The following is a 121,896-nucleotide window of genomic DNA, read 5'->3' as shown; positions in this document are numbered from 1 at the left end:
CAGCCCCCAGTTGTTGTGGCTATCGGCTGATAATGGCTCCCTTCTCCTGACAATTACCCTCAGTTGATGGGAGCTCTTTGCCCAGGAGGTTATGACCTCTCTAAAGGCAGCCTGTAGTCAGTGACTAATTTGGGAGTAAAGCTATCGTGGGGTTTGTGCTCCAGAGCCCACTTCCTACGGATCAGAGGCTAGCCTTGACCTGAGACCTTGCTTGATTCTGTCCCTTTTCCCTCTGCTGCTTATTCCCTCCCTTACAGGCTTTTTAGAAAGAGCACCCTCAACAAATTATATAAACCCCTATACCTGTCTTAGGCTCTGCTTCTCGGAATTTCTACCCTTTACTTCATTGAATCTGAGATACTGTCAATGGTAAGGTTATTATTAAGAAAGAAAAATGCTGACAATTAATATGTGACATGCCTTCAGTTCTCAGACACACCCTAATTTCAGTGGGAAAAAAATGCATCTTCGAATTAATTATGGTACATTTAATATATACGGTCTCGCTACATTGCATACACCTATGCCACCTGTTTGCTTATAGACAAATAAACTTTGTTTCAACTATCCTTTTACACAAAATAATTTACAAATCTAGAGAACCACTGCTGTGGTCTGAATGTCTGTTCAACTCCCCCTCCTCCAATTCATACATTGAAATCCTAACCCCCAAAGGTACCGGTATTAGTAGGGGGAGCTTTTGGGGGGTGATTAGGTCCTGAGGGTGGAGCCCTCATGAAAGGGATTAGCGCCCTAATGAAAAAGATCTCACAGAGCTTTATTCTGTCAGGTAAGGATGCAAGAAGTCTGCAGCCCGGAAGAGGGCCATCCCCTGATCTTGGACTTCCAGCCTCCGGAACTGTGGGAAAGAAGTTTCTGCTGTTTACAAGCTACCCAGCCTGGGGTATTTTGTTGGAGGAGCCCTATTGCCATATCGAAATTTGGCTTCAGATCCCTTATTTATGGGTAAGTTTCATCTTATTTGGAGTTTCACCATCAGAGAGAGCAAAGAGAGCTGTTTTGAATAGCAGGGGAAATCATTGTACCTTATCCATGTACAGCTGCTTATCAAGGGCTTTCAGAAAAATTATTCCTGTCCACAGACCGTGAATTAGCCTTTGGGACAGTTTCAGACTGACTGGCATAGAATTAGAGCTAGAGGACAATATATATGAACCCTGAACCTCTGAGGAAGCATCGTTGCTTTCAGGATGAAGTCTTACATCCTTAACATGGATGCAGGGCTGTGTGTGATCTTACCCCGCTCTAATTCTCTACCTTTATCTCCTAACACTCTGACCCCACGTAAACGCACACAGTCACCAGCCACACTCTAGCTTCTTTCCTGTTTGGGAAAGCGCTGTCTTTCTGCCATAATGCCCTTTTCACATGCTGTTTCCTCTTCCTGGGATGCCTTGCCCTTCATCCTCTTTGCCTATTTACCTTTAGCTCAAAGCCTTATCTGATTTCCCAGCTTATAAAGGGTCCCTCATTTCACATTTTAATAGCACTGCAGAGTTCTCCTTCCTGTGAGTGCATAGTTGCATCTTTTTAAAAAATATTTTTAAATTAAAAAAATTTTTTTTATTGAAGTATACAGTCAATTACAACGTGTCAATTTCTGGTATACAGTCAATTACAACGTGTCAATTTCTGGTGTACAGTACAATGTCCCCGCCATGCGTATACATATATATTCATTTTCATATTTTTTTCATTAAAGGTTATTACAAGATATTGAACGTAGTCCCCTGTGCTACACAGAAGAAACTTTTTTTTTTAACCTTTACACTTATTCCTATGGTTATGCAATTAAGACCTATTCCCTTGTTAAGTTACATATTCCGCAAGGATTGCTCCAAGTTCTTGCTCACCCCTGGACCTGTCCCCAGTGTGTGGGGCACCCGATGAATCAGTTGGTTGGCTAATTGAGTAAACAGGGCTGCAAAAACCTTCCTCAACCAGCTGCATGAACACGAAGAATAGTGTAGTGCAATGATTAACTGAGTGTTTAGACCTTGAATCAACGACATTCAAGATAAAATCCTGGTTCTGCCACTTACTAGCTGTGGGATTTGGGGCAAGTTAATTCACATTATTGTGTCTTAGCTTCCTCATCTGTAAAATATTTTTACATACATTATATATATAGCATATAAGTATAATAATTTGGTATCTTATCAAGTCAAAGATGCCCTTGATAGTAAGACACGACACGTATCATTAAGGAAAAACAAACCTACCAATTAAACGAGAACACAAGGTTTCTTATCCCTGAGGCTTTTTTTGTACAAAACTGCCCTCTGTCCATCCGGAGGATTAGACAAGCAGCATCTCAGGAACACTCCGCTGTGTGTGCCCCGCTCGCCCCCAGCCCTACCCGGGAGACTCTCTTCCATGCCTCTGGCCCCACTTCTGCAACACGATCTACCAGCTGGTGTCAGTATGTTTCAGCCGAGAACCGGGAAAATGTTATGAACAACAAATACCGCAGCACGTGCAGTATCAACCATGCTCGTCATTCAACTGAGATGCTGAAAATGTGAACAGCCAGGCCTGTGTGTGACATTGTGGGTGACATCCCCAGCACCGCCTTGCCCTGCTGACCACACTTAGGAGAGGCACAGGCTTCTTAAACTCCCCTCAGATTCAGAGAAATTAATATGTGAAAATAAGTGCATTGGCAAGTTTTTACTTCTTTATTTACATTCTGCATAGTTTTTATTTTATGAAAAAGCTCATTTCAAATCTACGTTAAACTAAGCTGAATACAAAGTGTTGGTGAAGGAAGCCTGAGGGGAGGTGTCTCATTGACAAAAACATATGGCCACTGTCCTCTGGCCTTACAATTTCAGGCAAGGCATTTCAAGTGACTTCATGTTTGCATGTTTCAGAGCTGGAGCCCAAGAAGAGACTCGCCTCCATTGTCAGGTGTCCATCAGCTCCTAGAGCATCAAGTCCCTTCTGCAGTTTGTTCTTTGGTAAAGAGATTACTCCCGCAAGTCTCCATCCCCTGGCTTTGGCCTAGGTCTTGTGCTTTCAGCATCATCTCCATTAATAGTTACTACAGTGATGTGTGTGGTCCAGTTCAACACACCTGGATCTATAATTCAGTGGAGAACATCCAGCAACCTATCCTTTTTTTGGGGGGGTGTAATTAAGTTTATTTATTTATTTTGGAGGGGGTACCAGGGATTGAACCCAGCTCCTGAAGCGCGGCTGCGTCTGGGCTGACATGACCACCCAGGACACCTGCAGAGAATTCTAGGCAGTAACCTCCCATTGGTGGGCGGAGCGGCTTCACCAGGATGATAAGCTTATAACGAAGAGTTCTTTGCAGCTCCGGGAAACCCGCCACCATCCTTTCCTGGCCGTATTTCACCAGCTCCCAAGCTCTTGTTTCACCCGTAGGAGCCATGTAAGTGTTTCCAGGCTTGACCCATTTTCCTTTTGAAATTAACTCCCCTGAAATAATAGACCGTTTGGTATTTTGAGAAGAACCCGTTGGTTCTTGGTTTTCCATTTTCAAACTGGTTAGTCTTTATAGTCCTTGGGCAAGAAGTTCACAACCAAGATGTGGGGGTGAAGGGAAGGGCATGCCTCTGGGGGAGGAAAAAAGAAGGGTGAGTCCCAGGCAGCAGCCTCAGGCGATATGGGGCTGCTGCTTCTCGATCTTAGGTTGCTGTGAGAATTAAGTGCGTTTGAATATACAAAGCACATGGATTACTCATCTGAAAGCCTGGGCACACAGTAATGAATCATCATCTCCCAGCAGATATGATCACCTCTGCCAGGCAGTCTTTATCCTCAGTGTCCTTCTCTGGGGTCCCCTGGAAGGACCAGCTCAGCTGACGTCGCACAGACTCAGCACAGCCCTCGATGAACTGAGTCATCCATTCATTTTACTAATGGAAACAATCAGGAGTCGGGAGAAATTCAGGCTTTTTCAGCTGTGCAGCTGAGAGGTGTAACTCTCCACTGGAACGCCAGCGCCATGAGGGCAAGGATTTTTATCTACTTGTTCACTGCCATCAACCCAGTGCCCAGGATAGTGCTGGGCACCTAGCAGGTACTCACCACATTTAGTCGAATGAATGGCTGAATAACTCTGTAGATATTTACAAGAGTTAATAATATTGAGATGAGAGGATTCACACCATGGAGATGACTCACAGCTGAATCAAGTGTAAAAAAGCCATAGTTGCCCTTTTTCTATGCGTTTAAAATATCCCAGTTTTATGGGACAGTTTTAATGGAAATAAACTTAGTAAGTCAAAGTTCTATGATTAATTATACTCTGCTTCCATTATAATTACGTATTGATCCAAGGCTGTTGGTGGAGCACCTGGCAGCTGTGAAAGAAAAACAGTAGCAGGTGTTTGGACTTAGTTCATGCTTGCTAACTAATTAGATGAGGATTTTTTCCCCTGGAAACCCGAAGCAGTTTTCATTTGGCTCCGAAATTGAAAGTCGGAACCCAGGGGCTTCTGCCAACTCTGTTTATCTCTCTTGCTTCTGGACCGGAAGATAGTCTAGCATTAAGATGCTTTTTGCAGATAACTAATGTTATTCATTAGAAGTCGGTTTTATAGTTTCGGTCTCAGCATTCTGACGATGCCAAATTTTACACAACAGATGGACTAGAGTCAGATTGTCACAGTTTGGATCATAGCTCTACCATTCGCCAGCTGTGTGACTTTGAGCAAGTTACTTAACATTTCTGTGCTCCAGTTTCAACATCTGTAAAATGGGGATAAGGATGATGTTTACATCACTAGATTATGATGACGACAAAACAAACAAATGCCTTGGACACAGTAGTGCTATATGTGTTCCTTGAATCATAAAAATACTTTAATACTTTAGTTCCCAATAAAGTTTTGTCACTAATTGATTATGTGATCATTTAGGCACACAATCGAAGTTGTTATAAACAGGTTTATGTCAGGCTGATATTCACATGTACCTAGTAAAAATGGAAACTGTGATTCCCATATGCAGACTTGGTTGTGCTTAAGGGTGGTTTGGGTGCCAAGCATCAGCTAAGCATTTTGGCACCCTGCAAGAGAAATTCACTCCGGCTACCTTAAGCAAAGCCACGAGGGAGGCCCCCAGAATCTAGCCTTAGGTAGGATGGGAATCTAGGATTTCCAGGGATCTCAGAAGCAGGGCCCATGGAAAATCCCTCTAGGAGTGACTCCCATGATTTTCCCTCTTGCATCACCCCACTAGACAGCTGAGTTCTTCTGAGAGAGTTTGATTGGCCTGAATCACCTGCCCACCCTCAGGCCTGGTGGGAGGGAGCAGGTGTGGCCCCTAGACGGTTGGTCCCAACAGGAGTACAATGAGTAGAGGAGAGAGAGTTATCCAGAGGAAAAGCAGGGGAGGGTTGCCGGGCAAGCCAAAGCATCAGCCATCCACCCCATGAAGAAAGAAAACGGAGGGAGGAGAATGTTTTCTGAAATTCTGTTTATGTTTGTACCATAGGCCTTTCCCAGAATTTAAATGTATATCTCTCGCTGAGAGGCTGGCCCATCCTCTCGGGGCATTCATGCAAAAAGAGCAAGATCCTGGCAATCGTTATAAACTGCTTCTTTCCCTGGCTGAATGAAGCAGATCTCCGGTTGTTTGTATTGCATTAATTTAAATACTAATCTTTGCCTCACATTTTCATGAGAGCAACAATTCCGAGTTTAATCAAAACACATCATGCTGAACTTCCAGAATTCACCAAATGATAAGTGGACAAAAACGACTCACATATTCATGAACCTTTTTTTTTTTTTTTTTTTAGTTGTGTTGTTTTTTGGCTATAAGGACTGTAACATCCAACTTGAAGCTGCATAAGCCAAACAAAAATGTCCTGATGCACCTAACTGAATGTCCAGATGTCGGAGAGGCATTGGACGGGGGTGGAGTTTCACCCAGTGGCTCCAGCTCCTCTCCTCTGAAATCACCATGCTGCTTTCTGCCCTGTTCTCTCCCCATGTTCTTCATCTCAGGCCAGAAGCAAGATGGCTCAGGATTCCCAGGCCTCACGACTACACAGAACAGTATCTGGAGAAAGATGAGGTTACTTCTTAATGCAGATCGCAGGAATAAGGTAACGTCCCCAGAATCTTCTAGAGAACTTTCTTCTCATCTCCTGGGCCCAGACTGGGTCACGTGCCCAATCCTGAAACAACCTTGGGCATCAAGGAGACGCCATCTGTTAACTGGCTTAGATCTGGGGCCTTGAACCAAAGTGGCAAAGGGAGTTATATTATCATGCCTGGTTCCCAACTCACAGGCCACTAGACAACAAGGAGGGGAGAAAGGAACATGTGTTAAAGAGAAAATAAGGTAGGTATTTATCTTTTTTTCTCCCCTAGTATCTGAAACTGACTCCTGCCCCACCCCTATGTCTGAGAAATTTAAGGTTTAGTGGAAGACAGAGGCATTAATGATATAAACCCCATCAGTTTTCTGACCTCCCTCTCAGCAAGAGCAAGGGCATATAACTGAGGCTCCACTGATCACACACCACTGTCTCGGTCAGGTTCTTTTTAGAACCCATGATGCAGAAAGCCTGGAACCTCCTGGAAAATCCATTTGAGTGGCAGGTGGTTGCTGGCTTCCAAGGACATCAGTGACACCAGCAATAATGGTACATCCAGTGTGGGGCTGCCAGATTTAGCAAAGGAAATTACAGGAAACCCAGTTAAATTCAAATTTCAGATAATAAACAATTTTTAGTATAAATAATTTAAGTATGTCCCAAATAATGCAAGGGGCATACTTACACTTTAGACATTATGCATTGTTTATTTAAAATTCAAATTTAACTAAGTGTCCTGTATTTTATCCTATAACCTTAATCCAGTGATGTCCAATTTCCAGTGGCAGCCAACTCCACCCAGGGATGTTCGGTATCAATGGCAAAAGGGTCCTCACCAGACTGGGTTTGTGGCTCGTTTTCGGTTGTGGTCCATCTGCTATCTCCCTCCCTTGCTTCTGCTCAGTTTCCAAAGTTCTGCATCATTGCCAGAAATTCCGTAAGAATAAATCATACAACGTACGCTTTGGTTGCTTGCTACTCTGAACCCTGATCATACAAACCTCAGCATCCACTACAGAAATGTGAACTTGTCCTTTGGCATTGATGTCAGTATGAAACACCAAGGGGAAGGGAACATTTTTAGAGCAGAAGTAGCATGGTACTGAGATCTGGGTCATAGGTGAGGAGCCTTCTTTGCAAGGTTCTGCTTTCTAAGTGCTTTGTCATTACCTTAAGGAATTTCCCAACAACGTCTCCTGGTTTAACTAACCTTAAAGTGTAAAATGGAAAAAAATTCTGTAATCTTAGGTAACTTAAAAATTAAGGGTCGCAAAAGTCTGGCATAGGCAAAAGCCCCTTTCCCTTTCCTTTAGCCCATCCTGACTAATAAAACTAAGCTATTTTCATATATAATAATCTCACTACCGTTGCATTTAGCAATGAAAATATAACGAAAATGTGTAGTGTGAAAAGCATAATGCTTTTTGGATCCTAAATTGAACTGTACTCCTATTAACCTATTACATTCCAAGAATAATATCTCTTCATGGTCTGAATTCCCTTTGGATTAGGGGCTGATACAAATTTACCAGTTGTCACCGGGGAGAACAGTGAAGCAGTTTAATTACGCTAGTGGTTATAGACTAGCTCATGGAAGAGGCATCTTGGTTCTGGATGGTGAAATCTGCTACCCTGCACACATGCCAGGGGATACTGGGTCTCTTGAGCTTATTAAGTGATGATAAAAGTTGTTTGCTGAGGTTGAACATGGTGTTTATAAGCCGGGCACAGCCTCTCCAGCCTTTTCCAGCTTCACTCCCTCACAGTGGGGACAGCTGGCATGGCTCTGGAAGCCAAATATGAAGCAAAGATTCTCTTCACATTTGACAATCCCAGGGGAGTGGTAATAGCTCAGTGGTAGGGCGCGTGCTTAACATGCATGAGGTCCTGGGTTCAATCCCCAGTGCTTCCATTAAAAAAAAAAAAAAAATTGACGCTTCCAAATATGAACAGGCTACTAAAGCATAAGTGTGGTGCATTTTTTTCTCCCACCCAGTAGCCATTCTTCTTTTCTCACATACCCTGATTTCCTCATGGAAAAGTATTGCTCCCTACTATGTGAAATCCCAGAGAAACAGAGAAACCAAAGCCTTCATTCTACTAAAGAAGCTGAGGGGTTCCCTGAAGGCTCCTTCCACAGGATCCTACATCTCACGGTCCCAGCCTAGCCATTCTGACCATGTTGACTGGTCCCCCAATGGGACACAACAAAACCTAGACTGGGCCTCCAGAGGAAAAAAAAAAAAAAAAAAGGCTCTTTTTCACTGGATTTAAAGTGCTGGAAGATTAGGTTTGAAAGCGTAGGGGCCAAACCGCCACCACAGTGAAGAGGCTTGTCTGAAAACAGAGCAAGTCAGAGGCCAGAGAACCAAAGGATAAAAGAGAAACTGGGTCCTGGTGACATCACTTGACCTTTTGCGTGAAGTCATGACTAGAGCTACACCTTTCCCTGGAATTGCCAAATTCTCCTTTTCTAGGTCAGTGTGGTTCCTGTCATTTGGGACAGAGTTTAAATGATAGCTGGTTTTCCCCCTACGTGCAAGCATGAGACTGTCCAGAATGAAGGTCGTCACAGCCAGGGCGAGGACCAAGGCCTCTGACCTCTGGGTCACTGTTGGGCGGGGTCTCATCCAACTGTAACTTCAGGCAAATCCCCTCACCTCTCTCTATCTCCTCCCCATCAAAGGAATGTTCCTACCTGCCCTAGAAACTCACGTGGCCGTTGTGGGGGTAGTAATGTGGAAGGAACAGATGTGGAAAGGCATTTGGCTACAACACCGTTCTGTGATGATAGTACTGTATTTGCTTTCTGGGCAACCTGGGAAGCTTTACCAAAAGAAGCAACTCTGGAACGAGGCTTTTTTTTTTTTTTTCCTCCTCAAAGGGCATAATTTCTTCCAAAATTGAAGAGTTTACAAGATAAATTGCCTTTTAATTCAGCCATCTTGCAGTTAATTTTTTGCTTCATGTTTAAGTTTTTGGTGCTCAGACCATATTTCTACTAAGAGCTGATAGCTGTTTTCAGGTGGGAATGGTCAAAAGCGGAATATAATTATGTCTGTGGTCTATGACTAATTTAGATAATGTTCAGTAAGTGCTACTTCACAAAACCCTGCCCTCGGCGCAGGATTAAATGGAATTGGTATACTGGTTTGTTTGGGTGGGTGAGGAGATAGGGCTGTTCTACATTGTATGTTTCAGTTATCAGATTTCTCTAGAAAATCGAATGCATTTCTAAATGCGTTTCCAGAGAAAATGACTAAGTGTGAGTAACACCATCATTTCCTGTAAATGGCGAAAGGGTTAAAGATCAAAAGAGAGGAAAAAAACTCAAGTCCTTTGCAATTGTTTCAGAACTGGGTTAGCATAACTGCTACTGTAAAACATGCCATTTTGTTATTAGACAAAGTGTTTACTAGTTTCTGCAATCAAGAAGCGAAATAGAAAAGGATCTGAAGTAAGTAGAGATGAAACCCCCATCTCTCAGGCTCTTGTGTCTCTACAAGGAAATTTTGACCCCAACAAGGTCTGATTATAGCCGCACATCTAAGTCTGTTTTCCAATCTTGTGGCCACGGTCGGGATTTGCCTTCTATTCAGGGAGCAATGAAAAGATAACTGAAGGGTCTCAGGCAGAGGCATGCGGTGCTCAGACGTCCATACTGATAGGTGAATGGATTACAGGGGAGCAAACATCATAGCAGGGAGGTGAGTTACGAGGGTGTGACATGGTAAGAGATGACGTGGTCTGCACCGGGGCAGTAGCAGTGGGGGTAGAAATGAGGAACCACCAAGTGCTTTACTGGAGTAGAGATCTCCTCGATGAGCAAAACGAAGATGACCTCATATCCAATAAATTACTTGCAGTGATACATTTGAAACTGTTGTTGACTCTTCAATTCCCCTTTGCTGATAAAGATTCTAATGAAGGACTTACCCTGTTCTCCTGGGAGGAGGATCATGAGACAATATGGACCTCACAAACATGTGCCAAGTGGCCAAGATAAACAAAACTAAGGGCCAATATAACAGAAAAATCCAACGGATGATGTGGTTACATCTTGGCTTGTGTCACCTTGACTGTACCCTCAAAGTTGCCAACATCGGGAATAATTTTGAAAGCACTTGTTAGACCATTAAATTACTTCTTTGTCATCAAGTAATTTCTGCATAGTTCTAGGATTAGACTTGCTGGACAACCATGTGCTTCAAATGAACTCTTACTACTTTTATGTCTTAAGGCTCCAACCAAGTAAAATTCTTTAGTGGGATCAGTCTCCTTCCCTTAAAGTTTGCCTGTTTGTAAGAATAATTGTTGGATTATTGATAGAGTGCCACTAAACACTGTGGCGTGCCAATATCCATGTAGGTAAAGAGCAGATCATTGAAAAGACATACTTCCTGGTGGATGGGTGGCTATAAATAAAACAAGTTGTCTTCCGCACAAGAGTTAGGGTCACTTTTAGCTCTAGACCAGTTGTTAATGGCACCAGACAAAGATAATCTACCCACATTTTCTCTCTCTACCTTTTGGAGAGATAAGATTTCCACAGTATGATTAGAGAAATTGGACTCATCTGACTTCTACAGGAAGGGTTTTTATTTCATTCTTTGTCTTTTATCATTTTTCAGAGCATCATATTTATTTACATTAGATGATTTCGTAAAAGCAAATAGATACCTTTATCCCATTTTTGTTTTATAGTTCAGTGGCCCTTAGAATATTCACAAAGTTGTAGATTCACCATTATCTAATTCCAGAATATTTTCAAGACCTCAAAAAGGAACGCCACACCTATTAGTAGTCACTCCCCATCCCCCACCCCCCACCCCACCCCCGGTCCCTGGGAACCACGAACATACTTATTGACCATATGGATTTGCCTATTCTGGACATTCCCAAAAAATGGAGTCATATTAAAAAGTGGCCTTTTCTGTCTGGGTGGCTTCTTCTACTCAACTAGCCTATTTTCAAGGTTCATCTATATTGTGGCATGTATCATAACTTCATTTCATTTTATGGCCAAATAATTTTCCGTTGTGTGGATATCCCACATTTGTCATCCATTCATCAGTTGATGGACATTTGGGTTGTTTCTACATTTAAGCTATTAAGAATAATGCTGCTATGAACAAGTTTTTGTGTGTAAAAATATTATCAATTTCTTGGGTACATATCTAGGAGCAGAATTGCTAGATAATATGGTAACTCTATGCTTCATTTATTGAAGAATTACCAAACTGTTTTTCACAGCTGCTGCTCCATTTTTCATTTATTTCCACCAGCAGTGCATCAGCATTCCAGTTTCTCCACATCCTTACAACACTCGTTTTTGTGCTATTACAGCCATCTTAGTGCGTGTAGAGTAGTAGCTCATTGTGGTTTTAATTTGCATTTCCATAATGATTAATGATGGGGAACATATTTTCATGTGCTTATTGGCCATTTGTCTATCTTCTTTGGAGAAATGTCTATTCAAATCTTTCATCAATATTCTAATGGGTTGTCGTTTTACTCTTTGAGTTGCAAGAATTCTTTACGTATTCTAGATCTAATCATCAAAAAGTTCCCCTACTCCTCTCTGCAACACCCCCCCTCCACCCAGCATCATGACCACTGAGTTGCTTTCTGCCCCTCTCGATTAGTCTTTCCCATTCTAGAACTTTGTATGAATAGATTCATATGAATGGGTTTTTAAAGCATGGAGTCTTTTCTGTCTGGCTTCTTCCACTTTGCATAGTATCTCTGATATTCATCCATGTTATCGTGTGTATAAGGAGTTCATTTCCGTTGCTAAGGAGTATTCCGTTGCTAGGGCTATGTCACTTTTATTAGTTATCAGTAGTAGCAGTTTTCACCTGTTCATGAACATTCAGGTTTAGTTTGGGGCTATTATCAATAAAGTCGCTATGAACGTTCATATGCAAGTCTTTGTGCAGATCTGGGTTTTCATTGGGTAAATACCTAGAAGTGGAAATACTGTACCATATGTTAATGTATGTTTAACTTCATTTAAAAAAAAAAAAAAAGCAAAACAAAACAAAACCTTTCCAAACTGTTTTCCAAAGTGGTTGTACAATTTTACACTTCCATCAGCCATGTTATGGAAGTTTCTAGTTAATCTACAAACTCACCAACGTTTGGTGATATCAGCCACTTAAATTTTACCAGTCTAGTGGGTGAAAAGTGGCATTTCATTGTGGTTTTAATTTGAATTTCCCTGATGACTCATGATGTTGAGCATCTGTCTGTTTACGTACTTACTGGCCATTTATGTGTCTTTTGAGAAGTGTGTGTTCCAGTTATCACTATGTTTTTACCAGTTGTTCATCTTAGTATTGAGTTGTGAAAGTTCATTATATTCTGGAGATAAGCCCTTTGTTGGATAGATGTATTGAGCATACCTTCTCCCAGTCTGTGATCTGCCTTCTCATCAAAAACAACAACAACAACAACAAAACCCAGTGTTTTTCCAAGAGCTGAGGTTTTAAATTTTAATGAAGTCAAATTTATTAGCTTTTTATTGTCTAGTTAGTGACTTCTGTGTCCTAAGAAATACCTGCCCCAAAGGTTGCAAAGATGATCTCCAACATCTTCTTCTAGAAGTTGTACGGCTGGTTTTGTTGTAAGAAGTGAGATGAGGGTCATGTTCTTCCCTCCTTCTTCTTCATCTTCTTCTTCTTTTTTTTTTTTTTTTTTCAGTAATGATATGCACAGGATTCTTGAAGGAGAAGAAAGAATCTGGAAGCAGCAAAGGGGAAATACCCTTACAGTTAGAGTTTGTAAATTAGCATAAGGAATGTTAGATATTTGTCACTGGTGAAACCAGGGGTATTCAAAGATATGTGGATGGGCTGGCTTGAAAACTGGGCTGACACTTCCTCCCCTTCAGGAACAAGGTCTAAGAATTGGTGCACATTTAATGTGACCAGACGACCTCTCTGGGTCTTGATTTTTTCTCTGTAAAATGGGAAGAATAAAAATCTATCTTCTAGGGGATGTTGAGATGAATGATGTGACACACCCAGTTCCAGGCCCGGCACTGAAGGACTGTTCCACGCTTTTATTTGTTCCTTTGCCTTCCATCTTCTTTACCATAGTATTTTGAGCTCCCAATTTTATACCACTTACCATGTTCTCTTTTGTGTTTCTTCATTGCAACTCTCCTTCTAGACAGTCTTTAAGCTTAACTCATGCGGGAATCCCCTTGGAGATCCCAGGGCAAAACTGATCAAATCTTAGTGTCCCTAATCACCTGAGATACTGTTTTAAAAATGCCGACTCCAGGGATCTGCCTCAAAAGACTGCGATTCCGTAAGTCTGTCCGGGTGTGGCCCAGAAATCTGCAGTATCATCAAGTAGCTTCAGCGATGCTGAAGGAGGCGATCGAGGGCCATACTTAGAGAAATCTACCATCTGAGAAAAGCTTGCTTCAGAAGCCCTAGGGCTGCATTTTCTTCAAGTCAGACCTGAACAAAGATAGCAAACCTAGTTTTCTGGTTCCCCAGGGAGCCTCAGACTGAACCGACCCGGAAACCTGAAGCAAGCTCATCACCCAGGCTACAAGCCTCTGCTCTTCCAGATGACGTAGGAATACCAATTTTGCCTGTCCAAAATGCATTTCCCCTTTCCTCTGGTAACCCCCTGGATTTTCCTCACTCCTGGTGGAAATGATTGGTTCAAGCAAAGCTGATGCCTCTCCCCTCCCACCCCTCCCCCAATTCAGGTCAGTGAATGGCAGCATCCCAGGCAGTTACTAGAACGGGGAGAGGAGCGCTCTTCCTTCCGGGACACTAAAACGGTAGGGACCTAAGTCTGCAGGAGCCTGGACTAGGTGGAGACACTAGGTGGAGAGCCCACTGAGAATGAAACAATAAGCACGGTGCTCCCAGGACATCTGTGGGCTCTGGAGTTCCCGGGAGTACGCGCTACTAATTCTTTTTTGTTGAAGTCATTTGACTTGGAATTTCTTCTTAAAACTTACGAGTTCTGACTAATGCGCAGAACCAGGCCCTTGCACGACTTTTCCATCACCCTCTCTCCTCTTCTCGCCTCGACCTCTCGGTACAAACAGAACCTCCCTCACCGGGCTGTCCCAGCAATTCCTCCACACCTCACTCTCTTCCCAGAATGTCACCTCCTGGCCACAGCTGAACTGTTAAGGACTAAGTGTCCCATGCCCCTGTGGCAGGGGATCTTCCTCTTCGGGTAGTGCCAGGTCATGCCCACTTTTCTTTCACGCTGTGAGGGGAAAAATTCCTTTGAGATTGATGTTATAGAGCTCACTGTTCTGTACTAATTTCCTGATGACTTAATTCACTTAGGGCTTTGACATCTGTTCTCGGGTCTCCCCTTCCACCTCTGCCATCATTCCAGAAGGATTTCACCATTCCCTTAATAGCCTATAATCCGAGTTCATATGCCACTTACTGCGTACCAGGCATGGTTCTAAGCACTTTATGTATATTTTAGCTCACTCAGCCCTTCCAATAGCATAAGGTATTATTATCCCCATTTTATAGATGAGGAAACTGAGGCACAGGAAGGCCATTTAGGCTTGTCTAGGGTTACCCAGCCACTCAGTGGGAGAGTGGGGATGAGGACAGGGAATCTAATTGCAGAGTCTGGCCTCTTAACACACATGCTAGCCTCCCAGTTCCCTGTTCTCTGTCATCATAACAGCCCCCATATCTACTCTATGTTGGTCCAGGAAGGTGGAGTGGGGTCAGTACCTCCTCTAATTGTGTCACTGGATATTTGGAACTTCCTTGAAGAGGAGATGTCAGAGGGTGGACTGGATGGCCACTGGAGATCTGTACCTCCCCTTCCTACAGCGCAATCATTTATTGTCATCTCCCACATAAAATGTACAACTAACAGAGAGGCGCAGAAGCTGGGATGAAAGTTGGGCTGAAGATACAGCAGCAGCAAAGCCATGTTCTGCTCCTGGTACCCCACGAGGACTCTTCTGTGCCCTACTAGTCCTCATTCTTTATGCAAAAGTTCCTCCTTCAGTCTAGGACTGTCCTTAGAACGTGTCCCTTGTCTACATCCTTACCCACAGCCCTGCGCTCCTCAACATTCCAGAAACGTTGCACAGTAGGTTCAAAACCTCTGGTTTTCTTCATTCCTCTCTGAAAGGGCAGAGAGAAGGAAGCCAGGGGCCCTAGGAAGAAGCCAGGGAGGAATGTCACCATCCCAGCCAATCACACCTAGATGCACCGAGAGCTGCTCCATCGGAAAATCATGCTCCACCTTCTTGCCCCAATTCATCCCACTCTTTCCAGGCATCTGGCTCTCATGCCTCTCTCCAGCTAAGCAGCTTCCCCACTTCTACTCCCAGCTACCCACAGGCCCTCCTGGCTTCCTAATGCCAGCTAGAATACGCACCTTTCCCAATCCCCAGTCTTCCAAACCCAGCCTGCAACAGGCAATCCTGTATCAACGCAAATGGCCTGCTTCTCTGTTCCAGGCTCTACCACCTGTAAGAAAAACTCACACACCTGTGTGTACTGGTGCCATTATAAATAAAAAGCCTCCCAGCTCAGCATGCCTCCCCACCCCCACCTCCCCCTCCCCGCCACCTCGACACCAAGCAAGACTAATTAGTACTAACAGCAGCTTTAATGGTAACTATTTTTTGAGCGCTTACCATGTGCCGAGCACTGGCCCCATCAATGTACAGGCACTTTATTTAATCCTCAAAATACCACCACCAGGAGTTAGGGACCATCTTGATGCTCATTTTACAGAAAGGAAAACTGAGGGAACGGGAGTTCACGGTCTGCTCAGGGTCACAACTGCGTCACTCTGGCCACACTGAGAACCCACACCAGCAGTCTGCTCGGAGGAGCCCAGCCAGTCCCTTAAAGTGCTGTGTCACGCTGGAGCAGCAAGTTCACCCGTGAAAGAAGGAGGGTAGAGAAGAGAACCGTCACGGTAAATTCCGGAAAGAAGCGGGTGCACGCAGAGAGAGACTTCCTGGTAATCGTTACTCAGCACTTTGTGGGTTCGCGGGACTGGGGGCGGGAATGTGGCGGGTCTTTTCCAGGAATCCTATATGGCCTCTTCTGGAGCCTGGGCGCGTTCGATTGCGGCGTGGCCGGACCCCGCCCAGGTGCCTGTGGCTCCGGGGGTGGCCAGCCGCCTCCCTGCCTCCGCCCGCCGTGCACAGTGCACACGCACTTTAGGTCCCCGGATGACCCTCCCCAACGGTTCCCTACTCCCAGCTGGGGTGCGGGCTGGCAACGCGGAAAGTTTCGGTCCCAGAGGGCTCCCTGGAGCTCCGCCCCACGCCCTGCCAGCCCCGCCCCAGCCCCGCCCCAGCCCCGCCCCCTGCCAGACGGGGCCTCCCTGTCTGCTGCTCCGGGAGGCGGAGCCTAGCCCCGGTGCCTTGGCGGGCGCGGGAGGAGCAAGCGGGCGCGCTCCCGACATACGCACGCCGCGCGCGCGAGCGCGCGCCCGCCCCGCCCCGTCCCTCGTAGCTATAAAGGGAAAGCGGGCTGCGCCCTCCGCGAGCTGTGTGAGGTGTCTCGAATCCGCTTCCATCTCTTCCATCGTAAGGTCGCTTGTCAGACTCCAGCAGTCAAAATGGTGAAGCAGATTGAGAGCAAGGTACGTGCTCCTGGGGCAGGCCAGGGCACGGCGTGCAGCCTCCGCAGCTGGGGGAGGCGGTGGGCCGCAGGTGGGCAGGCCGCCCTTCCGCATCCCTAGGGGAAGGGGACGCGGCGGCTCGGCCTGGGGCTGCGAGAAGCCCGGGCCTGGTCACGCCCGAGACGGTGAAGCATGCCCTGGAGGAAGGGAGGAGAGGGACAGGGGGTCCTGGAAGGCGGGGTCCGGGAGCCCAGGACGCGCGGGCTATGCACGAACCCCCCAGTGCGCCGCCGCCACCCCCGGCCTGGGGAGCCCCAACTGGGTGAGGGGATAGAGGGACCAAGCCCTTGGCCCCCATTTGTATCCGGTCACCGACCCGGGCAGGGAGATGAAGGGCTCCTTGGAGAAAGCCCAGGCCTGCTGGCCGCCACTCCCTCCCCGGGGAGAGGCATGATCTACCCGCGCTGGCTGGGGTGAGCTCCCTGGGGAGCGGATCGAGGCGGAGACCCCCGGCTCCTTCCATCACTGCCAGCCCGGCAGCGATGACGCGGGCTGCATCCAAGCAAAGGGGGCGGTTCCGGGGTGGAGGCCCTCCCCCCCCCCCCACCTCGTGTGCACCGGCCCAAGGGGCCCAGGTGGCCGCTAGGAAGTTAAGTCCTGGCGGCGCCCTCCGGACTCCTCCTGCTGCGCGGGGCGTGTTTCCGGCAGCCGCTGGCTTTGGAATGACTCAATCCCCACGGCTGGGCCCAGGGGCCTCCACTGCCCTACCCATCTTGTGATTCACCCACGACCTATGGGTTTCGCCGAAGCCAGGAGTCCCCCTGGGAGCAGCCGTACCCCGTGGTGCACTTGTCCTCTGAAGAGTGCCCGAGGCAATTGTTGCATTGCGAGAGTTATTACAAGTGTAATACTCTCGTGCTCGAAAAACGCAGAGCCTAAACACAATGTTAGGTGTACTGTAGCCACTCAAGAGGTGGATGTTAAACGCAGAGCCAGAAAAGAGTGGGAGAAAATTGATGTTGCCCAAACAGTGGGAGACCCTTCGAAACCGTTTCCCCTGTGATACACTCCACCCCAGTAAAGCAGGAGTGCCCCGACCTGTTAGGTGCTGGGATTGACTTCGGAAATGGAACGTTCTCCGTTAATGGTCCCTTGTCTTACTGTTACTTTTACTATCAGAAGACATAACACAGCACTGTAGAAAATTTTGGTTGCTCCTGTTTCCTAGTAGTTGACATTTTACTTGTGTTTGCTGAGGGTTTTATTTGTTGTCTAATTTAGCCTGAACACTTTCCGTGTAATTAGAAGCTTTTTCTAATCATTTCAATATCCGAGCACATTGCTGGTCACTTAGGCAGTTTTCGATGCTCTCAGTGAATGTCTTTGTTCATAACACTTTGTACAGAGTTCATGCTGTTTCTTCAGGTTAGGGTCTTGTGCAGGTTTGGGTCAAGGGATGTGAACCTTCTAAGGCATGTTAAATGTCTCTAGATGCTCTTTGCACTCCCACCTCATCACGCTTCACGCTAACTTCTTCCCTCCAACGCTGGCCAAATCATTTGTAAGAAAAGTTGTCTTGCTCTCATTTGAGTATCGTTGATTGTTAGCGACTCTGAATTTCTGTCCTCCCCACCTATGTTGATTGGCTAGTTGTAGTCTGTGAAAAACCAGTCTGTTAATTGGCTTATCTTTAATCAATTTGATCAATCTTAGTGGGATTCCTATTGGAATCATGTGTGTGTGTGTGTGTGTGTGTGTGTGTGTGTATGAGCTTTTACATTAAAATTAGCAACTTATTGGTTGAAAAAAAGAGATCCTTAATGTTAAGTTTTGTTTCACATACTTTTATTCAATAGTACTGAGTAGCAAGTAACAGTCTATAAGGGTTTGGGGGGTGGTCTTCTGTGTCTAGTGACTTCATCAGTAGAACCTGTAAGAACCCATTAAGGGAGTGAGAAGATCTGAGTGGTCTACATTAGTTGTCTCACAATCCATTCACTACAGTAGAAAAGTGATTACTGGAGCACTTCTCAGCCTTTGTCTATTTTAGTTGTCATGGTTACAGCACCCTCCTCCCCTCATCAATGAGGAAATGTAGGAGGGTGATGGGAAATTCATTACTCAGAAAAGGACCACCACCTGGATCAGTTGATCCTCAAAACCATGAACCAGGGTCAATCAGAAATTAAACTAATTTGACTGTTACTTGTAAATATTGAGTACACTTTAGATTTTCATTGTGATGGACTAATGTTGTTGTCAGTGGCCATCCAAGACAACTCTGAGGTATTGGCAGTTTAGAGCCACTGGAATCTGTTTCAGATACAAGTGGGGTAATGAACTGTAGATGTGAGGAAGAAGAAATCAAAAGTTTTCTAAGAATGGTCGCTGCTATTTATTGAACTCCTAACGTTCAAAAAAAACACAGGCACTCTGCTAAAATGCTTTGTAAATCACTCTTACACTTATTGATTGCCTTTGGAATGTGTATGTTTAGGAAAAGGGTTACTAGACTGCTTATTTACCTGCCCCCACCTTGTTTTCAGAATGTTTGTCAGTGATGGGGACCCTTATCTATCCTCACTGGTAGCTTCTGGGAGCTAGAAATTGTGGTTGCTTCTTAGCAGGAGAATCTTGACTCATTTCTGTTTTAGGCAAACTTAAGTATCCGGGGAATAGAATTTGTCTTACATACACCTGGTTCTGTGACTCATGTTCAGTGAAGCCAGCATTACTGCTGAAAGATATTCTAGTTGAAAGTAACCTCACCAGTATTTACTGAGGGCCAGCCTTGTTCACAAAACCGTGTATTCATCTGACCAGACGTTGTCATTCCTTATTTTCCAGTCTTGCCTGGATCTTGCAGGAAGGAATGGCTGGTTTGACCTACAAAAATCACATTAGGGAAGGCTTTGAAGGAAATTCATCTGGAAAAATGAGTGATAGTTTGGAAAAATAATTTCTGTGCTTCCTACTTTCTGTGTGTGTGCAGGTCTGTACCTGCACGACTGAGGTTACAGAAGTCATACCATTCTCGGGAACACCATTTGTGAATTGTTTCCCCTGAAAAACATGGAAGTAGAAATTAGAAATCTAAAGAAGTAACGTCAGAAGAATTCACCTTAGTGGTTTTTTTGTGCTTTAATAGTGCTTTACTTTCCTTCTTTCCTGGACCAGATCTGGTCTGATTCTCAGCTTCCAAGGTGGGGGAGGGGGGTGTCAGTTTTTAATTAAACCAATGTGACTGGCGTTTTTCCCCTTGAGGAACACCGATACAGATGTTTGTGTTTTGGGTTTCTCTTTCCGGCCCTGGTTTCGGTCAGCACCAGCTGTCTAAGTGCGATTAAAAATGAGGTTATTGTTAATCATAGAAGGTTAGGTTCCTAGGGTTACAGTAGCAAGACCATTGGTAAATTATTCAGAGAGGTTGGTGGTAAGGGAATTGATCAATTTTGCTGGTGGAATTTTATTCAATACCCATTGCTTATACAAAATAACATCTAAAGAAAATGCCCTTCATAAGGAACTAAAACTGTTTTTCATTTGGTCAACAGTGAGGGCAGAAATCAATGATAGGTAAACAGAATGATTTCAGTTCTGGACTCTCCATTTTAAAAAGTACAAGGAAATAGGCTTAAGGTCAACAGTGGTTAAGTGTAAGGATTTGAAGGAGGTTATTTTCCTTTTTTTTAGCTTTTGGGTAGCCTACCATAGACAGTATTAGCTTAATCAAAAAGTTAGTTTTTAAAAGCCCTTGTGTTTTATATGCAAAATTCTGTGCCTTTGTGAGTTACTCAGTTGACATGACCCTTTATCATTCCACCATTTAGTGAATGTCTACTATATACCTAGACTTGCTGTGGAAATATTTTTAATACCAGTGTCTATTTTTATTTGCCATTTGTTTGCTTAGTATTTTACAAATATTTATGAAGATAAGAACAGTGATACAGCATACATCGTGCTTTCATTTTATCAGGTAACAACACAACACAGCAAGATTTCTTCAAAGTGTGCTTTTTTTTTTTTTTTTTTTTTTTTAGTAAAAAATGAGCCCTGAAAGCAGGAACTCCAGATTGTACCTTGTGTCACATTTGATCAGGTTTTATCAGAGCTGTTGGGAATAAATGTAACTTAAATTAACATGCTTTTCTCGTCCCCTTTCTAGTATGCTTTTCAGGAAGCCTTGAACAGTGCGGGAGATAAGCTGGTGGTAGTCGACTTCTCGGCCACGTGGTGCGGGCCCTGCAAAATGATCAAGCCTTTCTTCCACGTAAGTAGTGACCAGCTTCTGCTTTTGCGAGCCGTTTGTGTTTGGGTCAGCGGTCGCGCAGCTAGGAAAGAAGGACAGGACAGTTAAAGAGGTTTGGCTGGGTGTTGGTGGGTCTTTGGTCTACAGGTAATAGTGTTACAGCTTGATTTAGGGTTGACACATACAGCCCAGTGAAGACACTGGCAGAAGTTAATCTGGCTGTCTTCAGTGGTTTCGCTCTTCTTCAAGTTGAAACCTAGGCCTTATTGGAGGTTCAGGAATCAGAGTGGGTTATACTAGGAAGAATTTGATTCAGAGAGCATGTCCTTTCTGTTTACTTGTCCCTTGTCTTAATATCTGGATCTTCAGTCCCTACTTTTAAGTTTTCATTTAAGAAGCTTGAGTGTGTTGACTGCCGTTACCCAGGCTCAGTCTTGGTAAATTTTTTTATTTTGAAATTTTCCAGTCTCTCTCTGAAAAGTATTCCAACGTGGTGTTCCTTGAAGTAGACGTGGATGACTGTCAGGTACGTGGCTGAACTTTGGGATACGGCTGACCTTCCCGCGTTGGCCTTTTCCTCTGAATTGCACAGTGCTTGTGTTCAAAGATAGAACTACAACCCGAGCTTAAAAGTGTATTTCAGAAGAACAGGTGCTTTTGCCAATCGAGCTTCATCTTAGGTAGCAAGAGCTATGCTGTCACATCCTCAGCTAAAATGGCCATCCTCTTTACTAGTCACCTGTCTTTCTAAAAGCCCACACTCAACAGATAAAAACTGAAAAGTCCAAACACCAAGGTGCCAGACAGTTGAGAGGAGAATCTGGGGGGACATTCCAAGGCTGGTTTAACTAAAGTGCTTGTTCGGCACTTCGTGTGCCAGGGACACAGTTCTGTGTGCTGCACACGTATTGACTGATGTAATCCTTGGTCTTACCATGCCCATTTTACAGACTTAAACCCAGAGAGGCTGGCCACGGAGTTACAGTTAGTAGCAGATCCAGGATTTAAATGGGTGTGGGCAGTTCTGCTCAGCCCCAGTGGGGCGGGAGCGGGTTAGGGTGTGAATTGGGAACAAAGGCGCCGGACCCAGGTTCCAGTCCTGGCCAAGTGACCTCTACGTTAGGCTCATTCTCGTCTCCCTTGAGTCTAAGACCAGATCTTCATACTTGCCCACCAATCTTGTAAGTTTGCTTACTCGCTACACAAACATGGCATGCCTACTAAAGGTCCAGAAGGGTCTATACAGAGGGGTGTGTGGCACCACCTGTGAGCACCTCCCAGTACCAGATTGCTGCTTCTCAGCACATTTCTCTACTCGACCCATCCTTATTTCCTGCAGGACAACCTCCTAGTCCTAAGCTTCACATCTTCTCCGGGAGTCCTCCTCCAGCTGCCCCCTTTTACACCAGACTAAGTAAGGTAGTTGCTGGGCTTAGATGAGATTGATCTCTGTCAGTTTCTTGGGGTCTGGGGCCCTCTCTTGTTCACCTTTGTTTCCCCTCCACCTCGCACGCCTACCTGCATGAAGCAGATGTAGAATGAACGAGTCTGTATGGTTGTCAAGTTATTCCGATGTGTCCCAGTAAATAAGAGTAGACCACATGTGTTTGGGTGGGAAAATGCACTCCCTGTTTTAAGCTAATGTATAGGCTAATTTTTTCTATATGGTCACCTTGGCCAGGTGAAAATGGCACCGGGGAGGGACTAGAGAAACTGGTACTGAGCCTTTCTGGGAGGTGAATCAGTTTTTATGTGGAAGCCCTACCATGCTCAGTGCTACACCAAGCCCTTGCCTGCGTTATATCATTTAATCCAGAGAGTAACTGTGAGAACCGTTTTTATTAGCGCCCCCACTGAACAGACAGGGGGACTGCAGCATGGAAGGAAGAGAGGTCGATTGAGGGCGGAGCCCATGGAGTTGACTCCTGAACCAGGACAGCTGCTGTCTACCTTAATCCGAGACCCTTGGGGAGTAGCTGTGCAGAGGTGGCCCCGGCTTCTATGGGACAGCTCCTCCTTGTCTAGCTGGCACTCTCATCGTCACCCTGAAAGTGTCTAAACCTCGGACCTTGAAGTGACCCTCTCACAAATAGGAGTAGGCCTTTCACTTTGAGCAACGTATGGGTCTTTTTTCTCTGAATACCTTTAATGACTGCTATTACACCATCTAAATTGCCTTATTGATCTTTTGCAGCGTTAAAAATTGAACTAATTCCAGAACCCTTTGGTCATCCCATACCCGTAGCAACAGTCTGTCAGCCCCTACTCACCTGGCCACGCAGCAGAATTAGCAAGGCAGGTAATGCAGACCAAAAGCAGTTCCTTATCAAGCGGCGAGTTGTTTTTCCCCGTGGAGTTTATTAATTACATGAGCAGATCTGCTTGCTTTGGATCTCTGTAGGTAAACATCCCCTCAGTTTTGGCTCTAAAAGAATACAGGTGAGGGATAAAAATTATATCATTCTCATTATTTTGAGTATTAGATCATTATCATTAAATAGATGGCATGTTTTTAGAACTCAATTTTTTTAAAGAAAATTTTATACATATAATTCCTGCCCATGAACTGCAGACCCAGGGCACTTAATATTTATAGGGTCTCTGGGGCAGGCAGCATCCAGTTTTAATAGAAGAATCTCTAAACACTTGGGCTGGAAGAGATTCTCTTGGTGTAATAGATTCAAATGGACATATAATATATATACAAAAGTTTTTCTTTTTTAATTCAGAGAAATAGGAGCACGAGTTTTGAGAACAGTAGACTGATCTTATTTCCGTAACAGCAGGCTCTGCTTCCAGCTCTACAGGGAATGATACTTATAAATTAAAAGAAACAAAGTAATTTAGGCCCGATAGTTTTGCAACCTTTAAAATGCCATGTGTTTCCATTTTGGTTAGAGGAGCCAAGGATGCATTCAACAGAGGCAGCAAGGGCAGGCTTAAAGTTATTCTGGCTCCATGGAGCGCTAAGCTAGAAACTACCGGAAGGAAATGTAATAAGGTAAAGTGTAGTCGTGGTGTAGACTCACTAATAAAAAGCTGAGATTGGGCAAAACTATAGGATGGAGAACAGATCAGTGGTCGCCAGGTGCTGGGATGGGGAGAGGGTTTGACAACAAAGGAGCTGCTGACGAGGCTTTGGAGAAGGAAGGGAGGAGTCCCGTAAACTGAGGATGGTGGTGTTTATATGACTATAACTTCTGCACTGCCCAAAAAAGTGAATTTTACAAGTTTAGATTGTTTACCCAAAAAGGGGGGAAAAATGGGAAGAGGGGGTGTTGTTAGGGAGTGGCAAGCTTTCTGTTTTTAAATGAGGAAAGTGATTGGATGAAGAATGTTTTTTAAAACCTCAAAAATAACAATTAGGATTTTTAAACTATGTACGCCTTTCAAAGCCCTACAGGAATAGGCAAATTAGTCCCTGGAACAAGTACTAGAAAACAAAAGGGGAAAAAAAAAACATTAACTTGAGGCAGTTGAGATGAAATATTAGTTACAGAACTGCTAAACTTCACTGAGGTCCATAAAAGATTTTACTAGACGGGTAGACTGTGTTCCTGGATGTGGACTCAGTATTATTAAAATGTTAGTACTCTCAAAGTCGTCTCACTTTAACTCAATCTCAATCCAACGTTTTTGGGAAATTGATCATGACATTCTGAAATAATGCAGTATTTTTTTTTTTTTTTTACCCTGGAATGAATCTGAGTTGATTCACAAGGACGCGTCTAAGTCTCAAATTAACTAAAAGCCCAGTGGGGAGGGGGAATTCAGTTATGGTACAGAATCCTGTGTCACCTTTAAAAATCACATTCACACCCAGTGAGAGAATTCTTAACGCTCTAGCTCAGAGTTTACCATGTAAAACACTTCACAGCAATTTTAAGACATAAAATATATGAACGTGGTTTAAGAAACACTTAGAATTTTTCTCCAAGTATTGACCCCACTTCTGAGCATTTATCTTGTTTCTAGTTTTTTTTGGGGGGGCGGCTTGTTTTTTAAAGGACCTATTGTAAGTTAAGCAGTTGTACCAACACAGCAATGCCGAGCTCTGGCGCGGTGGGATATGAGGCACCCGGAATCAGAACAGTGATTAGACTATCGTTTCTATTGCTTGGGACCCTCTATTTTCTGCTGAGAAAGCTTTGGGAGTAGCTTTTTCATCTGAAAGTTGTGATCAGCGTCTGGGTCCTGTTGGCTTGCATGCCTTCCCGGGTGATGCAGCTCAGCTGCACCCCCGTAAGTGGCGACGATTAAAAGTAGGGAGGGTTAGCTCACCCTTTCCAGACCACTTCCACTTTCCTGCCCTTCCCCTGTGGGTATAAAAACAAAACCAACACCCACCTCTGAGGCCCCTGCCGACTGCTTGTATGAAAGATAGTATCCATCTGGCTGCTTGCAAGTACCAGGAAGAGAGGAAGGAACCACGGTAAACAGCTGCTCTCCTCAGTGCTGAGGGGGTCCAGGCCAGTGTTCCCAAATACTCCAGTTCAGGAGGTATCTGTTGGTGGGTAAGCAATTCAGAGGTTTTTTTAAAGCCTTACATGAGCCAAGCCTAATGTCTGGACCAGCTTCAGCCCCCTGGACAACCAGTTTCAACCTTTTAGCTAAACCAGTCCCTCTACCCTTCTAACTCATCATCTTCTGGTTTCCTGATTACTCATCCACAATTCGTCCAGAACATGATGTGTGCAGCTCGTAGTTACCTTTCAGCTCTCCACCCCATCGTCCATCTCGATGCTCACACTACAGGGGAGTCACTGCAGTTATAAATTGGTACAACTCAAATTTTATGATCTTCATTTTGATGGTCTTGTCACATGTTCTTATCTTGGTAGTTTCCTTCCTGGTAACTGTTGCTTTCAGTGAGTACTCAGTGCCCGGAACAACATAGCAGGCATTCCGTGTATACTAGCCATTTTTATTCCAGCCATTACTGCCCCACGCCTCCTCTTACCAGCATTTACAGAAAACGTCAGTGTTATCAGGAAAGAGCTCGTCAACAGTAGTGTCCTCCTCCCTTCCTGCCCGAGCTGGCGGCAGCACACACGCAGACTCATAAAGATGTAAAACCACACTTGCAGTCTCAGAGGCGGGGGGTGAAGTGAGGCTGGCGTGCTCCCATTTACTGGTGGCTCATCCTCGGGACCGCTTGGGTTCCTGTGGCCCCCACTTCCCAGTCCCAGCCTGGAAGCCCCCATGGTGTTTCAAGCTGACCTTCCTTTCCTGGGAAAGTTCTTTGGTTTCTGTGATCTGACTCTCGGGGTTTCTGCCTCCTTGTTTGCTGTCCTTTGCAGCTTTTACTGCTAACGTGCTGCTTGCTTCTGCATTTCTTTCCTGACCCTCTTGAGTGGCAGGCTGATGGGTTCAATCCCTGATGGACCTGTTCAGCTGAAATTCTTGTCCAAACCAAACCACTGTCATGGCATTCCGCCCCCCACCCCCCGCCCCGCCCCGCCCCGCCCCGCAAGCTAGTGTGAGCGAAGTGTTGGGAGTGAGGTGTTCTGAAACAAAAGCAGAAAAAGCAGCGTTGGAGCTGTCCCTATGGATGACCATGACTTTGTTATTCTTGAACAACTCCTTTACAAATAAGTTGACGTTCCTCTCACTAACACTAAACTTTAGCCTTTTTGACCATCATCTCTGTCCCTACCCCACTCCAGTAAAATACCTGATTAAACAGTTTGAGCTGCTGTCTCATGTCTGGTGCTAGCCTCTCTCAAAGAGGGGAGTACATAGTAATAATTTTAATTAGTATAACCAATTTGGCTTTTGTGCTGCCATTGTATTCATTTTATCATTCTTTACATATTTAAAAAAGAAAAGTCCTAATGCTGAGTTGTGGGTGTGGAACAGGAAAAAGAATCTGGTTTTAGCCATGTCTGTCAAAGCTCAGCACTCATGGTCCTGTTTTTACCCTCTCCCTCTCTATCCCCCTTTCCCCCAGGACGTTGCTTCAGAGTGTGAAGTTAAATGCATGCCAACCTTCCAGTTTTTTAAAAAGGGACAAAAGGTAGGTACATCTGACCTTGAGAAAAAACAACTGGGCAACAGGAAAACATGGTGTATAAATGAAGAACCCGAGATGACTTCTCCCTTCACACTGGGGAGCATGTCCCCATTTTCTTCTTTGAGAAAATTTAAATATGTCATTCTTCATTGATTATGTCCATAATGTGACGTCTCATTGATAAGTGATCTGGTTAAAACTAGCACTAAATCCCTGTGATTGGTGCTTCATCTTTATATCAGAGTGCATTCATCTTTAAGAGGTATTTGTGTAAAAAATTATATTTGAGTTTTGACTTTTGAGGGTCTTTTCCTTAGATTTTGTTTTTAACTTAAAAGAACTGGGTGTTATCCATGGGTATTAATTTTAAAATATGTCCTCTCCCCACCCCGGTGATCATCTCTGATACACAAAATAGGGGTGCAATACTACATCTAATGGCAATTCAATATTCTTCCCGCAGGTGGGCGAATTTTCTGGCGCTAATAAGGAAAAACTTGAAGCCACCATTAATGAATTAATCTAATCATGTTTTCTGAAGACATGACCAGCCATTGGCTATTTAAAACTTGTAGTTTTTTTTATTATTATTTACAAAAAGGAAAAATCAAGTATGAAAACTATATGCCCGACTGCCATCTGATAAGTGACAATAAAATATTAACTGTACCCTTTTTAAAACTGTCTGGTGTCTGAATAGTTTTCAAAATAAATGAAAAGTGGCCATTTGATGATATTTAATGTCTTAGTTATTTTCATATATTCTTGATCTCTTTTTAGGAACTTTGTAGACCACTGATTCCTTGAAGAGTTTTAGTGTATTTCTGGAAAAACCTTGGGCGATGCACAGATAAGAGAGTAGTATGTTAAAATTCTGTGGGTTTTTTTTTTTTTTAATCCTTATGAACAGAAAATAGTATTCTTTGTTCTAGTGTGCAAATCTCCCATGCTCTCTTTGAGATTCCTGTCCCAAAGGTTATACTGAGCTGCCAATTCTGCTAACGACTCTTGTTCTATCAATTAGGGATTCTTCATAGGCGGCGCACGAGGGAGCTCCTGCAATCATTACTGTGGGAATTTTGATTCTCTCGAAGTATCTGAGAAATTGGTTTTATAGGCCAGACAGAAGTTCCAACCCAAGTGGTCAAGAGTGTGGGTGTTACTGTTTATTTCATTCAGAGAACATTGTGTTCTAGACACAGCAGAGGGCTGGAAGAAATTTTTTTAATTTGTATAATAATGTCATACAGTTAATCATACACCCCTCACCATTCTTATTTAATCTTTGCAACTATCCTATGAAGTAGGTACTGTAAAACCCAGTTCCCAGCAAGGAAACAGGCAAAGAGGTTAGTAACTTCCCGGGTCAAACTAGTCAGTGGAGGATCTGAGATTCAAACCAAGGGGGTCTGGAGTCTGAGTATGTGTTCTCAGCTGCTACACTGCCTCTCAGTGTAACTATCTGAATAAACTAGCAAAGTGATAGATAAGGAAAGAAACACTAAGAACCTAAGATCGGGATGCTGATAACGTCTCAGTACTATTGAATGCCTGTTACATGCCAGGCACTGTGCTAGGCTAGGGGTACAGCTAGATGACATCCTTCTCATACAGCTTATTCTGAAAAGGGAGGCAAACTAATGAATGATCGGTATATCCTATGAGGCCAAAACAAAAGTGGGCGCAGTAATTGAGAATAATAGGGCTAGCTGCTTGGGGTGGAGCAATTCTGTGAGGTGACTGAGACCTGATGGTGAAAAAGACCAACCAGAGAGCCAGGGACTCTGCTTTCTAGCAGAGAGAACAGCATGCACCAGAGCCCTGAATCAAAAAAGAACTTGGTACATTATAGATCCATCAGGGGAGCGTGAAATATAGCCAGGTAGAGTGGCAGGAACCAGTCATCCAAGGCCTGCCTTGTTCTAGGTGCAAAGGGAAGCCCTTGAAAGGCTAGCTAGAAGTGACGTGCTTAGATACTAAGAGTTCCCTTTGGCAGCTGAACGAAAACTGGGTTGGAGAGGGAGGCTAAGGACTGGAACACCAGTTAGGCTTTGGCATTTTCCTAGCCCAGAGACGATGACGGCTGGGATTGGGGGGTGGCAGGTGGGGGAGAGGGGACAAAGTACAGACTAGGTAACACCCAAGGAAAGACAATCCAAGGGCTTCTGGGAGTACAAAGGATTCTAGAGTGAGTACCCAGTTTTTGGCTTGAGCAGCTAAGTTGGGGTGCCAGATAGTAAAATAAGGTGGGTCAGGTTCTCTCTGGATGTGTAAAGACATGCTCTGGTGGTATACATTGACGCTGAATGATGTCATGCAGACTGCTGGGGACTAGTCTGGACTGGAATAGGAATCTGAAGGATGTTGTAATATAGATGGCTCTTGAGAACAGATGTGTGAAATCACCCAGGAAGAGAATCCAGAGTGAAGAGGGCTCCAAACAGCCTCATGACCTCCCAGCGTTTAGAGACCAAGTAGAGTGAGGACCAACAGGGGACACGTAAAGGAAGCCAGAGGGGAAGGAGGACAACCAGAAGATGGTTTTATCCCAAAAGCAAAAAGAACATTTCAAAAAGAAAAGTGCCAACTCTCAAATGCTGTTGAGAGACTAAGATGACAGGGAAACAAAGTGACAGCAGTGATTGTGGCAGAACTCTTATGGAAGGATAGAGATGGAAGCCAGGCTGTTTAGGAATGAAGAGTGAGTGATCAGAAAAGACCTAGAGATCACACTGGTCCTATCCATCCTAAGGGAAGTAACGTTTGTGAAGGAAAATGTCCAATTGTTGCAGCATTGTTTATAACACCACAAAACGATCTCCATCAATACAGATATGATTAAATCCCACATGATAAATCCTTTCTAGGTAATATAGAATAAGGAGCTATTAATACAGAAATAGGAAAATTTCAAAGTCACTGAGTGAAAAAAAGTTACAGAATATGTACATACAGAATGGTAAAATTTCACTGTGTAAGACATAAGACATGCTACATATCTCTAGGTAAATCTTCATGTAAATTAACATGAGAAACTTTTCAAGGAAGCATTTCTAATTTATCACAGCAGTGATTTCTGGAGAGGAGGGTAGGTAGTGATTGATGGTTTTTAGCTTTATCCATAAATGTTTGACTAAATGTCCATCAACAGATGACTGGATAAAGAAACTGTGGTATATTTATACAATAGAATACTACTCAGCCATAAAAAAACAATAAAGGAATGCCATTTGCAGCAACATGGATGGACCTGGAGATTGTCATTCTAAGTGAAGGAAGCCAGAAAAAGAAAGAAAAATACCATATGACATCACTCATGTGGAATCTAAAAAAAAAAGACACTATGAACTCATGCACAAAACAGAAATAGACTCAGACATAGTAAACAATTTTATGGTTACTGGGGAAACGGGGTGGGAAGGGATAAATTTGGTAGTTTGAGATTTGCAAATATTAGCTACTATATATAAAAATAGATTTTAAAAACAGTTTCTTTTGTATAGCACAGGGAATTATATTCAATATCTTAAAATAACCTTTAATGAGAAAGTATGAAAATGAATATGTATATGCAAGACCGGGACATTGTGCTGTATACCAGAAATTGACACATTGTAACTAACTGTACTTCAATTTAAAAAAAAAAAAAAGCAAAAACAAAAGAATCTGAGACCAAGGGATTAGATGGGTTGCTAAGAAAAACTATGGGAATAGGGATGGAAAGCGTCTTTGAGTTGAACCATCTTCAGTGATTGAGGGGGTTGGTAGACATCAGATGACAGCAATAAGGAGGTTAAGAAGGGCATGAAGGAGTTTCAAAGGAGGAGGAGATTTTGCAAGAAAAAGTGGTTTGTATGGGGGTATTGGGGGACAAGCAAAAACCCCAGTCACCACCTGATTAGAACTTTGTGAGTGGAAAAGGCTGGGGAGGGAGAACCCTTAGGTGATTTCTGTTAAGAAAGGAGATGATGCTCTAAGAACACACTGAGGATACCAAGAAAGTTTCCACTCGAGATTCTAGAAAGGTCCTGATGGACTGAGATTCCAGCAGGTACTGTGAAAGGAACTGGGAGAAAGAGAGAAAGCTTGGGGCAGAATTTGGTCAGATTAGGGGCATGGCTCTCAATCTGGGTACCACATTGGAATCAACTAGAGAGCTTTAAAGAAAATCAGTAGGGTTCCATCCCCGGAGATTTTAACTGATCCTGGGTGCTGCCTGGACACCAGGTGATTGGATGTGCACCCAAGGTTGACAATCACCAGTTGAGGTGTCCAGTATGGCCACAGGAAGAAGGGTGATTGCCTGAAGCTCAGGCTTCTGACAGTGATTGTGGTCAAGGGTTTAATTCTGATGGGCTCTTAAGAGTGAGATGGGTCAACACCCAAATTGTTGCAGAAGACTGCTTAACAGATTAGCTTTTAACTTCAGAAGCATTTTAGGAGATGAACATAAATATCATGGTCTTTCTTCCTCCCATTCATAGAGTTTTATACCACTTTCCTGCCAACCTCCACCAAACAAGATGTCAGTGGCTCAGCTTGGTTGCTTTACCGTGGACCAAGTGGTTAGAATAGATGCTTCATAGCTGAAAGTGTACGTTATTAACTATTTGAAATATTAACGATGTTAGAGTTAACTAAAAAAAAACTCAGTAATTGGACAGTACAATCGAGTAAGAGGGTTTCCTCAAAGTAGGTAACTGGTAAACCTAGAGGTGATAGTGAGCACTTTCCACTTGGTACAAAATTCACGTAATACTGAAGGTGAGTATAGGATTTACAGTTCACAGGGTATAGAGTGACTAGGGTCAGGAAAAGCAGGCAAATAGTCTTCTATTATGTGGATCTACTATGATTTATAGTATAGCACACTGCCCTAGGGTTGTTCATGGTCTGGCAGAGGAAAAAGGTCAAAACAGCTAATCATCTGATTTATCGGGTCATTAAGAGCTTCGGAAAATAAAGTTATTATTCTGTCTAGGAATTGAGGCGACCCTTTACAAAGATGGTGGTGTTTGATCAAAGCCTAAAGGAAAGAAAGGCATGCAGGTTGATCCAGAAGTGGTGTGGGTTTAGGTGTCTTTGGAGAAGGGTGTGGGATCCAGCTAGAATTTGGAGCAGAGCAGCAGATGAAGCCACAAGGGAAGGTTGAGACTTTGAAAGCCTTTGAATTAATTCAGCTTCAAGGTCCCTACTTTGTGATGTGTTTTATCTCCTAATACACACAAAAACATTTGAGCTGCCCACTGGGTTAAAGTGGAAAGGATTTGGGGAGATCTGTATATGTCTTGCTAAAATACTAATGTTTTTATCTTTAAATTATTTTAATACAAAAGCCAAATATAAACCACTGGGAAGGAGAGTAAATAATGAATTTGTGTAAAACTTCCACAAAGACATCCTAGTTTCTTAAGGTGAAACTTCAAGCTTGTTTCCATGAACGTAACTTTTTAAAGGTTCACTTGTGAAATAAATATAAGATACGTGTGCAAACATACATGGAATTATTCTAAATGTATTATTCTGAGATCTGCTCCTCACACTCAGTTTAAAGCTTGTGGTTAATACACATAACCATAGTTGATTTGTTTTCCTGGCTGTAGAGTATTCCATTATATGACCACACTGTAATTTGTCTATGTCACTGTTAGTGGACTAGAGTTAGTCTCAGTTTTTATTTCCAAACAATGTTGCCAGGAACATTTTGCCAGGAAAGAAGTTCTTTAAAACATATGGGTGGAGTGGAATCACTGGGTCATAGAGCAGTGCTTCTCAACCATTAGTGTGTACATGAAATCACCTGGGCATCTTGTTAAGCTGCCAGCTGACCCTAAATCTGAGATCCTGCAGTTCTAACAAGCTCTCAGGTGACGCCAATGCCACTGACACACGGACCACACCTTGAGTATGAATTTGCTCAATCATGAGATAATGCCAGTTTCACCAGGTCCTTACAGGAATAAGTTCTTATTATCCCACGTACCAACACTTAGTATTCTCAGATTTTTAAAATTTAAGTTAGATTAAATCCAATTTAGTGGCTGTGCAATCACATTTTCTGGTTTTATTTTGCATTTCTGGGATTACTAATTATGTCAAGCATTTTTAACATACTTAACGGTTACTCAGATTTTCTCCTTTGGGAAGCACGTTCAAGTCTTTCCCCCTATTTTTTCTACTGTTCATTCTTTTACTGATTGTTCAGCATTCTTTGTCCATTCTGGATATCACACTTTTATTGATTTTATGTTGCAAATATGTTCTTAGCTTGTGAACTTTCACCTACTTTCTAGAGTTTGAATGAACCGAAGTTCATGATTATAATATTGTTGAAACCTCCAAGTCCGGTAGCTAATTGCCTCTAACATTTGGGAACTTTTTTTTGTTTGACAGGTTGTGCTATGCACAATTCCTAATCAAGCTTTTTAAAATTTCCTCTTCATATTATAGCTAGTTACCATCAACAAAAAACACTTCACACTTTAAACAACCGAACAACCAACATCTGACATATTATTTGAAAGAAACAGCTCTTCCTTTGTTTCGCTACACACTTAAGTATTAAAATTAACTATGATAATGCCAGCAGATTTCAAATCCCTCTCATGTCTTCAAAACCTAATCTTTCAAAATGGTAATACACCTTGTTTTCAGAATACACATGCACTGTTGGAGTAGCCATGCACATCAATCCAATAACAATCGGGCAAAAGAATCAAGTATTTGTTAAGACAGAGATTCGGCGGCTGCTTGCAGCTGGCCTTCTATCCACCGCAACCTGCATCACAACTCCCTCCCCAACCAGCCATACCTTGAGGTTGAGCTTCCTGGGCACGCGGGCCACGGCTTCCTTCTGAATCTCGGTGGGCAGCTCATCTGCAGTGGAGAACGCGGCGGCAGGAGAGGCAGGCGGACGGGGCTCAGCTCGGGCTGGCATCCGAGATGGCGCGGGAGGCGCTGTTTGTACGGCAGCCCACGAGCCCTGGAGCAGCCTGATGACGTGCTGGTGGAGCGATGCTTTGCACCACACCTGCAGCCTGTTTGCCTTCTCTGGGATACAGGCTGGGAAGCTCTGCTCGAGGAAAGAACTCTTAGCAAACTCTACGTCAGGGTGAAAAAGGAGGCAACGAATGGTCATTCTCAACCCTGGCTGCACAGTCAACTCTACTGGGTTTGCTTTAAACTTATCTTGGGAGCTGGGCACCCCCCCCCCACCCCAGAGAGGCTGATTTAATTGCTATGGGTGAGGCGCAGGCATCAGTAAATTTTGACAAGTTCTCCGTGTGATTTGAATGTGCAGCCGGTAATGAGCATCAATAGATTAGCTTGCCCGAGGGTAGGGATATCAGTGGGGGGCTTATGCAGTGAGAAAACAAAGGACCTGAACTGTATGCGTGCCTGGAGTTGAAGAGGAGATGCTGGTGTAGACCAGTATGTCTTACAAAATAGTCCTGGGAGCTTCTAACAAATGCAGGTTCCTGGGCCACACCTATACAGTTAGAATGTCTGGGGGCGGGACCCAGTGATCTTTGTGTTAAATAAGCTCTCTCTAGGTGATTCTTAGAACACTAAAATTTGAGAAGTGATAGATATTTTGGAGGTAGAAGCTACAGGATTCTAACATTACCTCCAGGTATTAATATAAAGATGAAAAAACTGGCTTTAAGAATTCACCGGTGGGGGAGGGTATAGCTCAAGTGGTAGAGCGCATGCCTAGCATGCACAAGGTCCTGGGTTCAATCCCCGGTACCGCCTCTAAAAATAAATAAATAAACCTAATTACCTCCCCCACAACAACAACAACAAAAAAGAATTCACCAGAGTGTTAAATACCCTCAAAGAAACACGTGTGTATACTCACCCAAAGGCAAGAACTGAAATGCACCTTGGTGAATTCAAAGAAGACCCTATCTGGCCACCTTCTGAGAAAGAATACACATTGTTCTTGTAAGCCTCAGTTCTGAGTTTGTTCGTGTTGCCGTAATCTTTGTAGAGCTGTGACATACTTGAGTCAATGCTGACGTAGGAGATGGGTGGAAGAAGCAATAGGTAAGAGGAGAAAAGAATAATAGGTATCAACTCTTAATTTGCTCATCAACTCTTAGCCTTGAGATCATTGATTCTGGCATTACAAACATCATTTACCTGCAATGCTGGAGATTTCTTCTTCTTGCTTCTCTTTGTGTTTCAATTCTCAGTTCCTGAGTTACTCACAAAATAGTGTAGCATTTGCAAAAGTTGCACACGCCAACTGAGAAACATCTTTGCAATATTACAGAATTCATAATGCTTTTGAATTTTTATGTAGATATACAGGCCTACATGTAACACGTGAACTGTGATATTAATGAGAATTCTTACATTGGGAAGTAGATGGACATTGACTACTAGGATTGAACAGCCTTATTTTTCATAAAAATATTGAATAAGATTTAATTTCACAGATTAAGTAAAAATGTTGACTTTATTGGATAATCTATGTTTTTGTCCCTCACTTTTTGAGGCAACTGTGAATGTTTAAAGAGAAAACTAATTTTTGAAAACATGAAAATGTTTCAATTTTCTAATGTTTCATTTACACTTTTATTTATGGATTTATTTTGTATTATTATTTTAATAATAGATTAAAATATATTTAAATTTTGAGTATTTGAAAACAACTATACATCATTTTTAAAATCCTTAGATCACGGAAATGAATACAAATCAAGATCATAATAGAAGTAGACAATGACAAAAGAGGAGAAACTGAAAGGGACAAATACAGATTTCTAAATAGAAGGCTACTTGCATAAAAAAAAATGCCTACAATAAAGTTTAGCAGGTTTTACTGCATATAATCCATGTAAACTTCAGATATAAGACATTATAAATTATTTATTAATGAAGATTTAATTACTCATGAAAATAATAAAAATGAATAAGATAGTTATTCTTATCAAATCCACACTGTGAACTTCAAGTCAGATTAAATCCTTGCAAATTCATGTTATTTGCTAAATGACTCTTTGGCTACTAATTAAAACATTGAGATAGAAAAGAGAATTATTTGTGTCAAATGCATAATTTAGAAGTAATTATGGCTGCTCCTTGCAAAATAAAGTAAATATATCCATGAAACCAGCAAATTGATCAAAAAACCCCCAAACCTCTGGAGTGTTACTATGTTTGTTGGATAATGAGACTGGAAAGTGACATCAACCCTTTTGATACAAAAAAAAAAGGATGAGGGTGTGAGAGGATGGCATGTCCCAGGTCCCAGCCGAGTCCCTGGGATACACCCCATCAAGTGAGGGTCCTTTGCTTGGAGAGGAAAGAATTCAAGAGTGAGCCACAGTAGAGTAAAAGTTGATTTACTCAGAGAGACACAACTCTACAGACAGAATATGGACCATCTCAAAGGGCAAGAGAAAGGCCATGAGGTGCAGGGTGGTTAGTTTTTATGAGCTCAGTTATTTCATATGATAACAAGTAGGAAGATTATTTCAACTACTTTGGGGAAAAGGTGGGGATTCTCAGGAATTGGGCCACTGCCCACTTTTTGACCTTTTATGGTTAGCCTTGGCACTGTCACGGTGCCTGTGGGTGTGACATTTATCATGCTAACATATTACAATGAGAATATAATGAAGCTCAAGTTCTCCTGGAAGTCAAATCTCTCACCATCTTGGGCCTCAAGGTTTGCTGGGAGTTGACTCTTCCACCATCTTGGTGCTAAGTGCTGTGTCATTTGTTTAATGGTTGTGTCCTGCCCTCTTCCCTCCTGTCTCACTTTTGATAGCATAAGATATAAAATATAGCAAAATATAAATGTGCTTCAAATTAATGGTAATGATTTTCCATTAGAAAACATGGTAGAAAATATGGGATTTCACTTAACACCAAATCATTCAAACAGAGTGTATTAAGCAAGTCTTTTTATTCTGATGTTTTAACATCTGGCGGCTTACTGACTGTGGAGGGATTACCCATCCCAAGACTGGCCAATTCCTAGAACTAGTGCAGGACTCACCTGTGAGCATGCAGGACTCACCAGAGCCCACAAACCCACAGCCTCCTCTACCAGGCTCTCATACTTGGAGCCACTATCCACCTGCCCTCATTACCCCAGAGCCAAAAAAAAAAAAAAAAAAATTATATTAAAGACCCATGGTGTGAATTCTCACCATGTGTCACAAGCATGGAAGACTCAGGTTTCCCTGCAACATCCCCAGCTGTGTCTCCCACAGGCACCACATTGGCTCCCCAAGGCTGAGCAGTAAATACAGGTGTGTTTCTAAAAGTTGGAAAGAAGTCGCCTCACTTCGCAGCTGAGCCAGGTCCAGAGCTAGGAATTTGAAAATCCAAACCCAAGGCCTGCCATCACCAGGCTGTGACGCCAGGTACCAGGCAACCAGGGACAGCTCCTATGCCCCAGACCCACTGAAGTTATGCAGACTAGCCACCCCTAAGCCTGTTTACCCTGCGTCTCCTGTTCCTCCCTGTGAAAACCACAATAGCGGTTTTTGTCCATGTTTTCCCCTTGCTCTTTCTGCCTCCTGATCCTGGTGCTTCCCCGTGTGGCCCTCACAGGGCATGGTGCGCCCCCTCCTCTTGGGAACTGTGAGTAACAAGCTATCAATGGCAGACATCTGATCTGTTGGCCTCAACTTATCTTATTACAGGAATAATAAAACCTACATCCTAAAACAGAAAGAGACTGTAGAATCCAGCTTTTACAATCAAAGTTCAAGGGAAAATATTTTATTACTCCCATTATGTGTTTTACAACCATCTCCAGGATTATCTCTGGCCAATGTTGGTATTTATGACTGTAAACAAGATTCTTCATTAAAGGAATAAGAAACATCACTTGTGCACAAAAAAAGAAAACACGCGTGCAATTAATAGAAGTGGCGGAAAAGGTGAGTAAACAATAAACCATTGATGATACTGAACAAAGACAAGTCCTTGCTGGCGCAGAGTATTGGCTCAATGTTCTTAAACAAGCAAACCAGTGTTGACCAAACGTTTTGCTTCCTGTTTAAGAAACCTTTGCTTAACTGACTGCACAAAATCTACAGAAAACGATGGAAAGTAGTACGGAGGATTTAAAATTTTGGTGCTGGAATGGGCAACTGAAAACAGTAAGATGAATGGCTATTATCCAAGATGGAGGACTCAACATTGAATCTGTGGATAGAAGAAACGATCATACTCTCAAACAAGAAATTCATATTCAGTTCAATTAGGTTAAGGCAGGGATGAATGTCAGCCCAATGAATAGTTCTTATATGTGTTGTTGAACCACCAGTAGAAAACAAGTTAAAGTGAATATTTCATTCATTTTAAACCTATTGTAAGAAGCACAGCTCTGGACTTCAGGGATGTGGAGACTGAACATTTTCTTTATACTTATTGGCCTTTTTTTTTTTAAAGTACCTGTTTTAAGTGTTTGGACTACTTTTGTATTGGATGCCTTTTTCTTATTCATGTATAGTTCGTTACATTTTCCAGATACGAGTTCACTGACTGCTGTTTGTATATCTGCTCTGTGACTTGCATTTTTACTTTTAACAGCATCTCCAATAAGAAATCAAGAAGATCTTAATTCTGATGCAGTCCATTTTATCAATAATATCCTTTATTAGTCACGGTTTTTCTGTCCTGCTTAAGCAATCTTTGCCTTCACCAAGTAAATAAAGATTACTCTTTGATTTCTTCTAGAGGATTGTCTTTTTTACATTTGGACCAACCATTCGTCTAGAATTGAGTTGTGCATATAATGTGAGGCAGAGGTCAGGATTATTTTTTCCCCACAGGATATCCATTTGACCAAACACTGTTTATTAAAAAAGATCAGTTCTTCTCTTTCTACTGCTAGTGCCACCTTTGTCGTCATTTTAAGCAGTTTTATTTCAAGGGAGTTTTCTATTTTGATATGTTTGTGGGTGGCTTGACATCTTTAATTTAGGTTCTCAGTGAATTCATTCCAGGAACTTTTAGGGGGGTGTAATTATTGTCAACAAACAATCAGAGAGTGTCTTCAGGCGGTAAGTCAATTGGCCTTCAAGCAAAGTACAAACTCCAGTTTCTGGATGGACCAAAACTTTTCCCCAGGCTCTTGCTCGGTGCCTCCTTGCTTCTGCAGATGGCAGATGTGAAGGCATCAGAGCTATAGAAACCTGGTTCTCCCTCCTCCACGTTCACAAGCTTCCTAAAAGCCCAAATGATTTCTCTTTTTAATCAGAGATAGCCTCATAGCTTCATTCATTCTCCATTGACCGTTCAATGGAACGTCCACTCTCCCAAGAGAGCTGGGCTAAACTGGGGGTAAGGGGGGCCCAGAAGCTAAACAGTGACGCTTAAAAGGCTTAATTTCTTCATGATTCACCAATGAGGAAGTAGGGAGGCCACCCCAGGCCCATCTCCACCCAGAGCTTCTGAGGAGAAAGAACTGAGCAGCCCAGGACAAATGGAAAAATGACTTCCAGCAAATGTTTACTCTGACTCCTGTCCTCAGAATCCCTTGTGCTCTTGGGCTCATCCCATCTCCACATCCACTAAAACACAACAAGAGCCCATTAGAACATCAGAAAGGGCCGAATTAAATGTCAAAAATCAGCAGGAAAATTATGCAAAACTGAGCAACTCTCACCAGGCCAGTTCATGTTGGGCGGTTTCTGTAAGCCCAGGGGTTGCTAAAACCTCCTGGGATCCCAAAGACATAGAGACAGTTGAAATCTTTGGTAAAAACAGAAGCAGAGAACGGTAGGACTTTCCGTGCATTTCCCTAGCGTTTAGTGCACACATCTGGGTCTGGGCAGAAATTGACATTCTATCCGGATGTCCACAGTGCAGGTGAACAACATAGTTGAGACCCGCGACTTGGATAACATGGTCCAAGCAGAAACTCAGCCTGGGCAACGAGACAGGGCAAAATTTACAGATCCGACAGCTGTGAGGACAGTCCAGGGTACAAGTCTGTGACATTAGGTTTGCTATTTTCCCCTGAATGTCTAACAGGTCCCGAGTCCATGTGGTCGGGGTGCAGACGGCCCAGGCCATACCTGTGTTAAGATCGGACAGAGAGCTCAGACCTACAGCAGGTCCTTTCTTCCACACCCCGCCTCCCCTCACCCCCAACTCCCATAGACACACACCTCTGCAAACAGACCTGCCAGGCATGTGAACAGCAGGAAGAGTCTCCAAAACTAGGTAGCATGAGAAACAACCATTTAAATAGTTCAGTGGTTCTCGGCCCTGGCTGCACCCTAGCATGATGCTTCAAAGTGCCAATGCCCAGGCCCCTCCTTCCGTGATTTGGATTCAATTAGTGTGGGAGGAAGCCCCGGCGTAAGTAATTTTTAAAAGTTACTCAAGTGATTTTAATGTGCAGTCAGGACAGAGAACCCCTCAGTTAGTTGAAATACCTTAGGACTGCAGTCATCAGACTATGGCTAAAACAGAAAACAGTCCCCAAGATTGTGGGTCCAAACTGCTGGGGAAGGCTTTTCGATCAAGGATCAGATTCAGAATCAGCTGATGAAAGGAAAACTTAAAGATTACGGAGCAAGGGATCAAATTATTCCTAGATGTTAACTTATTTTTAAAGCATGTACAAAATATCATCTGATAACCTGATTAAAGTTGTTTAACCTGGTTATTTTTAAAAGAGGGTTTTGCTATAATAAAAAGTGGGAGAACATCTAATCTCATATCTCCATTTAACTCAGGTTTCAATACCAGGGAATACGGGTTATGGAGCACTGGAACAAACATGAACTTTGATAGCAAGGTATGAATGCTACACTGCCAGTTATTAGCTGTGAGACCTTGGGTAAGTGACTCAACCTCTCTGAGCCCCTAAGACAAAGGTAATAAGACTTGTTTCTCAGGAGGTTGCAAAGATGAAATGGGACGGCATATTTAAAGGGTCTTTGTTATGCTCTTTAACGCTGGAAATACTTGGGTTAACTCAGGGTTATGGTAACAATGTTCAGGGAAGGTAGGAAAAAGGCAAGTCACAGCCCCACCTGGACTTGCCTGGGGCCACTCCAATGTCCCTGGAATGGGGGGCAGCCCTGGCTGGCCAATAGCAGGCACTCTGCTCCCATACTCTGCCATCATCATGGTTCAAATACTTCCCATCTCTTTTCTTTGACTATGGATGAATTGGCTCTGTCTTGATGAGCTTTGAAGGCTGATTAGCTGGGCCTGTCAACTTCCTGTAATAGGTGGAGAGCCGTATTCAGTACAGCTTCCACCCCAGGCCACTGACTAGTGATAGACGGTGTCCGGGGAGGATGGTGAGGTCACATGGCACCCAGGATGCACAAGGAGGCCCTCGGAAAGAAGCTATGAGCATGCGGGGCCCTGTGGCAGGCAAGTGTCCTGCACGGTTTATCTTGTACGGTGTTGGGCATCCCACCCAGCAGTAAAGAGCTGCAGAAACATCAAAAACGTTCACCTACGGTTTCAGCTGTTTGTGTGGCTATGACTCAAATTCCCCACTAGAGGGCAGGAAATTTTAAGACGACAGATTTTATTTCAGGTAAATAAACTGGATACATCATAATAATTATTGGAATAGAGAAAAATCATAGATAACTTCTTAAAATTTACTTATTTTTTTGAGGCGGGAGGTAATTAGGTTTATTTATTTACTTAATGGAGGTACTGGGAATTGAGCCCAGGACTTCGTGCATGCTAAGCATGCACTCTACCAACTGAGCTATACCCACCTCCCATAGACAACTTTAATTGTACACATTCTAAGACCAGAAACCCCCTAAGCACTTTAGCTGCATTATTTAATTAATTTATTGGATTTGCTTCACCTCGTTCTTATCAGAAATTGTAATTACACGATTGTTACTTTTGTTCATTTTTGTCTCCACCCCTGGATTGGATGTTCCATGAGGAGAACGTCTGCTTAGTTGACTATTCTATACTCATCAGTGAGTCTGGAGCACTATAGTTGTTGTATAAGTATTTTTAAATGAATAAATGTTGAATGAATTGGTTCTTGACCTCAGAACCAAAGGTGGGGGGTTGTTATTATTATAGGACACGGTGTTTTGCTGTTAGTGAAATTGTTTTTAAATTTTGTAACATCCCTTTTCAGGTATTTAAAGTCAGTTATTAAGTGGTTGTCCCATAGTGTTCCTTCAATAGATTTTACATGTTTCATTTTTTTTGGTGAGGGGAAATGTTCTTTTAGAGAGTGACCAGCATTACCAAGACTAAAATCCATAAGCCCTCCCTTTATAAGAACTTGTACTGTTAACTTATTATCTTGATTAAAGGTGTTGGAATTATCTCAACCAATTTGTGGATTTGCATTTAACAAGCTTTTATAGTGCAGACTTCATGGCAGCTACCATTCCAAGGACTTTACCTCCTTACAAAGGTGCTATTTTTATTAGCCCCATTTTACAGATGGGAAAACTGAGGCACAGGGAGGTTAAGAAACAAGCTTTCACAACTATTAGGTGGCAGAGCCAGGATTCAAATTCAGCTATTCTGGCTGTAGATTCCAGGCACATAATCATTACACTGTCTCTACAATTTCCTTAATGATTTTATACAACCATTACATAAAGTAGTTAACTGCATACCCAATGCTGGGGCCCTGGGTAGCCCACCCCAAAATATACCACAATGGGATATTATTTTGAATTAAAGTTACTTAAGAAATGGCCAATGCAAGAGGGACACTCTGACTCTCCTCTCTGTGTCCCCAAAGGCAGGAAATAAATCATGTGAACAGCGCCCTCCCTGCATCTGGAAATAGGACACGTTTATTGCATGTATGGAATTCAGGCTGAGAAGTCTGAATAAACAAGCCTTGTTACTTAACTTTAAGTTACTATCCCAAGCCCAAATTCTGTTTAGATTCTTCACTAATTGAGCATCCAAACCGAAGTTTCTTTATCCTGACAATTCCTCTCAAGTTTATTGTTTCTTTGTCTAAGACATATAAAAGCTGCCTGCTTTGGCCACTTCTCGGGTCCCATTTCTATGAGACCTCCAGGCCTATGAATTTGTTTCTTTCCCCCCTGTTTATGTCTTGCATCAATTTTATTATTAGTTCAGCCACAAGAACTCAAGACGGGGCGAGGGGGAAATTTCCCCCTCCCTGGCAGTAATGATCCTCATAGGCCACAGCACAACACATTTGGGGAAACTTCGGTGCGTATTTCACAATAAACTTTTAATTGTTGGAGACAGAAAGACAAAGAGGTCAGAAAATGTCCTGGCCTCCCAAAACCTTGTTTCTAGACAGGGAGCTATTCTGTCATTACATGATGAAAAATGATAAACTCTAATCCCCTTTCCAAAAAAATCAAACATACAAACCAACTAACAAGCAAAGATCAGCTTGCTGGAGGGCAGAGCGCTTAGCATATCAGCAGAAAAGCCAAAGCCTCAATGCCAGATGTATAGATCAATGGAACAGAATACGGGACCCAGAAATAAACCCACACACCTACGCCAAAGAGGCAAGAATATACAATGGAGAAGAGAGTCTCTTCAGCAAGTGGTGCTGGGAAAGCCAGACAAACACATGTAAATCAATGAAGTTAGAACACACCTCCACACCATACACGAAATAAACTCAAAATGGCTTAAAGACTTAAACATAAGACAACATACCTTAAATCTTCAGAAGCGAACACAGGCAAAATATTCTCTGACATAAATTGTAGCAGTGTTTTCCTAGGTCAGTCTACCCAGGCAATAGAAATAAAAGCAAAAATAAACCAACGTGACCTAATTAAACTTATAAGCTTTTGCACAGCAAAGGAGCCATAAGCAAAATGAAAAGACAACCTACAGAATGGGAGAAAATATTTGCAAACAATGCAACTGACAAGGGCTTAAATTCTGGAATATACAAACAGCTCTTACAACTCAATAACATAAAAAACGACAACCCAATCAAAAAACAGGCAGGAAACCTAAGCAAGCAATTCTCCAATGAAGACATACAAATGGCCAATAGGCACAGGAAAAGTTCAATATCGCTAATTATCAGAGAAATGCAAATCAAAACTACAATGAGGTATCACCTCACACCAGTCAGAATGGCCATCATTCAAAAGTCCACAAACGATAAATGCTGGAGAGGGTGTGGAGAAAAGGGAACCCTCCTACACTGTGGGTGGGAATGTACTTTGGTGCAGCCACTATGGAAAACAGTATGGAGATTCCTTAAAAAAACTAAAAATAGACTTACCATATGATCCAACAATCCCACTCTTGGGCATGTATCTTGAGAAAACCCCGATTCAAAAAGTTTGGGATTAGCAGATACAAACTACTATATACAGATTAGATAAACAACAAGGTCCTACTGTATAGCACAGGGAACTATATTCAATAGCTTGTAACAACCTATAACAACAAAGAATCTGAAAAATATATATAAAGGTAGAACTGAATCACCATGTTGTACACTAGAAACTAACACAACATTGTAAATCAACTATACTTCAATAAAAAATCATTTTTCCTTCAATGACATTAAAAAGAGAACACCCAGAAAAGCTGAAGTATATAATGCAAAAAAAAAAAATCTTTTAATATTATCAAAATGCAACACATTTTCAGCTAAGGAAGTTTTGTAATGAAAACAACCATATGACTCAGCAATTCTACTCCAAGGTAAAGCACCCAAGAGAACTGAAAAGAGGTATTCAAAGGAAGACCTGTACACCAATATTCAGAGCAGCGCTATTCAAAACCGTGCTATTCACAGTAGCCAGGATGTCCATCAACAAATGAATGGGTAAACAAAAGGTGATCTACTCATACAGAGGAATATTGTTCAACCATAAGAGGAATGAAGTTCTGATACACATTACAACACAGATGAACCTTGAAAACATTTCGCTGAGTGAAAGAAGCCAGACACAAAAGGTTACATATTGCATAGTTCTATTTATATGAAATGCCCAGAAGAGGAGAATCCATGGAGACAGAAAGCAGTTTAATGATGGGGACGTAGGGGAAGGGAGAGTAACTTTTTAATGTGTCTGGGGTTTGTGTTTGGGGTGATGAAATGTCTTGTAACTCGATAGAGGTAATGGTTGTACAACATTGTGAATGTACAAAATGCCGCTGAATTGTTCATTTATAGAAAGTTCAAAATGTGAGCTTTACGTTATAAGAGTTTTACCTCAATTGAAAAAAAAATACAACAGATTAAAGAGAACAATTTACTTGAATTTATTTGAAGACTGTAAACTATTCCATTATGTCTGGACCATGGACCCTGCAAAGACTTCTACATTCTTTTGGTTAAAATATAACCTAAAATAAAAGCACTATCATTTGTTTCAAGTGCTCTTTGTATTTGCTAAGGAGGCAGCAAGAATCAAAGAATTCTCAGAGGGACATGGATGCTTAGCTAGATACTGATAAGATTTCTTTGAACATTGTAATAATCTAGTGTGGTGAACTGTGCCCCAGTGGTCTATGGGGTAATGAACACAAAAGAAGTTTTGGGTGAAAAGAGGGTCCAAATAATGCAGCATTAATTTTAAAAGCATTCTCTTTATTTTCTTGAGTTTGAAATAGCTTTGATATTTAGGAATTAGGATAGGTGGCCAATACTATTTATTGTTTTTCTCAACATCCATTTCCATCCTCTTTTCTCTTACAAAGCCTGAGAAGATTTTTAAAAAACTACATTTCCCAGGCTTCCTTGCAGCTAGGATTCTCTTCACCTAGTATGTGTGCTTTGGGCTCCACCAATCAGAGGTACTTTCAAGAATTTTTATGGGCAGAGAAGCAGAAGGCATGCATCCATTTTGGAGGTGTGGCTCATGGAAGAGGTGGTGTGACTTGAGGTCTAGAAGTTGTCCTGGCAGCTTCCTGATTTAGCAGGTGGTTTCCCAGTTCGGTAGTTTGAACTGCAGTGATAACATATTCATAGGATTGTTCTGGTCATCTATTGCTGTGTAATGAACTATCGCTAAACTTAGTGAATTAAAACAACTATTTATTATTATTTCTTTTTGACAAGGTTCAGGTAAGCAATTCTCCCTTGAGGTCTCTTGTGAAACCACATTTACATGTTGGCTGGGCTGCAAATATCTGATGGCTTGACTGATCTGGGTGCCTGGGGGCACTCACATGGCTGACAGTGGATGCTGGCTCTTGGCTGGGGGTTCACCTGGGGCTGTTGACTGAAGCACCTACATGCAGCTTTTGCAGCTTCTCCACGGTGCTCAGGCTGCTCACGGCACGGTCTTTGGGCTCAAAGAAGGAGCATCCTAAGAGCAAGCATCCCCAAAAGCAGGAAGCGGAAGCCATCAGAAGCCATAGTTAAGGGCTATGGTCAGATTCAGGCACAGCATCACTTCCGTCATACTCTGCTGGTCAAATGATGTCACACAAATAATCCGGGTTCACAAGGATGAAGAGATAGATGCCATCTCTTGATGAAGGAGTGGCAAACTCAATTGCAAAAGAGGATGTAGGATGGAAGATACTGTTTATGCCATCCTTGGAAAATATAATCTGCTGCAAGGGTAGATGCAGAGTGGTTTGGAGGGTAAAAATTCCTCTTTCTGCTTCTCCAGCCACTTTATAAGCTCCTAATTCCCATGTGAAATCTCCTTCTGCTCACCGTAGCCGGAGTGGGATTTGTTGACTACAACTGGATCCTGACCAATGCTGGAAATCAGGCAATTGATACTCCAATGTAATACTCTGTAAGTTACTGAAATAGAGCAATGATGCTCTGAGCTTTGAGCATCTGGAATTGGAAAGTCTTGATCTTGGCTAAGCCACTTATTAGGAAGTCATTTACCCTCACCAAGCCTCTATTTCTCCATCTGGAAAATGGGGGTGATGACGATAATGATGATAACAACATGGCATCTACCATATATAATTATTGGGCAGATTAAATGAACCCAGGTGGAATATTGCCACAAAGCCTAGCCCATGGGAGGTAATGCTAGGTGAAGTTTGTTTTGGTTGTTTACTCAGCTCATATTGCCTCTCTCTCTTTGGGAATTGCTCTGTCTATAAACGCAGTGAAGTTAAGTAGCTGGCCCAAAGGCAAACAAGCAATTCTCCAGTGAAGACATACAAATGGCCAATAGGCACAGGAAAAGTTCAATATTGCTAATTATCAGAGAAATGCAAATCAAAACTACAATGAGGTATCACCTCACACCAGTCAGAATGGCCATCATTCAAAAGTCCACAAACGATAAATGCTGGAGAGGGTGAGGAGAAAAGGGAACCCTCCTACACTGTGGGTGGGAATGTAGTCTGGTGCAGACATTATGGAAAATAGTATGGAGATTCCTTAAAAACCTAAAAATAGACTTACCATATGATCCAGCAATCCCACTTCTGGGCATATATCTGGAGGTTAACTCTAATCCAAAAAGATACATACACCCCAATGTTCATAGCAGCACTATTTACAATAACCACGACATGGAAACAACCTAAATGTCCATTGACAGATGACTAGATAAAGAAGTCGTGTTATATTTAACACAATGGAATACTAGTCAGTGATTTAAAAAAGGATAAAATAATGCCATTTGCAGCAATATAGATGGACCTGGAGATTGTCATTCTAAGTGAAGCCAGAAAGAGAAAGAAAAATACCATATGATATCACTCATATGTGGAATCTAAAAAAAAAAACAAGAAAGAAAGAAAGAAAAAAAAGGGGACACTATGAACTCATCTACAAAACAGAAACAGACTCCCAGACATAGTAAACAATTTTATGGTTACCAGGGGAAAGGGGGTGGGAAGGGATAAATTTGGGAGTTTGAGATTTGCAAAGATTAACCACTATATATAAAAATAGATTTAAAAAATTTCTTCTGTATAGCACAGGGAACTATATTTGATATCATATAGTAAACTACAATGAAAAAGAATATAAAAACAAATATATGTGTACACATATGACTGAAACATTATGCTGTACACCAGAAGTTGACACATTGTAACTGACTACATTATAAATCAACTACACTTCAATTTAAAAAGTGATGAAAAAAGATGACATCATTAGAATGGGCTGTAATCCAATATGACTAGTGTCCTTATAAAAAGGGGAAATTTGAACAGAGAGACATGCACACAAGAACACCATGTGAATATAAAAGCAGAGATCAGATAATGCTTTTATTTTACAAGCCAGGAAATGCCAGAGGTTGCCAGTAAACCACCAGAAGCAAGGTGAGAGGCATGGACCAGATTCTCTCTCACTTCCCCAGGAGGAACCAACATTCTTGACACTTTCATCATGGACCTGTGGCTTCTACAACTGTAAGACAATGAATTTCCGATGTTTAAGTCAACCAACTGGTGGTGCTTTGTCACAGCAGCACATATGACCCCATCTCTCATCCCACATCCAGTGGCTAAATCCCATCCAGTCATTCTCCAAAACATCTTCTAAATTCAGCTGCTACTCTGTTTCCACTGCCTCTGTGGGTATGCTGGGTAATTGGGTGACTATGAAAGAAGATACAAAGGAACATAATTGGCCAAATGGAGCCAGGATACGTTGAAGCTGGTGAAAGAGAGAGAGGGTTTAGGATTTTAAGAGGGTGTAGCCATGGTGGGGCTGGCAGGCAGAGGAGGAGGGCGGCGCGCCTTGCTGTCGGTAAGATGAACAACAGCTTAACGGGTTGGAGATGCTAAGACCACAGAGGCTACATCCAATGTGGGGCTGGCTAGAGGCCAGGACCCCCCTGGGTCTGGGGATGTGTGTTGGGGGGTGAGTGAAGGTCTTGGGGAGCACCTCTGTGGCTGGGTCTCCCTCTGCCTGGATGCCCGTGCACATCCCTGAGGCACCAGTTTTGTGAGGCTGTAGAGGGTGCTCCTTTTCCAACTGCCAACCAAACAGGCAGGTTTGCTGACGAGCATTCAGGTTCCAGTCCAAGAGCTGAGCAGGCACTTGTCATTGCCTAGCACTAGCTCCAGCTCTGCCAGGAGACGGGAGGCTTCACAGTAGCTCTTGGGGTCGGATTCTAAACTTTGGGATCAAACAGTGAAGGACCTGGAATAGAACACTCCTTGGACCCCGGCAGGACTCTGAGCAGCTGTGTTTGTCTTTCTTCGTCCCCAGCTTCTCCCCTCGCCTCTTGCCCATCAATTTCTCCTTTTTATTGACTCCCTGCCCTTTCCGCCTCCTGCTGCCCCCAGGTCCTCACTCTTCCCTCACCCCATTCACCCCTGCTACTAGCACCTTCCTCCACTCTTTCCTTCCCTCTCGGCACCCCTTCCTTCCTTCCTCCCCAGTGTCCCCCCTCACTGCCCCCTTTTCCTTCTCCTTACCGCCCCGCCTTCTCCCTCCTTTCCCCCCTCTCCCTACCTCGTCCTCCTCCTCGTCCTTCCACCTTCCTCCTCGTCCTTCCACCTTCCTCCTCACTCCTCTCCTCTCCCTGAGCCCCACCACCTCCCCCCAGCCCCTCCCATCAGTGTTTGCTTTTCTCCCGGATCCGGATGAAGGGGTTGCCCTGCCCGTGCCCTGCCCTGCCCCACTTCTGGCAGCCGGGGTCTCGCTTCATGGCCGAGAGCTCCAGGACTCAGGCCCCAGGGAAGGGGCCCCTGCTCAGCGTCCAGCTCCTGAGAGCCCAGTATGAAGGCTTGAGACGGCAGCAGAGGGCCCAGTCCCACCTGGTGGTGCTCCCAAAAGGTACGACTGGGCACGTGCTGGGAGCAGAAGGGAAGGGGGAAGGGCCTGGCTACCAGCAGGATGGGTGGTGGGGCTGCGGGCAGGGCAGGGCAGGGCCAGGGCTCTGCCGGGCCCTCCCGATGGGGAAGAGCAGGGAGCCCGGTTCAGGGCAGCTCTGCTGGGCTCAGACCCCCTGCCAACTGAGCCAGGGGCCTCAGCACGTGCTGTTTCTTGCTGGACTGGTTTGCCCTGTGAGCCGGGCTTGGCCCCACTGATAGGCCAGATGTGGGAGATGGGAGCTGTGCTTCCTGGCTGGGTCTCAAGGAGGCAAACCAGAGAAACTGGCTCTGGGGAGTGAAGACGTGGCATTCCCCACAGTCTGGGCCCTGGCCAGAGGAGTGCAGGGCTCAGGGACCCAGGAGGCACCCGGTGGCACCCAGGCTTACTGAGGGAACCCCTCACACCTCTGACAGCAGCCAGGAAGGGGCGGTGAGACAGGGGAGCTCCTCCTCCAGGGAGAAGCCAATTCCTTTTGGGAACTCAGATTTATTCCAGGAAGAAGTCATGAGCCAGGGCTCAGAAAGCAAGCGATGGTCAAGTCCCAGCCCTGCATCCTCTAACAGAGAGGGACAAGTCAAGAGAGGTAGGAAGAACCCCTCAAAGGGCAAGGCTGTGCCCTGGGAATTCCTAGCTTATTTATACAGTCTCATTGAGTGGCCCACTTCGCGTGAGGCCAGGCTGGGAGGGGATGCGGGCCAGAGGGATCTCACTGTCTGGGCTGGGAAGTGTGGTGCCCTGGGCTGAAGGCACCCATCTTTCATTTCTTGGGTTCTTGTCAACCAGTGGGATCCCCCTATCCCTGGAGGGCATAAGCTGAAAGCTTCCTAAAGTCCTATCCCCTTCTCAACGGTGTTTATCCATCCAGTCACTCAGCGAACATTCACTTAAACCCCTAGTAACCAGATTTAACACACTTCTGATTCAGACACAGATCCACGGGCTGGGCATGTCCCAAAGCCATCTCAAACTCGGCAGGCCCCCTAGAATCCTTGCCCCAAGCCTCCCCACTGCTGGCCCTTCCTCCTGCATCATCACCACGGTGATGTGATGTGCAAGTGAGTCAGGGCAGATTAAAACAAGGAGGAGAGCTCAGGTCCTGCATCCCCAGGGAAGACTTCTGATTCCCCCAGGTTTGGTCAGGATCGTTCCAGGCATTTCTAGCAGTCCACATTCTTGCTCTAATGGTGAGAAGGAGTGCGCTGTCTGAGGGGGTATTCCTGAACTTGGCCTCACATTCAGGAGAAGAGCCTGAATGTGAGCCCCAGCTCTGTCACTTAACGTGCTCTGTGCAGCTTTGAACAAGTTATGTAAATGACATTGTGACTCAGTTTTCTCATCTGTCAATTGGGAATAACTGTAGTCCCCAAATTATAGGGTTGTGGTAGGAATTAAATAAATTAATATGTATAAAGCTCCTCAGAGCTTTCTGTGCTGATTAGCTGAGGACCACTAGGGCACCACGTCACATGAGTCTGAATTGGAATGACACTTGGAGCACTTGGTCTGCGCATGAGGAATAAGGGGCTTCTCCAGGGAGAAATCAGAGTAAGATCACAGATTATAGGTGAAAATGATGGTGGGGGGCAAAAAAGTAAATTTTGCTGCCTACACTTTAGCAACAGGGTAGATGGTGGTACCGTTGATTGAGATCAGGAATACAGGAGAAAAAGATTTCTGGTAGGGAGAGATGAATTTGTTTTTGAATTTGTTTTTAAGTATGCTGCATCTGAGATAGTTGTCTGTAAAACTGCCAACCAACCTGGATCTCAGGAGAGAAATTTGGGCTGAAGCTCTAGATCTGGGGTCATCCACATATAGGTGGTAGCGGAAGCCATGGGCACTGTGGAGGGTCAGTGTGTATATGGCTAAGAGGCTAGGGTGACAATTAGAGTCCTGGAAAACTCAAATACTCAGGGAAGACAGCAGTCAGAATGGCAGCAGAGGAATATTATTTAGCCTGAAGAAGGAAGGAAATTCTGATGCATGCTCTTGGATGAACATAGGTGAACCTTGAGGACATTATGCCAAGTGAAATAAGGCAGTCACGGGGAGGCGGGTATAGCTCTGTGGTGGAGCACGTGCCTAGCATGCACGAGGTCCTGGTTCAATCCCCAGTACCTCCGTTAAAAAAAAAAGTACATAAAAAATTTTTTTAATGGCTAAGATGGTTACATTTTATGTTGTGTGTGTCTCACAATTAATTTTTCTGAGAAAACGAGGAGGTATTTATGCCAGGAAGCCAAGCAGGGAGAGGGAATTTAGAAAACAGTGGTCCTCTGTGCCCAGCACGGCAGAGAGACCCAGGAAAACAGTGACCATGGAGACTGGCTGTGACTGAAGCTGGATTTTCATGTCTCAAAACACTGGGTTGTATCTGGAAGGGCAGGTATGCTGGGAGCTAATTAGCGGAAGGAAGGCCTCTGGAATTAGCTTTCTCCATCCTGTCTTGGTGTCACAGAATGTATTTAGGTTCCAGAAATGCGGTGACAGGTGTTCTGGATTTCCCAGCACTGGAGTTCAGGGGCTTCCTTCTGATTCCCTCCCACCATGTACTCTGTCACCTGCAGGGCCTCCCGCAGTGACAGATGTCAAAGCACTCAAGGGAGCCTCACTGACATCTCAGAGGGAATTCCAGGCTGGTCACAGACCTACTTTCTATAGGAAAATGCCTCTCAATCATTCCTCCAACTCTCGCTGCCACCAAGAGTTGACAAGAAACTGTCACGTTCCACCAAGTGGTAAAAAGCTGTCCCTGAGAAGGAAGAGAGCCTTGGTCTGCCTTCTCATCCCTAAAGCCAGTTTCGGGGCGGGGGAGCAGCAGATGCTGTAAACATCATATCCCATAGGACAGTGTCTACAGGAGAGAAAGATAAAGGCCAGTCCTCCAAAAGGAGCTGCTTCAAAACAGCTCCTCCCGCCTCTGCCTTGGGTGGCAAACCCCTTATCAGAATCCCGGGACACAAAACCCTGGAAGTGAAGAATTACCTTTTCCACAGGCAGGTGTTGTGAACCCACACATGTGGGTGAACACACGCATGCTGTTGCTCCTTCTCATGCTTTCAGCCTGAAATGCTGGTTCCCCAGCTCTCCCTAGGGTTCACTCCCGCACTGCCGTCAAAGACCAAAGTCTGTTACTAGACCCGATCATGCTTGAATTTTTTTCCATTGCATTGATTACCACCTGAAATTTTATTATCCTAATTTATTTGCTATTCTCTTTCTACTCTGCTAGAACACATCATGAAGGGTTGGATTTTGTCTCAATGTTCACTCCTGTAGACCCAGGACCTAGGATAAATGATGCCTGGTGCATTCTAAGTGCTTAGTAAATATTTGTTGGATGAATGAGTAAGTGTATGTGAACACGCGTGTGTGTGTGTGTGTGTGTGTGAGAGAGAGAGAGACAGCGTGTGTGTGGGTGTAAACATGTGGCTCAGGAGGCAGGTCATGCGTGTGAGCGAGTGGAACCACGTGAGTACCCACCAACGCATGGATACCCACATGCAATGTACTGGGTACCTGGCCCCCCTGATGTTTTGAGCATGACCTGCCTTCAGCTTGAAAGCTCTAAGACCCCCAGAATGGGAGCCACCTCTGTGCCTTCCAGTGGTGACCCTGCTGGTGCCTTCCTTTCTCAGGAGGGAACATGCCCGCGCTTGCGGAGTCCATGATCAATGCTGTTTGGATTAACAAGGAGAGAAGGCCTTCGCTGTCCCTCGAAGAGGTGGGTCCTGAGGCAGAGGGGATGCTGGAGGAGGCTGACCAAGTCTCTCTTCGGGCCCCCGAGTCTCCATGGCACACACAATTAGAGGTGCACTGCTTGGCCCAAACCTTCCACCAGGAAACCAGCCATCAGGTAAAACACAAGGACAAGTTCACAGGATCTGAGCAAAGCCTCCCTCAGGAAGGAGACCCAGGTTTGCTGGAAGAAAATGAGGTGACTCCGCAAGAGACCATGATCCCTGAGGCAGCCCAGCATGGAGGTCAAGTGGGAGACCCCCAAACAAAGGCAGTGGGATCCAGCCTAAACACCGGCGCTCAGTGCCCTCCTTCCATAAAGAACCCACACAGGTCTGGAAAACCAGCTCACTATCCGTTTCCCCAGAGGAAAACCCCCAGGATCTCCCAAGCCGCCCGGAACCTGGGCTTATATGGCCCAGTCTAAAGCTTTCTGCTCAAAGGTCTCAAGCTCGAGGCCCTCTCTGTCCTCATCAAAGGGCCCGGGAGACAGAGGCGCCACTAGGGCCTTAGCTTTGAACAAGGACTGGACCAAGTCAATTGTAGGGACTGTGGGGAATGAACTTCACTGTGGCCATGTGCTCTTGTCCTTCAAAAGGGAAGAGATCTTCTCAGACCAGACTGCTCACAGCTCAGCAGGAAAGAGTGCCATCCGATCAACGCCGCCCCATTCTGCTTGTGTAAGAAGACACTGCTACTGAGTCCTGGAAAGTCCAGTAGGATATCTGCTCACTCCCTAGCACTAGAGAATTTTGAAACATGAAGACGGGGACCCTAGCCAATGCGTGCCTCGCAGTGCCTTGGTGTCAACCGGCGTGGGCAATCTTGCTTTCAGGAACTTCTGAAGACTTCTCACCTGTTTTGGAAAAGATGAGCTCTGAGAACTGTCTTTTTCTGGTTGCTATGCCTGGAGGCCAGCTCACTTAGAAGTTACTCTATTCATTGGTAGTGACCACACCTTTTCAGCATGAGCCTCCCAAAGTATGGTGACCCTGGGTATAAGGGTCGATGCCACCTGCTGTTTGAGGGTCTTTAGGAAGGGTTGGTCACCTCTCCCCTCTCACTGAGACTGCACATTCCAGTCTCATTACAGATTTGTTTCCTTCCCTCCTTCCCTCCACCCTTCCTTTCTTTCTTTCTACTTTTCTATTCATCTGTCTCCCCTCTCTCTCCAAATAAAACACTGCCAATCTTTGAAGATTTATTATAATAGGAGCCTGAGAGAAGAAGACAAAGAAATGTTCCTGCTTGGAAAATATGTGTTCCTCAAAAACTGCTCCCCTTTCAGCCAAATTTAAATCACTCAGCTCCTTCCTGGTATATTTTAAACCAAAGACAAAGTGAAGCAGGTGTTACTTGGGTGACGGGGAAGAAAGCATCTTAGCTAGTTAATGTTTAACTTTAATAATGATACTTAAACACAGCGAAGGTGCCTTCTCCTTGTGCCAGATTCTCTCTCTGTAAAGTTTTATCCACATCTTCCTTTTCTCCTTGCGGTGACCCAGTCTTGCCCATCCACACTGAGAGTTGTTAACTAGGAGTGTCATTACCTGTCAAAAATATGTATGTGCCGTCTCCTTAGGCCACCCTGAAATTCCCTCCAAGTTGGGGATTAATTATGATTCCTTTTGTGAATAACTAATAAGAGCCAGTTGTTAATTTTTTTATAGTCTAATGAAAAACAAGACCATTTTCTGAAAAAACAAAACAAAACTGTGTCCTTTACTTTTGTTTTAAAGAGGATTCCTACAAATAACTCTTCTTTCTACAGTGTATCAATCAGGATAGACTATGTTTTGCTGAGTAACAAATGACCCCCCACATCTCACAATGGAAGTTTTTTTTTTTTTTTTTTTCCATTCATGAAAATTCCACTGTAGATTCGGGCAAACTTCCAGGGCAGCCCTCCTACACATATTACCAACCATCCAGGCTGCTTCATTGTCATGGCACCACCATATCAATACTGGTTTCCCTAATCACTCCAGCAGGAGAGGAAAGTGCCTTAATTGTTATGAACTGGCTCTCAAATCACTTTGCTCACTGCTCACATTATGTTTCATTGTCCAAAGCAAGTACTATGGGCATATCTCCACTTCAAGGGTATGAGGAAGTGCAATTATTCCATGTGCGGGAAGGAGAGAAGGAGTAGAGACATGGATGAGTGGTGCTAATGGCTCACAGGATAGAGAGGAGCCAGGTCATAGCACAGTAAGTAGCTATTAAGGGTTTTACATATGAGACAAAAATGATTTGATTTTCAGTTTAACCAGATGGCTCTGGTTGTCTAAGGAGAATGAGTTGATGGTCATGCTAAGAGGCAATGTCGGGGGGGGGGGGAGGGGAATGGCCAGGGCAAGCTGAGTAGGAAAGATACTATTAGCTCAAGCAAGAGTTGGGTAGAAGTGGGGAAAAAGTAGAAACATTGATATAAGTTTATTTTGGAGAAAGAATCAATAGGATTTACTGCAGGAAAATTACAAGTTCAATTTGAAAGATGCTGAGTTTGAGATGATCAGACACACAAATGAAGACATCCAATAGGCAAGTGGTTAAATGAGACTAGAGTTCTGGGCTAGACATTAAGAATCAAAGTGTTATGAGTATGCAGAGGTACCTAGAATGAGAAAGGATGGGCTCACCGACACAGAGTGTAGAGGGAAGACAGGATCCAGAATGGGTCCTGAAAAGTCTCAGTTTACTTAGTTGAAAAATCACTAGGGACTTTTACAATCCTTCCTTAGAAGAGGTGGGGTAAAGGGAGGAGGAGACAGCGAGGCACATGGAAGAGAGGTGACCAGGAGAGGAGGAGAGCCTGGGGCCCGGAGTCTCAGACCTCAGAGGCAAGAGAAAGGGCGAGACTTTGCACAGGTCACTCACTCCCCTGTGCACACATTTCACAAGTGCCCATTTTCTGGAGTCCACATTCTTCTATCTGGAGCTGCGTTTCCTTGACATGGGTTTAAGAGGCCAGAGTCCAAGAGGCAATACCGGATATGCAAAAGCTTTTCAGCCAAGGACAGGCCAGGTCAGTGTTAGCAAGTGTAAGTCAGAGGCGACTGACAGCCACCAAGGCTGACCTGCTGATAGTGCCTTTGCCCCAGAGGCCTGGATTTCCCCTGGGACCAGGTGTGGGGTGGGACTGAGGATTAAGTGTTCCCTGAGGTAGAGTTTAAAGGGAGAGGGGGCAAGAGGAGGGCTGGTTTGAATCCTGCCCCTCCCTTTCCACAAGGCTGCTTCTGCCAGGAGCATTAGAACAGAACGGTCTGTTTCCCAAGCACACCCATACACTTCTCCCAACCCGCTGGGACAAAGGGCTCAGATTATATCTGGGTTGCCACACCACCTTCCCTGATTTTCTCTTCCCAGCCAGTCATGAGGAGAGCTAACCTTCTCCCTTACTCTCCACAGTGTTAGCAGAAGAAGGTTTTCCTAAAATAGAGAATAACCAGCTCACCTTGCAAATCCTTCATCAGGCGGGTTACCCTAGGGTCACCCAGCCTTCCAGCCCACAATGAGGACTCCCCCACGTGGCTGCCACAGATAAGCTTCCATCTTCCCGGGCTTGGAGGCGAGGCGGGGGCATTTGGGCTCCAGTCTCAGCACTGCCATTGGTAGACGTCACCTGGGCTGAGTTACTTAACTCTCAGAGCCACAGATTCCCCAGTTGTAAAACGGTAGGTGGCGGGGGTGGGGGCGGATAATAGAAGTGGGGGTGAAGTAGGCGAGAGGCTTCTCATTAGCTGTCAATTCTAACCCATCGCCACTAGGGGGCAGGCTCCCCCACCTCAGGCCGGCTCAGCCTGATTCCCTAACTTTTCAGTCACTCCCTGTCATTAAACCTCTTTCATTCCAGTTCTTAAGACTTGAAACGATTTTGAATTATAAAATCTCAGATTCAAGTCACATCTCTACCTCCCTGATTTACATCTTTAATATTAGAGGGAGGGGCGTGGTCGTCTTGCTCACACGCCCCGCCCCCTTCTGTTCGCAGGGCTTTTTGGTGTGAGGGTAGAAAGACACGTGGAACAGACGGCGCTTTCTGTGACTGGCTGTGGTGTGGTTTTGGTCTCTTTTGCCTGGACCTTTTACGCCGACCTGGGTCAGGGTCTGCAGGCTTGGTGTGGACTGGGGATCGTCGGCACAGGCTCCTGCAAGTGAGAGACTATTGCAACAGCTCCCTCAGCCCTAGGAGACTGGTAATGTCTGTTCATGCTGCCAGCCGTCCCTCCACACAGTTGCACTGGAGGTCCACCTCTCTTTGCAGTGCCCCGAGCTCATCTGCCCTCTGCAGACCGAACTTAGTCCTGGGGACAAGGGCAGGGGGTATTTTCTGCGTCTTTGTGTTAGAGCAGGCAGATAGCTAGATATGAGCAGAGAAAGGGGGACACAGACCAAATGGCAGGAATTGGGCAGAAAGGAGGGGCAGAGGCCAAATGCAGGAAACCACACATCATGTAAGCACCAGGGGTCCCTGGGCAGAGAAAGAAAAGCAGGAACCTTTGGGCTGATAAGGGATCACACCTTTTGGGGTGATAAGTGGCCTGGAGAAGAACAAAGAAAGATGAGAAAAGGCAGGAATATCCAGTGTCCGAATGTAACCTTTTGCTCATTATGCCCTCATTTCAATAAAATTAGCCTTGCAGGTCAGAAGTACCCGTCAGGCACCAACGCCATGACACTTCCGATCCAGACTAAATAAGGACAAAAATCCCTCCTCCCTTTGGGAAGGAGGAGTTAGGATGATAATCAGGGAATGCGACCCCAAACCCTTCCCTCCCCAATGAATATTCCGCCCATTCATATTTATACCCTATGTAGCTAACTTGCCAAAGAAACTCAGGGCAGCCACCCACCTGAGCCTGCCCGCTCTCCCCTGAGAGTGTACTATCCATCCTTTAATAAATCCTCACTTTACTTTTTTAACCTCTGCGTCTTGTCTCTGAATTCCTCCTGGGACGGGACAAGAACTTGGAACATCGGTTGCCGGCAACATATGGGTGGTGACCATCCTTTCACCGTATCTTCCTGGCTGTTCTATACTGTCATCTTTCCCACTGAGGTCTCTCTGCATCTCCTGGAGCAAGCCTACTCTGAGCAATCATGCAACTGGGAAATAAAGTGTTGCTCCTCCCCCTTTCCCGCAGATACTACCGTCTTTAAAAAAAAAAAATAAAACCCTCTTTGGCCTTCCTGCCCCTCCCCCTTGTCTTGGAGCAGAACTAGTCAAGCGTTCACTTCCATGGAGGAGAGAAGACGGAATGGCCTTCACACAAATGTGAATGTCCTAAGATCAACAAGGCGGGACACTAGTTCAAGTGCTGAGCACAGATTTTCACCCCTATCCCACTACGGCAGTGAGGAACAGAAAATTTCCATTTGTACAGAGGTGACTGGGTGTTTTAAAGAGAGAATGAAGGTTTGCAGAGGGGGCGAGTACGGGCTCCGACGTCAGGGGAGTGAAATATTACAGAGAGAAGGAAGGGTTTGCTAGCGGGCACTTACCAAACTTAGGTTCCTACCATCCCACAGAGGCGAGGAGACAGGGACCTACCTTCCTTCAGGTGTTGGCTAGCACGAAATAGTAAATTCTTCTGGCATCGTTGCAATTTCTCAGGCAGGCTCTCTAAGCGGGGCTGGGGCCCTCCTGGGGTTGTGGGCTTGGCCTGTCAGAAACTACGTTCAGGTTGGCTCAGGTCTTCAGGCCAAGGCTGAGGGCTAATCAGATGAGCAGAGGACTCAGAGGAGCCTGGCTAGAGTTCAGGCCAGGTCAGTCCCCAGAGGCAGCCTCCTGGCAGCCTCCTGTCACTCTGGGAAAGGAGTCCTGCCCATCCCGTCAAACTGGTTTCTCTCCCAGCCGGCACCGCACTGGGGCTGCACTTCTCAAATCTTCTCAGGCATCAGAATCACCTGGAGGGCTCATTAAATCCCAGATGGCTGATCCCAGTCCCATCAGTTTCCCACCAGGCAGTTGTGAAGGGGCAGGGCAAGAATTTGCATTTCTAACAGGTTCCCAGGTGATACTGATGGTGCCGGTCTGGGGACCACACCTATAGGACCACTGCTCCTGGGACTGTGGCTGACCCACAAAGCTGATGATTCTTCAAATGTGGGGGGGCCTTTGTGCCTTCTGTTTGCTGTGGATTATACACAGCCTTTGGGGGACAAGGGGGAAGTGTCCGTGGGTGCCACAACTCTCCCGTGGTAGTGGCTACTCCATAGTGTACCCCCCACCCCATCCCACCTCCTGGCTGTGCTAGGCTAAGGGGGGCTATGGACAGAGACAGGAGACTGTCACCACTCTCACTGTGTCCCAGCTGAGTGAGAGGACCCTGTTTCTGCTTTTTAGTAGGAAATTAATCCTGCAGTACACCTGCAGTCAGAAAGGAGAATTTCCTTCCAGAAAATGAGCTATTGATTGGGTGCAAAGAAATCCCCAAATCTCCAGCCATTTTCCAAGTCCAGAACTTTCCAGGCATCCGGGCTGCAGGTGTCCTCACAGCGGTGTTCGAATACCGCATCCTGCCCTGGTTCCCTCCTGGCCCTCTCCTTAAGCGTTCAGGCTCCTCCAAAGGTGCCTCGAGCCCTCTCACTGCATCAGCAGACACCAACTTAAGCCACTGGCTAGGAAAACGGCTTCTTCCAAAGTTCCCTGCCTTCCCAGAAAATAGGGTTTTGTTAGTGTCTCCGTATGTGTGTGGAGGGGGCTCCGCCGCCACAGCAGATGGAGTGGGTCAGTGGGGATGCTGGAGAAAAGGGCTCTAAGAGTCAGGTTCCTTCCCTCCTTAGGGGAACTAGAGTCAAGTTCTCCTCTGAAAGTCATAGCCATCCGTCACATGTCCCACTGGCTGTGGAAGAACCAATGCCCCACAGAGGCACTGGTTATGTCCAGTCTCTTTTTTGATCATATATATTATTTTGGAAAAAAAAATTTTTTTGGCTTTGTTCTCTTGGGTTTTGAGAGAGGCATCTGGAAATTCTTTTCACTTCTGGAAAAGTTAGAAATATTCTTTGGGGAGTCCCTCCAGGCTCAGGTCTCTCCTGAGGGGAATCCTTCTTCTTTGGGGTGACTGTCGTGTTTGTTTAAGATCTCTGCATCCCAAGTTGTGATGCAAGTGGTACCCCGGATTGAAGGCCAGTCGTTCCAACACGGGTCTATAACTTGCTTCCAGGTGGCACAGCGAGCAGATTGCAAAAGGAGAATCAAACTCAGGCAGCCACACTCTAGAGTCACTCTCTATAAACTCTTAACTACTGTTAAATTAATTAAACAAGGAGGCCGTCAGACTGGCGTGGCTCTCGCGTGGTGGTGGCCCATGGCAGCAAACCGAAATCCACGCCCATAAATGCCTCAAGTTTACGAAATCGAAAGCTAAGGTCAACGAATCACGAGCGGCCATCTAGGCTTTATGCGCTAGACCATCAATTTCCGACCTGGCTTCCCAGTCTTCTCTATTAAAAGTCTCTCCCCAGCTCCTGTCCATTTCCTAAAAGGTTCCTAACCATTTCCGGTTTGGTGCCCCTCGATTGGAATTGAATTTTGCTCAAATAACTCTCTTCGTTTATCTTTTGACACTATGATACTTAAACCACCTCCCCCCGGCTCCTCGCCTTCCTTATGTCTATGGCTTCATAGCTGGGACGTCGCCTTCGAGGACTGGTGATGAAACTGATGCTTCCATCTGTTTGAGAAGCGTTTGACATTTTCTAAACACTGCTTTCTAAAACTAACCTCTCCCCAGCCTTTGAGGCATTGGCCTTCCCAACTCTGTGTAAACATCCCTTTAGGTCACTTCCTTATTGTTGAGAAAGACCCAGTTCATCTACTTGCAACATTTTTCATCTGCACATAAATTCCTGAAGTTTACTTAACCAGTTGCAATGTGTTTTTCCTAAAGCGAATGAACAACACGCTTCCTACAGTGTTCAAAGGACCTAACTTTTCATTTTCATCTTATTTCTTGGATTTGTGGCAATTACATTATGTTTTCCCCTCAACTTCCATCCAGAAAGAGAACACACCCACTATGTATCATTAACCCCTTCACCTCCCCTTTGTCCAGTCATTGATGAATCTACCCCCTGAGTTCCCAAGTCCAGGATGATAACCAAGTGCTCGCTTTGGCAGGACATACACTAAGAACAGAATAACAACCAAGACTTGGCAGCATGTCAATCCCTCTGCCCTGGCTGAGACATAGAGGAAAAGGCTGGTGGTGGCCCAACTGCGTCTTCTGCCAACCCAAACTCCGAGTGTTTTTAAGGTGGGCTTGAGCCAGCCCTCAAAATCACCACCAGGTCCAGATCCAGGTTAGCAAAATCTCCCAGGGCAGGAGCTGCTCCCCTTCCCGAGAAATGGAGGCGCTCTTGTGGCTGGAGTGTCCTGGATGTCAACCAAAAATAATAATAATAATGCAGGAGACTGCAAATAAGAAAAAGAATTTATTTGGGGTCTTAAGAATTGCAATTTGGGAGACATCAATTGGCGTAATCCTCAAGGAGTGTTCTGAGGTCGAGAAAATCAGGAGCTTACAGAGACAAAAAGCCACGAGATTGTGCAAAACTGCCTGGTGAGAACTGCGATTGACTTTGACGTGAGACCGGAAGCATTTGTCCTTAAAGAATCTCCAGCTGTTTTAGGGTTGGGGTCCTGTAGGTAAATAGGCCGCCAGAGGCGTTTGAGGGCAAAGTTCTGACCTGTTTTCTGAGTCTCTGGCAAGTGTTCTGGATGACTTCATCAGCTCAAAGGTCAGATTCCATCCAGGCTGAGGCGTGCAAAGGTCACACTCCCCTAGTGGTCTCCCAGCTCCATTTTGGAGAGCTCTGTTAGCAATGCTGACCCCATTTTGACTTTCCATCCACGTGAGAGAGTCCGTCCCTGCTCCTGCCCCAGCCACGGACTCTTGCCCCGCCAGTCTCAGACTCCGCTTGCCAGACTGTCCCCCAAGACCAGAGCCTTTTTCTCCTCTTATGCTGCTGTTCCCGCGACACGCGTGGCTACACTCACAACCTGAGGCCTGGGACAAATTGCCCCCCAGATCCGAGCCTCCTCTCTGCTGACCACAGCTACAGGCTGGCAAGATCCTAGGGAAGACCCCTGACCCGCCACCCGCCACCCGCCACCACCAGCCTCCAAAGGGCGTGTGTGCCAAAGAGACTCAAAACTAGTGCCAAACCCTGGTGAGGTGGCCCCCCCAGGGCCTGCCAGCCACCCGGGCCTGAGGCTCACAACACGGTCGGCCCTGTGCCTTGAGACAGTGCTTCCTACCCCTGACTGCACACGAGAATCATCAGGAAGCTTAGAGAACATTCCATTAAATTCCAGTCTCCGGAGGAGGGCCTGGGCGTTGGTGCCCTCTGTTTGGCTTTTCCATCAAGGCATGAAATATGCAAAGTGTGGGAAGTGCGCTAATCTTGTATTAGTTCAAAGATTTATTTTTACATATATATCCGCTTATTTTCACAGATATAAATAGATACACACACTTGTGTAACACAGACCAAGACAAACGTTTCCAGAAAGTTTCTTTGAGCCTCTTCCCAGTCATCAACCACGATTTATTTTTTCGTTGCCCGTTTCTTTTTTTTTTTTTTTGGCCACTGTGAATAAAACTAGCATCATTATTTTTACAGGTCCTTTGGTGGACGTTTGTTCATTTGTTTTTTATTTCTTTGTTAAATTCCTGCTCCCCTCCATTTTTTTTTTTTTTGCATTTGCCTGGCCTTGAGCATGAAATGGAAGGAAAGCATTACCACTCCCAGGTGTGTGCCCAAAATAATTGAAAACAAGCTCAAATAAGTACTTGCACATGCACGTTCAGAGAAGCACTACTCACAAAAGCCAAAGGCTGGACATAGTGCCGATGGCTGTGACGGATGGATGGATGGATGAACGAAATGAGGTCTAACCATACAATGCACGATTATTCAGCCTTGAAAAGGCAAGAAATGCAGGACCACGCCACAACGTGGATGAACTTGGAAAATATGATGCTAAGTGAAAGAAGTCAGTCATAAAAGGTCACCTATTGTGTGATTCCACGTGTAGGAAATGTCAAGGGCTGGCCAATCCATGGATCAGCGGCTGCCAGGGCTGGGGGAGAGGCACGGGGAGTGACTGTTCCATGATTATGAAGGTGATGTTTCTGTTTGGGATGATGAACATGTTTCAGAACTAGCTAGAGGGGGTGGTCGTATATTATTGTGAACGTACTAAGTGTACTGACTTGTTCACTTGAAAGTGGTCAGTTTCATGTTATGTGAATTTCATCTCAATCACTTATTTCTTCAAACTTCCGTCTGCTTGGCCAGCAAACCCTCTGACTGCATCCTCTGTCTCATCCGCATGGTTCTGTCCCGGGCACTCAGCCCTTTTCACCGCTGCGTCCCTCTTACGTCTCTGCAGGTGGTTGAGTGCCTGTGGGACACCCAGCCCTGCTCACTCACCCGACACCTAGGACTCATTCTCTTTTATTTTTTTCGCTGTACTAGTCTTTAATGAAAGCTGTCCGCAGGATTACTTTATCCCTGCATCTTCTCAATCGTTTGCCCTTTTGCCCTTTTCCTCCCCCATCTGTGAGATTTGGCTTCTTTGTCCCATTTTAGTCTCGTGATGAGCGCCTTGCTGGGGTGGACAGTGGGTGGGTGGGCAGTCATGCCATCGGCCTTCTCCCGCTGCGCCCATTCAGCGTAGATGACACATTTCTTCCTGTAAACCTGGACCACTTCGCCAACTTGCTGCCCTTTGTAATGTCCTCGTATGACCTGAACTTCATCATCCTTTCCGATGGGCACGGATCGAATATTGTACTTCTGTCTCAGCTCTGTGGAAAGCACGGGAAGACACCCCTTCAGTGATGGCCACAATAGGGAAGACCCAGGACCCGTTTTAAATGGGCCCCAGGAATTATAGACTTTAGTCTGAGAGTGGAATCATCTCCATGCCCGTGCTCCTCTAATTTATTCTTCCTCCGCTTTCGATGGAGGCTCAGGTGGACCGGATGGAGTCCGCTGATGGTGGGCTCGGAAGAGGAAGTTCGGACATCATGTGGCTCGGACCTGCTCAGCCCGCCCGGTCCTCGCTCTCCTCCGCCTGCCTTGGGTGGACGTGCGTGTTTACCGCTCGCTTGCAAGGAGAGAAGTTCACGGGAATTCTCTCTGGTCACGTTGACCAAGCCCAGAGAGTCACTATTGAGAGCCCCCCCCCCAATTCACCTTATAATGAACCTTCTCTTTTCCAAGTCACCGGACTGATTGCCAAGGACCAAGTGCACCTGGCAAGCAGGTGGTTTAGGTGCCATTAAAATTAGGAGTAGGAGAGTGCAGCAAGAAGATACGTGCGTTAATGACACATCCGTTACCTTAAACGTTCCATTGCTGAAGGGACCCACAGTTCAGCCTGTACTCAGACCGCCTTGTGACAGGCCAAGGGGCAACACGGCCACCCCTGGAGAGAGAGGTGCATCGGAGGGGTCTGGCACCCCCAGGCTGCTCTGTCCTCCCACTGCTGCGTCACACAGATCTTGTCCCACCACCACCACCAGCAGCGAACGTGCAAAGCACTGGAGAACTGGAAGCCCTGTGCCTACGTGAGATGGCAGTTTCTTTTATTTACTGATTTTTGTTGAAGTACAGCTGACTTACGATGTTGTGTTAGTTTCTGGTGTATAGCATCGTGATTCAGTTTTTTATATATATATTCTTTTTCATTATACGTTATTACAAGCTATTGAATGTAGTTCCCTGAGCTGTACAGTAGGACTTTGTTGTTTATCTATATAGTAGTGTGTACCTGCTAATCTCAAACTCCTAATCTATCCCTCCTCCCCCTTCCCCTTTGGTAACCGCATATTTGTTTTCTATGTTTGCTGTTTGCCAGACTAAATGACATGATACCACCAGAATCCGGTTTGTAAGTTCATTTGTATCACTTTTTAGATTCCACATAAGTGATATCATGTATTTATCTTTCTCTGTCTGACTTACTTCACTTAGTATGATAATCTCGAGGTCCATCCATATTGCTGCAAATGACATTATTTCATTCTTTTTATGGCTGTGTAGTATTCCATTGTATAAATATACCATATCTTCTTTGTCCAGTCATCTGTCAGTGGAAATTTGGGTTGTTTCCATGTCTTGGCTATTGTAAATAGTTCTCCTATGAACACTGAGGTGTATTCATCTTTTCAAACTAGAGTTCCCTCTGGATGTGTGCCCAGGAGTGGGATTGGTGGATCATATGGCAAGTCTATTTTTAGTTTTTAAAGGAATCTCCATACTGTTTTCCACAGTGGATGCACCAGATTACATTCTGTTGGGAGTTTCTTATAGTGAGCTGGTCCTCTCAGCACATTCCAGATACATGGCCAGACTTAAATGTCAACTGCCCACCCTGCCCCGGCTGCCCAGATTCCACAAATACCAGATGATACCGTAAACCCAAGTATTATTACTAAGCATTGCTGGCAGGCTGATACACCCTTCCTACTCATGAGCCCGTGGTTCAAGAACATCATTTATCTTTAGTGAATGCATTCTCTAGTGTCTGCTAAGCGTCACTGCCACACTCCAACAGCTCTGGAGATAAGCATGAGGTCATTATAGACCAGCTGAGATTAATGCAGACTAAATGACATGGCACCACCAGAATCTTCTTCTGGACAATCTGTATGGCTCACTACCAGAGTCAGAGAAACCAGCATGAGTATAAGGAATTGCATGACCCTGAGAGGCTCCAAAAACCTTCCAGCTGCCCTGGAGCGAGACGCAGGTAATGTGACTGAGGGACGTATGGACACTGTCAACTTAATTGTATCCATGAGTGATCGTCCTTGCGGCTTCGTAGCCCAGGCTAAACGCCCCACTAGTCCCCACTAAGCATGCCAGTGCTGCTCCCCTGGTGCGCAGGATGTGTGGGATACGGGTGTCCATGTGATGTTTGGGTGGCACAAGGTGACGTGTGTTATCCTTTGTGTTAAGATACAGGGGAAATCTTGATCCATCCAGAGGACTTTTCAGGACCAATGGTTCCTTTCATCCGTTCTGGTGACGATTCTTCTTCTCACAGTTTGTGCGATTGTAAATATGGGAAGAGATAAACTAGATGTGGACTTGTAATGAGGGAGGAAATGCAAACTTAAACAAGTTTTTAACAGCTTATTCCTTTGGACTTCACTTGAGTTGTTCCCTTGCCAGCTTCTGTGGTCACAGGCAAAATCCTAGGATTACTGTTAATTTATCTCTAGAAGCCAGTCTGTTGTCTTAATCCATGCTGGGAAGCCACAGCTACTGAGGAGCCAGGGAACGGGCACACCTGTGCTTTCAGTAAACGGCTTTACTGCATCTTACCATCTCCTAAGGCTGGACCATGCCCCCCAGACAGGTCCTGAGGGTGATGGAAGAATGGGTGAAAACAAGTTTGACTCTAAAAGACTGCTTAAAACAAGCTGCCCTCACAGTCTACCGAGGCAATAGAAATAAAAGCAAAAATAAACAAATGGGAACTAATTAAACTTACAACCTTTTTTCACAGCAAAGGATACCATTAATAAAATAAAAAGATAATCTATGGAATGGGAGAAAATATTTGAAAACAATGCACCTGACAAGGGCTTAATTTCCAGAATATACAAACAGCTCATACAACTCAATAACAAAAAACCAGATAACCCAATCCAAAAATGGGCAGAAGACTTAAGCAAACATTTCTCCAGTGAAGACATATAAATGGCCAATAGGTACAGGAAAAGATGCTCAATATCACTAATTATCAGGGAAATGCAAATCAAAACTATGATGAGGTATCACCTCACACCAGTCAGAATGGCCATCATTCAGAAGTCTACAAATACTGGAGAGGCTGTGGAGAAGTGGAACTCTCCTACACTGTTGGTAGGAATGCAGTTTGGTGCAGCCATTATGGAAAACAGTATGGAGATTCCTTAAAAAAAACTAAAATAGACTTACCATGTGATCCAGCAATCCCACTCCTGGGCATATATCCAGAGGGAACTCTAATTTGAAAAGACACATGCACCTCTGTGTTCATAGCAGCACTATTTACAATAGCCAAGACATGGAAGCAACCTAAATGTCCAATGACAGATGACTGGATAAAGAAGATGTGGTATATTTATACAATGGAATACTACTCAGCCATAAAAAGGAATAAAATAATGCTATTTGCAGCAACATGGATGGTCCTGGAGATCGTCATTCTAAATGAAGTAAATCAGACAGAGAAAGAAAAGTGATATGACACATTTATATGTGGAATCTGAAAAAAAGAAAAGGGACCCAAATGAACTTATTTACAAAACAGAGACAGACTCACAGACATTAAAAAACAAACTTACGGTTATCTTGGGGAAAGGGGGTAGGGGAGGGATAAATTAGGAGTTTGGGATGAGCAGATACAAACTACTATATATAAAATAGATAAACAACAAGTTCCCACCGTATAGCACAGGAAATCAAATTCAATAGCTTGTACAACCTATAATGAAAAATACAAAAAAGAATATATATATATATATATATATATATATATATATATATATATATATATATATAACTGAATCACCATGCTGTACACCAGAAGTTTACACATTGTAAATAAACTACACTTAAAAAAAAAACAAAACAACAAAAACCAAAAAACAAACCTGCCCTCAGATCTCAAATGCTCCCCTTGGACTGTAATGTGAGAGAGAAACTTCTGTCTTCTTTCAGCTACTGAATTAATTATTGGGTCTATTATTAATTAATACATTAATTAGTGTTGACAGCCTACCTTCACCCTACCCGATACAGAAACAGACACCTAGAATTGGGGCGATTGCGTAAAATGTACGTGGGTGTGTGTGTGTGTGCGTACATGTGAACAGTAGGGGCCGAGGAAAACGGGTGCTTCAGGTTGGAGAAGGGAGAGGATTTCTGTGATGCTGCAGAACATTTACAGACCTCAGTAGGTATCTGTGATAACTTAGAGGGCAGACTACTTGCCTATGTGCCCATGGAAGCAGTTGGAAAGAACAAAGATCTTAAGGGGTGTTGGCTTTAGTGACAGTGGCTGCTTTTAACAGAGACTGTCGATGCCCCACTCAGATCCCCACACCTTCGCCACTCCAGTGAACAAGTCCAAATTTCAACCATCATAGAATCATCTTCTTCTTGGCGCTGGTCTGTGCTGAAGATAGACTCTATGGAGAGAAAGCAGAGCTGGCCCAGGACCAAGACTGGAGGTTGGTCTGTTACTGAATCAAGTCGATGAGAAGGAAAGTTTGGGGCGTAGGAGCACAGGCTTTGGCGCTGACTGCAGAGGTTGGATCCGCCTCTCACCCCAGGTCACATCACCTGGAGCAAGTTATTCAAACTCTCAGTGGGAGTTTCCTCATTTTTAAAATGCAGATGATACTAATAGGAGGAAGTGCCTCAAGGGAGTGTTGTAAGAACTAAAGGAAACAATTCGTGGAAATTGCTCAGCACAGCGGGTGCAAGGCAAGCCGGTAAGAGCCAGGCGCCATTATTGGCGGAAGCATGCAGGTGTCTGCTGCCACCTGGTGGCCAATGTTAGTTTTCTACTGCAATGTAAATGTAAGTGAAGAGCCACGTTTGACCTCCACGTCGGATTGTGGAAGTGGTAGTTTTCATTGTAGTGCTTTTAGAGTTGCCATTTGTAGACCTCAGTGGATTCCCATCTTGTGTGAAGAGTGGGAATCGTCCTCCTGACCCCTCAGGAAGGCTCATGGCCGTGGAAGCTGCTTTTACCTTGGAGACCACTGCCATCTAGTGGCCACATTTCATCCCTGCAGGCAAAGGTGAGCATCTTGAAGTCAACGGAAAATCATTGAAGAGGATCAAAGGCGATGCTGATAAATATGGCGATTCTGTAGCCTTTGTGTCATCTTGGGAAGTTCCTTCCTAAATGTCTCCTTGCAAGCTCCTAGCATCCTTTGACCCTCCACTGATGAGTTCTGGAATCTTTCTAGCTTTTGCACTTGCTTGACCTTGGAACAGCTTTGTGTCCACAGCCCCAATGCTAAGGAAGAGCTCCCCCAATTCCAGCTGAAACCATCCTGATAAACCCTATTTTTACTTATTCTATTATGCACAGAGCTTGACACACATTCGGTACTTAGTGTTTGCTGACTGAATGCAGGGCTTTAAAGGAAGTGAATTCTGGGGGGGGGGGGGTTGGAATAACAAAGTACTAGGGATGTAATGTATAAATGGTAAATATAATTAACACAGCTGGTTGTTACGTATGAAAGTTAAGAGAGGAAATCCTAAGCGTTCTCATCACAAGGGAAAAAAATTGTTTTCTTTTTCTTCTATTTTGTTTTCGTAGGAGATGATGGGTGGTCAGTAGACTTACTGTGGTCATCATTTCATGGTGTATGTGAGTCAAATCATTATGCTGAACATCTTACACCTATACAGTGCTGTATGTCCATTAGATCTCAATAAAACTGGACGAAGATAAATTAATTAAAAAATAAAAAATAAAGGGAGGAAACTCTGAGCTCATCTGTACCAACTATTCACCAAGCAATTTATACCTAACTTATTTAATCCTCACAGCAACTCCCTAAGTCAGAAATCTGATCTAGATGAAGCCAGTGGTCAATTGTCCCCCTGAATGAATGATGCACCTCAAACCTGAGTTCCCTGCCTGATCCCAAAGGCTGAACGCTTGTCCGAGAGACACTCACACTATAAGTGGAACTTGCTCACAGATATGGGGAAATTGTCTGCAACACAGTCTACTGTCATGTATTTGTCTTCCCGCCTCTCTTCTTCCCCATCCTCGATCACAGATCCTGGTAACGGGGTGGGCGCATGACCTAGGCTGGGGTTTTTTTTACAATCTAGGACTAATCATGAGCATCAGAAGAGCTGGTCGGAATGCTGACTCTCTTGATCGCCCCCACCTGTGACTGGTTCAGAAGAACCACTCCAGGAGGCAAACGAAACCTCCTGTTAATTAGGCTCTAGCTCCACACCATCTAGGTCATCCTGTGTGTCTTCCAGTCACAGGAGTTTTGTTCTCCAACAGTTATTAAATATTCAGGAATTTTGAGAACCAGTTGTTCAACAGTTGGGATCTTGAAATTAGCCATCATAGGAATATTCACATCACGGAAATTAGCAAGCACTCATCAGGACAAATGGGAGAGATGGGCGTGGCTCCATCGACCAGGAGTAATCTCGTGGCCTGTTGGCTTTAGTCCTATTTGGGCTCTCACTCCGTGTGCACCTGTTACAGGTTAGAGCCCGCCTCCAGTGCTCCCTTGTGGTTTTCCATCCCTCAATTAACACAAAGGGTTTACCAACTGGGCCACTGTCAGCCTGCGCTTGGAGGCTTCCTAGAGGCAGGAGAGCTGGAGTTTCAGAGAACTAACAACACAGCCCCTTTGCAAAGCCCCTCCCTCAGTCGCTGGCATGGCCCTGTCTCCTGGGACCAATGACATAGGCCAGTTCAGCCCCTCAAGGACTTTGACTCCTTTTACTTTGATATTGGCCCCCAGGAGTTTCTGAAGTGGTTGTGTCACAAAGCAAGTACAACCCCTCCCTTAGTCTAGTGAGTCTGAACCCTGGCTACGCGTTAGAAACACGCGAGGAGCTGCCAGAACAGACCCGTGTGCTGACCCCCATTTAGATAAAATGATCAGATTCTCTAGGGATAAGGACCAAGTGCCAGTAATTTAAAGAGCTGTCTCGGATGGTCCTGACTTGCGGTGCAGTCGGGGTTCAGAACCACAGCACTGGGCGGGGATGCTCAAGGCTTATATTCGAGTCCCTGGGGATCCTGTTAATTTCTATTCATGCCTGGGCTCCAGCCCAGATCAACTGAATCCAAACATTAAAGCTCTCCAAGTGAGGCAGACAGAGTCGGAACTGAGAATTGCTGCTCGGGACCAAATCAGAATTCCCTCTCATTTTGCATCTTGCAAACCACATTATTTTGCAACCACATTATTCAAACAAGTTTATGTTATTGAGCCCTGATGCTGCTATCACCCTACACAGTAAGACCTTCTTCCAACGCTTTAGTGAATCCCTTGATCTCAGCCTGAAATTAAAGTCTGAACGTAGATAGATATTATCTTCACTTTATGTTTCCTTCTTAATCTGCTCAGCCCTGGTCGGAGGGCCTCACTCGAGAGTCTGAGTGAAGTCCAGGTCCTGCGATGCCAAGACCCACAAAGCGAGCTGCAATGCTGGAAAAACACATGAAAGCCCCCAAGAAATATCCAAAACCCGCAGAGGGCTACAGGTGACTGTATCTGCAGCTTATAAACCCTGCATCAGTTCCCCAAGTTTTCAACCTAAGTAGTATTACTTACATTGCCGACCAGTGATTCTCAAAGTGAGTGCCTTGGACCAGAAGCAGCAACTCCAGGAAACTCATTAGAAAATTCTTGGGAGAAAAAAATTTATTGGGCCAAATGCCAGTCGTTCCAAATCAGAAACGCTGGGTGTGGGCCGGCGTCTCTGTTTCACAAGCCCTTCAGGTGATGCAGAGGTCCACCCAAATTTTGACAAATCAGCGATCCTCAGAGGCCAATCACGGTCATCAGCTGAAGACCACGGCAGAGGCAGACTGTTGTCTGAACGGGAGGGCAGGGAAAAGCCAAAGGAGAGGAAGAGAGATTCGTGATTTTGCTTCTCTAGGGGACCAGCGGATCCACTCCAGTTGAGGTAGACATAGAATAAAGCTTCTGGGTAATCCTCCCATCAAGGTTAACTGACACTGAGATGATTATATCTTGGTGGAATTAAGAAAAAAAAAAATCTGCATCCTGCAAACATTTCTTTTCTGAGAAAGCATCTGGGTAACAATTAGAAACTGCCAGAGGGTCACCTGCAGATCCTTACAGAGGCCGCACGCTTTGTCTTGTCGTCTCACATATTTAAAACTGTTTGAGGGGGAGGGTATAGCCCCAGTGGTAGAGTGCATGCTTAGCATGCACGAGGTCCTGGGTTTGATCCCCAGTACCTCCTCCAAATAGAAATAAATTAATAAACCTAATTACCTCCCCCTCATAATACAAACAAATTAAAACCAAAGAAAACCTTTCGAATTCTTCCTTTTGATCCCCCATTTGTTCTCTGTGCCCCGAGAAGTCCGGGTCTGAGTCTTGTGTGGGTGGCGGGCAGGGAGACACCCTCTTGTGGTCCAAGGAGCCCATCACTCAAAGGGGCACGGCTACCAAGTAACCTGGTGGCCTCACGGGCCCACATCAGTCTCTTCCCCGCCCGTGAAGCAGGGGAGACGAGCCAGGGGTAGTGGTCATGGGCCCCCGCCAGCTCCCCACTGACGCTCTGCCTCCCTGCCCTCGGCCCCTTAGAGGCTAATCCCTCACATTGGTGGGTTTTCAGGAAAGGCCTCCTCAGTAAGAATCACCCCCAAATTCCGACCGTATCAGGCACCCCGCTGCCTTGCGTTGCACAGCCTGCGTGCCCAGCCCAGCCCCGCCCACCCAACCTCGGTCCTGGGTACCGTGACTCACCTGGCGCTGCCTGATGCCCCCAGGTGCTGGCAACGATGGACGGAAAGAGGACCAGGACGCTGAATCCACAGCCATCACACTACTGCTCCTGTTTAGGGGGGACCCCAAGGGCAGAGAGCTTCCTTCCTTATTAGCTGCTGACCTGGGGGCTGAACGTTGGCCCGAAAGACTCCTCTCGTTCCTCTCAAGCTGTGTGGCCTCTTTGGTTCCTTTCCCTGGACTCTTAGTCCCCCATCCCTTTGTTTTCTGCTCACAGCTTTAATTGTGGTATAATTTACATGCTTAAAAAGTTACTCATTTCTAAGTGTACAATTGAATGATTTTCAGTAATTATGAAATTGTACAATTAACACCGCCATTTAATTTCAGCACATTTTCATCACCCCGTTTGCACTTTTGGTTCCTTTTTGGCAACAGGGATGCCCGGGCCGTCTCCTCCCCCATCTCCTGGGAGAGCTGATCCCAAAGGAAAGAGCCCAGAGGGAGTTTTTTCAAATAAACTTTTTTTGCTGCAGCCACCAAAACCCTGCTCTCTGCGCAAGACTTGAGCCCCTATCACGGCCTTGGCCCTGGCCCACCAGAGCCGTCTTCCTGGACAGCACAGTGGGAAGAGGTGTCTAAGGTCACCTGGACCCCCACACATCACCAGGTCTACCGGGCCTTGCACGTGAAGTGCCGGTGTGCGTCTCTGTGGGAAGACTGGGTAAGAGCGATGCTTGAGTCAGGATGCCCAGGCTCAAATTCAGGTGCTACTATTCATGAGCTATGTGGCAGCACTTTCCTAACATATGAAATGGCAATCAAAACAGTGTTGGGAGGGGGGAGGGTATAGCTCAAGTGCTAGAGCACATGCTTAGCATGCATGAGGTCCTGGGTTCAATCCCCAGCACCTCCTCTAAAAATCAACTATACCTAATTACCACCCCGCCCAAAACTTTTAAAAATAAAATAAATTAATTAAAAATAAATTGCATTAAAAACAAAACAAAACAAAGTGTATCTCACGGAGGTGCTGTAAGAAACAAATAGAAGACGTTCATGGAAAGATGCCAAGTGCCCGTCCATTCTCAATGCTTCATAAATGTTATCTGTTAGAGTTGGATCACATTTTCAAAGGGGCCTGTCAACCCCCTGCCCTCAAAATTCTGCACTCTCACCCCAGAGAGGTTGGAAGATGCCAGAGAGAAGCCTCCAGCTGCCCAGAATGGGAGGAAACGGCCGGAAATCTTGGGAGGTGTGGGATGGGGGAAGGTTGGAAGAAGTTGTAGAAGTGGGAAGAGATGGACAAAGAGGCAGCTGGAAAGGAGACCCCAGGAAGAGCAGGAAACAGGAGATCTGGGTGCAAGTTAGTGCCCGGGGTTAGGCTGTGGGATGGACGGGAACAGCTGAGTGTGGACTCCAGCCAGGGCAGCTGGAGACAACCTTGCAAAGGGAGCGCTGGGAACAGCCTGTTACCGGGGTGCACCACCAGCTTGTCTTGCTTCCTTGGTTCCAAATGTTCAAGAAACAGACGCCGCCACCACGGAATTAGAGGCAAGAGCGCAGGCTTGCCACCCCTGGGCTGCCCGGTCACCCAAACTCCCTCGGCAGTCAAACAAGCAGCCATCGTTTATAAAAACACAACACACACTGGGTTTTAATGAGAAAATAATTGTATACTTGCGTTGAATGCCTCACAATCACTATAAAACCAAAGCAGGATAGTAACATTTAAGTGGTTAACATACACAGGAGAGCCAGATACAGAGTATAATTTTCAAACACAGTATTGCTGCTTTTCCCCCCTCCTCCTCCGAAAAAGAAAAAAAAAAAGTCATTTGGGTCGAGAGCAACACAAAATCAAAAATTGGCAGCTCACTCACTGAATGCTTAAAATTCAGGAAATTGATTCTGTCACTAAAACTGGATATATTCACCATCGCTAAACACTTAGGCTATTTGTTTTTTCAATACATAGTTTAATTACATCCATTCTTTAGTTGGAAAAAAAGGTTTATCTGTCTTCAGAGACAAGAGTCAACACTGTTTGAGTGTCCCTTGCAACGCTGCGTGTGTGTGTTTGTGTGTGTTGTGTGTATCTGTGGACAGTGATCTACATACGGCTTATATGTCATTGTCTAGGGTGGAGAGCATGCACAGGTGAGAAGAGGCAAGGACACTGCACTGTGTCCTTCACGTAGGACACAGCCCAGCCTCCTGCCACTGACAGACCCTGTTTTCCATAATTTCTGGACGAGAAAGCCAAGGAATGTCAGTAGTTAATCAGTTCTGGAGGAAAGTGAACATCTCTAAACACGGTGGAACGGAATTCTTTCAGGAAAGCTTTTAACATCTACAGAATCTAAACATTTGTTCTAGCTGAGATTAACAAGCTTGCGTGCTGCTTGGCAGGGATGAGGGTCAGAGGCTGGGTTTTGGACAAGCCTCTTCTTCTCGATGGGTTAGGCAGGTGTGACTTTCCTCCGCGGGTCTGGTCTGCTGCGTCTTCACAAAGGGGAAGGGTTCACCTGGGATCCCAGAGCCTAGCACAGCGCTATGTACAAAGCCATGGCCCAATGTTTCTCGAAGGAGTACAAAAACTCAGGCGTGCAGAGAAAATCTGGCTCTTCCAAGGGAACTGTAATTTACATTTTAGTAGGATTCTAAGTGAGTGGAACAGGAAACTGACTGCAGTCATCAGAAGGCAGCAGAAGGGAGTAAGGAAAGGGTGGAGATGTTGGGGCCACAGTTACACGGCTTTGTGGCTGTGGGAGGGGCACGGAAGCACTGCGCCTGCTGCCTACCTGCAGCACGGACCCAAGGATCCCGGCTCTATGGCTCTAGGTAGTAAGCGTGTCTGGGTCAGTCAAATGAAGTCAAAGACCAATTTATCTGCCTCTAAAGCGATCCCATGAATTGTATGGGCTTTTTTTTTCCATCTGCTCATGCTCTTCTCAAATGGGTATACAGTTTCCTTTGAAACAGAACCAAAACTTATGGGGAGATTGTCTGTATCATGTCTATGGCCCCTACCAGATCCAGGGTTACTCCAGAAGCCGTGAAGCCTGTTTCATTTTTTGTGCGACCCACAGGACCATTCTGCTCTCCAGGCATCCTGGCTGCCCCGTGCCCCTGGACCACATGAAGCTGCTACCCCATCTGTCTTCACTCCTGTGCCTGCCTTGGGAACGCTCGAAATCCACAGGCAAAGCGTCCCTTCCCGGTACCCCCATTTCACCCGTCAGGACGCCTCCTCTAACACAGATCTCATTTTCCTGGGGATGTTTGTCTCCATGCCAGCCCCCTACTTGAGAATGAATTCCTAACAGCAGGGATCTTATCGGTTTTATACCCTCAGGGGCCAGCACATTTTGTTGACTATTCATTCTGAACATGCAGGAGAATGAGCCATACAAAGATGGTGCCAGTTACCCATCTGTAGAATCTGGCTTCAAATTGCAGGTTCCCTTGGCAGTTTTAAAGGATCCTTGTAAGTTACCAGACAGCTCTGTTTTGACTTTGTGCCCACCACTTGTTTGTGAATAAACTTTCCCCTAAAGTTGACACTAGGCCAGTTAAAAAAAAAAAAGCAAAGATAATGTGCATGATACCTACATACAAATCTTGTGTAATTGCTACTCGTCAGAATAACATATTAGTGCTTGTGACGTAATACAAAAACAAAAATGAATTTTAGTGAGGTCTGACTTACTTATTGCTTTTTAAAAAAAAAAATCATAGTTTTAAAACAAAGTCAGGGAGGGAAAAAAAGAAGGCTGGTCAGTTTTTTTTTTTTCTCACAGTCAGAATTGAAAATTTCTCATCCAGAAATTGAGAGAGCATTCAATTACGGAATGCCCTTATCATATTGCTTCAAATGACAGAAAGAGTGAAGCTGGCATCCTTGCTTACGTGTCCTAAGCACGAATACAAAGCAGGAGAATAAATATGATCCTTTCCTGAATGTCAAATTACAAAACTGCTCAAAACTTTGCCACCGTGACTCATGCAAACACCATGTTAGGTCAATTTAATATCACAAACGCTGCATCAGCTCGGAGCCTCTATGTACTTTTCATAAAAAAGAAATTCTCACTCATTCCTGACGCTGGCAAACAGCTTTGGAGGAAATCAGTGAACACCCCTGTCCCGTGATCATTCTGGAATTTTAATCCTCACACACACACTCTTACTCGTGAGCGCACACATGCTTTACACAAACACGCAAAGGCTTGTGTGCACTCACACGTACACACACACACCATCTTTAGGGCTGTAGCTGATCCTAAGCCTGCACTTAAGTTTCTATTCTATATTTTTCTCTGTATCATCCTGAAAAACACTGGTTACTCAGCAAAAATAATATCTCTTCCTTCCTTTATTTATTTTCCCCCCTCTTTCTCTCTTCTGGCTTCTCTCTCTACCTTTCATGACCTTTCTTTAACTGTTTCCTTTCTGATTGATCCAAAATAAGCTATCATTCTTCCTCCTCCCTCAAGGGTCCACTTTATATATAAAATATAGTTATAAACACCTTTTTATTTCTTGTCATCTACCTCGTGTAGGTAGAGTTCGCCCTTTTTGCAATTATTGCCACTCTAAAAATACCCCTGCCCTCTTGAACCAAGCTGTTCAATGTGTACAGGTTTTATACATGGATATATTCCCCCATCCCAGCATAAAAAATACTTGTTGCCCGCTAAATACAGTTTTCATATGAAGAAACAGAATTGTGAAAATGTGTTCTCATAAACGGCAGATCAGTCCATCTCAGAAGCAGACAAGATCCTAAAGCTAAAAGAATCCATTTGGTTTGGCTTTCTCCCCCCTTCCTCAACCTCCTCATGGAGAGCTGATGGTGTTTCCAACAGGAAGAAATAATTGTCTTCAAAATATAGGTGGTGATGGTGAATTATTCCCAATTAAAAACAGTGAGATGGAAGAGACGTGGAATCATGACTGCCTCTTCTGGGCAGAGAGAGAAACATTATTAGTTTTACGGCTGCTGGAGCAAACGGAGTCAGCCCAGCACCGCTGATGCCGTGGAGGGCGGGAAGCCAGTGCGGGCGCAGGGAAACAGCCCGTGTGGGCGGCCGGCACCAGCTCTGCGGCTCTCCCAGTGGCCGCCCCACCGCTGTTCTTCCCCATCACCCAGCTAGGCTGGTCTCCGTTCTGCCTGTAGCAACCGTGTTGATTTGCTTGTAACTTCTTTGTCCTTTCGGATCAATTGCGGATTGGACCCAATCCAGGTGATCCTTTGAGTCACAAACCTTTCTCTTTTGACTCTTGAGATCTCGAGTTTGATGGGTGGACTTCTTTTTCACTTTATTTTGAATCATTGTACATCACGGCTTCTGGTCTACATAAGGATTGCTGAGTTTGTTTGCACTTTAATAAATATCCTATTAAAATGCTTTGATGTGTTGATTTCTTGGTTTCTTGGTAACCCAAGCACCAAAGAAGCTTCCTGGGTGGAAGAAAGTTGATTATTCATTGTCCTCTTCCTCTTGGTTGGCATAGATCCCCGCTTCCCAGCGCAAGGCCAGGGCGCTCTTCCTTCGATTAACCCGTGTGGCCTCAAGGACCTGAAGAGAGAGGGCAAACAGTTACTCAGGGTTCATGGATGTTAGTCACGTACACAAGCCAACTTCTCCGTGTCCTTCCTCCCTTCTCTCTCTCAGCAACATCTAATGAGAGGGGAAAGTGGTCAAGGGTCTGGTAGGACAGGGAGGTAGGAGAGACAAGAAAGTAAAAGGGGTGGGAGTGTGGGATTCATCTCAGAGCCAAAGTTCACTTGCTTTTTGACCCATCGTTTTCAATATTTAATTTTCCTGAAATGTTCTGCAAGCTTCTCTGAACCAGACTTGACCCTGCATCGAGTTTTTAGATAACAAAGCGGACCTCTACATGCTACGGATCAGCGCGGTCTGGTGGAAGTGTTCTGTATCTGCGCTATCCAACATGGCAGCTGCTTGTGGCTAGCTGACCACTTGGAATACATCTTGTGTGGCTGAGAAATGAGGTATTTGATTTCAAGTCATCTTAATTCCAGCTTCCTTAAGGGAACTAGTGGCTACCACATTGGACAGCACAGCTATGGCTGGTCTTAGTCTCTTCATCAACAAGAAGACCAGAAAGTAATTCCAAACCACTGGACCAGTGTGGGTTCATTCCATCAAGTTTTGCGGACCTACCTAAGCTGTTGTTCATACTCGTATCACAAAAGTCTACTCGGGTATAATTCTCGAAAGAGGAATTCAGTGAAAAAAAAAAACTTTCTCAGGACAACAAAAAGCCATCTGAGCGTTCTGATGTAACCTCAGGGCCACAGGTGCTAACGGCGGAAATGAAAGGCGACAGCATCGAGGACAAACAGGCTCCCCACCGTCGGGGGGAGGCTCCCAGGACGGGTCTGTGATCTCCGGAGGGGGACCTTCAGCCGGTCGGCTCCAGCTTTAGTTTGAACAAGATGACAGCCAGATGAATGACATTTAGGTGGCCAACACAGTGCTCAATTTCACAGTACTGCACCAAAAGCAAGCCCATGCAGGCCAACCAATTAAATGACTCTGGCATTAGCTTAGGATGTGCAGCTTCTGATTTTAAAGAAAAGTCCAGCAGGGCCAACGCTGGTTGGTTATCCAACCAATACGTGGTGAAGACTTTGCTTAATCTAAGAACAATCATTTGGGCAAGGGACAGAGATGCTAGCGGCACTAGAGAAGCAAGGAGATGCAGGTTTCCAGGCAGTGATGGGAGCCCAGTCATAAGCAAATTCTGGGTAGATTAAAGGTGTGTGTGTGTTGTGGGGAGAGGGGCATCTCAACTTGCTTCTCTGCATCTCTGACAAATGAATGGACTTCCCAAGGCTTCATTGTGCTTTCCCGGGGGAAGACTTCCCCAGTCCTCCTAGCTGGGACGGCTGGATCGGACATGTAGGACACAACTCAGTCAGTCTCCCAAAGGAACGTTCACCGTGAAGCCATGTCCTTACGTGTTTTGTGTGTAAACATATCATGGCCACTTACTCTATATCTAAGAATAAGAAGTCAGTAGGAGGAAAGCAAGACTGCAAGGCTGATACATAGAGGAGTCCTCTGGTCAATGCGTGGTAACATGGTACCGGGAGGCAGTGCGGGGCTGGAATTGGAAGTCCTGAGCTTTATTTCCAGCTCTGTGCCTGGAACAGGTTGCTGCTGTTCATGGCATCTTGGGTCTCAACTTTCCTTATCTGTAAAATGGACACAGCACCTGCCCTACGTCACAGACTTTTCTTAGGAGGCAGTGCAGACTCTGAAGTCCAGGCAGGTCTAAGTTTAAATCCTGGTAACCATGTGACCTTGGGAAAGACTATGACTCCTGGGCCTCAGTTTCCTTATATGTAAAATGGGAATGATAAAAACCACAGTGCCGAGTTGGTCTGAGAATAATGTACGTAAAGCATTTAGCATAGTTCCCAGGGTGCAACAAGTTCTTAAACAACAACTACATATTTCCATCATCATGTGATGGAGCTTTACAAACTACCAAACATAAGGCATTTTTATAAGGAGCTCCTCACTGTGTAAAATGGTCCTATGCTTGCCTTGCAGATACAAACTGAATGGTTTACATAAAAGCTAAAAATAAACCTAAGGTTCTGAAAAAAATAGTCCTTTTCCATCTCAGATGCTTTTCTTCTTGTTATTTAAGCCCCATTTTATTTCTCAATCATCCTGAATAAATTTAATTTACTCTGTTCTTCAGGAACCTGTTTCAGTCCATCTATCCGTGCATCTTACGGCTCTTTATCGGGTTCCTACCAAGAGTCTTCACATTAAGGATAGAATAATCTCTTTCCTCGTGGAGTTTAGTCACAAAAAGTGGAACAGGCAGAGAAATGATATTTATAATGATGGAAACATTTGGCAAAGCTTGGGTTTGAACATCTATTTGTTGCAGCCCAAATAATTCATGTATACCAATAAAAAGCCCTCTTTTCTAACTGTATTCCCCTAATTTATATGCCACTACATGATCCCGAATTTCTGATGAAATCTAAGGCCTCTAGTCAAGGCATAGGTAAGATAATAAGTATATCATTATTAAAATAGCCAGTGACCTTGCTGTGAAACTGTCTCCAGGTCTGCAGGGCTTATGATCTAGGACCTGCTCAGCGATGAAGCCAGCCCACAACTGGCTTTTTGAAGATGCAAGTCCTCGGGGAAGGTATCCGGGTGAGCATCTGTTTTGTAATTTACTCAGAGTACTATTTGTGTGTGTGCATGTGTGTGTGTGCGTGCTTATAACCCTCCAGCAAATCTAGAGCTCCTGTTAGTTTTATTTCTACATATGAACTTTATTTCGTAAAGCCCATTCCTTTCCTTTCTGGGCCAAAAAAGTACTTGCCTCTGGAGCTCTGATAATAGGAAACACTTACATCCCAGGTACCACGAACCAGCTACTGTTACAATCCTCACTCCTGTCCTGGGGGATTCATACTGTTGTTACTCGCATTTCACACGTGAAGAAACTGAGGCCCAGGGAGGTTTAAGTAACCTGACGGACGTCTGCGAGTAAGAGGAAAGGCTACCATCCGAACCCAGAACTCTGGATGCGGCGTCTGTGCCCTGGGCCACCAGGCGCCACTGCTGCCCAGTGGTTGGAAGGAGTTTGGAGGAAGAAGCATCAGAAGGAGCGATAAGCACTCTTTCCATAGAAACAGAGACAGAAAAACAAAAAAAACAAAAAATAATAGAAAGACCTGATTTAAGGTTTTATCGTTTTCACAAATTAATTCAGATTTAGGTCTGGTCAGGGCCGGGGTGAAGGTATCAATTCTCTCTGAACACCCTCTAAAATCAATTTTTCTCTCTAATGCTTAGGGAATTCAAGTGACTCGCTTTGAGCAGCAATCAACTGAGACAATTTTATTTGGGGGTGTGCAACAAAAGACAGATATGTTAAATACTATTTATGTTAATATTTTACACCCCATCTCTTCAACTAAAGACAGACAGGGCCCAGTTTTATCTTCCTGGGATGTATTTGACCAGACTGTCATCAATCTTAATGTTGACTCGAAGAGGATGTGGGTTTAGGGTCTAATTCTTCATCTGACATTCCCTCGAGGAGAATAACAATTAGACCCTGAGGAAGGCTGTGTAATGATGAAAGATCTGAAATTCATTTCACATCTCGTGAAAGAAAAATTACTGATAGTCATCAGCTCACACCTACAGTTAATGATAATTATTTTGCTAAATATGGAGACGTAAAACCTATATTGTGTTACAGGTTAGCACACTCAATTTGAAGAAGAGCGTGCAATAGGCAGTGAATGGGAGGATGGATGAGCCCTGTAACCAGTATTTTCACTCCTAGGTATATTTACAGACATTCTTCCAATGGTTACCCAGAGAGTTGTGTACAATACCATTCATTGCATCATTGTTTGTAATGGCAAAAAAAAAAAAAAAAAGAGATACAACCTACATTTCCATCACTAGAGAGATGAATAGATAGAGATCTCTATCTATTCATCCAGTGGAATACTATACAGCAGTTATAATGAGTGGACTAGAGCCATAAGGATCAACATGGACAAATCTAAAAACAATGCAGACAGAATAAAGAGGACAGGACACTACAATGTAATATATGTATAGAAAGTTTTAAAACATGCAAAACCATATGGTATTATTTATGTCTACAGATATACCTGTGTAAGGATAAACACATGCACAGACACAATGAACACCTAACTCCAGAACAGTTACCTCTCAGGAGAGAGAGATCTGGGAACTGGGAGAAGTAACAAGAGGGCTTGAATGGTACTTGCATTATTAATTTCTTTCTAAAATATTAAGCAAATATTATGAAACAATAAGAATGGACAAAGCTGGCTTAGATGGGCTTTGTTATTTCCCTCTGTCATATGTGGCACGCTGGAATACCAGCCCCATGGCATTAGGGACTTTGTTCCACTGACTGCTGTATTCTCAGAACCTAGAAAAGAACCCAATGTGTAGCAGGTCCTCAATAAATTGTTAACCAGGCGAATGAACATAGATTCTCTACAATTCTGGGCATCTGAAATAATTCTTTTAAAATAAAAATAATATGATACTATAGAAATTAAAAATATGAAAACCATTATGCTTTCTCATGGCATATAAATAAACAGTAAATATATATGTGAAAAAAGGGGAAAGATTAAAAAATACCGTGCTTTTTCGTAGCACAGATTTGTGAAATCTGTGTAAAAGGAAGTTGTGGAGGCTTTGGGGGAAATTCAATGCTTAAAGATGCTCCAGAACAAAAAGACAGGTTTAAAGATGGCAGGGAGGGAGAACTGGGTTGGTTCACAGTTGGAATAACTTATCCTAAAGCAATGGCATGGAGCTCTCTGGGTTGGTGTTAATGTGAACAGAGGACCGAGCTGCATTGTTTTCTAATGAGACCAGAATAGACTTGCTACATCAGTGCCTGAAGAAATGAAAGAAAATCCAAGGAGCCCATCGGTTGTGCCCTCTCGTCCAGACATCTTCCAGGTCCACAGGCAGGACGAGGTCTTCTCCGACCCCAGCACACAGCACAGCCAAGCCCAGCGGCGCGTATCACAGCTGCACGGACCCCAACATTTCAAGGCAATCACCCCATTCAGAAAAGGCAGGAAGAAAAAGCCCACCAGGAAACGGCAAACCACGACAGCATGCACCTGGGTCAGGCATGCAGCAGACCAAGACAAACAAGTGGAAAAGTACCTCGGAAGTCACCTTGCAAGACAGTAACTTAGAGGTGTACTGGCAGAGAGGGAAAAACCAGGGTTAGTACACGGCAGAGACACGCTCACGGAACACCGGCCAGCTGGGAACCGGTACCACGCCCGGGCAGGGGTGGGGGGTGGGGATGGGGTGGGGGCGGGGAACAGGAGGGGAAGTACGTCAGGGGACCAGGACACGCCCACACCAAGACTTGCTTCATCTGATATTAGTTTATTTCAAAGTCTGTATCTTTTGCAGCAAGTAGATACCCTATTATTCCTCAATAAAAATATCAGATAAGTCAGACTTTGTTAATTCAAGATTTGTGGCTTCCATTTTTTGTGCTTTGAATTAACAAGATTCCCCTCCCTCTTGCCACCCCCACCCACCCCATGCAACCAGCTGCCCACCAGCAAGATCCTTAGTGACCATTTTGGATCCGCTAGAATCCATAGCCATCTGTAGCCAAACAGACATTCCTCCTGTAGGATTCCTTGAACCCCAAAGTCATCTTCTGTTCCATTGTCCCATGAAAAGAAGACCCTACCACAGACCAGGGTTGGTTTGAAAGTCACTGCAAGAAAAGGTCAAGGGGAAAAAAAAAACCAGTCTGGCTGTGGGTAACGAGTTAGAAGGACTGACTTTGGACAGCTCTCTCCAGAATTGTGGCAATGACCTTGCATCCCCACTGCACAGGACATTCGAGGCACTGACTGGGTTTTGGCATGGTGCCCATCGACTGGATAAGAGGAATCATATGTCTGGGATTGCTGATTGCTTCTTGGGTGTTGCACTTAAACTTGATGGTTCCCAGGCTGATGACTGGGAGCTGATGAATTCGGAACTCTCCTCTCCTCTGCACCTTTCCAGGGCAAAGTGAGAATCTGAGAGAGCTGGGGGTAGCATCACTGAGGGGGGGCCGAGCTTCCTGTAAAGCTGTAAGGCGGGGTCACTGGAGGCAGACGGGCTTCCTCCACTCACCCAGTGAGAGTCTGGCCACAGCTCCCGAGTGGTGTCCTGGTCTAAGAAGGAAGAATGTGCTAGGAATTCTTGGAAAAGCACTGACTGCTAGCCCTCAGCTTTGACTTAACCCAGGGGAATCGAAGAGGATTTCTCTTATTCCAGGACAGGTAGGGAAACCTGAAAGACCACTCAGTAACTATTTTGGGGGCAAAAGAGAAAGAGAGAGAGAACAGAGGAGAAACCCAGCAAGATTAGATCCTGTGCTAGAAGTGAGGATGGGGCTGAATGCCCAGGAGGCTGTAATTCGGACTTAGCCCAGCCTCCCTTCAATTGAGAAAGGGAAAGCAAATCCACCGCCAAGTTAAAGAGCATCACTGCGTCTTCTGAGGCTTGGGTCACGTTGGGGGAAAAACTGACCAGAAAAAGTGTTGCCTCAGTTTCCTTCCTTTGCAAGGCACCGAGAAACCCCAAGGAAAGTATGATTCATCAGTCCAATGTGAGTGGCATGACTGACCAGAGATGGCATCAGGCCCGATAAGGAAACGTTTCCACGTTAGATAACATCTCCAAAGAAGAGAAACCCACGAGAAGAGCAGGACAGCTGCATCTGGGTGGGCAGTGTGCACACTGCACAAAAGCACCTGGCAGGGGGCATCGGCAGGGCTGAAGCTCAGTCCCCCGACTCCACTCACCAACTGCACAGCTGGTGCAGGATCACATCCTCACAGGGTTTTGGAAAAGGGTACCTTTTGCTAATTTTCACAGGGCTCTGTCTAGGCTGGTAAACAGCCCAGGGGAAGGGGATGAGGGTGGCATTAGCAACCCTCCTACCCTCAAATTAGCCAAGAGGTCCATTAAGTTAAGGCAGAGCCTGGCTGAAGCCTTGAGCGTGGAGACACACATCGGTGACCACGCCACGCAGAGAGGACGCCAGCCCCGCTGCTACTCAAAGGGCATCCTACTCAAGGTCTGAGCTGGTAACAAGGATGGCCGTTTGGGGGTAACTTTTTCAGAAAAGAGGCTTTTTCTGGTTCTGTGTCACTGACTTTATCATCAACTACAAAATAAAGCAGAACATCTACAGATGACCCAGTATCCCCAAAACTGTGACTCCTGGGATGATGTTCCAAGAGGGAGATTCATGATTTAATCTCCCATCTTCGGTCATCCTCTGAGCCCTCATTCTGCTTGAGCAGGAGAGAGGGACAGCTCAGGGACAGGAAAAAGACCCTAAGTACTGCACAGTTCCCCCCATGCTACCCCCGGGAGGGCTTCTGTGAGCCGGAGGCCTCCCTCCTGTCCTGTATACAATTTTTTATGAAGTGGGAACACGTAAGGGTCCTGAACTGGGGACAAGACTCCAGAGACCATCGCTGCTCTGGGGTGGAGGGACCCTGCACCTGTTTTGTTAGCAGGGATCAGTTTTTTCCCAGCTAGGTTGGCAAAAGTTCCTCATGAAAACTGCAGGCCCAGCTTTGTCTTCCCTCTCCCTTTCTTCTGTCCTTCATGCTCTTTTGGGAGGGGGAGGTGGTGAGGGGTGGAGGAGGTAATTCAGTTTATTTATTTATTTATTTGATGGAAAGACTGGGGATCGAACCCAGGACCTTGTGCATGCTAGGCACGCACTCTACCACTGGGCTATGCCTTCCCCCCACCTTCATGCTCTCTGACATCACTATATCTACTGCATCACTAGGCAGACATCTCAATTACCCTATTTGGTTTCAAGTCTCTCTTCTCCTTGGGAAGCACAGCAAATAAGAATTCTTTTCCTTCAATTTGGAAAAAGCTTGCTATCTCCTATGGGAACACATGGCTGGGTCCTGATTACCTGTGAGTGCTGCCAAGTGACTTTTTGGAAGGAATATTGGCAGGAGGGAGCGCCGGGTGACACCAGACCAAGGTGAGCCAAGTGAGGTTCGTAGAGGGTGGAGGATCTAAGAAGTCACAACTTGCCCTGAGGAGAGAGTATGTAAATGGCGCCAGGAGAACAGAACCACCAGCTTCTGGGCCCCGGAAGCCAGTTACACAACTCAGGCTTCAAGCCATCCATCTGCTCCTTACTGCAAACCTTCTGGTCTGAGAGATCCCTAAAGAAGGAGGCACGAATCAGCTAGGAAAAGGGATGAAGGCTTGTTCAGGCCCACAGGTAAACTTCAACATCTTCTCCACCGATTGATGGTGACACAATAGAAAGGTCCCTTGAAGCAAAAGGGCTGAGACAGGGGAACAGGTGACTCTGAAATGAGATCTCATGGACGATCATTTATCTGCTTTAGAAGCAACTGGAGTACGTTTTTTTCTTTTGTTTCTTTTCCCCCAGATTTGGGTCTCTTAAAAGAGGATATGTATTGGATAGACTGTGTTCTGTCCCTAAGAATTTTCAACAGCAACAACCTTGGTTCTCTTGTCATATCAATGACAGTGCAACACCCTGGGCCTTGAATTCGAGATCTGGGGAAAGTAACAGCTTGATGAGTTAGTAGGTTTCTTTCCTACCCGAAATGTTTTTTTACTTGAGACAAAGAGAGACAGGAGGCTATCACTGCACCGTGTAAGTGAAGGGCAGTCAGTAGGTTAAATGGCTGATTCCAGGCAAAAATTCTTCACGCAAAGGGGGAATCCAAGCTGGTTGGCACTGGCCAGGTGGCTGCCTGAGTGTCGGAGTTGGCCGGCCTCTGCCTATGAAATGCGTTAAGAGCGGGCTCCTCACTTCCGTGCAGGGTGCTTTTTCCTAACACCTGCTCTCCAACACAAAAGGCACGCAGAGAGACTCGGCTGGGTCATGGGCAAAGTGGTTCCATCGGTGCTTCCCCATGCACACATCCCAGCTAACTTCCACCAAAGCTGCTGACGCATGAGGTGGAATCACTGTGAGAAAAGAAACAAACCACTGCGGGGAGGGTGCAGCTCAGTGGTAGAGGGTGTGCCTAGCTTGCTCGAGGTCCTGGGTTCAATCCCCAGTACCTCCGTTAATAGATAAAAATAAATAAACCTAATTACCCCCTCCAACAACAAAAGTTTAAAAAAATAATTTTTTTTTAATGAGAAAAAGAAAAGAAAAAGAAACAAGCCACTTACAGCCCTAAGCTTCCAACTGATCCTAGTCTCTGGGAAACACCTAAAGGTAACCCCCTATATTAAGTGGGGCTGCAAAGAAGGGCCAGCTAGTGACTTCCTGGGCAGAAAAGGTCCTCTGGGCTCAGAGCAGAAGCCCCAGCCGTGGAAACATCTGCAGCGGCCATCGAGGCCCAGGCCCACACCCCCGGGCAATACAGGGAACAGCCCCAGTGTTGTTCCAGCCCAATTGAGCAGCTGGGCCAGCATTCCAAGCGCTTTAGGTGTAAACCCAAACTGGGAGAGGTTGGGAGACACCCCGTGGGTCATCAGGGTGGCTCTAGACGTGATCGCTTTCCTCCTTTCCCACGAAATATTTTGAGAGCAATGTTCAGTATCTGGCTTTGACTCCAGAAATCCTTCAGCCTAGCCCACCAGGATATGAAAGGCAGGAAACCAGCATGGAATTCCTACTGTGAGCCCCAGAGCGGTCGGGTTTAAGGTGATCGAATCATTTATCATCCAAACTGGGGCACTTTTAAGAGGGACAGGGGATGCTATTAATAGTTCCAGCAGGACAAGAGGCACAAACCAGGACTGTCCTGGGTCACCTGGGGAGCATCCTCAACCAACCCACGTTATTTTCGACCCAAGTGTAATGGGGGAGGAGGTGGTTACCTCAATAAATGCTAAGAGACTGAGGCCAGCAGACACCAAGGGGGTTGGGCAGGAACCCCTGGGCTGAGCCCCCGGCTCCTGCCTGTGCAGGCTTGGGGGACCAATGGCTCTTAAGTCTCTGACTAGAGAAAGAAACCACAGAGCAGATGACTCGGTTCACGGTTGACACGAATGTCATGTGCAAGGTTCTCAGGGTTGAGGATAGCAGGGTAGCCGTGTGGTTTTTTAACTGTCATTTTAAACGGCTCCTTCCTGCCAAACTACACACAGGCTTGGTAACAGCCTCAAATGTGTTTAGACTTCCCAGCCCTGGGTGACGTTTATAGGGAATGCCCGGAGCAGATGGTGAAGGACTGCCACCATCATAGTTCTCCAGAGAAAGGAAATCTCCACGGAGCGGGCAGGCGATGGTAGAAATCAGCTCCCCGGTGCCTGGGGATGATTTCAGGGTGCTGACGCCCTTGCCCCCGAGTGTTGCCCCAATCCAGGTCTCTCTACACACCCCACATCTCATGCACTGGTGATGCCAGTAAACTTGACCTAGAACTTGGCAGCAGTAAGATCCACGCTTTGCATGATCAGTGTTTTTGAGAAACAACGGCAAAAGCCCAAACCCAACTCCAGGCATGTGAACCACACATTTGATAGCTGGAGCTGGAAACCTGACGTTGGCCAGACGCCCGCAGACACGTCCGCGCCCAGGCCGGGGTGCCTTGTGCCGCACCGACACTCGCCCTCGAACACGGAAGGAGGGAAGAGGAGAAACTTACACTACTATCATCCATCCTCTCGCGCCTTTTAGATTTGTGTGTCTCATAGTCTTCCATGAGGGTCTGCATCAGGTTCTTGGGCCTCTGCGATCCGGCAGCCTCTTCGGGAGCTAAGTCAGGCTGCAAGCTGGGACCTTCAGGTGTGGGGGATGGAGGAGGTTTGACTTTCTCTATTTTCCCTGAAACAACACGAAGAGAACACCCTTTCTAAGCTTGTCTCCTCATGACTGCTTTCAGAAAGAAGAGAAAACTGGCAAAACAAAACAACACAAACGAACAAAACCCTCTGACACGAGGAGGGGTACCTGAACGATGGTCCCGTCCCGTGCAGCTCATTTTACTACAGGGATCAAAGCGCTGAAGGATAACGTCACAAACCCATCCAACGAAAACCTCAAGGAAACCGGTTTTAAAATCAGTTCGACCAAAGAGGCCTGTCTGGCACTTTGCAAATAAATGTCAGACAGGCAGACAGAGAGACAGACAGACAGACAGACACAGGCTCTGGTTGTTTTGGGGGACATGGATTCTATCACAGATCATAGAATTAGACAGTCAGAAATGGTGGTGCCTTTGAACCTTTATAGACTCATTTCTTACAGACCAGGAAAACTGAGGCTCTGCAAAGGAAAGGCTGAGCTGAGGTCAGCGGGAGCCGGGGATGGCACCCAGGTCTCCTGGTTTCCTTATCAGCTCTTTCTTCTCTATTAGAGGTCGCCAATGGTCAGATGCCCAGTGCAGGTGTTTTGCATGGACAGCACGTGCTGTAAAACCTCTGAATGAGAACTAAGACCGTTCTTCCCAGGTCACTCCAAGTCTTACATCGACCAGCTCCATTCTTCACTTTACCTGCCGTGGTCCCAAAAGCATTTCGGTTTGAGATCCCAGATCTTAAGGAATAAACGCCAACCACGGCAGCTTCAATGTTGTAAAAAAAATGGAGGGGTTTCAGCTTCAGAAAAGGTGAGGTTTTAGCTTTTGAAATGCCATACAGGAATTCTCAGGGTGAGATCAGTCAGTGGTCACCGGGGTGTAGTGACACCAGGCACTGTCATCCCAGTCTCTTGGGAGATGCCTGGCCCTGACTTGTGGCTCGTGAAGGAGTGGGTCTTATTGTCAGAGCCCCACACACACCTCTGAGTGTACCTTCAGGTGCAACAGTCATGATTTTCACAACTATGCCCCTTGTGGGGGCCACAGCTAGGGTCTGCGAACAAGGAATGGGGAGAAAACACACAATATACATGGGGCCATTCAAGCACCAAAGTTTGGAAACCACTAGGGGAGGTTAAAGACCCATCTGGCCTTCTTCAGACCCAAGTTGAAGGCAATTCATCTTTCTGCATGACTCCCCAGACTTCCAACTTGGCAACTGCCTGATGTAGCTGGAATCACAAGTAAAGCCTGGGGTCCATGTCTCTGAGTGGTTGGCTCTAGCCCTTTACTGGGCATAGTTCCTTTTCACGGGAACTGGGGAGGCCCCTGGAGTTCAGGAAGCCAAGGGTTTAATCTCCGCTCTTCCAGGAACCAGTCATGTGGTTGACTGCAGACAATAACATAATGCTCCCACTTTAATCGTGGGCTGATCACTTAAGTTCTCCAAGCTTCAACTTCCCTCGCTATCAAATGAGAATTCGGGGGAGAAGTTGTCTTAGGGGTCCATTCTAACTCAAACATTTTGCTATTCTTTCAAATATATTGAAGAAGATCAGCCTTTACTGATTAAAAAACATATAGCACACTTGGCAATTAGGTGGGAAGTGGTTTTTAGTACACAGGACATTCCCTCTGCAGAGCCACCATTACATTAACAACTTAATAAAACTCACTGCCTTGACCTCAATTACCCAGATCGTTGATAAAAAGTCTTTTGATATCAACAGCAATGCAACAAACATTCCAAAGCCCTTAAATTCTCTAGACACGGTTTCTATTTTTTATTATGGAAATTAGGGAACACTATCATGACACCTACAGACCCATCAACCATATTAAACATTTATCAAGGTTTTACCACACCTGCCCATCTATCCTTCCTCCTTCCTTCCCTACTAAGATTTTTTAAAACAATTCCAGACCTCAGGCAATATCACCCCTGAATACATAGTATGCATCTCTAAAAATTCTGATTGACTTTTAGGGGGATAGGCGGGTTAGAATTTTTTTTTTTTTTTTGATAGAGGTACTGGGGATTGAACCCAGGACCTAGTGCATGCTAAGCACACCCTCTACCACTGAGCTGTTCCCTCCCTTGTGATTGACTTTTTAAATGGAGCCTTGAGAAACACAAGAGCACAGTGATGAGCATGCAGCTCTGGAGTCGGCCTGCTTGGGTTTGAATCCATTACTTGGCAGCCAAATACCCTTGGGCAAGTGGCTTGCTGTTTTTCTGTCTCAGTTGCCTAATCTGTAAAATGAATATGATGATAGTACCTATCTTGGTGGAGAGAGGGTATAGCTTAAGTGGTAGGGTGCATGCTTAGCATGCATGAGGTCCTGGGTTCAATCCCCAGCACCTCTTCTAAAAAACAAGTAAACCTAATTAATTACCTTCCCCCCAAAAAACAAACAAACAAAAGGAGCACCAATCTCATAAAGCTGGTATAAGAACCAAGTTCACATTTTAAAAGTTAACAGCAGGCATCAATGAACCTCATTACTATTTATTTGAGATCTCAAAGAATAATGTCTCTAGAGTAAGAATGAGCAATCTCATGGGAAATTCTGCATAACCTTTTTGCAACTCTTCAAAAACTCAACATAGATACCAAATGACCAGGTGGATCATTTTCCAGTGGGTCTCTTGTGTCCAAATCATCTCCGGCAACCATTTCTCCAGCATTAAACTTCTAGAAAGCATAGACTACATTTACTGCCTCAAACCTCATCTTTCACACCTGCCTCATAGAACTTTGTCTATTACTTCTTTGAAAGCCTTTTTCACGTACTGACTTGTATCGTATCTGGTTTAAGCTTTTCCTCTCGATTAAGCTGTAAAGTCACCCGAGGGGAGGGACCAAAGACCATTTCAACTGGCTATGAATCCCCCTAACTCATTTGAATGTAAACGCCATTAGAGCAGGACCTTGTCCGTCCTGGTCGTTGCTGGATCCCAGCACCAGCTGCGGTATCTGGCACAAGGTAGCAGGAATTCATGGCTGTTGAACGAACCAGCAGATAGTACCTTACGAAATATACACGGCAGCCAATTATTAAGTGCTTGTGGTTTGGGACAGAATTCCCAATACAGAATCTGAGGAAAGAGGTTCAGTATCTTCACCAAAGCGCACAAAATAAAACAACCTTGGTCTACGGAACCACAGACGCGATGGCTTTGGAGTAAATAACAAGCATATTTATACGACATTTCATTTATAGGCTTCTTGTCATTCGATCCTTACAACAACCCTGGGATGCAGTCAGGGTGGATGTCGTGACATCTGTGAACAGGTTAGACCACGGAGGCTCAGGTGCTAACGTCAACCCAAATTACATTAGCTAGTAGCAATCAGAGTGAGGTCTGGAACCCAAATTGTGTAGATTGTCACTCACTTATATAATTGGACGTCTGCTGAAAGAATTGTAAAGAGGGTAAAAAGTTACTACAGAGAAGTGGTCAATCATTAAACATTAAAGACATTTCCTTGGCCATTTCTTAGCATTCCAGCAAAACGAAACCCATCCCCAGAGCAAGTTTTACGGTTACAGCCACTAGAGGTCACACGAGTAACAGGAACCCAAAACTGGCTTCCAAAGGTGGCTGAAGGTCTTGGAGAGAACAGGAGACTTCAGATAACCAAGCCCATGTCCGAGCCTCAGGAGAAGCGGTCAGAGTCCCCAGAGAATGGAGGCACGGCACCCCATCCCCGGACTTCCGGTCTGATTGACAGCAGGGGAAGCTGGCTTGGCCAGGCTTCTCTGCTGGGCCCCGTGATCTCGAACCATCCTGCCTCCAGGATGGCTCACACCAGGCACTGGAATTCTCACACCATCTTAGGAATCACACGAGCTGTCAAAAAGCTGGAGAGGGGTCTGCTCCACACCCATCGTGTTCCTTGGAAGTCCCTAGCTTGCAGCCTAACCGAGTTTTCCTCTTGATGAGGATGGTGAGAAAACGTCTAGTGTTCTTCGCCCAGGAGTAGACACTGCAGACACCACCGCTGTTTGGGCCTCGGGGGTCATGACATGAATGTGATGCGAATGGTGTGTGGCACAGGCCTGGGAAGTCCATCTTAGCCTTGTCTATGGCCCTGGAAGGTCCCTTGAAACTCCTTGGCCCCAAGGACATACTTCATTCGAATCCCCAAAGAGCGATGGCTCTCTTTGGTGTTCACTGGCGTGCATCTCACCCAGCACTGCTCCAGTGCACCCAGCTGCCGTTCCGTCAAAACTTGTTCTCATATATGTCTGTTCACCTGGTGAATGACTGACTAGCTGATGGGAGCCGACAGTGGCCTTTATTTTCAACAATAAACACCTTGCTATCTAGTTTCTCACCTGGACTGACTACTCTCTGACCACCTGGACAAAACAGCTCTCTTAAAGGACCCCAGTCACTGTCCCTGGGAAACAACGTGAACAGTGTCATGCAGACCTCGGGGCAGACCTGTGTTGGTCTCGACCGAGGGCTGGTACCTGACATTTACAGAGCAGGGAACGAGGGCAAGGTGAGATTTACAACTGACATAAGAACAAACAGAACAAAGCTGGCTGGAATTCAGAGTGGAGGGTCTAGAAAGCATTCTGAGTTTACTTCATACCTATGATTTTGTTCAAACTGTTTCATCTAATTTTTAGGGAGATGAAATTATTCTGTATGATACTGTAGTGGTGGCTACGTGTCATTATGCATTTGTCAAAGCCCATAGAATATACAGCATCAAGAGTGAACCCTAATGTAAACTATGGACTTTGGTTGATAATAATGTGCCCATGTTGGTTCATCGATTGTACCAAATACGCCACACTGATGAGGGATGTTGAGGGAAGGGGAGTATGTATGTGTGGGTGGGGAGGGCTATGTGGGAACTCTGTATTTTCCCCTCAGTTCTGCTGTAAACCTGAAACTGCTCTGAAAAAAAAAAAAGTCTATTAAAAAAAAGCTATTTCATCTAGAGGAATTTTAGACTTAAGCATATAAAGTTATCCGAGGGTAAGAAACTTCACTTGGCTGAGCTAATTCCAAAGCTGCGTTTCTAAAATCACGTCTTATTACCTTAGTTCTATAAGAGCATAAACAATGCTGCAGACTGTCAAAAAGCCATTGGTCAAATAAGTTTGAGGACCATTGGACTAAAGAAAGCATTAAAAATAAAACGAGATCGATGTCTCCAAGGTTTTCGTGCTAATATGATTGTGAATGTCCAGTTCAGGGATGAGTGTGCAGCATTTCTCAGATTTACTTAACCAGACAGAGAACCTCATTTCATAGACTCCCTATTAATATCTCAAGGAAAACAGTTTGCGAAATACCGTTCTCTAGGGCTTGCTGGTCAACCACTAACTTGTGAGCACAACCAGTTCAGCTAATGGACACAAAGCTTAGGTAGAACTTTTCACCACAGTCTGTTTGTTTGTTATCAGGATAAGATGCACAGTTGTGTGGTGAGCAGAATGATGACCTCCACAAAGACGTCCAAGGCCTAATCCTCCAACCCTGTGACTGTGTTACCTTATATGACAGGAGGACTTTGCAGGTGTGATTGAGTTAAGGACTCTGAGATGGGAAGATTTATCCTACCCCATCTGGCTGGGCTTGATGTGATCACAAGGGTCCTCATGAGAGGGAAGCAGGAGGGTGAGAGAGAATTTGAAGATGCTACACTGTTGGCTTTGAAGATGAAGGAAGGGGGCCACAAGCCAAGAAATGCAGGCAGCCTCTGGAGCTGGAAAAGGGAAGGAAATGCATTCTCCCCAAGAGCCTCCAGAAGGAACACAGCCCTGCCGACACCTTGATTTCAGCCCGGGAAGATACTATCCTAGTCTGCTTGGGCTGCCATAACAAAATACCAGGGATCGGGCGGCTTAAACAGCAAAAATTACTTTCTCACGATTCTGGAGGCTGGACATGTGAGATCAGGGTGCCAGCATGATGGGGTTCTGGTGAGAGCCTTCTTCCTGTCTTGCAGATGGCTACCTTCCTGCTGTGTCTGCACACTGCAGAGAGAGTGAGCTCTCTGGTGTTTTTTCCTATAAGGGTGCTAATTCCATCATGAGGGCCCCACCCTCAGGAGCTCATCTCACCCTACTTATCTCCCAAGGTCTCCAAACATCATCACATTGCGGGTTAGGCCTTCAACAACATATTGAATTGGGGGGTGGGGGGGGCAGGACACAATTCAGTCCATAGCTGACACATTTCAGATTTCTGGCCTTGAGAGCTGTAATAATAAATGTGGGTCAATTCACTGTATTTGTGGTGATTTGTCACAGCAGCGATAGGAAACTAATACAGATGGAGACCCAGTGTTATCTTCCATCCACAGAAGTGAATGAGAGAAACCAGGCAGGTAATGGTTAGGATGACAAATCACTTTTATTTTTATCTTTACTCTTTATTTTCTGATTTTTTCCCCTATAATAAGCATGAGTTAATTTTAAATTCTAAAACAAAGCAGAAACATTTCCTTTTCTTTACTAGCCATGCTGAGAAAAGCAGATAAAGCGGCTGGCTTTAACCTTCATGGACTAGGCAGAGCCTCAAGACTTTCTGTCTCCACTAAGCAGCATGATGAGCCCGGGGGAGCTGACAAGCTGACCCCTCCTCGGGGCCTCAGAGGAGCACTGGTCATGTCTGCGGGACACTCACAGGCTGTCACGCTGTGGGGAAGACCGAGGAGCAGAAGGTGGCAGCAGAATTTCACTCCAAATTAGGAAACACTGCCTCCCACCATGAGTGGAAGAGAAAACTAGGGAACGTGAATTTGCGTTTCCTGTTTGCTTATTACAAATAGTTAAGCCGGTTTCTGGACCAGAGAAAGCAAGCCACGCCTTGACTGCACGGCCGGATTTTCCCAACAAGATGGACTTCTCTGTGCCGATGGGAGCAGAACAAAAAAACCCCAATTCCTCCAGCCCAGGAGAACCAGAGTGAGGACTGCAGGTCCTCAGTACAGAGCTGCTGCCACCCCTGACAGCCCAAACCCTCCTTCTGTAGCAAGAGGACCAACTACTAAAAAGCCGGGAGGGTGGATTTCCAAAGTTCAGAAAAAATTTTTGGTCAAACATTATGATTTCGGTGACTTATTATATTCCACATACATGGAATCTGAAGTCTTAAAAAAAAAAAAAAGAAAATCAAAGATCCTTTGTTTCTACATGTCTCAGAAGAAAAGAAAAAGCCATCACCCACTCTTATTTAAAAACCAAACTGAACAAAGACGCCCACCAGATAACATGCCTTGGCGCAAGTCTCCTTCAATGATCTCCTTTCTCCACGGAGCCTTGGGGTGAGCTTGCCAACATCTAAAACGGCTCACAGATCACCAGAAAAAAATGAGCTCAGACTTGCATTTTCCATTCTATTTCCTCCCAGTACAAGGGGATATCCTGCCCGTCAGATCCGGAGTCCATGGGCTCATGTGGCTCCAGCTGTGACCCACACCCCAAGAGCAGGGCCCTGGGCCTTTCATCTCTTTCTTTGAAGGCCCCAGGGGTGGGAGAATGTGATGATATGAATCCTCAGATTATAAGCCTAGCTCACGAATGAGAACTACCCCTTGCCTGGTGACACAAGTCTGAGAAACTTCCCATATTATTACTCCAAGGTAAGTTGGGAAATCGGTTGAGTTGTCAATATTGGGTGAGTCCTCCAAATGAAACTAGAAAATGAACAGTGGAGAAGGGCAGCGTTCTGCATCTCGGGGGGAAGCATAATTTAAGACCCAGAAAAGAAAAAAACTTCATTTAAATAGTAAGAACGAAAATCCTGGTAAGCAGCAATTCCCCCACCAAGATCTTTTGGTTAAACACTTTCTACCCACATGGTGGGCTTGGCTGTTTGAAGATTATCACCCCCACCCCCAAAAAAATATTTCCATGGTAATTTGTAACATTATTGTCACCCAATATGCTTAACAATGATCTTTGTTTTGTGAAATAGCAGCCGACTATTGAAAACTAATGCTTGAACTCAGATTTTAAAAGAGAAGCTTTAATTCTAAGGGAAGTAACTGAAAAAAAATCTCAACTAAGATTAGAAAGTAATCTTATAAAGCACATTGTGCTATTTATGTCAGGGTCACAGTAGCTACAAAAGAATAAATTGTAAGTAACTCTGCTAAGATTTTCTAGGCCCTTTCTTAAAACATAATAACTACTATAACAACAATAATAGTAACTCTTATTGGAAGCCTTTTGTGCACCAGGCAGTGTCCTAACTTACTGATGAAGTTGGTACTGTTTTATTCCCATTTCACGGATGAGGAAACTGAGGTTTAGAGAGGTGAAGTAAGTCGGTCACACAGCTAACAAGCAGTGGCGTCAGGATCTGAACTTAAATGTGAATCCAGAGAACTGACTGTCACATGTAAGCCCATAATTACCCTTGACCAGCTATTTCACAAAGGGTATGAATTTTATATGTGAGTAACAAGAAATAAAAGCCAGAGAAACTGGGAATACCTGTGATGTCAGAGGCACAGAACTTTGGGGGAAAACGTTGATATGTACAGTCAAGGTCATGAGAAATACAACACCACTGCATGAAACATGACTGCATTCTTTGGTGCTGTAATGGCCAGTCCTACACACTCTTCCCATCACCACCCCTGGTCCTTTCCCCTGAAGTAGTAAGTAGCTTATTCACAAAAATGAAATGGACCCGAAATACCAGTCTCCTTGGGAAGCACACAGCAAGTCACCGCAGTTCATAAGAGACTGTCATATCCTGCCCTAAACTCCAGCAGTCACGAGGGACATCCTGCTCCCAGGCCTGGCTTACATGAGCTCACATTTCTTTACCATGTGTAGAGCAGGGATGTTATAAAAATTAGGTCCTTTGATTCACCTTTTCATTCACAGCTCAAGATTGCATCTTCCTATGTGGCTGAGTCTGATTTTTTGGAAGCAGCTCTCCTAACTTGGAGCGAGGAGCAGCCAGGCATGGGTAAAGGGGCAAGGATGTCACGTGGTGTTCCCAGCCAGGCAGGAACACCCCTGGGAGCCAACCCAGACACCCTGGGTGCATCAGAAGACCCAGCACAATTAGCAGTGACAGCAGAACCCATGTACAGAAGGTCATGGTAGGAAGTGTGTTCTTTTTCCAAAGTTCTATGTCCCAGAAGCCACGATGGTAGGCTTGTCCCAGAAGAATCTTCTGTATCTTCTCAGGAGTGAGGCTGACAGGTTTAACCAGGGCAGCTGCCCTTTTCAAACTATTGAGGGGAATGTCCAAAAAGAACTCTGAATTCTGTAATTTGAGAAATTCCGATCTCCCTCCACACTTTCATTTATCAACCACTACCCCGACCTAGACTTTTCTTACCAATTCCTTCCCAAAGGACACGCATTTTTTTTAAATGAACATATTTGCTGGGTTCAGATAAATAAAATACAAGGAGTTTCTGGTCCAAGGCAGAAGGAACAATCTTAAGAGAGCAAAAGAGAGCAATCATGGTGTTCAATGACCACCAGTGAGCGCATTTAGCCAGCTTTGGTCCCACTCCGCCAAACGTGTTCAGGTCACAGAGTGAACGCTTATGATCCTCACATTAGGAAATTGATTCCCTGCTTAGGTACTCAGCCCTTTCAACGATTTCAAGCCATGAGCCGGTCTCTGGAGTGGATAACTGAGCTTCCTCCTGGGGCAGGAACTTTCAGAAAGAGCAGCCAGACCAGACTAGTCCCTTGGCCACCTGCTCAGATCATTGGACGGTACCAGCAGCTCTGACCACTGTAATCTGGAACTTTGGAACTAAGTTTGAAAAGTATCAACGAACCACTCCGGATCACTAACGTAGCACTGTCTCATGGCCTCTGGAAGCAAACTCACCCACTCAGGCCCCTGGGAGCCAAGGATTACAGAGCGATAGCAGCTCCAGACAGGAGGGGCGGGAGGGACCCAAGAAAATGCAGGGGTCAGGCCTGAGCCCAGGAGACGGCAGAGGGAGACTGAGCTCAGAGCGGGAGAGGGGAGCTGTTACTACACATCTCACAGGCCTCAGGGGCAGGGCGCAGGTTCAGCAGAGGGCAAGGAAGGGTGTAGAAAGAGTATGAACTTTGGAGTCAAGTGAGCCTGGACTTGAAGCTGGGACTCTGTCTACCATTTCCTAGCTGGGTGACCCCGGGCAAGTTACCTAATGTCTCTGGCCTCCAGTGCTGAAGAGGGAATAAGATTACAGGTTCACAACCCCTTAGGCACAATTCCAAAATCCAAAAACAAAACCACTCTGAAAACTAAGTTTCGTCATGACTTACATATTTGGCAGCAAAACCTGACTTGAACTGGTACGAGGCCTCATCTTGGTCTTCATCGATCTCCCTTAATACAGCTAGCTCTTCCGGAAGTTTCACAGCAGAAATCTAATTTGATGACAGGTGCTGCCCCAGACTCCACTGAGTGCGTTGAATCATCGTGCATGCACTGCGTGGCTTTTCTAAATAAAAGTGAATACACTTTACGGCTTTTCTAAAAACCAGAAAAATTCAGACTATTATCTGGGTCTCAAGAGTCGAGATAATTTGTATCCTACCTTAGAGGGCTGTTGGGAGGATTAAATGAGAAAGTGATGAAGGAGAAGAATGCGCGCGAAATAACTCGTACAGTACACAGCTTCAAGGGTGTGGTGAGTTGCAGCCACCAGGATTAGTAGGCTTGTGTCACCAGAGAGTGTTTTGGGAACGTGGTGGTAGACATGCCCATCTGTAGGGCGTCCCAGCATTCAGCTTTAGCGCCCTCACACGGCCAGCTGGGCTCCCACACGCTGCACAGTCCGTGCCCGCGGGCAGGAAAGGGAGGCACTTGCACTCCTGAAGGACAGCCCTCTCTCACTTGGACCTGGGAGGGAATCCTTCCATCAGTTACTGACACAAGGTCTCCTACTGTGTCCTTGGGTAGGAGGGCATCTGCAGGGAGCCCGGGCCTCACCCAGCTCGAATCGAGCATGGAGAGAAGCCACCAGGCTCTGATGCATGAATACTGTGCTGACATCAGTCTTTTTTTTTTTTCTGTCTAGAACTTTTCTTTGTGATATCAGGAGATAAGGAAGGGAAAAAAAAAAAGACCTAGTCAATAAGCTTTATAATAATGTAATGATCGTCTCTCATATGATCTTAGTTCAAACTGACAACAGATGTCGAAAGCGATTGGAAATCTTATTTTTATAAGATGTATCATGACCACATGTTTCCACGTATTAAAAGTCATGAACAGACACTAACAAGTTAGGAGACTCAGTACCCACATCTTCTCCTTGACCGCACTCCGTAACGTCCCACCGGGCAAACTGTCTGATGTGGGAGATCAACTCAACACCTGGCAGGAAAACAGAAACTTTCAGAAACTAAACTAATCGTCACCTAACTAACTGGGTTTCTCTGGCATGCCTGGAACTTGGCAGTGAAACCAGGATATCTAATAATAGACATTGGCGCTGAACAGAGAACTGTCTGTTGAAAAGACATTTTGAAAAGGTCTACATTGTAACTTCAGTAAATGTTTGGGTTTTCCCCCCAAACTCATTCCTCAAGGGCACGTCACGGCAGTGTGGGTCACACCTTCAAATCAGCCTTGTGAACTTGCTGAAGCACTTGCTTTATTCTCTACTTCTAAGTACCAACAAGAGAAGGCCCACATGTGTTCGTTCTTGGGAGTATGGCCTCTCCCATAACGCAGGGCATTTGTCAAGATGGCGGCAGGTGGGGGGTGCAGGTAGAGTTCAGTGGTAGGTCCTGGGTTCAATCCCCAGTACCTCCATCAAAAAAAAAAAAAAAAAAAAAAAAGATGGTGGCAGAGCTTTAGACATGCTGGTACATAGAAAAGAAGCTGTGGAATGGACTCGTTAAAGCAGGAAGACTTTTAATCCATCAATTCATGGATGAAGGCAAGACAGCTTGGAGATGAATGGAGATAATTACCCCTTTGAAAATCCTCACTGGCTTCCCACTGACCACAGGATAAAGTCTACAATCTAAAACCTGTAACATGATTTACATAGCTCTTCACTGTCCGGTTCTGAATCAGTTTTCTTTTGTTTTCAGTCTCTTCCTTTAACCCACCCTAGCCTTATTTAGGCACCTCAAATGTGCCTCACTCTCTGCCTTTTGGTCCTCTCCAGGTGCCCCTCCTTCCGAGTGGAACAATCTCCCCCACCCCTTGAACCCAACTTCTACTCCTTCAATTCGAAGCTGAGATGACAGTTTCCCCCAAAAGGGAAGACTTGAGGAAGTGTCCTCACCTCCCCAGCCAGGTGGCCTTCCATGCTCTGTGCTCTGTTATGAAATTGCCACCTTGGTTTCATGTGTGCAGACGTGCATGGATGAACTGCCATCTTACTAAAGGGGCAGAAATCAACCCTATGGGGATGGGATATGGGGGAGGAGATTAGTATCAGCATAGGGGTAAGTCCGGGGGAAATCGGTCCAGGGCTGCCGGGATGCTGAGGGCAAACATTAGGACTCTGTCTTGTTTTAAGCCTAGTGGGGAAGGTTGGCAGACCACTGCAGGTCAGGGAACTAGGAGAAATTGTTAAACTGTCTTAATTTTGGTCTGTGTTCTAGAAGTAAATAGCGGGGCAATATGGTGAGTGGTTCAACCAAGAGGGGGAGTGAAGAAAACTGAAAATATCACTGAGCACATGCACCTTAGAGAAGGTCCTATAATCAAATCACGTAGAGGGAGGGCTAGGGAAGCGGAGCCAGCTATAACTGACAGGAGGGCCGTGGGACCCGCCCGTGATGTGAGCGGAAGTGGCCGAGATGCCTGCAGAGGCTTCCTCCACCAGGGAGACTGCAGGTTCTTCTGCTGGCCCTTTCCAAGCCCTTCCTTGTGAAGTAGGCTCCCCAGACTGGGCTGAGTTCAAGTGGTATGAAAACATTTTCTAGGACACCCTATAGAACGCCCAACTGGCATCTCTGTGCCAAGCCAGCCCACAGAAGTGAACGTGACAAGTGAGGATCTTCAGGAAGAGCCAACCAGCCACTGTTCAGCATTGATTAAGAAAAGAACCTTCCCTGAAAATTTTCTTTGTCTCAAACACTCAGCGGGCCATTGCCCCATGACCTGAAGGAATTAAAAAACATACTGGGAAAGTCCCCGTGCTAGTCCTCTTCCTGCCCCTTTCCCTTTCCTTTCTGAATAATTTAGTCCAAAAGCCATTAGGCAGGGCTGAACGAGATGGGTGTCTGCAAGGGTGGTGGTGGTGGTGGGAGGGGCCACAGTGACCCAGAGTGATGTGCAGGGTGGGCGGGGAGACGGCGGACCCAGCACCGGGTGTTGGAGCCCCAGCTGGGTGAGGAGGGTGTTGGGGGACAGCAGTGGCTACCCAGAAATTAAAAGAAATTTCCTCTTAAATAATTCAAAATAAAAAAAAATTTGTACTTTACTGGGGAACTTTTCTAGCTTTGAGATTGTTTCAAAATTTAAAAATTAATAACAGAAAGAGTTAACTTGTGTCATTATAGATTTGATGGAAGCCAGGTGTCAAGATGGGATTAAGACCTGGATGGACCAAGCTAAATGCCAGTAATTATACGTTAAAGCAACATTTCTTACATTATCTCTGGTGAAAGAATAGTTTTCCTGCCCAGTCCATTATGGGCCAATTCTTTTAAAAAATACACAGTCCCACATTTGGATTTGAGGACAATATCAAATTGCTCCAAGAGTATTCACTTACTCCCAATGTCTGTACTTCTCTCAGCATGGACCCAGAATAGTCATGAATGAGCCTGGGCCACACTTTGAGCAGCCTGTCTCTGTAGTCTATGTGGATCCCCAAGTTCCATCACATCCAAATGAAAAATAAAAATGACCAGACCAAATGAGAAATAAAAATCACCGTTATCCAAGATGGTAGCCACTATAATTACCACTGTAATTAACACCAGCCATCTATACAAAGTATTCAAGATAGGGACTGTCCAGGCGATGGGAGGAGATTAAAGGACTTTCTTTACATACAGTAACCCAACTTTTCCAAAAGGGTCACAGGACACAAGAAGATGAAACCACCCTGATTCCAAAGTAATTGCTTTGTGGTGACTTAAAGGAAGACAAACCCAATCATACAGAAGATGGACAAAATATCTTCTATGCGTCAGTCTACAACACTAACTCATAACTATTATTGCTGGGACGAGACTCAGCGTTCAAAAGCGGTTAGGAGAAGACACCCCCAAATCAGGCCTCCAATGAGGCTTGATTTCACTGCAGATACTGACGGTCAAGCTACTGACTTCAACACAGCCCACACATGGGCCAATTCTAACTGGGTCTGGGCCACACAGAACCTCTCCCTCAGCTCCTTCAAATAAAAAGAGAAACATTCTCCACACCAAGCCAAGTCCATAGCAGGACGACGGGAAAGGCGCTAGTCCATTCTCTGGGAAATGGCAAACACCATCCAGGCTCAGGTTTCTGCCAGGGGACGTTCTGATCCTCCTGTTACAGGTCTCCGAACACTGAAATCCCCACACCAGTGAGCCCCTGACGCTTACTGCAGGGGAGCCTCCACACAGAACCCCGTGAGCTGAAATCAACGCCGCACTGAAATCAATTTCTGCAGCATCTGTCTCTGGTCTGCCGCACTCCACTTACCTGGGGCGGTTTTGTAGCATGATGTTCGGGAGGGCAGTGATAGGGCCTTCTTGGCCCTGGGGCTCTGGGTACTCTGCAAGACTTGTCTCTGCCTCTTCAGCTCCTCTTCCCTCTCCTGGGCTGCTCGGATCTCTTCTTCAATCATGGACAAAGTCCGCTGCTTCCTGGACCTCAGCTTGAAGGGTCCAACCATCACATCGGACTCTTGAGTGGCCAGAAGTGAGGCTGTGCTTCTTAACTCAGCTGCCTCCGAGTACTTGCTGAAGTAGCTCCCTTCCGGTCTGGTCTCCTCCATGTTTATTGGGCCACTGGGCTGCACGGCAGGCAGAGGCTGGGAAGGCCCCCTTTCCCTGAGTGCCCTGTCTTCAGCAGGCAGAATCTTTGGCAATACATCCCTTTTTTCTTGGACAGGAGAGGACACCTGAGGTGGTTCGAACACGCTCTGAGGCTTCTCTGAGCTGGGGCCTCCCGTAGCAGCTTCCTCAAGAGTTGCTTCAGGTGCTGGCTGTTCTGTTCCTCCCTTGTTGGTTCCAGACACAGCTCTATCCACTTGCTCGGCAATGGCTTGTTGAATGGCATTCTGCACCAGGAGACCGGCCTGATATTCCAAGGGATCATCGACTGAGGGCGAGTCTCCCAGTGTTGACGAAGGGGAATAGAAACCATGATCACTAAACGACTTGGAGACCCCCTCTCCTCGGCCCTCAGTCGGATTGTCGGTTTGAGGAGTCTGGGGCAGAGAAAAATCAGCCAGCGAGTTTTCCTGGAGGGCGTTGGTTGTCTCATTGGAGGCCCCACTGTCACTGATGTTGTCCATGCTGAAGTCATTGGACAGCGTCTCCAGGACGGTGGTGTCCTGGGACCTCACCGACAACTCATCCAAACCAGAGTCAAGCTCCTCTTGGGTCAAAGAGACGTTGACTGACCTTGAAAATTGATCCAAAATCCCAGGGTCGTCATCCTTGACCACGGTGAGGACGGCCCGGGCGCTCGTAAACTCTCCGTCCTCTGCCCACAGTTTGGCTAAGGGCCCGCGTTTGGAGGGCTCGCTGTACGGCCCTTCCTTCCCCTGAGGAGCTGTGCTGGCCTGGCCTCCTCCTCCGGAAGGCTGGCTCTCCAGGGCACAGTGGGCTTTCTGCCCCTTGGCTGCCGCTGAGTCTTCGGGAGGTCCCCGGACGGAAGCTGGCCTAGAGATGGTCAGGGTCTTGTCCGAGCTGACTGACCCCAGAGGCCGGTAGAAGGGTTTGATAGAGAAGAGCCTGGGTGTGCTCTGGCCCTTGGCCACTGTTGGCCTGGAGCTCTCCATCTGCTGGAACTGCTTGCGAGCCACAGAGAAATCTATCTGCTCGGTGACGATGTCCTCCTTTGCGGTTTCCGAGGATGCGGTGGCGGCGCAGAACTGCGGTGGGGGCTGCGGCCGCTGCTGCTCCTGCTGCTGTTGCATTAGTAACTGCTCCTGCTGCGCCCTCCTCTCCTTGCGCTCCATGTACTTTTTGTGCGACTCCAGATGTTCCTCGTCCAGCTGCTCCTCGATGGTCTTTTCCTGCGGAGGGTTCCACCACTTTGCGGCGATGCCAGGGTTCTTTTTCACGGCCTGACTCCGGATGAGCTCCCTCCTCTCCTTCTCCAGCTCCAGCATCTCTTCCGAAGGCCTCACTTTTCTGACGCAGAACTGTTCTTTCTCGCGCTCGTCGTCCTCAAAGAGCTTGGAGGGCTTCTTGTCCTCGTGGAAGGCACGCAGCTCGAACTTGGCTTCCTTCTTCAGCGTGGTGAGCGTGAACTCCCCGTCTCGGGAGGAGCACCGCGAGCTGGTGGAGGAGCTGGGGCTCACGGGTACCTGCGGGCTGTCCCCCAGCAGGTCTCTGGGCTGGTTAGCGGGGTGGCCGTTGGCTCTTCCACCCTCTGCCATGGTGCCGGAGTCGCTCTGATGGAGCTCGATGTGCGGAGGCAACTGCCTGCCGGCCGCCCTCTCGGCGGGCTCCTGCTGGGCGGGGGTGTGGGCTGGGGGGCTTCCGCTGCCCACCAGGATGGCCGCTCCCGGCTCTGGGGACGACGTGCCGTTGTAAGTTCCCTCCACAGCAGAATCACAGCAGTTGGCCTCCAGCACCTCGTCTAGATATCGGATCTCTCTGGCCACATCGTTATCCAGAGATTCATGATGATCAGTGAGGAGGCCATTGTGGGGGGCCAAGTAGAGAGGAGAGGAGTGGTCCAGGGAATGTGGAGTAGGGCTGATCCCAGGAACACTTTTACATTCTGCAACAGAGACCTCAATTTCCATGTTTTTGTGATCTGGGGGAAGAGAGCTGGTGGCGGGCTCCCGGGGGTCCACACTGCAGTGGCCTCTCTCGGTTTTCAGCCGGGTATCATCCTCCGCAAGCTGGGGAGGCTTCTGGAATAAAGAGAATACAGAAGTCAGGGTTAGAGGCCATACCTCCTATGGATGTGAACCCAAGAAGTTAGCTGATAACTAACTGAAAGGAAAATTCAAACAAGGGCAAGATCTTTTAAACAGAGGTTTCTCTTCTAAAAATCCTTTGCATAGTCATTTTGCTGTGGTAACTGGTACCTAAATGTCACGATTTTCCTGATCCCATTTTGTTTACTGGGTGTTCGGAGAACTTTCAATAAATTCTAGTCCCATTTTAAAATTTAAAAGTAAATTGGGGGAATGGGGGTAGAGGTCAATGGTAGAACGCATGCTTGGCGTGCATGAGGTCCTGGGTTCAATCCCCAGTGCCTTCCTTAAGCTGTGGGGGAAAAAGTTAAAAAAAAAAATAGTACAAAAAGAAACAGACTTACAGACACAGAAAACAAACTTATGGTTATCAAGGGAAGGAAGGGGTGGGAAGGGATAAATTGGGAGTTTGAGATTTACAGATACTACTATATATAAAATAGATAAACAGCAAGTTTCTACTCTATAGCACAGGGAACTACATTCAGTATCTTGTAGAAACCTATAATGAAAAAGAATATGAAAAGGAATATATGTACGTATATGTATGACTGAAACATTATTCTGTGCACCAGAAATTGACACAGCATTGTAAACTGACTATATTTCAATTAAAAAATAAGTAAACTAGTATTTGGATCATCATCTGACAACATTGTTCAAATAATTTCTAAAGTAGAAGGGATTATATAGCAACTGTACCAGAATTTTTCAAAATATTTCACAGCAAGTTTCTGCAGAAATGTAATACAGCTATGTGTACGTCCCCAACTCTAAAAAGAAGGTCCTTTTGCATGCACAGATCTTGAAAGCATGGCTCTCTGCCAGATGTAATGCAATTATTCTGCAGACAGGAAACTTCTGGGAGAAATTTTCCAAAATAAAATACTGGCAAACAGTAGATCTCTTCAATGGCCCTTTAAGAGCGACAGTGCCCCACTGCCATGGCTGTAATTGACCATGTGCATTATAAACACAGAACCAAAAAGCCACTGACCGCACAGTTCTGTTCTCCCAGACGACACAACAATCCTCCTTAGTTAAGGAGTGAATGTTGCTTTGAAAACAACCGTAGTGGACTATGGTACCTCCCATCTAGTTCCTAAAATGTTTTATATGTGACAGCTCCAACTTCGTGGTTAAATAAGAAACCTACATCTTCCTAATGGTTTTAAGCGCATCATGTTTTTCATCAGTTACCAAGCCCGTGTCACTTTATTTGGCATTCGTTCAGATTAATTTTCAAATTCTAGGATGATTCCCCCCACCCCATACCAAAGTCCTCTGGTTTTTCTCAGATAATTCAGTGGTAAGTTGTGAGCTTAATTCGAATTTCCCTCAAGGACTTCACGAGCACTTTTGTCAGCTTTGTTTCAGATCTCAAGTCTATAGGCTGCCTGGTATTACCGCATAGTAACAACGCAAAATTGCACAATAATTTTTCCTTATTTAAAACTGAAAAACATCCATGAACTATTAGTTTCCTTTATTCTGTTTTCCCACATTCCTCTTTAGACTTAAATCAATCAAGTTATAAATATGTAAAAAATTATTATATATATTCATATATATACAATTATTCCTTCTTTAGTAATAGGCAACAGTAATGACTATTCCTTCTTTGTCAACACCTTCTGGTCTCAAAGGATCTTCCAGTCTATATTTGGTTTTTGTCAAAGTCTGTACTTAATATTCATAATCTCGAATATCTTTATTTTATTTTTATTTATTTGTGATGACCGTTACCTAGTGGCTCTTTTATCTTTAGAATGAACTAAAAATACATGGCAAGGGAGCTGTTACTACCCTTAGAAAACATTGACTGAAGTTTCTTTTGGGAAGGCAACTGTCAGTAACTTCTATGTCATTAAGAAGTATAGGAAATTTTAATGCTTGAAACTTACGGGCTGCCATTCGAACTTAAAGAAAACCTAGGTCCAAATTAGCCTACTCTGTGGAAAGTTATTAATGGAATAAGTGGGCCAACAAAAAAAGGCACAGTGCTGCTAGGATCAGAGTAAGATTATCCATGACCCTCCCACCCCTGGCTTCGTTTGGCCAATGAGTCACTGCTAATATTCTTTATGGGAGTTAAGTAGACCCTTCCTTCCATCTCTTTTGGCTTTTGGGAGGGAAAAAAAAGTAGGAAAGTAGTAGGAAGCTGCTGGGACTGAAATATGATTAAAACAAAATCACCGCTTTACTGAAACAGAAAACACCTTACGACAGTTGACATGAGAAGAAGGCAACGTAAAAGAAGCCAAAAGGCAAATCACTAATTCTCTAGTTCACTTAGTCACTGATTCATTCATTAAAAATGCAGGAGACTTATTCTGTAGGGCCACGATGAAATTAGCAGCAACAATAAATTCCAGGAGACAATATGCTTTTTCTGAACAAAACCTGGATTTCCCCATACTTCCTAGGAAGCCTAAGTCTATTTTGAGGCTGCTCAGGTGAAGTGAAGAACTTGCCTCTGTTTATCTCCTGCTGCTGATCATGGAGACCAGAATAACTGAGCCTCCCTCCCCAGCATCTCCAAGAACACTGTCAGCATCGTCCCTCTCTCCTGGATGCTTCACAGTTCAAGGGTGACAGTGGATGAGCAGAAGCCCTACTTCTTTTTTTTTTCTTCTTTGTATCAGCCTTTTCCAAGGCATACTTTCTGAACTAGCCATGACTGTTCTGATTAAAAATTTTAACTGAGAATAGCACTTGACAGTACAGTTTTGCATTGTCCAAAAAACTACCTTTAGCTCTGAGTTGGAAATGATACATCTCATTAGCTATGTCTCTGATGTGTTAAACAGATTTTTAAAATGCTAATTATCAGGTTAAAAGTCCAAGTTTGGATCCTAGTGTAATTTGAGATGATTCTTTTCCAATATCTTAAAAAAAAAATCTAGACACTGGAGGGTGTAAACAGGAAGGAGGCTCTCCTTCCTCCTAGTTACATGGGGCCCCAGCGCTTTCCACAAATTCAGAAAATTCTTCCTGACACTCAATTCCATCTACTTCAGGGAGCAGCAGCTCTGAGCCCTAACCAGGGTAGAGGTACTTAAAAAGATAAACAACTCTGCTTTGCTAATTTACCTTCCTGCCTCAGAGTTCCTGAGTTTTGGGGAAGTTAGGGAACAATTATAACAAAAGAGCGAATTCCCGAGTTCTGGTCTCAGCAGGAAGAATTTACCTTCTTGCAGGATGGCCTAAAGTGATCAAACCCACTATAACTATACCAGGTACCTGGAAGAGGCCTGGGAGCCCCGCCGTGCAAGGATTTGGCAGGAGTCTGGGTTTGACGTCATTAAATGATGTCATGCTCAGACCAACAAATACTTCTTGCTCTCTTTGAAGATAAGATCAGAACTTTCTCCATGATTCAGATAAGGTGAACCTGATTCCAGACTCAGATAAAATGCACATTCATTAAATGAACTGTTAAGTCTTTTTGGAAATAAACTATGCCCCAAATGCAAAAAGCAGGAGGATATGAAAGAACCACCAGACTGGGTTTTTGAAGATCAGAGAAAAACCAGGGTGCTAAGGGGGTTGGTGGGAGATCTTGGATGGTCCCAGCTAACCCTCCAGGTGGAGCCCTGACAGCCTGCCACATACCTGCCCACCCCCTGGCTTCCCAGAATAGTTAATGGCCGGTCAGGATGTCGACCATTTACTTTAAAATACTCGGGGAGACACAATAGAATTCAGCTGTTGTGTGTCTAAAATGAGTTTAAATTACATTCCAGGGGCAAACAGCCATCCTAGTTGGAAATATATATTCCAGGAGTGGTCAGCCAGGATCTAATCAGAAACCCCATTCTGTAGGGGCCTTCCTCCCTCCAGGAGTTCAACGCTCTGTAACTCCCAGGGGCCCCTAAAGCTTTTGCTAACTGGCATAATTAAGGTGAGAAGTGAGTTTCCATCAGTGAAATTAGTAGCTTGTCAATTAGCATGATGGATGCTAGAGACGGCTGAAATCTCTGGTGTTCAAATTTGTGGATTAGAGATATTTTCCAGCCTTTCGTGAATAGAATATACAAATAGAATATACAAATACACAAAGTGACCACCTTGGCTAGTGCATCCTTAAGGATGGTGCTTGATGTCTGAGAACAGTACTGTTCCCAGCGTTTGGTTCAGAGGACATTGTTTTTCGTTTGTTTTTTTTTTTTAATTAAAAAAAATAAATTTGACATGTAACATTGGGTATGTTTAAGGTGTACAGCATGTTACTTTGATAACATTTATATGCTGTAATACAATTACCGATATAGCATGATCACATTACATAATTATAGTATAATATTATTGCCTATATGCATTAGACTGTGCAGTAGATCTCTGTGGCTTATTTACTACTTGCTAAACATTTTAACCCATCAGTCCTATCGCCATCATCCTCCACCTGCCTCATCCTCTGGTACCCACCATTTTACTCTCTGTTTTCTAATAGATTCAATGTTTGGAGATTCCACATGTAAATGACATCAAACAGTACTTGTCTTTCTCTGTCTGACTCATCTTGCTTACCTAATGTGCTCAAGGCCCATCTCTGCTGTCACAAATGGGAGGATATCCTCCTTTCTCAGGGCTGGATCATATTCCATTTGTATACATGTATAACATCTATTTTATCCATTCAAGAGGACGTTGGCTGTTTAACGCCCACTATGTGGTAACAGAATCCCACCTTTGTAAAACCACCACATCTGTCTTCATGGGGGTTAGAGAATCTAGAATCTTTGAGAGCCATGATGTCTTTGAGGCTACAGATAATAGTTTTAGATCTACTTTCACAAAGGTTTATTTAATAAACGAGTGCCAGAATTTGACCCATATTCTGCTTTTATTATAACCTGTAGCCAGGTTGTATCTTAAGCTGCCATTATTTACCAAAAAGTGTCCAATAGTTGTGCAAAGCAAATGAGTATGGGTTAATTTACAACAGAGGCGCCCAGGTCTCCTGTTCTGCTAGACCCTCTGCAAGACAACCAGGGAATGCTTCTGAGAATATAATAACTCCTTTGTAAGCAAGGTTCATAATAATATCTTTCAAATCTGTCTTGAGAATTAAACTAGATAAAGTATTTAAAAGTACTATGTAAACTGTAAAATGCTTAATGCAAGTATGCATAATTATTAAGCAATTTTATACTGAAGTGTAAATGACCAATATTAAGTTCTTTCTGGGAGCAAGTTGACTCCCTTTGGAGGAAGGAGCAGGGAGTGATGGTGAAGTTTTGATTTTGAGAAGAAAAGAAATCAACAAGAGGCATTTAAAGGCAAAAGGCCCACGAAAGGCTAAAAGTCAGACCCTAAGCCCCCCTCTAACCTCCTAATCTTTCCCCACTCCAGATCCCTCCACGTTAATTTTAGTTGAAGTGAAGCATAATTATAAAGACACATTTGCGGTTGTAGCAAACAGAAAATTTGTATTAAATATCCCTAAAAGTCAAATTCTACTTAGAAACGATTATTAGTATATATATGTAAACGAAAAAAAATGTGCAGTATACTTGTATTTACATTCAATATAATGTGTATGTGCAAAAAAAGAAAAAGTCAAACTCTAAAGGTGCAGTAGAGTGGACAGTCAAGAACCACCCAGACCTGCGGCTCTGGTCCCATGGGAAGCAGAGGGGGGTCACACAGTGGTCTGAACAGAATCTGTTCCATCTTTAATACTCTACCAGCTGAGCAAAGACATGCGTGAATGAGGCAGTATCTCGAGGGTGTCCCGTGGGTGCACTGAGTGTCACGTCCCCCTTTTACTATCTCAGGCACTTGTCTGAGAGCTTATTGCCTTCATGGTACTGCACACACATGACCTTGGTCAATGCTCATTAACAGGACCCTCTGTTAGGAGGAAAAGGCAGAATTTGTTCCTTTGGTTTTTAAACTTTAGCATAAGATGTTGAGAGAACTCAAGAGCCTTTTCCCAGGATCCCCTGGCTAGTAAGTGGCCCAGCCAGGACTTGAAGACCAGTTCTCCCGAATTCTATCTCAGTATCTCCAAAGGTGTCCTTGATGGCAGGGGGCTTCCAAAATGACAAGGGAGGTGTTAACAAGCTGGATGGGTCTGAAGGGCATTTACTCGGCTTTCTGGCTGGTAGTCTGCACACCTGAATCTCTAGAAGTCACGGGAGACTCATGACGTGGCTTCAGATGGCTTTTCTCCTCCGTATTCAGAACCAACCAGAGACACTCCCTGGAGACTTCACTGCAGTTCCTACCTTCTCCTCGACCTGCAGGGCCCTCTGGCTAGAGATGGGGGTGCCGGCCTCCTGTTCTGCCTGGGGATTTGGCCTCTGAGGCGGGTCCTCTGATGACACCCCAGGAGGCAAAATATTCCCACATCGCAGTCATTGCAATGGACACTGTGGGAAAAGGCAAGGAAGGGCTCCTCCCCAGCACCAGAGGCAGCAGCTCAGGTGAGATTCTAGCAGCCTGTTTGATTTGCACAGAGAACACATCGGGGCCCTGCTGCCCGCCTGGCTGAGGTCATGGCCAGCTCTGTGATCTTTCTTCCCAGGGTATCTGGATGCGTCACGCACAGAGAGAACTTGAAGGAAATGCATTTTCCTCAGCAGATCAAGGACACGGGAGAACAGAAGCTTCTACTCACTTCACGTGTCCGCTGTGTCTGCAGCTTCTGCTTTCCGACCTCCCCATTCCCATCTTGACAACGTCCGCTACCAACTTCCCAGGCTCCTAGTCTAAATGCACAGTGTGACCCCAATTACTCAAACCTCAGGCTCCTGCTGCACAGGCAGGTTTCTATGCTCTGAATAGCCCAGATTACTTCCTTCTAAAGCCACGATCTTTAAATTAGAAACAGGTTTCCCCAGGTGATAGGTGACCTGATCCTTTAATCCAGTTATTTTTAAAGGTCTACCAAAAATACAAACTCATTCTTGGCCTAGGAACAGGGGCATGGCTATGAACTAAAACTCTGTCATAGCTGTAGAACCAGAGGGCATCTCTGTCTTCGCTTCTTACCCTCTTTCTCTTTCCTAAGTCATGTGGTTATTAGCACACAGGTCACAGCTGCTGTCACGGCAAAGAACTGGTTCCACGGGCCATGCATGACTGTCTCTACAATGGCTCTTGTAGTAATCTTCTGGCTGAAGTTTCCATCACAAAGGCAGACGGGAGAAGAGGGTGCAACCTGGCAGGTGGATGAGGCTCAGACACCTACAGGATGTTCACTTGGGCCTGCTGAACTTCATCAGCCTTGGAGGGACAGGGTAGAGCTACAGTCAGGTGGTCTGGGGGACACGGACTCCTCAAGCCAAAGGAATCCAGGGAGTGTGGAAGGGGAGCACAGAGGCTGAAGAGGTCACTCCTGCAAGGATAGGCATGTCCTGAGAACCAGAGGGATGAGCCCTGTGCCGGGGCCATGGGAGGTCCTCAGGGCTGTGAGGTGGTCTCACGCTGCAGCAAGGAGCTTATAGCCTTGGAGGGAGAGAGAACGGATTCACAGAACAGCAAAGAGCACAGGTGGAAGGAGTGGCAGGGCAGTAACTGGAAAGGAATTTCCCACCCTGTTCAAGGTGGCAAATGGTGCAGGCTGAAAAGAATTTACAAAGGATGCTGGGAGCATCACCATTCCTTGGAGGCCGGCCTGCAGCTCCTCTGCTGCCCCCCACCTGAGGCTGGAGATGGTGCTGGGACTCTGAATGGCCCCTCCACCCACCCCTGTGAAGGCACAGAGAGTGGGAATTTTGAGGATGCTTGTTTCCGTTGTTGGGCTTCAGGCCTCTGGCCAGGAAGTGGAGGGGAGCGGCCCCAGACGATAACCTGGGCCACACTCCAGTCCAAGCAGCGTTTCCTCTTCCACCCACCTCCATCCCCCCTTCCTCTCAGAGCTTCTTCCGGCCCATAGAACCAAGGGCTGGTGTGGATCGTGGGAAACAGGGAGGCTGGCCACTCCCCACGGAGGCCAAGGACCCCCGCCCCTCCCCCTTCCTGGCTGATGGGAGGCAGACTTAAGACCCCAAGCATTCCAGAGTAGTTACAGGCTAAATTTAGACCAGACGGGCTCAGGGATAATGACATGACCCCTAATAAAAGGAGTTAACACTAACAATGCTTCCTGGGTCTCCCTCCCCCAACCTCCTGCCACGAAGCCATTACAGCTAAATGTGACTCGATCAGGTCTAAAAAGAGACTAAAAACACTTCTGGAACCCCCTTCCATTGGCAACAAAGCTGGCCCACGTCTGGACTCGCTCAGGCTCCTAGTGAAGGAGTGGTCCGTTTGTAACGTAACGGAGTCTCCCCAACATTACAGCCGGCCTTATTAATAGCATCCCCAGAACTCTGCTGAAATGTCATTGGCTCAAAAGTTGGGCTGCACATCTGGAAAATGTTAAGGTGTGGTTTGATGAACACATTTACAGCTTGGGCTCTCTGTGTAAGAAACTGAAGAGGGTGTGTATGATGCTGGGGATGGGGAGGAGGCAAGGAAGGAAGGAAGCTGTTGCCTTTTCTGCAGCGACTGGTGAAAGGCTTGTTTCTTTCAGTCACTCTGAGATCCGTTCCCTACAAGAGGGCCTGAGAACCGCTGGGAGGTTTCAGGTTTTTTCCCTGAAGGAGGAGAGATGCCTCATTTAGCTCCTAGAAAGGCAAGTTTTGCTTTTCCCTCTATACAGTACATCCCGGGCTCCCTCAAGGAGTCCTCAGATGCTCTTTCCACCAAAGGCCTTTTGTGCTGTGAAAACTATTTTACAGGACAGTCCCTACCTCCGGAAGACACCCAGATCCAGGCCACAGAGGGAACTCTGGCTCCTGCAGCCTGAAATTTCCAGGGTAACTGATTCTGCTAAAAGCAAAAGCAAGCCTCGTTTCAATTCTTTACAACTTAGCTGTGTCCCTCTTGGTTTTAAAATAGTTTGGGATCTTGGGTTCCTGCCTGGCCAACCAGTAATGGCAGAGAGCAAAGGCTGGGCACCACGGTGGACCCGGCAAAAATCCACAATGTGGAGGCAGAGCCAGGAGAAAAGAGAAAGCAGTGCCAGAGGCTTCTGAGCTTAACTCTTTGTCCACAGATGACTTTGTACTTGTGAACAGAGCTGATGAGTTCTCTTCTCATCCCCCCTGGGTCCCCCAGGAGACAGGCACACGTCCCCCCAAAAGGCCCGCGTCACTCTGTGAATGTGGTAAGCCTGACACCACGGGCTTGTAGATTAAACACATACAAGGTGATGACAAGGAAACCAGTTATCAGAACCGCTGGGTCACCTGGTTCTGTTCTGGGAAAGGACACACACACACACACACACACACACACACACACAAAAACACCACCTTCAAAGCATTATCTGCCACAGAGAATGCATGCATCTTTGCCCTCGCTGCGTGTTTAGCATGAAAGCTGGGAGTTCTACAAGCTTAGCAAGAAAAGAAGCAAGTCCAGCCGGAAAGGCCTCCACAGCACGGTCCCACCGTCCCCACTCTCAGTCCCTCCTCCACAAAGACTCCAGCCTCCCAAGGGAACCTCTCCTTCCAGATCAGAAAGCAAAAGACAATAAGACAGGTCAGCAGACTCGCCTTACCCGGCCCAGAGTGTGCGCCTCACCCCGTCCTCAGTCAGAATTGCCTCTTTTTCCAGGCCATCCCCTGCGCCCTGGCTCAGGCTGGACAAATCCCTTCTGAGCCTCCTGACTGAGGACTGTGAGGTCACAGCTGGCCCTCCCTCGGCTCCCTCAAAGGCCATTCACACAAAGAAGGACTTTAACCCCCTTCAAAGAGGCCTGGCCCCTCCCTAGCTGGCGGGAGCCTGGAGGGCAGCAGCAGGCCAGCCAGAGGCCGCTCTCGGCCCGTCCCGGCGCCCAGGGCTGCGCGGGGAGGCGGGAGCTCAGGGGTGCTGAGATGAACCAGCCAGGGTTGCCTTCTTGGAAAGTCAGAGGCCGGCCTTGGGCAGGAATGGAATTCATATCCTGGCGATGCTGAGACAGCAAAAACTCGGACAGATCCTGAAGATCGAGTGAAACAAACTTCATCCAGTTCCACGGACTTTTTAGGACAGCGCCTCTAGGTGTGTGTGTGCGCATGTGTGCGTGTAAAGTCAGAACTGCTCACCACAGGAAGTTGGGAAAATAAAAGCTCTTCATCTTCCCTCCACGCAGAGGAAAACAGTTCACGCTTTATTGCATTTCACCCAGTCTCCTTTTCAGAAAGGTGCATTTAATATTGTCAAGCCCAGACAGTATATGCAATTTTGCAGCCAACATAATCTCACAAGCACTTTTTATGTCCTTTCATGGTCTTTGTCAGATGTATTTTAAATGGTTATATTGGGTCCCACACTGAAGCGGGACAGAATTTGAAGTCAGGGATGAGTGCTCTGATTTCAAGGAATGTCTGAGGGACGTGGTCCCCTGTCTCAGGACTAAACAATCTCTTCGGCCACAAAGAAAACAGACCCACCTGTGCCTCTGGGAGACACGAGTGCCACAAACACGTCCCTCACTCGCTCACCATAGAATCAGACCCCTGGCATCACACACTAAGGCTCACAGAGTGTTAACCCGGCTCCCAGCGCTGCCCCAAGGCTCCACCCACCTCGTCCCCCTGAACTCTGGTTTGACCTGGAAAGTTTGGGGCATAATTTAGGATTTTGGTTGACTGGAAGGTCAGCCCAAATTCCAGGGCCAAGCAGGGCCATGCAGAACTCATTCTCTTCAGTAAGACTTTGGAAAAGAGAAAGAGAACTGAGATTCACAGTAAACTGAACAGGAAGAAGAGGACAAATGCCAAGCATGGGCCAAGCTGGCTGTCTTGTGTCAGCCTGGGACCCCAGAGATGGTGGCGGGGATCCCCCGTGGCCTGTGCGTTGGCCAGCATCACAGACCCTGCAACCCTCCTGGAAACACAAGCCTAGAAGAAATTATCAGAGTGCATGGAGCCCAGGCAGGCTTTTTTGAAAAGGAAGTAAACTGTATACTATACAACTATTCACAGCATCTAAGTACTATTTTTAATGAGCTGAAATTTACTCAGAAATATCCAGGAGTTTCCAGTTTTCTCAGACTGACTAGGTGACACCAAGTGACCAGCGAGTGCTACGCTATGGAAACTGAATTTCCGCCGCCCTTTGGAATAATTGGAATGTTCTGCTGTAGAGCCAAAGGCATTTCAAGATGCTGCTTGACAGTCCAAAGTAAAACGAGGCGGGGAAATCACACACTCAGGGTGGCACTGCTCTGCTCGGGAGTGACAAAGCAAGGCAGGGACCTCCACGAAGAGGTGCCTTCGAGCCAAGAGGCGAGAGTGGTACCCGGGACCCACTACGTACCTGCCCCGCTGCCTCCATGAGGGTAAAGGCATAAACAATTTAAAAATTGTTTTAAATCTACCGTTTGCAAAAGAGGAAACCATATGTGCTCTTAAAGAACTGTTCTCTGAGGAGCAGGCACGCTTTTGACTGGAGTCTGAGACACCATGGTTTACTACACACACACACACATACATATACACCCTGTTATGAGTTGAATTGGGTCTCCCTCTCCCTGCACCCCAACTTCACAACTTTAAGTCCTAACATGCAGTACCTCAAAATGTGTCCTTATTTGGAGATAAGGTCTTTATAAAGGTAATCAAGTTAAGATTGAAAACGAATGTATGTAGATAAACGCTTGGCTGGGACATTATGCTGTATACCAGACGCTGACACATGGTAACTGACTATACTTCAATTTTAAAAAAAATTTAAAAAATAAGGTAATCAAGTTAAGTGAGGTCGTTAGGGTGGGTGTTAACCCCATGTGACTAGTGTCCTTATAAAAAGAGAAGACCACAGGATGGGTGCAGCTCCGTGGTAGAGCGCGTGCAGAGCGTGCAGGAAGTCCTGGTTCAATCCCCAGTACCTCCATTAAAAAAAGAGACAGAGAGAGAGGAGACTCAGACACACAGACATGCCTAGAAAGAATATAAGGAGACTGAGAGAGAAGACAGGGTCCCATAAGCCAAAGAGAGGGGCTGAAACAAGCCTTCCTTGCAGCCCTCGGAAAGAACCAACTCCACTGATGACTTGTCTTGTCTTCAAACTGTGAGGTAATAAATTTCTGTTGTTTAAGCCGCCCAATTTGTGGTAACAGGCCTAGCAAGCCAATATAGACGCTCACACATACACGCATGCACACTCACCATTCATATTCACACACACATACACCTTGCCCTCCGGCTGCAAAATTATGGTGGAATTTCGAAAAGCACTGTGTGGCAAAGACACAGTCAGATGCTCTAGGAAAGCGGTTTATACTCAGAGGCAGAGGGAGAAATTAAAGCAGCAAGCTAGATGGAGGCTGCAGAAGCACGAACCATGCCACCCGCACTGACCGGCAGGGGGTTCTCCCGACAGGAAGGAGCAGAGCGGGATCCAGCAGCTCACACCTTGCTGCTGCCCGACCATCCATCCTCCTCCCTCTTGGTTTCTCTGAGTTGATGAAAATAACTGTGCTACCAGTTTAATTCTCCTGGTGCTGTAGCCTGATCTGATTTAGTCCCTGAGGATGCCTTGCACGGGGGCTAGGGGTAAGGGAGCAGTTTTGCAACTTGGTCCTGGTTAACTGGGAAGCAAGGTGCCATTTGTGAGGACCTGCCATTTGTGAGGACCACAACAATCATCACTCAGCAGAGGTCTCCTGTACACCTCCGGGGGGCCAGTCTGGGTCACACACCCTCACATACCTTCTCTTTTGGTTCCTTTCACCAGCTGCAAGGTGGGGATTCTCATCCATTCCACCGAGGGGCGGGTCCCCACTAAGGAGCCACGCCCTTCCCAGGGGCACACAGCTGGTCGGCAGCAGACGTCTGGCTGGAGTCCACAAACCCCACCCACAGGGCAGGGCTCTGCCCTACCCTCACCCCCATGCACACCCCGGGAAGGCAGCTGGGGGGTTCAGGAGGGAGCAGACCCAGGAAGTGTGTGAGGAATCAAAAGGGAAAAATTAAAAAGCAAATGCCAGGCAGCAACAGACTATCTTTGAAAGCACATGCCTGCTTCTCTGTGACTCTGGGAAGGCCAGGCTTTCTTCCTGGGTGTCAGTTTTCTGGCTTATACAATGAGAGAGGAACCCCCAAAATGCACCTCCTTTCTGCTCCTGACCTCTGTTGTTTTGCAATGTTAGCATGAACTTGTGGGTAGAGGTGAAGCCCCGGGTGGTTCTGAGGCTGGTAACGATGTGGGCAGAACGGAGAGACAGCCAGCCAGCAAATGCGGGCACCAGCGCAGCAGCTTCCTTTGAAACCACTTGGTACCTTGGCCAAGAGAGACTGAGGGTTCCAGGAAGGAACTCCGCTCCGACATTCCCCTGGTCAGAGCTTTATCTCTTTAGTTGAAGGGGTTTATTCTGCTAAATGGAACCAGCCCGTTTAGGTACCTCAGTGTGACAGAGTGTTCCAACATGGATTTGCTGAGGTCAGGAGGAACTAGAGGCAAGCAGGCAAGGTGGAGGGGCTGGCTTCCAAAATGGTCACACGCAGCCCACTGCCTGGAATTGTACGGCGGGGAGGGGTGGGGTCAGCGCTGGGAAGGCTCGCTCCCCACGCTTTCCCAGGCGTGGGGAAGATGGAGGTTTGCAGCTTTTCAAATTGCTCCAAGACCTCATCCAAGGAACACACTGAAGGAAGCTTCAGATGTCCTTTCTAAATGGCCATGGCCACCTCCTCCTCCCCGGCTGCCCTCTCACCCACTACCCCTCAGGTAGGTCCCTTCTCCAAGTCTGAAAGACTCCTGTCATCTCCTCATGGAGCCAGATCTTTGAGGCAATTTGCACTGAGATGTGAATTTGATGAGAATATTTACAATTTAAAACAGGAGCTTGTTTAGCCAAAGGAATCTCTAATTGGGGTAAAGTGTGGGGAAGCTAAGACACACCCAGCCCTTAATTTATCGAGGGAAAACTGATGAGAAGGGAACAGAACAGTGATTTCCCTCAAAAGGCTGTAGGCAATTTAAACTCAGCAGCACCTCCCCGATTGCTTAGGACCCTACCACCCAGCTACCGTCTCGTGCCACGATTGCATTTATTCCTGTCAGAAACATTATTCTACCGAAAAAGAAATAGTTCACCCACCTCCCAGCCCTTCCCCTTCTCCCTGCACCCTACCCTGCAGTCTCCCACTGTAACCTCTGACTGCCTCCAGTACTGCTCAACAAGAAAAGCAATCCATGAACATAATCATGCATCAATAAGCATTACAAATCTGAGCTTTAAATACACAGAGACTTAAAAAAGACCTGTCTTGTTAGGTATCGCAATGCCTCTCAGTCTCCAATTTCCATCTCCACCGTGAGTGGTGAAGACTTTACTTGTCTCGGATGGACAAGTGTGTTTCAAATGTGACCTTCCCTCGAGGAAGGTGTGCTTTCTTGCTGGAACATACCGTACTTTTAGGAGCCGACACCCACTCTACACAATTGTGAGACAATATAGTCTTCCTTTTTCATCAAAGATATGTAATTGACCAGCTGTGACAGATGGACACTTTCCTTCCATGAGCTGCCGATTCCCAGAAAAGTGGTGAAACACTGTGAGTAACCAAATTCCTCTTTGGGAGTCAAATGTCATCGAATGTCATGAGCTATGTCACAGACAGGATATGTCACAGGAAAACCCCATTAAAAAGTTTTCCAAGGTCTGATGAGTCAAGCAGAGGACAAAAATTGGAAGCTGACTTGATTTATTATTCTAAAAAAGTCATACTTTTTTTTTTTTGCTCCGTTCAATTTAATTGTGCAGTGGAGTCAATCTTGTAGCCTCCCCATCCACCTATCAGACAGACAGACCGGCAGACACGGACACACACACACACACACACACACACAGGGGCTCATGAATTTGAATCGATTTTCTGTTCTAGTAAAGTATTTCAAAGATTTGAGTCGAGTTTTCAAGGTAGTATTTTGGGTTTGCTAAATCTAGTCCTCTGTAAGCAGAAACACGACATCTCTTACTTCATGGTTAAAGTGAGTGCTGGGAGGGTGGGGACTCAGGATAGATAACTCTGCATGGCAATCATGAACCTGGGACCCAAGTGGCAATTCTGCCTTGGGGTCCCCTCCCTTCTGTCATCCAGGTCCCAGCCCTCAGGACGGGCCTGAGCATCCGAGGTCAGCAAGGACTGAGCCTGGAACCGGGTCCTCTCAGGTTCACCCACCAGGCTCCTCTCTGCTCAAAGGTAAGATGTATTAGACAGCAGGACTTCACTTCCCCAAGACAACACTCGTGATTCTGGAGAAGAAAGGAAACCCTAACAATCAAAGGTCCTCTTAAAATGAAAAACCTGTTGAGCTCTAGGAAAACTCAGCAAAAGGATCTACCACGGACCAACGGGAAATTGGGATTGCAAGGGAACTGGTGGGAGGCTCCCGAAGGTTTAGAGCTCCATCCACAGAACAGGGCTCCTCATCATGGACATCAGCGTCACTATGAACTGCCACTCACTTGGAAAGCTCACGAACGGCCTTTTCTTGTGTTTCTTCAAAAGCCCAAAGTCACATGTGAAGGCCAACTGTGCAGCAAACAGACCTCTGATCCAATTCACTCTGACTAGAACTGGCAGGAAG

General features: G+C 45.5%; 3 protein-coding genes, 3 long non-coding RNA genes and 1 pseudogene across 15 annotated transcripts in view; 2 read left to right on the top strand and 5 right to left on the bottom strand.

Moving 5' to 3' along the window:
* Positions 1-2,843: 2,843 nt before the first annotated feature.
* On the bottom strand, positions 2,844-3,612 carry LOC105080984 (ADP-sugar pyrophosphatase pseudogene; annotated as a pseudogene).
* An 8,949-nt stretch (positions 3,613-12,561) lies between these two features.
* LOC123612842 (uncharacterized) lies at positions 12,562-16,456 on the bottom strand. Of its 2 annotated transcripts, XR_012506500.1 has the most exons (3): positions 15,750-16,402; positions 15,488-15,579; positions 12,562-15,263 (listed from the first exon to the last, which is right to left on the bottom strand). It is a non-coding gene; the product is annotated as an uncharacterized LOC123612842 (long non-coding RNA). The 2 variants fall into 2 exon arrangements; XR_006720115.2 differs by lacking the exon at positions 15,488-15,579 and having other exon boundaries at positions 12,562-12,838; positions 15,750-16,456.
* Positions 16,457-16,551: 95 nt separating this feature from the next.
* TXN (thioredoxin) lies at positions 16,552-27,691 on the top strand. The gene is made up of 5 exons (XM_010970091.3): positions 16,552-16,711; positions 20,859-20,963; positions 21,409-21,468; positions 26,893-26,958; positions 27,419-27,691. Exons 1-5 carry the CDS (start codon positions 16,688-16,690, stop codon positions 27,479-27,481), a joined length of 318 nt encoding a protein of 105 aa, XP_010968393.1. The 5' UTR covers positions 16,552-16,687; the 3' UTR covers positions 27,482-27,691.
* Positions 20,886-25,427, bottom strand: LOC123612840 (uncharacterized). Its single transcript, XR_006720113.2, has 3 exons — positions 25,290-25,427; positions 23,213-23,367; positions 20,886-21,024 (listed from the first exon to the last, which is right to left on the bottom strand). It is a non-coding gene; the product is annotated as an uncharacterized LOC123612840 (long non-coding RNA).
* Positions 27,692-47,682: 19,991 nt separating the features above from the next.
* On the bottom strand, positions 47,683-49,371 carry LOC141577478 (uncharacterized). Its single transcript, XR_012506499.1, has 2 exons — positions 49,301-49,371; positions 47,683-48,247 (listed from the first exon to the last, which is right to left on the bottom strand). It is a non-coding gene; the product is annotated as an uncharacterized LOC141577478 (long non-coding RNA).
* On the top strand, positions 48,850-58,327 carry C4H9orf152 (chromosome 4 C9orf152 homolog). Of its 2 annotated transcripts, XM_045506744.2 has the most exons (3): positions 48,850-49,624; positions 50,148-50,246; positions 53,302-58,327. In XM_045506744.2, exons 1-3 carry the CDS (start codon positions 49,432-49,434, stop codon positions 53,826-53,828), a joined length of 819 nt encoding a protein of 272 aa, XP_045362700.1. In that variant the 5' UTR covers positions 48,850-49,431; the 3' UTR covers positions 53,829-58,327. The 2 variants fall into 2 exon arrangements, with proteins under 2 accessions (XP_045362700.1, XP_010968394.1); XM_010970092.3 differs by lacking the exon at positions 50,148-50,246 and having other exon boundaries at positions 48,854-49,624.
* Positions 58,328-74,526: 16,199 nt separating this feature from the next.
* PALM2AKAP2 (PALM2 and AKAP2 fusion) overlaps positions 74,527-121,896 on the bottom strand; it is a 448,665-nt gene continuing 401,295 nt past the window's right edge. For 6 of the 8 annotated variants that reach the window (XM_074361972.1, XM_074361975.1, XM_074361973.1 and 3 more), the window contains 3 exons: positions 103,866-106,257; positions 89,111-89,289; positions 74,527-78,482 (listed from right to left, as the gene is read on the bottom strand). In XM_074361972.1, coding sequence (XP_074218073.1) covers positions 78,384-78,482; positions 89,111-89,289; positions 103,866-106,257 — 2,670 coding nt within the window. In that variant the 3' untranslated portion in view covers positions 74,527-78,383. Of the gene's footprint in view, positions 78,483-89,110; positions 89,290-103,865; positions 106,258-115,879; positions 115,990-121,896 lie in introns of those variants that run through there. The other 2 variants (XM_074361978.1, XM_074361974.1) reach the window with 2 other exon arrangements.

The sequence above is a fragment of the Camelus bactrianus genome, chromosome 4 (genome assembly GCF_048773025.1).
Source record: "Camelus bactrianus isolate YW-2024 breed Bactrian camel chromosome 4, ASM4877302v1, whole genome shotgun sequence".
NCBI lineage: Eukaryota > Metazoa > Chordata > Mammalia > Artiodactyla > Camelidae > Camelus > Camelus bactrianus.
This window is presented reverse-complemented; position numbering and strand designations above follow the sequence as displayed.

Bases quoted from the DNA above. Each gene is read 5' to 3' on its own strand.
- TXN (XM_010970091.3), top strand. From the start codon at position 16,688: ATGGTGAAGCAGATTGAGAGCAAG. The intron at 16,712-20,858 runs GTACGTGCTCCT...TCCCCTTTCTAG, and splicing joins TGAAGCAGATTGAGAGCAAG to TATGCTTTTCAGGAAGCCTT. The intron at 20,964-21,408 runs GTAAGTAGTGAC...GAAATTTTCCAG, and splicing joins TGATCAAGCCTTTCTTCCAC to TCTCTCTCTGAAAAGTATTC.
- C4H9orf152 (XM_045506744.2), top strand. From the start codon at position 49,432: ATGAAGGGGTTGCCCTGCCCGTGCCCTGCCCTGCCCCACTTCTGGCAG. The intron at 49,625-50,147 runs GTACGACTGGGC...TTGGGAACTCAG, and splicing joins CCTGGTGGTGCTCCCAAAAG to ATTTATTCCAGGAAGAAGTC. The intron at 50,247-53,301 runs GTAGGAAGAACC...TTCCTTTCTCAG, and splicing joins AGAGGGACAAGTCAAGAGAG to GAGGGAACATGCCCGCGCTT.